Source organism: Mauremys mutica, chromosome 1, assembly GCF_020497125.1.
Source record: "Mauremys mutica isolate MM-2020 ecotype Southern chromosome 1, ASM2049712v1, whole genome shotgun sequence".
Classification (NCBI taxonomy): domain Eukaryota; kingdom Metazoa; phylum Chordata; order Testudines; family Geoemydidae; genus Mauremys; species Mauremys mutica.
The window spans coordinates 336,216,093-336,360,271 of NC_059072.1; the positions used below are offsets into that span (position 1 = coordinate 336,216,093).

Genomic DNA, 144,179 nt, shown 5'->3' on the forward strand with positions numbered 1-144,179 from the left:
ATCCCAGTAGATGGATTTTCTAGGGGTACCACAGCAAGTCCTATTCACTGAAGCTGCTCCAGTGAGTATTAAATAAATGGTGTATCCAAGTACCTACATGGGTGTGTATAATAGCACAAGTTCACAAGGTGACAAATAGAGCAGTGGGCAGGCTCAACAATACAGATACAGAGAAAGGAGCGAAGAACGGGGAAAGGAGAAAGAAATTTGATGGGAAAATAGATACAGTGAGTTTGACTCTCCTCTCACTTACACTGAGTTAAATCAGGAGTTATATGGATGTAAAACTGGTATGAGAAAAGAATCAGGCCCAGAACATGTGTGTATTCAAAACGAATGGAGCTATGCTGATTTACTCCAGAAGAGAACCTCGTCCCTATGTATGTATTTTATTTACACGGGATCTGATTCATCACAATGGTACTCCAATTTAACCCCAATGTAAATGCAGTGCTTTCAGTGGTGTTATACCAGTGTAAAACTGGAGATGCGCAATGGTGATTCAGGGCCACTGCATCTGTTTTTCCATTAGTATTTTCCCCTCTCTCTGTCTGCTCCCTATTTTACCCCACCGTCTCTCCAACACAGAACCAATAAGATTAAAGTTTGAATTGAACTTTTGAACCCAGGATACTCAAGTGGGTTTGAAATTCGACAAAAGTATGTTTGCTCTCCTTCACTTCATGAAAAATAAAAGGCTTTTTCATAGTGTTAAGCTGCCGTTTGATAGTTAAATTTGCAGAAAGAAGCAAAATGGAGTTTTAGCTGAGCTCTAACAGGAACCGCTGTTGTTTCAGCTCTGTTAAAACAAGTTGTTTAAAAGGTTGATTTTTATAACAACAACAAAGCCCCACAAAAGTTCTACCTTTGGGAAGGATCAGTAACAGGATGCCTAAGTTAAAACTCTTAGTTCAGCAGGGCATGCTTAAATGAGTTATTTTCTGCTGGATTCTGTTGATTTAAAGTGAGATGACACAGAGACAGATTAGCTAAAACCACAGACATTGTAAATTGCAATTTGGCCTATAAAGCTGAATGAAGAAGAAATGCTTTGATCTGTGACTCACTTAGGACTGAACTGAAAAGCATTTGTGGGGGAAAAGGGAATTGGACACAAACAACATTTTCTCCTATTACAGTAGATGACCCAAATAACAGCATTCGGCATTAAATGAGTTATTTTTATCATAGCTTAATCAGATCTGTAATGGTTACCAGGAAAGGGGCATACAGGATGATGAATAGTGGTATGGTGAGGTTCTTCTATGATAGAGCATTGCAGCTCTTAATCCAGTTCATTAATAGCAAGTCTGCAAAGCATCATTTAAAAAACATAGCCAGATTTGGTCCCACGCTATGGCCCCTTTGTGGGAGGTGTGCTGGGAAAAGTGGAAGGGGAATCTTTCCTGACCCCTGGAATCAGCTTATACATTGAAGCCACTGGTTTAATTTACCTTCTTGGTGGTAGCTCAAATATAACCACCGGTCATAAAAGCCACAATTCTGCAGCCTTTGAAGTCAACAGGATTTAAGAACATGCCAAAAGTTAAGCACATGCTTAAGTGGCTTGGTGAATCAAGGGCAAAATTATCTTGCTCTTTTTAAAAGAAATCCAGTCACATCTCTCTCCCTCTTTCAGGGAACGCATTTCCAGCAAGCCATTCACTCTTTGTGTGATGGATCGTGCTCAAAGATGTGGTTAAATTCCTCAATAATACTGGCCTTTCTTGTTAAGATCCATCTTAATGTCCTTTAAGGAGTTTACCAATCTCTTGCTGCTTATATAACATATAACCGTTTAGCTAAAATGAGAATAAAAAGTTATACACAGTCCCCCTTGCCATTCTCAATTTACTTGCTAACTGGATTATAATCTGTACTTTAGCTCATGTAAGGGAGTGTACAAAGGGTCAAGCACTTGGGGAAAGACTGGTTGACCAGTAGGTCTGTTAGTTCATCAGAGTCAGGGTTGAAACCTTTCCAGCCTCTGAATTGTGCTTCAGTCCGGTCCTTGGAAGCCACGTGAGTAGCAGAGACCAGGTTAGGAGGAAAGGACCATAGCTGAAGAAAGCTCATGTCTTTCATACTCCAAGTGTGTCATCTGACTGAGAAGCTTTCACATATCCTGAGTTTGGGCTATGCCAGAAGGGAGCCTATTTGGAGCAGGGCAGAGAAAACCCCTGCTTTGATGGTTGGAATCAGAAAGCCTAAGGAGACAGCACCTTTCTGGTTCCCTATATGTAAACAAACTAACTCTCTGGAATTATTCTCTAGTTATGCTCATTTCTGTCAAGGGAGTGATATCATAGAATCACAGAACAGAATCACAGAATATCTGGGTTGGAAGGGACCTTAAGAGGTCATCTAGTCCAATCCCTGCTCAAAGCAGGACCAACCCCAACGAAATCATCCCAGCCAGGGCTTTGTCAACCCGGACCTTAAAAACCTCTAAGGAAGGAGATTCCACCATCTCCCTAGGTAACCCATTCCAGTGCTTCAACACCCTCCTAGTGACAAAGTTTTTTCTAATATCCAACCTAATAGCTGTGGTAACGCTCCTCTAGAAACACTGAACCTCCTGATTTCTTCACCTTGGTTGTAGGGTCAGGCCAGCTTTGGTTGGGACCAGTTTCAACAGCCCTTGCCAGATTATTTGGTGTGTGTATAGTTCTGCAACCCTGGCCATCATACCAGCTAGTGTCCTTTCAGATCAAAAGGTAACTGCTAACGACATTAGAATTGCCAAGATTACTTTGGGCTGAAGTCAATATTTATTGTGCTGAGCTATCTATCTATCCCAAATTCTAGTCTCCTGTCAGTCCTGACACTGACTCTCTGCATACCTTGGGCAAGTCATTTGACCACTGTGCCTCAGATTCCCTTATGGAAAAAGCAAGCAATGGTACTTACCTACCTACCTATAATATCTCCCAGGCCTGTTATGAAGCTTAATTAGATAATAGTCCTTGTCCTCCTAACCTGAATAGTCCCACCAAAGAAAACAGAACTGCTCTTGGGAATGAGGCAAGCAAGATGTAGCCCAATATTTTCACAACACTTTAAATATGAAAGGCTACTGAAAGGTATATGCAGAAGAAAGCAAAAATGACCTTAGCTTTTGGAATGCACTGAATTTTGATAGCTTAAATGCTCAAAATTAGGTCCTGATCCAGCATTGTACTTGACCACATGCTTAACTTTAAGCACGTGAGTACTCCCTTTGCTACCACTCACATGCTTAAAGTTAAGCATGTGCTTAAATGCTTTGTAGATAATATTTTTAGTGCTCCAGTGATGTTATTTTTTGCAGTGAATTAGTTTTCATTGTTTCACATTGAATGTGTAGTAGCTAATTATGATGAAGCTGAACACAGAAAAATAAAGGACCATGGATCTGGGACTCAGATCTACATATTAAATATGATGAACGTTGTAATTTATGGATTTATAATTCCATTGAGGCATTCTAGTAACTACACAAAACACTTACCCTAAAATACTAGTTTGGAGGGTGTCACCAGAACCTCTGGATGGACTCATAACCCTATAATTCAGATGTCTGGTGCTGAGATTACATCACAGACTCTAGGATGAGATTAAGCTCAGTGCAAAGGAGTCACTTCGATTTGTGCTAATTGCAGAGCTTTTTCAGTGACATTAGAAAAACATCTTACATTTGAAAGTACTGACTGCTTTAGTTGCAGCATGCAAAGTTCTGGCACTATAACAAAACAGCAGACTACATAATGGGTGTGTTGAAAGAATGAGCAGATGGGAGACTGTTAGAACAAGGATTTAGCAATGCTTTTAGAAAACAGATTATTTTGGGGGATGAAAAATTGTGAAGTATGACCCTCTCCTCCACACACACACACACACACACACACACACACACACACAGTTTGGCAGAACACTATGTTAGTGACTCAGTTGTGATACACAGTAAGAGGTTTACAGGAATTAGCAAGGAGGTGATTGTGGTGGGGGGAAAAACTCCCCTTTTGATTTGCAGTAATACCAACTTGGATTTTTAACTTAGTTTAACCTTGCAGCCTTGCCCTGCCCCCTCATCACCAGCAGAGACTGCAATTATGGGGCTTGTCCTATAACAGGGGCCTCTTCACAGCCAGCAGGGACTCAACAGCCTGGCTGGGCACATATTTCATACCAGTGATCGGCAACCTTTGGCACGTGGCAGGAAGCAGCAGCCAGCACATCCTTCGGTCCACGCCGCTTCCTACAGCCCCCATTGGCCTGGAGCGGTGAACCGCGGCCAGTGGGAGCCGTGATTGGCTGAACCTGCAGACATGGCAGGTAAACAAACTGTCCATGGCGAGCCATGTGCCAAAGGTTGCCGATCTCTGCCTCACACCTTCTGGTTGGTGGGTTGGTTGTGGAATTATTTTCTCCCTTGCTAATAGTGAAAGCAGAGGTGGGTAAGCAGGTTGTTATGGTTAAGGAGGTTCCCCTACTGAGGTGAGAGGCCAGCAGATTAAGAAGTCATTTAAATGAGAATCCCTTGGAGCGGTACCTATGGGTGCAGCCTCTGTGGCAGGGAGACTGACCACAGGTGTTGGTGGGATTGGAAATGGAGGCAGTCTGCAGCATGAGAGGCCAGGAGATTTTGTAAAAAAAAAGTGCTGTCTTCTTTCCTATAGAGAGTTGGTCTTGAAAACTGAAAGAGAGGGTGGATGAGTGTCTGTAGCCAGGGGTGGGAGAGGCCTCTCCAGTTAGGAGGGAAGGGAGTCCTGAATTCTTCCTTCTGGTAATTCCATGGCAGTGGGACTGGCAAGTGAGGGCGGCAGAGACCAAGAGTGTGAGTGATTACGATGGTGTTCCTTTCCATTGGGCCAAGGGGACAGTGTAGTTAAGGGCAGGAGAAAGATATGATGTCTGTAGAAATAAGAGGGAATTGTTTTTTCCCCATTTTGAGAGGGATGGCACTGTAGGCTCCAAGAGGTCCTTTGCTGTGAGACAGTGGTGGGTTAGGAAGCAGGGGAGTGTGTGTGTGTGTGTGTTGATTCAAGAGGTCTTTTGCAGCCAGCCCTGGGATGCGGGGGATGGGGAATCACTATTTCGGCACCCAGCTGTGTCCCTTTACTGGCCACTGTCAAGTGGTCCAGAGGGTGGGACAATGGTGCCATATGCTTGCAAAATGGAGGCCAATGGGGGTCTGATTGCAGGAGCCTGGAGTCCTCGGTTACTGTGGTAGGTGGCAGGGAGAGACAAGGAAGTAAATTTGTAAGGAAATGGGATAAGCCAGGAACAAGATGTTTAATTTCTGCACCTGTGGTTTCACCCCCTTAGGAGGCTGAGCTGTCAGGAGACAAGGATCCTAACTTTTGGTTCACAAAGATTAATGCCCAATTGGTGCAAAAACAAAAACACGCTATGAGTTAATAAAAGAGGAGACCTTGCATATATTACCAAAACCTGATTAGATGCTGTTGCTGGGCCAGTTTTGGCACAATTGTCACCAGCAGGTATTCAGAGTCCAACATAAACTAAAGGGGGAGGAGGGTATAGTAGGGAAGAGGTGTGGTTGTATTGCATCTCGCCTGAAATGCATCCCTCTCCAAACCTGGATCTGAGAGTGTCCATTTCAAACACAAGTCCTAGGATGGGATTAACACAGGGCTACTTTTAGTGTACACGTAGCAGCTGCCCTGCCAGCTCATGTCACAAGCTGATTAAATTCCCTCCCTCCACTATCAATGAATTGCCATTAGCACAGATTGATTGTTCTTGCTGACTTCAATCTGAAGGTAGATGATGAAATTTCTGAGGCAGTCCAGGACTTGCTGGCTACCATGGTGACCATAGGCCTATCTCTGGTTGTTACTGGCTCAACTGGTAGCTGGTTGCACTTTGGATCAGTTTTTTAGAGTGTGATTGGTTTAGGCCAGTGGTTTTCAACCTGTGGTCTGAAGACTATGTCTAAGATTTCCAAAGGGATCCACACCTCCATTTGAAAATTTTTAAGGGTCCACAAATGAAAAAAGGTTGAAAACCACTGGTTCAGGCACGTGGACCACTGGAAGACAGCTAAAACATCAGGCACAGAAGTCTTGTCTGGAGACTGAGTGGTTACCTCATAACAAATATTTAAATGCATGCTGTGCTGAAAGTTCCTTTCCTCCGCTACAGCATCCACAAAATCTCAGACAGCAGCTTTGTGTCATGTGGTAGATAGTCTGCTAGATGGGACTGTCTGTACCCGGTACTTGGTTCATGTCCTTCCTGGTGACTTTCCAAGCATGTTGCAAAAGACACCTTTTCAATAGAGTTTCTGGAAAAGGCTGAGAGTGTGCTTCCTAGAAGATGAAGGGGATAAGTGATTGGCTAAGATCCTGTTATACAGATTTCATGGTTGCTCAGGTTTAATTTAAGTGTATTTATTCTATAACAGGATAAGTGTGACGTTGCACTCTATATGATTTTATGAAAGTATGTTGATGACTGTGAATATAATATAACTAAAATATGCTTCATGCAAAAGATCTCTTGTAGGGTATCATTACAAAGCTTATAATCTACTGAGTGTGGTCATCCTATTTGTATAAATGTATCACTCTTGTATCTGAAACTAGAAATATGAAAGATAACTCTGAGGGCCTATTGTAATTATGCAAAGTGTGGGCCATTAATGGTGGTTTGGAATCTTGATGGCTCCCATTAACCAGGACAATTGACTGTAGATGACTCTGTTTTACTTGTAAGTCTTCCTGTATATGTGTATATATATATATATATATATATATATATATATATATATGTGTGTGTGTGTGTGTGTGTGTGTGTGTGTGTGTGTGTGTGTGTGTGTGTGTGTGTGTGTGTGTGTGTAATGAAGTCTTACAGTGACATGTGATCATGTTACCTGAACTGGAATCCATTTTAACCTGGTGCTTTTCCGTTGAAAAGGAGGGGTGGGAACCCAGAGGGGGACAAAGGATTCCCGCCTTATGCAAAAGATATATAAGTGGGTGGAACAGAACAAAGAGGCAGCCATCATGAGAAATCCCTAGCTACCACCTGAGCTGGAACAAGGGCTGTACCAGGGGAAAGGATTGTGCCTAGACTAGGAAGGCGTTCAGTCTGTGAAAGAAACTTATTCAAACATCTCTGAAGGTAAGATTTTATCTGTATTCTGTTTTGTTACTGGACTAGGCTTAGACTTGCGTGTTTTATTTTATTTTGCTTGGTAATTCACTTTGTTCTGTCTGTCACTACTTGGAACCACTTAAATCCTACTTTCTGTAGTTAATAAAATCACTGTTTGCTTATTAATTAACCCAGAGTATGTATTAATACTTGGGGGGGGGGAACAGCTGTGCATATCTCTCTATCAGTGTTATAGAGGGCAAACAATTTATGCGTTTACCCTGTATAAAGCTTGTAAAATGGATTTATTTGGGGTTTGGACCCCATTGGGAGTTGGGCATCTGAGTGTTAAAGACAGGAGCACTTCTTAAACTGCTTTCAGCTAAGTCTGCAGCTTTGGGGCACGTGGTTCAGACCCTGAGTCTGTGTTGGAGCAGATTGGCGTGTCTGGCTCAACAAGACAGGGTGCTGGAGTTCCAAACTGGCAGGGAAAGCAGGGGCAGAAGTAGTCTTGGCACATCGGGTGGCAGTTCCCAAGGGGATTTCTGTGACCCAACCCATCACAGTAGGGATCTATTATTTTAAATAGAAATAGCTAGAATCTTTTACAGATGGCATACACATAACTCAGTATTGCCAACTTGAGAGATTTTATTGCAAGTTTTGCAATATTTTATGTTTTTGTTAAGGTCCCAATTCCTGGAGTCATGATTATATGAGACCATCAACTAGCTTTCATCATCTTCCTCTCCCCCACCTCCCGCCCAGCACATTTCTAGTCCTCATAGTTACACAAAAAAGCTTTAAAAATATGACCCAAGTACAGCCTAACTGCTCAGAAACCAGAAGGCAAACAAAATTCGATGGAGACTGAGGCCTAGGACTTCCACTAGATTCTCAGACTGACAGACTCACACCCACTTTTTGTGTAATTTACACCTCTGCCTTTATAATATCGGCAAATTGACCCTCTAAGGGCTGTTGTATAATCCACTAACCCCCTCCCCTCAGCTTTCCCCTCATCCTATAATCACCTGAAGAAGAGTTTTGTGTGGCTTGAAAGCTTGTCTTTCACCAACAGAAGTTGGTCCAATAAAAGATCTTACCTAACCCACCTTGTCTCTCTAGTATCCTTGGACCAACACAGCTACAACACCACTCCATCCAGAGTCCTGGTCTACACTGAAGGGATGGGGGTCGATCTAAGATACGCAACTTCAGTTACAAGAATAGCGTAGCTGAAGTTGACATATCTTAGATCAATTTAGATTGACTTACTTCGTGCCCTCATGGCGCGGGATTGACGGCCGCTACTCCCCCGTCGACTCCGCTTCCACCTCTCTCCCTGGTGGAGTTCCAGAGTCGATGGGGAGCGCATTCGGGGATCGATGTATCGCGTCTAGGTGAGACGCGATCGATCGATCACTACCCACTGATCTGGTGGGTAATGTCGGCATACCCTAAGTTAATACACAGGGATCAATCTCCACCCCCGTCATATCTGAGAAACTCACAATTTGTCATGTAATTATCCTCACAACAGTCCTGTGAGGTAGGGCAGTGCTATTATTCCCATTTTAAATATGGGGGACTGAGGCAGAGAGGGACTAATTTCTTGTCTACTCACAAAAGTTATACCTCAACTATACTGGTATAATTCCATCCCAACTAGGGGTTGTACAGGAACAACTTTTGATAAAAATCATATCCCTGAGGGCTATGCCAGTACAAAACCTGTTTGAGACCTGGCCTGAGTGAGAATTGCCACACTGGATTGGACCCAAAGTCCATCTAGTCCAGTATCCTGTCTCCAACAGTGGACAGTGCTGAATTCTTCAGAGAAAGGTATAAGAACCCCACAGTAGGATGTAGGATATTCTGCCCCCCATATCGGATCTCATCTTGGTCTCTAATAGTGACCGATTGGCTTAAATCCTGAAGTATAAGATTTAGTATCAATTTCTGAAACAAGCGATATTTATTTGGCTATACTTGCTCAAGGTCACACAGGGCAGAGCAGGCTAACCTGGGTCTCCAGATTCATACCCTAAAGCACCGGACCATCCTTCCTCTAATTTAGGTCAAACTCTTCAGAACAGGCCATGAGACTTTACAAACAGAGATTAAGACAATGTAAATGTACAGTGCTCTACATATGACTTGATGGGCACAGGGAGATTTTATCCAGTGAGTCGGGCCTAGCCTGGCACAGATTGCCCATCTCTGGGTTGCAGGGTAACAGGCTTTTTTTTTTTTTTGCATAGGCAGACAATATTTTTATGCCCAGTCATGGCTGGGTGATCAAAACAGCAATTAGGCTGCATCAGCAGATGTGCCTGCTTTCAGTCATTATCAGTCCCAGAAACACACAAACTATACTCTGTTTTGGAGAAGAAAATATTAGGAAATTAAAGTACAACTTAGACTCTTCAAGTGCTTAATTAACCATTTTAAAATCTGCGTGGAGATGGGCTGCTCTTTTAGCCTTCCTCGCTTCTATCAGCCCAAGAGCCTGTGGTGGTTCGTTGAGGGTGCTTTTGTGTATGTATATATTTAAGGGAAGCAGCACATTGAGACCCCAGACCAGTTAACTGAGAGTGCATGTAATGGGGGGCCCTTATCCTGGAAGCACCCCTTGGCAGCCAGTGTAGTGCCACAATTACATCTCTACCTCAGTTTCCCCAGGGGGGCTTTCAATAAGATCATTGAGATTTATGTATATTGAACAGTGCTCCTTCAGGGATCTATAAAAGCAGCAAAGAGTCCTGTGGCACCTTATAGACTAACAGACGTTTTGGAACATGAGCTTTCGTGGGTGAATACCCACTTCGTCTGTTTAGCCCACAGGCAGATCAGACAAACAGGCCTCCACCCCAGCATATCTAGCTGGAGGGGGGTAGGGGTCAAGTTAACCTTAGTCCATCAACTCCTCTTACAGCCAGATCCCTTACAAGTGAGGTCCTCTTTACATGGAACCCTCTTCTGGAGTCAGGGGCTTTTGTCATCACTAGGAGAAGGGTCTCTCTTCTTGGGTCAAGGTCTCCAGAGGACCAACCCTGACAACCCTTCCTCAGAACAACATCAATTTCTCTGATCTGGCGCTCCTGCTGCTACCTGGTGAAGTCTTTCCATGGGGACCAGGTTTTGCTGAGACTTGGCATTCATAGCTCTTCCCTTTCCCCGCTAGGAGCACTCTTCTTCCTTAGTTTCCTTTCCAAAGGTGCTCCCTCAACAGCTACCTCAAGAAGCCTTCCTCTAGAAACTTCCCTCTCCCTGGGAGCTCTGTTCTTGAGGGAGATCCCACTAGTAGTGATTTCATAGCCAGCTCCCCACAGGTATTTTCCCCAGGTGCTTCTTCCCTGTGCCCTTTCTGGTCTGAGCTCACACAAACTCTGTAATGTAACTAATTAAGTACTTCCCAGCTACTTAGGCAATCACTCATCCCCAGATGGATCTGGGCTAGTGCATTCTCTTTAGCAGAGCCTGTGAATGCCTGACCCTCCTCAAGGACCAGCTCTGCTGGGACAGATCCCAGTGAGATCACGCAGAGCTTTTCACATAAAACAGAATAAAAGTAATGGTCAGATTTTCCTCTCACTTACTCAGGGAGAATCTGGATGTATTTCCCACATTTGCAAAGCTCCAAATAAGAGCAAAATTTGACCTAGTGCCTGTATTAAGCCCACTTGCTGTCACAGATGTCATGTAAGGGTCTGATTTTCTAAGGACTTGATCCTGCTAACTGCTCTGCTTAACGCTGCAAAGTGCTGAGTGTCCCCAGTTTCTACTGGCTTCCTTGGCAGTCGAGGACAGTTAGAACCCCATAAAACTGGGCCCAAAGGGAAGTCTGTTCACCTTCTATTTCTTACCATATGCTGCGTGAGGACTCTGGGGAATTATCTCCTCTAAATATAGTAGAGGTTCCAGAGCCATTGCTGGTCATCCAGAGTCTGCATGATGTAATCCCACCGCTCTATGCTTGCCTCTACATAGGGTGGCCAGGTGCCCGGTTTTTGTATGCATGTTGCAAGTAACTGGAAAGTCCAGTTACTGCAGGCAGGGAGGCACTGGGTCATCACCCATGCCAGCCTCTACTCAGCTGGTGTCACCTCCTACCTGCACCGGGTGGCTGCAGCTCCCAGCTCCAGCTCCGTAGGTAAGTCCCTCCTGAGCTAGGGGGAGAGGGGTGTGAGAGAGGAAAGGCAGCGAGCGATGGGGGAAGAGGTGTGGATGGGGCAGTACCTCAAGGGAAGAGGCAGGGTGGGCCAGAGCCTTGGGGGGGGAAGGGGCAGGGTGGGGGAGAAGTGGGGCTGGGGAGGTTCCAGCACTCTTGCTGGAGTGTCTGATTTTTAAATATTACCAAGTTGACAACCCAAGTCCTACACCAGGTCAGCATAGGGGAATTCCACAGCTATTATAATCCACCTCAGCTGGCTCTCCCCTGTCTGCATGATCCCCACCGAGACAAGCCACCCCCTTCTTAGGGCAACAAGCCTCTGCTGAAATGCCCTCCATCACATCTCATGCCCTGTCTTATTGGATTTACTTGAAATGAGAGTTGCATTAATGCCCTTGTAACCGTGCGGCCTCTGGCAGGACACAACTGAGAGTATTAATTCAGAACAAATTGCTTAGAGCAGGGCAGTCACAGCCCAAGGCTGTGTGTCCTTTATTATTAAGACACACCAAGCCAGCCAAACAGAGAGGACTTCGGTTTTACCCCACTGGCTAACCAGAAGTCATACAAGCAATTCCTTCAGATACTCAGTTCCCTTGTATCACCACCAGCACCACTCCTTATGGGGATGAATGGTTATGAAAACCAATACCCCAGTAAAAGAAAAAAGGTTCTCCCAACCCCAAAGGGCCAAGCCCCAGACCCAGGTCAATACATAAGTCAGATCTTACTCACAAATCACGCAGTTGCCAATCCTTTAGAATCTAAAATCTAAAGGTTTATTAATAAAAAGAAAGAAATATCTATGAGAGTTAAAATTGGTTAAATGGAATCAATTACATACAGTAATGGCAAAGTTCTTGGTTCAGGCTTGTAGCAGTGATGGAATAAACTGCTGGTTCAAACCAAGTCTCTGGAGTACATCCACAGCTTGGATGGGTCATTCAGTCCTTTGTTCAGAGCTTCAGTTTGTAGCAAAGTTTATCCAGAGATAAGAAGCAGGATTGAAGACAAAATGGAGGGGTTTCCAGGGCCTTCTATATTCTCTGCCATGTGGAGGGACACCCCTTTGTTCTTACTGTGGAAAATCACAGCAGCAAGGTGGAGTTTGGAGTCACATGGGCAAGTCACATGTCCATGCATGACTCACTTCTTTACAGGTAGAGCAGCCATTGCTCACATGCTACCTTAAATGTTCCCAAGAAGGCTCTGAGATGTGGATTGGAGTCTTCCAAGGTCCATCGTCAGTTAAGTGTTTCTTGATTGGGCACTTAATCTGAAGAGTCCCTTCTCAATAAGCTGGCCAAATGCTTCACTGGTGCTACTTAGAATCAAACACATTGAGATACAAGTACATAGCCAATATTCATAACTTCAAATACAAAAATGATACACATATACAGACAGCATAATACTAACCAGCAAATTACAACCTTTTAATAGACACCTTACTTGACCTCCTTTGTATAAGATTTGGTGCCACTATATGACCTTGGTTGCAACAATGATCTATACGGTCACAGTTCATATTAACAATGTCACAGCCCTTTTACTGGGAAGAAAAATCATCCTGGGCTGGAGCCATGCTTTGCTACCAGCTGGAATGGAGGCTACAGAGTTGCTTTAGGTTACTGGGTTGGTTGACTAAGAACACTTCCACACAGGAGTCTAGGAAGGACCAACAAGTTTTATCCACAATACATTGAAAAACAATTGATAGAGTGGCACTGCTTGCTAATATGCTTGGGATATGCTTCCAGAAAACCTAGTGCTTAACCTGGTTTAGTGCAGTGCCAGTGTGGATGCAGCTACATGGATATGACTTACTATTTCAGTTACAGTAGCTGCTCAGATCTGGATTCCCATACCCAAATGCCCAGACCTAGGTGAACTCTGGAGTGAAGACAAACCCTAATTTTTGTTCATGGGGACTGCATGTGCACAAGGAAAGGCAAATATGCCCAGTCTGAGGAAAAGTATTTGTTCTCTGATCACTTCTGGCACATGACAATTTACATATAGGAAAAAGAATATGGCTAAAAATTTCACTGAGTGGACTAAAGGAGGTTACCTTTCTGTCCTAAACTGCAAAGCTTGCTATAGTGCATTGTGAAGTTTACAGTAAAATGAGGTCACGTGTAAAAAATAAATTTGCCTTCATTAAGAAGTTTAATCTTTATATTTTAACATTTTATTCAGCTTAGAAGTAGCCTAATGAGTTTAATGTTCTGGTTCGCATGCCTAGGAAAGCAGTGTTTGCATTGTAAGTGCTACAGAGGAAGTGTAGAGTTCAGGAATTGAGTAGTATACCTTCAAATAGTTTTTTAACCCTTTTGTGGTCCTCACTGTCTGTTTTTCAGAAGCTACCAGAAATCCTGCCAGAGCAGTAGCATATAGATGTAGCTGTGCCCTACGTGTTCAGTAAATATGGTTCTTTGGACCCAACTGTGCTTGTGTTTTCTTCAAAGTATGCATGTTGCAAGAGATACAACTGAAGTGTTTAAATCCGGACTGTTTTCACTGAAACAAAACCACATAATGAAAACACTTTACAGTACTGGGTTTTGAAAAGTTCTTGCACAAATACCTGATGCAATCTTTAAACAACTACTTCACAGTATCACCAGGATTTCTAGGACAATATCGCTAATGTCCATCTCTGGTAGGCAACTGATTTTTCCACTGGCCCCCTCAGGCAGTCACATAAGGTAGATCTCACAATATAACCAAAGCAAGAGCATGGAGCCATCATTCATTAAAATCAGTTAAGTCTAATAGTTAGTGGAGGGCACTGGACTGGAATCAGAACACCTTGATTCTTTTCCCAGTTGTGCCACTTGTCAGGAACTCAGCGACTTCTGGGCTAGGTGCCCTAGCAACCCGAGAAGCTCTGTTGGGCCCAATAAACCCACACTAAGTGACTGCGCTCCCTGGTTGGTAGGTAGGGCCCTACCAAATTCAGTCCATTTTGGTCAATTTCATAGCCAGAGGGTTTTAAAATTTGTCAATTTCACACTTTCAGATGTTTACAACTGAAATTTCATGGTGTTATAACCATGGGAGTCTCAAACCAAAACGAGGTCATGAGGACGATCACAGAGTTCTCTCACTTCTGCGTTGTCTTCAGAGCTAGTCTCTGAAGGCAGAGCAACTGCAGACCTTCCTGTGGCCAGGGGAGGTGCCCTGAGATTGGTCTGATTCCCCCCAGAGAGCAGCCATGCAGGGGAAGTCCTGTCCCTCCCCAGTGTGGTGGACTAGCAGCTGGAGCCTGGTGAACAGTAGGAGCCCCCACCCCTGCCCTTCTCTCCCCCTTTCAATAGCTAGATTTCATGGGGAAGGTCTGATTTCATGGTCTGTGATGTGTTTTTCACAGCCATGAATTTGTTAGGACCCTATTTATGGGACAGAAGGACCAAGAGCTCACCATTTAAGCCCATACCTACAGCCATGCCAGACCTGCTTCCTGCCCAGCCCTTGCTGCCTCTGCTGCAGCCCTAGACCCTGCCTGCCTCTGAACTCCTGATTCCCACCTTTGGCTTGCCTCTTAGCCACGCCTCCAGTTCTGCCCTCTGGGTCTGCTCTGACCAGTAAGTTGCTTCACTTACACCAGACAGGCAAACACCACTGCACCGCTTTGTGACCTTGGCCAAGTCACTTCACCTTTCTGTATCTATTTCCTCTCCTGCCTTTTGCCTTGTCTATTTAAGCTGCGGAGATCAGTGGCTGTCTGCAATGGGGCTGCTGTTTTGGTTGTGTTGCCAGCTCTTGTGAGTCTTATGATTTTGTTGCTTTTCTTAAAGCCGCACTTCCTGGAATCCTGTGGTTGTAAGAATCTCAACTTTCATTTTAAAATAATATTTTTTAGCCCTCACAGTTGTGGAGAAAACTTGAAAATGTGAGCACAAGAGGCTCAAAAGCCAGACAGCAAATAAGAGCCCCAAATTTTTTTTTTTTTAAAAAGAGCAGACTCATTTCTAAATCCTTAGGGTTGGCAATGCTCAGACAGAATAAATACAACTGATATACAAATAAATACCAGTGGACAGTAAGAGTACTCATGTTGCAGAGGCACTAAGAGAGCAAACATCTAATTACCATGTTTTAAGAGCATGGAAATACAGTTAACTTGCCAGGAGTTGCATAATATCACAGCATATTTTGTTTACAGACACCACTATTCAAAAGAAATATTTTTAGCCCTGTTTATCGCATTGCCCGGGTGCTCTGCAAACCTCAGCTTGCTAAGAAGCCTGAATCAGCACTTACCACCCCCTGCCTATTTGTCTTGATGCAAATGATGTCAAATGTATGGTCATTCTTTTGTACATTTTCAGTGTCTGGAGACATCCTGTCTACGCTGCAAGTGCAAGGGAAGTGCAAAGAGCCCTTGCACTCCACAGGAGAGCTCGCTTTGCTAGGAAACAGTGCTATGATTTTGCTCAGACAGATTCATTCTCACCTCTGATTGGTCACTTTCCTTTACCACTGACATCATCTTGTTGCTGGGTGGAAAACTTCTGAAGCACAGCAGTTGATACTGTTTTCAGCCAGTTGGGAAGATGACTTGCTCTATGTTTTCCAGTGAAACCAGATTACTTCACACATACAACTTTTGAAATTTGTTGGCAAATTGTGACTTCTAAAACGTAAATGATTCAAGTGTTGCTTTTAGATTGGTAACTCCCCCTCCACAAAAATAAAATCGAATACATTCAAATGATACCTTTGTAAATCAGCCATTTCTCTTTGAACTCAGATGTTACAAAAGAAGCAGCTGTGCTCTAGTGAGCTGAGAAAAGGACTGGGAATCAGGAGACCTGGAATCTATTGTTGATTCTGCCATTGAATTGCTTTGTGATCTTTGACAAGTCACTGTATGCATAATCTATCCTGTCTGTAAAATGAGAACGATGCATACCAATTATTAGTTATATTACGGTAGCAACTGGGGGCCTTAACCTAAATCAGAGTCCCATTGTGCAGATGTTGTACAAACATAGTACAAAACAGTCCTTGCCCTGAAGAACTCACAGTCTAAATACACAACAAGGTTCTACAGGTTGGGAACTGAGGATGGACAGACCAAGTGACTTGCCTATAGCCACACTGGAAGCCTGAGGCAAAGTCAGGAACTGAGCCCAGACTTCCCGAATCTCAGACTAGTGCCATAATCACAAGCCCCCCCTGGTAAAACTCCCCAAGGTGCACTATATAGTGCAGGGTAGTCTATTTTTTGTTAAGGTCCAAATTTCTTGGTCAAGGTATAGTCAAGGTCCAGACTCCAGAGAAAACAATGATAAGTAAATAAGGATTTTGGGGTCCATTCAAAAGCATCTGGCAGTCTGGATTTGGTCTTCAGTCCACCTATTGACTTCCCCTGGTATAATGCTTTTCACTCCTACAAAGGCAGAGTATTGTTACATTAGAAATAATTGGCTACATTCAATCTTGGTGTAAGCAGGCGCAACTCCATTCACTTCAAGAGTGTTACACCAACTCATATCAGAGCAGAATTTGGCCCAATATTTTATGAATTTGCCTATTTACTTTAGGGTTTGCCTTACTAATGGAGGTACAAAGATGCATATTGCAGTTCCTGCCCACTAATAGCCAGCCACCTTATTCCTTGCCTTCCCTGCAATTTCTACCCTGGCATCTTTCCCATGGCATCCTCTTTTTGAAATGACCCCTGGTTCATGGATGCCTGAAGTATCCTGGCTTCTCCAACTAATTAATTGCTCCATTCTGCATTGCTGCCATAACTGCTTATTTTATCTTCTCAGCCTGTGACATTCTCAAAGGCAGTTTCAGTATCACTGTTCCTCATTGTCTGTCTTGATGCTTTATTAAAGAAAAAAAAGTCAAAACTATTGCACCAGACTGACCTTTGAGATCATTGGCTCAGCTCACTTCAAACAGTTTTTAGAAGGTGGAGTACGGCCTAATACTATAGAGGCCTTCTTCATATGCCATATGGGGCCCAGGTAGCAGAACTAAACTTGTTCTTCATTTTTGCAGTTGTGCTGCAAGTAGCTGCTATAAATTCAATTTGTGTAGTGCATCTTAGTTTCTGGAGGCTGCATTTTGTGATCCCATTCAGATGCTGCTTGCTACAGCAGAGCCACCATGCTCTCCATCCATTGGATTCTTTTAATCTAAAATAAAAATGTAATTTAGACTGAGTATATGGCTGTTCTTTGGGTACAGAGAATCATAACATATAGGTAGCTGGAAAGGGTTAAAACAGTTCATAAGTCATTTGGTGGAGTGTTTGCACAGGGACACATTCGTGCGTCTGTGCAGTAGGCGTTGTTATAGTGATGCTGGTTGGGGTATTCCACTTGATATGTAACCCCTTTGTTTTTCATTACAAATGTAACTAACTTTAGCCAGCAGCTTTTAATAGCTCCTCAACATATTCCTCACATTTGCTGGTGCCTCCATTTGTGTAAAGCAGATTATAACACCTACTATCATCCCCTTTAAATATAAATATAAGGAGCGAAGAATCATCATTTCCATATGAAGGCTGAACAGATAGTTCATCTCTGCCATCTTCCTTGTATGTTGTCAGACCAATCTGATACATCTTTGATATTAATGGTTAGTTTTCAGTTATGATGGGCTGAAACCCCAAATCAGTCTACCTCTTATGCTAAGCTTTGGATCCAGATCTGAACTTTGCGGCTCAGTAAAGAGACCAAACTATAGGCAGATAATTCAAGTCCCTTTGAACTTGAGAAACTTCACATTAGAAATTGGCCTGAGCTGTTATGTTCTGGTTACCATAGGAATTTTGCAGCAGTTGGACCACAGATGCAGTATAAATCAGTTTCTAGAAGAGTGGTCCAGAACCTTGGGTAATTGGTTTAAAAATCATCTACATTACTGGATGTTCTTGCTTGCATCTCCTTTTATCACGGTCTTAGATTAGAGATCTGACATTATGTTACCCAACGCAGCATATATTCTTCTGTTCTGACAGTAGTATAGCTACCATCATCCTTAATCATTCTAGGATGACCTGCAGGGGAACTCTTCTAGCGCAAGAAGTGAGATCATTCTCTATTTGTCACACTCTCTCAGACACTTTTCCTTGGCAGAGGAATAAATACTCACTTCCACCCGTCATCTAGGTAGCACTTGCATAGAATATTTAAAACTACTAAAAAAAGCATGCTACCAGTAACTGTTTATCAGTGCTATGGTTGAGAGCAAAGTAGTCATGTCTGCTTCATGTTCAATATGAAGATCTTGTTTACTTTCCCCATAACTTTCCAGGTCTAGAATGTTGCCCATTAGGTGCCTTGGGGAGTAAGCTGCTCTTTTGTGGCTTATTTTCACACTGTTAACACCTTTCGGCAGACACAATTTCAAAAGCACCTTGCAAAAAAAAGTCTCAAATCCTGCAGGAGGATAATGGGAGGCAGATAGAGTCTGATTCTCCAGTGCCATGTGCTTTGTGTAATCCTTTACCTGCATGCAAAGTGCAAAAAGAGCAAAGAGCAAAATGTTACCATTTGTGTGAATTCTGATTTGTTGGTATTTTACACTTTCTTTGCATGGTTTTAATGACTAAACAAGATCCGAGCAGTAGAGAATCAGTCCTGTAGATGTTAAGCAACTTGCACAAGGTCACCCAAGAACCCAGAACTCAGATGTCCCACTCAGTCCCCTGCTCTAGGTCTGATCCAAAGCCTACTAGAGGCAATGGAAAGACTAATTGGCTTCAGTGGACTTTGGAAAAAGATTAAATGTTTAGAACGGATTAGTTTAGTTGCTGGCATTATATCCACCAATAATGGATTCCTTGGTAACTGTGTGCCAGCATCCCCTCCAGCAATCCAGGTGTTTAATTTCTGCCTCCATTGTCTTAGTGGGCAAAGCATAAACATGGTTTAGAATCAACATTTCTGTTTTTTCTTCATTAGAATCCTGTTATTTGATCGAGTCGTTTTCAGTTCCAGTGTATGCTATACCAAATCAGTGAAGATTAAAGTTGTAGTTTCTCAAACATGTGGCTGGTTCACTTGTGCTCCCTGTAACTCTGAGCATTTAATGTAAGTGATCATGCTGTAGCAGTGCACATGCAAGCTCAAAACAGATGAAATTAGATGGCACTTTCACCAGACATTAGTGAGAATGACAAAGTTTTCCCTCCCTTCCCTGGCTTTGAAACAGAAGTCGTATACTTATATTTGCAGACATAGCTTGTAAATATAGGGTTTATATCTCAACAAGGTTTGGACTCAATGCCTATGTCCCATTTCTCTGATTAAGTAAGTGTATACATGCCATATTTTATCATGAGGGAAAGTCACTAAAGAGGTTAGAAAGATCCTCAGTTTCTAGACAAAATGCTTTGCCCATTAGCTAACTGAGAAGTGTCACTAGCTCAAAGAAACAGAACCTCCACTGCTCTTACAAAATGATGCCATTGTCCCGTGGCAGATTTAGTGGCCTTCTGTCTCCAGTGTTTTTGGCTGATATATTGCTTGTATGGTATCACAACTGCCTGCTTTTATTTGAAGGCAATAATATCCTACACTGGAGCAATTCAGTTTTCATAAACGGATTAAGAAAAACAAGTTCTTTGCCCAACAAGAACATGCCCATGAATTGCCTTTGTGTAAACACAGATTACACAGAGCAAAGTGACTCCAAGCTTGTTTACCACAAACTCTCCATGAAATTCAACTTTTATATACAGACAGTGAGTTGCAGCACCTTTTAGAAAAAATAAATTTAATTTCTCTTCCTTATTTCAGCCAGATTTTTTTTCTGACAACACATTGAAATAAAAAAAATTAAGCCAAGTGTGAACTATCTAATCTTTCATCAGCACAAGTAATAGTTTTATCTACATTCAGTACTGTTTTTGCCTAATTTGCTCAAAGTGGTATTTAAATAGAGGGCTAGGTTCTACTCACTGTTTCACATAGCATTTATACCAGTGTCTCTACTGATTAGTGGAGTTACCCCGGATTTACACTGACAGGACTGAGACCAGAATTCTGGCCCAGTGTTTGTAAAATAAGAATATTGGGAGTGGAATTTTGCCAAGAAAGAATTTGGCCCATTGTGTTTAAGTGGTGGAGCCAAATAATACAAAAATGTAAGTTGATCTTTAGTCTGTTTATAAGAAAATCCACTATTTCCAGTGATTCATAAACCACAGTTAAAGAAAGTTAAAGTTCAGGAGTTATTCAGCATGGCTAAAAATGCCATATTATTTCTCCCTGTAGAAGGACTATACTAGAAACAAGGATAAACAAAATTCTTGAGACATGACCTTACTGTTGAAATACAGTGCTTTTATGTAACATCTCAGCTCATTGCATACTTATGCCAGGGAGCTGGTATGGGTTTAAGACATCCACATTAGTGCCTCTGCTACCCAAAATCCTCACAACTATCAATTCAAATGCTAATGAGTAACAATTTAATTGGGCCCATTTTGGACTTGATTCTACCTCTAAATTTCAATGAGGCAACTGATAGAACGTACAACTTAACAGGACTAAGAGTGGCAGAATCAGACTCCTAGCCAATGCAATACACGAATTGCTTCCAGAACTATCCCAGAACCCACTGCAAAATACCATGGACCAAATTCTCCTTTCAGTTATATCAGTGCAATTCTACTGACTTCTGTCTTAGGTATTTCTGTGGCCCCTATTACTATGGTATCTGAGCATCTCTCAGTCTTTAGTATATTTATCTTCGCAACACCCCTATGAGGCAGAATTTTAGGGCTGTACTATTACTCCATTTTAAAGATGGGAAACTAAGGCACAAAGAGGCTAAGTGACTTGTCCGAGGTAGGCTGTGGTACAGTAGGAAATTTAACCTAGGTGTCAAGTCCCAGACAACTGGACCATACCATCCTGCCTCTTTATGGAGCTGCTCTGATGGAATTGAGGAGAATTTGTACCCACCGTTCTCTTTGCAGACTGAATTCCTCCTCCCTTGCCTAATGCCTATAAAGAGTCATATCCCTCTGCAGAGGCAGCACTACTCTATGAAGTTAAATTGTTCAGAGAGCTTTCAGAGGGGATTTGTGAAGGTCCTATAGCTAAACGAATACACAAATTAAAAGGAGATGGGAGGGGGGAAATTGATTTTGCTGACGTTAGTTGTGGGAAGGAAAAGTAGCTGCTCCTTTTCTCCTATATAATCGTGCCAATGGCCCTGCCCCAGTCTGTATTTTTGTGTATCATAAAAGGTACTGGCTGGCTTCACAAAAGAGTGGGGAAAAACAGAAATGTAAGACTAGTCAGCTAGACACATTCCATTTCTGGTTAGATCAGTCTTTTTTTTTCTGCTGCCTTGGAAGCTGGAGGGTTTTTTAGTGTTTGAGTTTCAGATTTTGGGCCCCCTCCCATCCAACAACGTTCCTGGTACCCCAATAGTGTTCAATACAAAGACAAAGGCTCCCTGCAAAGAAGTTCTAGCCTTCAACACCCAAGGGGGGAGGGGTAACTCAGGGGTTTGAGCACTGGCCTGCTCAACACAGATTTGTGAGTTCAATTCTTGAGGGGGCCATTTAGGGAACTGAGGTAAAGGTCTGGGGATTGGGCCTGCTTTGAGCAGGGGGTTGGACTAGATGACCACCTGAGGTCCCTTCCAACCCTGACATTCTATGATTCTAAGCCTCCCCCGCTCTGATACATTTGCATTCACTCCCCTCAATTACTCTCCTGCTCTTGTCTCTTTAAATGGTGGCACCTTTTGAGAAAATTGACACTTCTGTCTTATCAATGATATAAAGATCAGGGAAATAATTAAATAGAAACATCTGTAAGCCAAAATACAGGCCAGGGCACGACAGATGCAAACCTTTCTGCATTGCAATTTTTCTTCACTTGAAACAAAGACTAAAACTGCCCCATAATTCAGCATAATCTTCCAGTGTTGTTTTGTTAAAATCTTGGAATAAAATGTCATTCCCTTCAATGGGAATTAGACCTTAATTATGGACCAAATCCTGAAAGCTGCTGAGTATTCTATTGGTTGTGAAAATAATAGACATCATAACTTTTACAGTGAACACAGCAGGCTTACTGCACTGATCAGATCCATCCTGAATTTGGTGGTATGCTACAGAATGTGTTTCATTTGCAAGAAGGGAGCAGACAGGTTCCCTTTTGCCTGATTAGCTATAGTAATAGAGTAAAACCTTTGTTTTGAAGAAGCTGTTCTGAGTCACTGCATTTACCTACTAGTCACAGCTCCTGAAGAGACATCTCTTGCAGGTGCCAAACCCAATCAGACCTGCCGAGTAATCACAGTTGGTAAGGATGGGTGCTGCAGCCCAGTGACCTGTCTGAATAGGAAAACCATGGGACTCTGGGACAGGAGTAGGCAGAAGCCTGAGATCTGAGGAGGTGCACTCTGGGGAAAGGAAGATGCAGCTTACCCCAGCTGTAACCATGACACATGCATTAATTTTAGAATGTTGTTGGTGGGAATCTGTGCTGTATTTGTGCAATCTCCCTCTCCACCCATTGTCTGGGTGGTTTTGACTTTTTACATGACCACAAAACAAAATCAAATTGTAGGTTTGCTAATATCCTTACATTGGGCCACATCCTACAATGAGCTGATCACTGTGCACTTCAGTGGCAGTTCAGGGTGGTCAGCACAGAATTCAGCCCTCAGCGTGAATGCTTCTGAATGCACATGTAGGCTCATAGGCCCAGCTCCTCACTGGTATCTATGCACCTAACTCCCATTGGGAATGCTATGGAGGCAAGAAGTCATTTGTTTACTTTCATTTAGAGTACATGCACCACCGGGGAAAGAGGGGTGCTGGGGCTGTTCAAAATCTTTGTGAATCTGGCATCTTAAAGCCATCTGTGATAAGACATGAGAACCTTCCTAGAAGCTGATGGCTACTATTGTATGGCACTTCCCCCTTTCCATCTCCCAACTATTACTTTCATCCTAGTCTTTCAAGATGACACTGGTCCAGTTTCCCTCTGTGTCCTCCTTCAGTAGCTTCCGTTACCCCAGCCCCTGAACATTCTGTCTCCAGCCCTATCTCACCCTTCTTGTAACCCCCTCTTTCAGAACATTGGGCCAAATTCTGCTCTCATTCTCAGTGCAAGTCCAGAGACTCCATAGGAATCAATGCAGTCACTCCATATTTACCCATGTAAACAGAATTTTGGCCCCCCCATCTCCAGCCACTGTCTCTAACCAGAAGAGAGAGTGGCCTCAGCAGTAATGCAAATACATTACAAATAATTATTTGTCATTCATGTAGGAGTGAGGGGCAGCTACATGCTAACAGTCCTTACCTTTTAGGCCAATAAATTGGCCTTTCCCACACCCCCCACTGTCACTCCTTAAACATCTTAGGCTAAAACATTTTCAAAGATAACTAGCATGACCTTATTTGCTCTCCAAATGTCCCTATTTGTTGTTTTACAGGGTTGGTTGATATGGTCTTAAAGCTGTAGAGCAAGGTAAATAAGAATACTTAGCAAGTTGTAATGCAAACCACAGAAAATATAGAGAGGGATAGAGGAAAAATACATTTCATGGCTAGAAAGTGATTTAATGTTTTATAGAATTACACCGTCATGAGAAATTAGAGATGGAAGAGACTTATTAGGTCATCTAATCCATCTCATGGGCCAGTGCATAATTGTTTCCTATGACATACATACTTTTTCGTGCCTTATCTACTCCTGATTTAAATGCCTCAGATAAAGAAGCTCCACCTTTCCCTGGAGAGACTATTCCACAATCTATTAGCTCTCACTGTCTCATGTAATTATCTCTACCGTCATTTTGTAAATTAGAATATGTAATTATAAAGTCAGAAAGTTTCATTTTGTAATTTAAAACATTATTCAGAGCACAAATATTAACTGCCATTTTTTCTCCCATGATGAATTTAAAATAAAGCAATGCAACAACAAATGTACAAATCACAAAGGCAGCAATATAGGTCCTTCATCATGTCATGGGAACTTACCTCAAGTGCCTCTAGCAGCTAGGTGTGGTAGTGCAGTCCTTTTCTCACCCCAGCACCCTCTGCAGGCCAACCTTCTGTGGCCATCAGTCCTGGCTCAGGCCCCTTTCAATACAGGTCTTTGTTTGGGTTCCCAATTCAGTCCTGTCCCCTTCATGGGTTTTACAGTGCTTTACTTGTAGCCAGTACGGGAAACACACGCACTCACTACTCCAGGTTCCAACCCAGAGACACTTAACAGAGACAGCAGCCACATACCGCTTAACGTAATCATTTGCTGCACTTTCCCTAAACCTCCTCCAACCAGTCCCTTTTATTTGCATCCCTATCTCGGGTTCTTCTCTCTCTATAATCCCCACTAGGTAAATTCAGTCAGCAATAACATCTAACTAATTATCAAGCTCCTCTGGCCAGAGAGGAGCACCCTTCCTCACTCCCCCAGTCCTAACCTTCAGCTAAGATGCTAGTCCCTACCCCTCCTTTTATGGGAACCTGTTGGGCTCTGATTGGCTCTTCCGTGAGGCCTCTCTAGGCAGGCTTGGAGGAGCCAACTTTGCTGGTCCTTTCCTCGTGTGGGGATGTAGTAGGACTGTGGGACCTCCTGCAGGGATCTGTAAAGGCCAGGTAGACCCTGTTACACAGCACCTATGGTCACAAGGTGCCATGCTGGATTTCTTGGTGTGATCTGGAGAAACAATGTATATTTCTCCTCTTAACTATATTTGCTTGCTTTTGCTATCTGTTCCAACTTTAACCATGTTTAATGCAGCGTTAATGTCTTATTCATAGTCTTTTGAGGCAAGAAGGGACCATTAGATCATCTAGTCTGACCTCCAATATAACAGGCCATATAATTTCATCCAGTTACTCCTGTAGTGAGCCCAATAATTTATATTTGATGAAAGCGTATCTTCCAGCAAGGTATCCAGTCTTGATCTAAAGACTTCAAGAGATGGAGAATCTACTGCTTCTGTTGATAGTTTGTTCTAGTGGTTAATCACTTCCACTGTTAAAATTTTGTGCAAAAATTGTGACCATTGATTATAAAATCTATGTAAACCAGATTAGGAGAGACCAAAAATGCAGTCCTTTTATAGCTGTTCAATAATCTGTGAAATCAATTAGATGGTCTCATTCCAATTTTTATTTGACAAGTATCTATATCACAAAAACACCACAGTACATATGGTGCTAACTGGCTTCCTTTGTAGGCAGTCTCAGCAGAAGGACGAAGAACTGAAGGAATTTGCAAACTGAACTACACTCTCACCCCTATATCAGGATTAAAGTTGGGTGAGAAAACATTTAGCAGAAAGTCAGTTTTTATAAAGGCCCCAATTCTGCAAATGCTTCACTTGAGATCAGTGGAACTGGTCACACACTTAAAATTAAGTACGTGTGCAAGACATTGAAGTCACATGGCTTCAAGCTAAGCACATGCATACATTTTTGCAGGATTGAGGCTACAATGAAAGATATAATCTATTTCATTCCATGGTATTTGGTCAATCATTTCAGTTTTTTAAAAAGTTTTTCTGTTCTTACTCTATAAACCAGTAGCCCCAGTGGTGGCACAAGATGAGAAATCCATTCATGTCCCATCAAGGGCTTTCCTGAGGGGCATCTGCAAAAATTTAACTTTGACCCCTTTTGGGAGGGCGCATTCTGTGCCGCCCCCCCTCCGGCAGGAGCTGGCTTTTCCCTCCCTTCTCTTCCCCCCCCCCAGCTCCAGCAGGAGCTCACTGTCCTCTCTGCAGTCGCAGGGCCCAGAGGAGCTTGCTCTCCCTGCCACCTCGGCCCCGAGACTGGAGGAGTTCTGTGCCCCTGATGATTACTGGGGGGGGGGGGGGGGACCATGCCCCAGCTTGTCCCCCCTTGTGCACACGCCTGCTGATTTCCATTACCATGATTCATAAAATTGTCAAAGAAAAGGAATATGTAGGAATTTCTGTTTGTGAGCAGAAGCAGTCATCTTCAGAAGAGATACCCAAGAGAACCTTTCTCATGATTCAGTAGAAAATTTTCATTATAATCTAACAATCCATTCACTGTTTGTTGTATCATTTCAGAAATCACTGCAATGCTTCTGTAGTTTTACACAGTTCTACAGCATATGTAATAAGATAATGTTTTCTGTATTACATAGCCCACAATTGTTTATCTCTGGCATAGATTTTTGGTTCAAGGTTTGTTTGGTTGGCATTTTTGGCTTTTTGGAGTCCAATAAAGATAATTAATCATGAAATAATACTTTACTATAACATTTTCATTTATGGTTAGATTTTGTGTTAGTGCAAAAAAGAATTCTTCGAGTGATGTGGAAAACCCCAGATATGTTTTTATATGTCAATAATTGCATAATAAGCACACATTTAGGCCCTGAATGTGAACCCATGCACTTGCACTGAATCCCATTGAAGCCAAAGGGGCTCTGACTGGCTGGCAGAGTCTGCCTGTGTGGAAATGGTTACAGGATTGAGGCCTTTTTTACATCAGGTGTGTTTAGCATAAAATATTCTGTGCTTTTTCAGGAGGGAGGACAAGGACAATGATGGGAGTGGAATGATGTTCTGGTTATGGTATAAATGTTTTGTCAAATGGTGAAGTTTTTCAGTATTTTTTAAAGATAGTCAGACCTTGTATTTATTTAATCTCCTCTGGAGACATAAACTGTTTGACAGTGTCCCTTTATGCAAATCAATTAGCTACATGTTATGTTGCTTAACTTTGCAAAAGCAAATGCTACTATCAAAGATAAAAATATAGGAACCAGATTATAACTCTTTTACAGCCAATTTACAATTACTTTGACAAGATAAAACGTTAAAACAATGTACATAACAAAATAGTAAAACCTATCTTAGGGATTTCAGAGGGCTATAATATTAGAGTGCTAGATTTCTGCCACAGATAGATCAAATGACTTTATAGTATTATTTTTCAGAGTAAAGATCATATACTATCCTATCATTAATTTCCGGAACTGTATTGGAGCCACCGTGATTACCCACATGTTTAATGCACATGCATAAGTGCTTAGAACCTAAAATCTAAAGTTATGATAGCCCATAAATGGGGGAAATTATAGTGACCTGTGGTATAAAAAATGTGCACCACTATTATAAGAAAAAGAGGAGCTACATCCCACCCACCCTGCTCCGTAAATGATATTTGTCTTTGTCCCAGTTATAGGCCCTGTCTCTCTGTGCATTAGCATGGAGGATAGAAAACCTGACTCATCATTTTTTAACAATCTTCCCAACCTGAGGCAACATACACACTCTCCAAACATTCCCAAGTCCCAACTTCCCCTAAAGCAAATATCTAATCTCACCCTGCCTGGCAGCACAGCAGTCTTGTTTCTACGTGTGCAAGCAACTGCCTCAAAGCAGGATTTTTTTCCAGAGAGCAATTTTTTCTCCAGATAAGCAATCTGATCTGTATACCTTTGGGATGAAGGAGGTAATAATGCTGCATCTCTCTCTTGATAAATAATCGATTAATGCCCATTGGGGAGGAAATGGACAATAATCCAAATAAGATGGAGTTGATGCTAATGAACTGGGGAATAATCTGATGTTTGTAGCCTCCTCAAAGAAGGGGTTTGTGTCTACTCTACCCAAGAGATTTACAGTGTGTGTGGGGAGGGGAAGGGAGGAGGCTTTTGTACCCTTGTTTGCTCCTGCAAACCAGGAAATTTGGAGGCCAAAAGCAATTTGTCTGGTTGCAGCTATGACCAGACTTCTGGGATTTGAAGCTTGCTATGGTACTTTATGACTTTTTTAAATTCTAGATTGGATTACTGCAATGTGCTCTGCACCAGAGGGCCACTCTGAAGCTCCAGCCAGGGCAGAACTACTATGTGTCTGCTTGGTGGTAGAGCATATCACACTGCTTCTGCTGTACAGTTGTGTTTACTTCCTATTACGTTTGGGGTACAGTTCAAAGTATTGACTCTCATCTGTTAACCTGCACTGTATAAGATTTGGGTCGTGGCTATGAGGGGCAGCTCCTCTTTCCCTTCCCAATGACAGCAGTTGAGATCAGTTGACCTGCTTGAGTTAAAAGACCCCTGATTGGCGTAAACAGCCCTGCATGACGCTAGGATTGGCTTCCTCCATGGGTCTGACAGCCTCAGAAGTTGCTAGCTTTTCAGGCATGGTGCAAGGCTCAGATTCCCCCTCCCCCTTTCTGCATGAGGAAATGGTGGTTTGCTATCTGGGGTGTTTATGAGCACTATATTTTCCTTTTTTTTTCTCTCTTGGCCTTTCTCCTCCTCTCTTCTCCCTCTCCCCTCCTCCTTTCAGCTCCCCCTCTCTCCGATCCTTCTTCCCTCTCTTTCAGGTTGCAGGCTCTTCCTTGAGTCAGCCACATCCCACCAGCAGCCGGAGTTTAAAGGGGTGTGTGTGACTGACACCTAGTAAGCGTGGGCTCCTTTGCCTCATCTGCATATCCTCGACCGTCGCCCGCTATTGGCTGGAAGAAGCCACGCCCTCGTGCTTTGGCCCTGTGTCCCCGGCCCAAAGACCGCCCGGAGATAGGCGCCTGCCCCGCCCCCTTGAGCTGCGGCCCCGCCCTTTCCCCCGCCCCCGGCTTGAGGCTGCCCGGAGACGGGAGCCGGCGAGCGTTCTGGCAATTGGTCAGCATCGAGCGAGCTTGTCTATTGGTTGCTAGTAGCGAGAGTGGGCGTGTCCGGAGCGCGGTGATTGGCGGAGGGCTGAGGGATGTGCGCGGGGGGGAAGGGGCTGCCCGGGAGCGGCGGACGGGGAAGCTGCTGGAGGATGGGGACGGCCGGAGGAGCGGGTCAGTGAGCGGAGCGCAACCAGCCCCGCCAGCTCCTCCGACCCGGGCGCACCCGCTCCCCGTCCCATGAGGAGCAGCATGAACCGGGGCAGCGCCGGCTCCATCGGCAGCGCCGCCTCCGCCAGCGAGTACCGGGTCTGCAGCAACTGCCGGAAAGTGCTGAGACAGGTACCCGGGGGGCCGGGGCGCTGCTGGCGGGGTAGCCGGGATGCGGAGCCGTTGGGAATTCGAGGGGGCCGGGACGCGGTGTGGGGGAGGCCGGGCCGCTGGGGGGGGGCTGCGAGCCGGTGGGGCCGGGGCCGGAGCGGGGAGGCTGGGGGCTCGAGGGGGCGGGACCCGAAGAGGTGTGGGTGCGAGGCGGGATACTGGGACTCGGGGGGTGCGAGGGGGACGGCGGGGGAGACGGGACCCGGGCGCGGGGAGCGAAGGAACCGGCCCCTCAGCGCACGGGAGGCGGGGAGGAGGGTAACTAGATCTGAGGGGAAAGAGCGAGGTAGCCAGGCACTTTAGCAAGGCGAGGGGCCCCGGGAGGGGCTGGGGGCGGCAGGTGGGTGAGTATGAGGAGAACGGGCCATAGTCCCAGGATGGGAGCGGGGTGCCAGCCCCAGCGTGGTAGAGAAGAGGGGATGGGCAGATCGTCCTTCCCACCCGACACTGGCCCTCTGGCGAAGGTCCCTCTGTTCTGCTTTCACTGATCTCTGCATCTGCCTCTCCCCGGTGTGAGTGATGTTCCCCGGCCCATTGATGTCCCTGTTACCCGGTGAACGCACATCTCACATTAGTGAGGTTCTTAGTTTCTCGTGGTTCGCACTCCCCCCACCCCTTTTAGTGCCTTTCTCCTATTAGCGATTCTGCCTGAGAAATAAAATATACGTGGGGATTTGTATTGGGTGTGTGTATGTATGTTTTGCAGCAAAAGTGTTTACTGGGATGGATCATCCGAAACACTGGCTCTGGTTTATTCTCGTAGAGTGGGGGTTAGAAAGTTTATCCACATATCGCTTAGTAAAAATAAATGTATCAATACAGTTTATAAAAAAAACCCTTATTTTCAGACTGATTCTCTGAAATGTAAAGCTTTTGAAAAAAAATCAGCTGATTATTAACAGGTCCCCTGATCAGAATGTCCTTTGCGAATATTCTAATCCTTTACTACCTCCTCTCAACATCTGATTAATTGGGAACATTAGTTAAGGTGCTTTTTGTTTGTCCAGTGCAAATGAATTAAAATTGCTGAGCTGTGCAAATGCATCAGGACTGGAAGACTGAGAAAAATGCAATATTTTTTTTCTTGTCGAGCTCTCTAAATACATTTTGCACCAGGGTTGTTCTTGTAAATATTAAGAAAGCATGTAAGTCAGTGAGCTCAAATATTTGCGCTCTTTGTCCAAAAACTGTTTTTCTTCCTCTGTGGGTCAGGCCAAGTGCCAATCAAAGTTGTTTTTCAAGCCTCTTTTTGCTGCAGTGGGCTGCTGTTGTTTTTTTTTTTTTTTGTAAAGGGGTTGGTTTTTGGAAAAGAGGTGTGTAGAGGGAGGGGGAGAAGCATATTTAAAATGCGTGAGAGAGAGGGGTGTGTCTTAATCATGTTTATAAAATATTTTAAGGGAAACAAACTCTTATTAAATGTGTACAATTGGTATGTGCAGTTATTTTCCCCATAAACTCTTATATCATATTACAGTTGATACTTGGTACTCAGCTCATCGTAGTGCAGCTTGTGAGAAATGTAATGGATCAGAGAAGTGCATATCATTGCAGTCTAATGTTAACTATTTCACTGCAGGGCCAAACTTTAACTTGCTAATTAATTGTTTGGAGGAAAACAAACACTTAAAGGAAAACTTCTGAGAAGTTAAAAGCCTGAAGCTCTCTCTGTGAGACTTGACATGTTTAAAAGATTGGCTTAACAAATTAATCGGTGTCAAATTGGTCTATGTAAAGAGTGGGGAGGAGAACTTGCTTTGTTCTTGTCAAATAAACACATTTTTTGTTGACTAATAAACTGGTGTTTGGCAATCCTTGTATTTCTAAAATTAAATTGATCTGAAATTTCTTAAAGCCATAGTCTCAAACCGGTGAGTAGGTCTTTTGTTTTATGCCTTTTAATACTAGCAACTGTGGCTATAATATACTTTCTGCTAGCCTGTAACATGCATTACTTTCCTAGTAATGATTATGAATGATTATTTATTTACCAGCATATCCTCTGATGAAATGTTGCTATGCAAGTAAATTATAGAGAATAATGGTGGCATTCTTGGGTATCAGGGTGCTGGGCACTGCATAGGAACCTAGTTGGTTAAGTGGACATGAGCAGCTCTCTTTGCTGGCCTGCCTTATGAATACCCTGCTGGTGGACTGTGTTACTCTTGCTGGAGGATTCATAATTCCAGTGGCAGTTATTGAAATTAAATCAAGAGCAAGTGACTTGAGAGGGATATTTTGTGATTGAATTGGTTGTGACGTTATGGTCTCTGGCCTTCAGGCTAGCCAACAAACATAAGAGTCAGGTGGCACCTTAAAGACTAATAGATTTATTTGGGCATAAGCTTTCGTAGGTGGGGTTTTTTTTACCCACAAAAGCTTATGCCCAAATAAATCTGTTAGTCTTTAAGGTGCCACCGGACTCTTCATAGTTTTTGTGGATACAGACTAACACGGCTACTCCTCTGATACTTGATAGCAATATAAAGCTTGTCTCATTTGCACTGTAAGCATTTAATATGTTTGGTGTAATAAAGTCAGTGTAAACTTTAACCTTTTGCACTACATTAGATAATTTACAAATAGAAAATACAGTATTCTTCTCTGCTGTAAATGAGATGCAAACTTTGATCATGGCATTTTAGGATATACATTGAGATCCAGAAGATGATTGTTGCTTCACCTTGTCTTATGACAATAATCTTTTAAAGCTAACATGACAATGTGTTGGAAAAATAACTGCTCATAAAACTTTCTGAATCTGTTCCTACTCTCATCTATTTGAGTCTGTATTTTAAATTGCTAAAGTATAGTTTTAGCAATAACTACTGGTGGATGGGGTGATATGGCAGTGAGGGAAAACAAGCCTTTCATCTTACAATTAAATTCAGAACAGACAAACTGAATTTAAACTCCTTTGGGTGAATTGGAGTATCTTGTATGGAAAGATGTAAATGGAGAAAAACTAGATTTAGAGTGCATAGTCTGTTTGTTTATTTTGGATTAATCAAAGTTATGCCTTTTTTAAAGAGGTTTTCAATCTCTGGGGAAAATGAATGCTTTTTTCATTATGGGAGAGCCCATTGTAGAAAGGTTAGCATAAATAAATAAAAAATACAGTCTTGCTATAGGGATCTAGCAAGCTAGTTTTGTTGCTGCAGACTAAAGGTGAGGTAATACAGGCCACTTGAGTAGCAGAGGTAGGTGGAAATGCTGATATTTGCTTTGTAGAATTTAAGTGGATTTTCAGGAATGTCATCCAGCTAAGTTAAGGAAATGCCACAGTAGTACAGCCAGTTGGATTTGACTGTCTTTCAGAGTAGGCTGAACCAGGCTGGGAAGTGGGAAGCACCTGCCAGACCACACACTGCCTTGTTTATTGTCAAGGAATTATACAGTGTGATTTTTCTTTAGGGACCTAGTAGTCAAAGTACTAGTGTCATGAATGGATCTCTTCATTTTACAATGTTACACTTAATTTTTTAAAACTTCAGATGATCTTGTATACTTCCTATGTGCGCACCACTCTTCCTAGTGGTCATGATGTCTCACTTCTCTTTTTTGAGCTATATCACAGCTCTTCCATTTTATGGTCTCTTAAAATTAGTCACCTGCTGAAATCTCTGATGTGACTTTTTTTTTTTTAAGGAGCTCTCAGAATGAATTAACACACCTTCACATGAAAATATGAATAGTGTTGCCAACTCATGGTTTTATCACAAAACTTGTGATATTTAGTGTTTGTCTTAGAAGCCAAGCCCCCAAAGTCTTTTTAGTATGTGAGAATTTTAGCTTTCATTTAAAAAAAAAAAATTCTAGCACATATGATTGCAAAGAAAAGATTGGAAATGTGTGAACCCTGAAGGCTCAAAAACTAGAAAGCAAATTTAATAGAATGCCAATTTATAACATCTTTTAAAAAATCTCATGATTTTTGAGGGTCTGAGGCATGATGTTTGAACAGTTAGAGTTGGCAATATTTCCACCTGCCGTAGTTTCTTATCCTGTGGTATACGCCTGGCTTGCTGGCACCATATTTCTGGTTTTAGGCAAAAATCATTTTATTACATCAAATTTCTTAGTGTTTTTTGGAAACGTTTACAAAATTGTACACAGCAAGCAGCGACTCCTTTCTTCTAATAACTGAATTGAAAAGACAAGAATGGTCTTTGATACTTTTCTGACTGCACGGCTCTGTATCTTTCCATACTGCAACCCATTTGGATAATTGTACTCTTTTCTTGTTTAATTTTTGGCTTTGCTCTGTGGTATCAGAGTACTATTGTTCTCAGCATGAGATTCTCATGTACACCGATATTGAGCACTCCTGTGTTCTTCCACTTATTCCAAAAAAGTGGAGTAAAAACATTGGTGTCAGGTGAACTGGCCACTTGGGGAGGCTAGCCCCTGGCCCCTCCCCTTCTGCCCAAGACCCCTGCCCCTCATCCTCCCCTTCCATCCCTCCCCATCAGAGACCAGAGCACCCTCACTGTGGCTGCCAGACCCCCAGCCCTGGGCCGCCTGAGCGTCACCAGCCCCAGAGCACTGGGTGGGTGGGGCCATGCTGGGCTGTTTGGGGAGACTCAGCCTCCTCCAGCCTATGATACCCATGAGTAAACGTATTTTTTTTGTTTGTTTTTCTAATCTCAATTGTTGGAAGTTAGAAAATGGAACAATTAAATTTTCATTGGTGGTCTGAGCAGAAAATATCCTCTACTGACATGTCATAGTCTTGCAATGAAGAGAAGAACATGTTGTCCTCTGGGGCAAAATTCAGCTACAACAGACAATACAGAGGGAGTGAGAGAGCTACTAATGTAAGGAGAGTTTGGCTGCAGTGAGAGTTCAGTGGCCTGGGGGAGGCTAAGTAGTATAACCTAACTACAAGAAGGGCTAGAAAAGAAATGTATTGGATTCCCCGCACTTTACAAACGTACTCTAAATTTAGGTCAATAACACCTCTCCCCACAAAAACAAACAAGCTCAAACCAAAAAAAATAAAAAAAAACCCTGCAAGAGTAAAAATAATGCAGGCAGAAGTCCAGCAGCAAAGTGGGGGTATCCAGTTTATTGCACTGAATGCAGCATGAACAATGACTTGCCTTGCGGGCAGGTATTGTATGTGTGCAGTTGATACAAGCAGCTCATAGCCCTCAGATGCAGTATAGGCTCTAGAGGCGAGAGTGGATGAACTGGAGGAGGTAAGGGGGACAAAAAGCTACATTGAGGAGACTTTGAGGGTTTCAGTAGTGTTCCCACTTCAGTCTGACATTTTGTGCTGTTGGGAGAATGAAAGTCTTGGGGATGGAGAACATCAACAGTCCCATAGCTGGGAACCTCCTTCCAGGTGATGTCATGGTATCCTCGCTCTGCGGATACCCCTCCTAGGGAGGGAGCCCCAGTTACTACCAGGAGCAAGTAACTCAAGGGATTTGATTATTAGAAATATAAATAGTTGGGTTTGTGATGGCCAACGGAGCCACATAGTTAATTGCCTGCTGGATATGAAGGTTGCAGATCTCGAGAGACGTCTAGATAGACTTGTATGCAGTGCTGGGGAGGAGCCGGGGGCTATGGTACATGTAGGTACCAATAATACAAGGAAAGGTAGGGGAAAGGACCTGAAGGCCAAATTTAGGCTGCCAGGTAAGAGTAGAGAGTAAAGTCCAGGACCTCCATGCTAGCAGTCTCTGAAATGCTTCCAGTTCCATGCACAGGGCCAGAAAGACAGGCAGAACTGAAGGGTTTTAATTCACGGATGAGACAATGGTGTAGAGAAGAGAGTTTTTGGTTTATTAGGAACTGGGGAAGACTTTTGGGAAGGGTGGAGTCTAAACAGGAAGGATGGGCTCCAGCTAAAACCAAAATGGAACTAGACTGCTGGCATGTAAAATTAAAAGGTTATAGAGAATTTTTTAAACTAAGGGCATGGAGATAGCTGTGAGGTGTGGAGGGGCACACAGTTGAGGTGGAGACATCCCTTAGGGATGAATTTTATTAAAATGGGTAGGAAAGAAGTTGGCAAAGTACAGATAGGTGCTAGTGAGGAATAGTCAAACATAAGAATCCCATTTAAATCTAACACATGAAGACAAGCAACTGAATATTGACAGTGTATAAGTTCTAATAACTGTAGAAGTCTAAATATTGTGGTAAGATGGGTGAACTAGAGTGCCTGGCATTAAATGAGGATATTAATATAATAGGCATCACTGAAACTTGGTGGAATGAGAATAATCAATGGGACACGGTAATGCCATGGTGCAGGAATGACAGAGTAGTTCATGCTGGTGGGGAAGTGGCACTATTTGTGAAAGAGAGAATAGTCAAATAAAGTAAAAATCTTAAATGAATCAAACTATACCATAAAGTCTCTGGGTAGAAATTACATGCTTGAATAATAAGAGTATAGCAGTAGAAATATACTGTCACCATCCTGATCAGGTGGTTGGCAGTGATTGTGAAATGCTTAGGGATATTAGAGAGGCTTCAAAAACAGAAAACCGAATAATAATGGAGGATTCCAACTATCTGCATATTGAGTGGGTATATGTCACCTCAGGAAGGGATGCAGAGATAAAATTTCTAGACACCACAAATGACTACTACTTGGAGCTGCTAGTCCTGGAGCCTACAAGGGGAGAGGCAATTCTTAACTTAGTCTTAAATGGACCGTAGGCTCTGGTCCAAGAGGTGAATATAGCTGAACTGCTTGGTAATAACGACAATAATGTAAATTTAACATCCTTGTAGGTGGCGGAAAATGTCAAAGAAACCCACCTCAGTAGCATTTAACTTCAAAAATGGGAGCTACCCAAAAATGAGGAAGCTAGTTAAACAGAAATTAAAAATAAGTCACAAGGTGAAATACCTGCAAACTTCATGAAGTCTATTTAAAAACACCATGATAGAGGCTCAAATTAAATGTGTATCCTAAAAACAGTAAGAGGACCAAAACAATGCATCATGTCTAAACAGCAGAATAAAAGAGGTGGTTAGAGGCACCTTTAGAACTTGAAATCAAATCCTAGTGAGGGAAATAGAAACAATAGAGCATGAACTCTGGCAAGTCACGTGAAAAGTAAAATAAGCCAAGAGAGAGTTAGAAGAACTACTAGCACACAAACTAACAGCAAAAAATATAAATACATCAGAAGCGAGAAGCATGCCCGACAGTCAGTGGGGCCACTGGATGATTGAGGTGCTAAACGATCACTCAAAGAAGGCAAGGCTGTTGCAGAGAAGCTAAATGAATTCATCCTCTGTACCAAATGGCTGAAAGGTGTTTACTATAACATCAATTTTAAAAAGGCTTCAGAGATGATCCTGGCAAATATAGGCCAATAAGCCTAATTTCAGTACCAGGCATATTGTTTGAAATTGTAGTAAAGAACAGAATTATAAGACACATAGATGAACATGATGTATTAGAAAAGTCAACGTGGCTTTTATAAAGGGAAATCATCACCAATCTATATTAGAATTCTTTGAGGGTGTCAACAAGCATGTCGATAAGAGTGATCCAGTGGATATAGTGTTACTTGGAATTTCAGAAAGCCTTTGACAGGGTCCCTCACGAAGGCTGTTAAGCAAAGTAAGCAGTCCCAGGAGAAGAGGAAAGGTCCTCTGATGGATAAGTAACTGGTCAGTACCAGGAAAAGATAGAAAACATGGGGTAGGAATAAATGGTAGATTTTCATAATGGAAAGAGGTAAATAATGTCCTCCAAGGATCTGCACTGGGACCTATGCAGTTCAGTGTATTCATAAATGATCTGAAACAATGAGGTGGCAAAATTTGCAGACAGTACAAAATTACTCAAGATAGTTAAGTCCTAAGCCAGTGTTTCTCAAACTGGGGTCGCCGCTTGTGTAGGGAAAGCCCCTGGTGGGCTGGGCCGGTTTGTTTACCGATCATGGCTCCCACTGGCCATGGTTCACTGCTCCGGGCCAATGGGAGCTGCTGGAAGCGGCGGCCAGCATGTCCCTCGGCCCACAGGATACTGAACTAGATGGGTCATTGTTCTGACACAGTGTGGCTGTTCTTATGTTCTCACCAGTCTCACTGCCTGAATTATAGGGAAGCAAGAAAATACAGGTGGGCAGGAGGGTTTTTTTCATAGGAGGCCTCTAGATTGTTCACTGGGCCATATTAACTGTTTAAAGTATTTTACCTATTGTTTTAACTATTACTCCTGTTAGTAGTAAGTGATATGTTCCAGTACTCAACAGATTATTGGTATGTTCTCCTAACTCACCAGACTGAGTTAGGAGACCTGGGTTTTGTTTTTTGCAATGCTAATTAGTTTTACTATGACGGGGGAATTTGAGAGAGAAATTCAGTGATTTGTTTATCCGTAGAACAGAGCTAATGTTTGTTTACTGTGAGAATGTGCTTTGAGAGCTGCAAAAGAAAAGTCCGTTGGAAGTTAAGTATTAAGTTTCTCCTTTCCATTTTGGAGAGAGGTCACAAATACTGCTCTTTATTTGGATATTCATTTCCACAGGCTTGGGAAGTTGGAGGAAGAGAGAATAGTCACTGAATTCTCCATTCTACCCTGATCTTGCTAAGTGAGGTGGTTTGGGTTGTGTATTTATTGTCTGTGTCTCATGTCCACTGTGGATAATAGGGCAATTAACGATTGTAACACACCATAGTTCACTCTCTGGGGCTGAATATCTGGTTTTCTGTGGGTGGGTAAGTCTGTCCTTACTACAGTCCTGCCCATCAGAAAAAGAAGCTCAAATTGTAGGAGGAAGAAAGTTTAGTGCTATGACTTCTTAACCATCACAGTAGGGACCTAAATGGTGATTTTTATTTTATTCTCCTAATCTGCATCTGTAATCCTATCCATTCCAAAATCTCTTTACTAGTGTTTCTTCCGCAGTAGAGCCTGGTGGCATATGCCACCTTAGGTAGAGTTTGCAGAAAAGCTATGCAGATATAACTGCAATATTGTGTGGAACTGTTACAAGAACAGAGGCATTATCCACAAATGGATTTTGTTGTTGTTGGATAGTTAACTGTAAGCCAATATTTTAAACATGCTAGAAAAGTAACTAATGTTCTTTCTTAACAAAAATTAGCTTTCCCTATTAAAATTCATCACCAGATAAAGGACTTTTTGGCACTTTACCCTGGACATTTGCACTAGTATTGGTGGTAACATGGGATGCCATGTTCAAAAATGATCATTTTAAAGATCCATTTTTAAACTAAATCTATCCAAAGTGGGCATGTGTTTAGTTTGAAGACCATATTCCATATGAATGCAGGATTTCCCCCCGCCCCCCAGTGCTTCAAGATCATTACGTGTGAACTTCTAAATAGACCAGAATAGGGGTTGCGAATTGGCTGGCTTGCTGCTGCACCAAATCTTAAGTAGAGCATTTAACAGAAATTACATAAGAGTGAAACCCATTTCCATTATGGGTTTCATTCTCTATGTAGATAGCAACCAAAGTTGAGTTATGTCCAAAAATCAATAGTGGAATTCTGGCTGCTTATCGTTCAGCTGCTTGATAGATGGCTAAAGAAAGTTTCATTTGGAAAGTAAACTGTTGTACAAAAGTCACAGGCTTGTATCATTACTGACATATCCTCAAGAGATTTGGTAACTGGAGGAATACTTTAATTTAATTTTAAGAAACTGTTCAAGGAATATTTACTTTAAATGTCTGTTTTAACCCACCAGTCCACTGAGTTGTTTGAGATAGGCTTCTTAATGGAAATGAAGAGTTGTAAACTTGGGTTAGATCCCACACAGTATTTCACCTCTCCAGGATCATGCTGTCCAAATAGTCAAGGCTTAGTAGAAGCAATTATTGATACTGAGTTGCAATATTTCGATATGCTTAATTGAAATTAATTTAAGTGATACTGTACATAACAGTGTTTATTTAGAACTTTGGGCAGGTCTACACTACGGGGGAAAATTGATATAAGATACACAACTTCAGCTACGTGAATAACGTAGCTGAAGTTGCGTATCTTATATCGAAGTATCTTATATCGAATTACTGACCGTCCTCACGGCGCGGGATTGACGTCCGCGGCTCCCCATGTTGACTCCGCTACCGCTGTTCGCGTTGGTGGAGTTACGGAGTCGACATGAGCGCGTTCGGGGATCGATATATCGCGTCTAGATGAGATGCGATGTATCGATCCCCGAGAAATCGATTGCTACCCGCCGATACGGCGGGTAGTGAAGACGTACCCTTAGTCCCACCCAGTCAAGTTTCACTGATCATGACTGGTGCAGACTGAAGGCTTTCTAAGAAGAAAATCTATGCTGTAGGCCTTGTTTACATCAGAAATTTACCCTCGTTCTAGCAGTCAGTGTCAAGACACCAATGTAACTGCCCTGGTGCAGACCCCAAGTGCAGATGAGGAAGCTGTGATCTGTGCAGAAACTCTGCTAGTAGTCTGACTAGCATCAATGGAACTTCCATGCTGATTTTATCTTGTGAACGAGTGTAGCTGTGTTGGTGACCGGCTATTCGGTTGCTAGATTTGGGGCAGATTACCAATGTAGGCAAGGTCTTTAGCCTGTAGTGCTGCATAGTTAAGCTACTGCAGAACTATCAGGTTAACAGTTTCCTTTATTTTAGCTCAAACTCAGGAGATTTTTATTTATTCACATTTTCTCTAATTCATAGTTTACTGAAATTGGAGGACCCCTTTGGGGGAGATTTTGTTTGATTGAAACACTGATGTCTCTTATCTTTATCCCACTAGAAAATGAGTTACTGGTATCACATGCTTCTTCACTTGATGCACATGCAAAGCAAATAATAATCTTTTTGTCTAATAAGAATTTGCCACTCTCTGGCCTGAAAGAAGACTCCATGTCTTTAAAATCTTACTTATAAATTTTTTTTTGTCACTGAGTTTATTTTGTGAAATATTCCAGTTCCATAATTGTTTGAGTTCTTCAGATACTTAGTTTCTCAATATATAAAACAGGCCTGTTCTGCATGCAAATGTTGTAGTGGTATAACTCACTTAAGAGTGTAACTTTATTTAAAAAAAAAAAAAGAAACCTGATAGTTGTACTTGTACAACCTCTAGTCTGGATGCAGTTAGCTTATTCCTGTGTGGGAAGGGGAATAAGCTGTACTGGTTTAAATACTTCTATACCAGTATAATTGTATCTACAATGTGGGGTGGGGGTTGTATCATTTTACCATTGTACCTGTGTAGTTACAGTGGTACAACTTTTGCATGAGGACATAAGTTATTACTGTCTGAACTGTTGGAAGTATAAAATGTAGCTTGTGTATTTTGTTTGCACTGTACTAACAAAAAAGAAACATACATTTTCACCATTCCATGAGATCTGTGTCAAACAAAATAATTTTTTTTAACAAATCTGGAGAGGTGTAAAAAGAACTGGATCTGAATACTGTAGTTAAAGAATACTTTAAACATACCTTCAAAATGAAAAGAGAATAAAATTACAAAGTATCCTTAAAGCACAGTCTAAAACAGGGTTTCAAACTTCTTCATAATGTGGACCTCATCCTAAGAGTGCCTTCTGAAACATCTTCCATTTGTACTACTATTCCTGTTTTTAATCAAATAATGTCCCTGTGGACTTAGGACACACAGGGTCCAGATACTCAAGAGAATCACTAAATAATACAATCTGTGGAACCAACTTATTGTGTACAGTATTATTGTACTATATGTATTATATAAGGTATCATATAAAAACTGGTGACACACTGGTCCTAAATAACTCTGATGTATGTATGGGTGGCGTGTAAAGAGTAATTGAGTGTGCTAGAAATATGTTCCTAAAGTATGTTTTGGGGGCAGACTTAATGAATAAGTTTTCTTACACAAAGGAATGTAGATTTGCCTATCTGAGTCAAGCTTTGTAAGCCATAGATAATGAAGGTACACTTACATATAAGGTAAAACAAAGCAATCAAGTCAAGTGGCAGAGGCAACAGCTTGGTGAGTACAGCAAGAGACACTGGAGTCTGAACCCCCACGGGATCTTGAGGCAAAGATAATGGACTTTGGGAAATGTATAAGGGGAACAAAGAGACGTTCTAGTTAATCGTCACTTAAAGGACAGAGGGGACAGGACCCTCTGATTCTGTGACCATTGGATCCTCCTACCATAAGAGCTAGAGATGCTGCTGCCTTGATGTGAGAAGGCTATTTAGATACAGATTGTGGCTTGCTAAAGTTAAGTATTAGACACTAGGAAGTGTATTTTATTTTTGTTTTGGTTGTTACCTTTTTCTGTTTGTTACCTCTGCTTAGTATCACTTAAATCTGTTATTTATTCAAAAACTTATTCTTAGTTTTACTATAAACCATCTCTGTGCTGTGTTTAGGATAGTGTGTCCACGGCGGGCCAACAGGCTGGTGTGTGTGCTGCCTCTTTGGAGGTAGTGAACCTAATTTCTGAGAATGTCCAGTGAGAGGAACTAGATGCTGCAGAGACATTTCTGGGCAACTCTAGAACTGGGGTTCACTCAGTGTTACAGACAAAGCAAGGTTTAGACTGGTACAGTCTCAAGGAGTTTGCGGATGAGGCAGACAGACTGGTGTGGCAGGAACCTGACATACAGTCTAAACTCTAGCAAACCTCTCCCTTGCTGAGGCAGAGAGGTAACACAGTAGCTTAGGTTTTGGGTTCCCTGAGTAGAGTGTCGTAGGGCTGCTACAGCAAATGATTATGTGGAAAGATAACGTTTGGGAAGTACTTAATGTATTTCTAACTTCTCTTACTGTGCTTTAGCTGGAAACTAGCAGGAAAGCCTGTGGCCTGGTCTACGCTAAAAATTACTTCAATATAACTGTTGCTCAGGGGTGTCAATAATTCACACCCCTGAAAGATGTAGTTATACCAACCTAAGTGTCAGTGTAGACGGCACTATGTCAGCGGGTGAGCTACTTCCTCCAACATAGCTGCCGCCTCTTGTGGATATGGAGTTAAGTTGATAGAGTGCACTCTCCTGTTGGCTTAGAGCATCTTCACCAGAAGCGCAACAGCGGCATAGCTGCACCATTGTAAATTTTGTAGTGTAGACCTGCCCTGTGTCTTATGCCCTTCAAGCTCCCTGTGTACCATAACAAAGTGCTCTGCAGGCTACCATTTGCCCATGGACCACTGATAGGTTTAGACCAACAATTCTTGTAAATGTAAAAACAAAAAAAACCTATGCTGTCTTTAAGTACAAAGGCCAGGAGAAATCCAGACTTGTGACTAAAAGTTATGAGGGATAGAATAGCTCTTTAGATTATCTTTTGAGATGCAGAAAATTTTCATAGGGAACTGACTTATAATTCTTTTTAAAATTCAGGATTTTCATAATTGATTGAGTTAAACATTCATAAGCACAATGTATATTTTCATCAGTGCACTTCAAATCAAAATTATTAAATATAACTGTGCCATTCTTAGAATGTTTAAAAAGAACTCGGTTCACCTTTATATTTCACACCAGTAAAGTCCAATTAGTATAAACCCTGAAGTTTAATGCTCACTAAGGAGCAGTGGACATGAAGATTACTCAACTACCTAATGTTTTCACGCACACATAGTCATATTATAGTTTTTAACTTCTAAATTATTTAATCTATAGAGTTGTCCACCAGCCAAAAAAATAGTGTTCATGATTGAGGAAGGAAATACTGTCTTGACCTAAAACATTTTTTTTTTAAAAAGAGGACTACCGACCTGTGTCTTGTCTGTGCTGTGACTACATTGCAGTCACTTTAACTGAAGATCAACAAATAGAACTGAAAGTCATATGCATTCTCTCTTGTTTGTATGAATTTGGCAGTTGGAAATGATTAAATATGAAATCACCCATACAGAATATTGAACCAGACCCAATTTAACAGTGTATGCTTGTAAATATGTTTAAGATTTCATACTCTTAATATATTCCCTCTTTTACTAATTAATATATTTGAAGAGTTTCTTAAACATATGGTTCTAAATCTGTTTTAATATAGTTATGCCTTTTTAAATGAAAAAGCTTTTAATAAAATCATTCCCTCAGATTTGTTTGAAATACTTTTCAGTTTGTAAATCCCCTCCTTTCTTGATCAGAGAAATAGTACATTGCTCTTGAATTTAGAAATTTTATGTAGATCTCTAATGAAACCAGGATCCCACACAATCAAAATAGTTGGCTCTCATCCAGTTTGAAAGAACACTTAACATGATGCTTTACTACAATACATTCATGTCTTGCAATCAATTGTGCATCAAACGTGCAAATAGCTGCTAGCTGGCCAGAGTAAAAACCCTGATCTCTGAAAGACAGCATCTGGATTTTCTTATTCTACTGAACATTTGCTAGACTATTCTGATACCTAATTTAGAGGCTGAAAACTGGGGCAAACCTATTTTTAATATAAACCAATAGTGTTTAACTCTCAAGTCAAGTTGACTTTAAAATTGTTACATACACAACAGCTATGTAAAATTAAACCTGATTGGGAAGATTTGTGTAGGCCACTTTTCTTTATTTGCAGTGTTCTCTGGTCATGGTTACAGGGCTACTGCACCTCTGTCCCCTTTCTGGTCTCTGAATCTACTACCTCCAGTGTTAGGCCTTGTGCTTGCGTTGGGGCACCTAAGGGCTAGTCTAAACTGGCAACGCTTTAACGTGCCTTGAATAGTCGGGGCAAAATTCTGGGAGAGAGGTCTCCCAGCGCTCTAAAAAACCCACCTCCACGAGAGGCATCACTACCAGTGCTGTGAGCATGGGTCCCAGCACTGGTGCACTGTTTACACTAGCTCTTTACAGCATTGAAACTTGCTGCGCTCAGGGATGTGGGTTTTTTCACACCTCAGAGCGAGAAAGTTGCAGCACCGTAAATTGCCAGCGTAGACAAGCCCAAAGAGTCATCTTGTCAGGAATCTGTGGCCAGAGGTGCATAGTGACCAAAAAGGTCTGAAAATCAAAGTATTGTTTGTTTAGCAGTATGAACAAAGCTTTTTGGGGGGAGGGGAGGAAAGGATTTTAAAACCGTCTGCATGTGCCATGAATCCTAACTCCTTTGAGCACCCCCTTCTTCCCTCCATGCCTCCCTCCCAGTGGGTCCCTGTGTCTGTCTGGTTCACCAGAACAGATGGCATTCAGGTATCCCTTTAAATCCTGCCAGAGTATTTTTGTTTTCCTGTTTTTGGAAGATCATTGGTCATTCCAAGTGAGAACCATTTTTGTAGGTTGGATGGAGACAGAGTAAGAATTATCAAGGCTAACAGTTCTGGTATTGTCCCTTAAAGACTCCCAAGTCTCTCAGTTGATGGGTGGCTATCTGGAGCCATCTCTTTGTTTTTGACTGTATTCCAGAGCAACCCCCCAATGAGTTAAACCAATATAGTCATCCAGAAAATCTCTCAGTATAACAGGCTAACACATTGTCAATCAATTATTACAGGGTAACCTCCAAATCGTCACAACTTCCAATTCTGGCTGTAGACAAGGTAACTGAGATTTGCTTTTTAGACTTAGCTGTGGTTCTAACTTCTACTAGTGACGCTTATTTGCAGTACTGACTACATTAATCAGTGAGGGGAGCCAAGTTACTGAACTTAATTTACTCCCCCATTCTATTTTTTTCTCCTCAACTCCCTTTCTAGTAGTAGTACAAGGAATAAGACACCTTGTGGTAGCTGGATATCTGTCCAGCCACCAGTTTTAAGTCAAGTTAATGTAAGTTAATCTGCAACCATATGCTTTTTTTTTTTATATCAATTCTTGTAAGTGATGTGATGCCTGAGTGGAAATGTTAAGTCTTTGTGGAAAGAGAAGCATTGAAACAGCAAATTGGGTGTACATCTCCTTTAAAATAAGTTAGATTTAAATTAATAATATCCCACCCCATAATAGCAAAGACTGAATCTGCCAAAACACTTGAAACAAACTAGGTTATAGATGTATTTGTCTCCAGTTTTATTTTTTCCTCAAAACTTCTTTAATCGTGCTGTTTTGGCTGCCATTTTGGATTCTTATATCATTCTACTACTCACTTTATTTTATTAGCAAATGTTGATTACAAACTTTAAAATAAAGTTAATTGGTGGGAAGGGCTGAAAAAATTGATGAGATGATGAGTGATTTGCATTCGAACTGTTTAAAACTGGTTTTTCATCTTTAACACCTATTTAATTTTAATACCTGAGGCTATTGGAAGAAAATATGCCTTTGTTAAAAATTCAACACCTTAATTCTTGAGTCAAAGGCTGAGGGACCCTCCACATCTGAGGCCTCCAAGGAGTTATCCAGCAAGACTAGGGAAGAGAGCATTTGACATACTTGAACATTGGGAGAGAATGGGTTAATTTGTATTAAGTACCAAATATGCAAGACTGATTTTGAACCAAATCATGATCACTTCTGTGGCTAGTACAAAAGAAGATAAAAGTACACTGCACATGGAATAAGATCCAGCCAGTAGGCAATTTAATAAAATATTTGACATGCTTGGAACACCAAGCTCAGTAATTCAGAGATGTTTTCCAAAAGGAGCAGGGTGTTTATAAGCAGAAAGCTGGCTGTGGGAGGTACTGTAAAATTGAACTGGTTTGTATAACATCCCATTTTTAATGACAGAGATTAGAGGTTCCCTTCTTTCCTTGTATTTTGAGGAGTTCATCTTCATTTATTTTTTAAAGGGTTCCTACACAGTCTTAAATTAATCGACGTAATTGTCATAAAAGGCCTTCTAAAAGACAGTTAGAAAACACACCAGCTCCTGCCATGTTGTCCTGTCTCCAAATAGAATTTGGCTTTATGCAGCACCTAGCAAATGAAAGATGCATTGAAGAATTTTCCAGTGACAGCCACAAGTTAGATGATGGGGGTTGTGATTTATAATGTGACAGTATGTATTCACTCAGCAGTAGTTTTTACAGAGCTGTGGACTTTAGAAGATGACTTATTGAGACAGTATGTTGGCCAGGACATACATTATCAGTTTCCTCTATTCAAATAGTGCCATGGTTTCTCAGTCTTCCACCTGAACATCTGTGGAGAAGTAGCAAAAAAAAGCATCTCTCAAACATGCTACTCAAACAGCAATTTGAATGGTTTACAGTAGTTTGCTGAACATTGGGTAAAGATGTGCAAGCAATGCTAGATGACCAAGCAAACATCAATAAAAACTGCAGTTATATAGCAGTCTTCATAGGAGAACCTCTGGGGGCTTTACAGTAAAACACCAGTACAGTGATCTGATTTAAAAGCAAAATAAATCAAGAGCAGACAAATTTCTTAAATTTAGTTTTCAATGCCAAGAGATGCTTGATGCTGTGAGAACTATGGTAGGAAGCAAGAACCATAACAGTGCTGTGTCTACACTAGCAAACTTCATAGCTGCAAATATCATAGCTACAATTAACCAATCACTTCATTGTATGATCTTGGATTATACAGTCTCACCTTCCATTCTTTTAAAGCTGCCTTTCAATATGCTCATTTTACAAATAAGGGGTCTAACTTCCAGCCCTTTAAACTTAAGCCCTTGGCGGTCAAGCTATGTTCTTTCCTTCTGATCATCAACCAGTAAAACACTTTCTGGGTCAGATTAGACCCTCTAGGACACCTGTGCAACCTTCTCATCTTCAGTGGGTTTCATGGACATAATTGGAACTTGGCAGGAGTGCTGGAACTATGGGTGCTGAGGGTGTAGCAACACCCCCGGCGTCTATCATATACAGGGTTTATATTTTTGTTCAGTGGCTTTTAGCACCCCCACTATAAAAATTGTTCCATCACCACTGGAACTTGGTAAACAATTATAACGATTCAGGAAAAGGACTAGAACCCAGATCCCGCTTCTTGGCTGTTTTGGGCTTTGAGATGCTAACTATAGTAAAATATAGTAAAACTGTCAGTAAATGAAGGGGTAGGACTTTGAATCCTTGTAGTGAACAGATCTCTTCAGAAAAATGGCACTTTTCTAACTTTAATCATTTTTCAGATTAGAACTGCAGCTTTGTCATTGAAATGTTACTGCCAAAAAAGTTGAACACACATGAATGTACATAAAAGCAGAAAAACAATCTGGACATAATCATAAATACTTGTTTTTTTTTTGCTTCTGGAGCAAACAAGCTATACCTTACCTGAGCATCGTAGATGTGCATTGAACACAATATCAGACTTAAAAATAAAGGGATAATTTAGAGTGTTGTTTAGTATGTGCCTTTGGTGCTGTTTGCTACTTGATGTTGTGAAATTCATTTATTACTGCTTTGTTAAAGTACCTTGAAACAAATGATTAGATGCAAGTAGAGACATTAAAAAACCTGAACATTTTGATTCTGATCCTTCCCACCCTGTCAAATGTCACTTAAGGCATAAACAAGCCTCTGTCATCCTGGTCTATCCTGGGTCTCGCTTTAGATGTCGTCTATGCTAAATCTGTAAGTTTTTATCCTCTGGTACTGTTCAGAGGGATTCTTTCAGTTGCCCTCTTTTACATGTTCCTCTAGCTGCCAATGGCAGGTGCTCTGGCTTCATTCTTAATACATGTCCCAGATATTTCCATCTTCTCTTCTGGATAATTTTAGAGATAAAGCAAACGTGAACTCTGACCAATCCAAGCATGTGTTATATATTTAATAGAATAGCTTCCCAAGGTATTTGCTTTTGAAGGTGTTTAGACATCTGTCTATACCACCTCTAGACTTTGAATATTTTACGTGACTGTGTTCTCCTATTTGAGTGATAGTGTACATGTACATTTCACTGTAGGTGTATGTAGGTACATGAGTCAGAGACTTTTGCCAGCTGTACCAGCAGGTGGCGCATGGGAGCATGTCCATCACCTCCCTCTCAGTTCCTTCGGTGTGTGATAGGCACAAAAGTGAACTCATTTGTTTGGGCAAGGGATATGTGGAGGATAAATGTCCCATTTGTACCTCTCTTCTGACAAAAATGAAAAAGCAAAGGGACTTAAGGTACATTAATTTAAAAACTCTTCAGAATGTGACCTTGTTCATGAAAGGATGGAGACCTCTTCCATGAGGAATGCCCCTCTGGATGCTCCAGCCCCAAAACAGAAACTGGGGGAGAAGAATGTTCATCTTGCGCTCCAGTTTCCTTTGATGCTGCCTTCATTCTCTGAGATTCTCAGACATCAGTCTCATTTTTTGTCCTCGAAAGGCAGAGCCTCTTAAAACGTCCTCCAGGGCCAAAGTCACAAACACAGACGCTTGCCAGCAGTGACTCTCTAGCAGGGCTGTTGAAATTAGTTCTTTTACTTCCTCTACCACAGAGATCTTCAACCCTGATGCCATTATGTACGCTACCACTGATGATATTGGAAGAATACTTGCCTCTGATGTTTATACTGTTGACACAATGGACTTTCTTTTGTCTCGCTCTCCTTGACTCGCTTTCTTCATTTGTTGGTACTAGTTATAGCAGCTTCTACCATGTGTGAAAAGAGGGGCAATTTTTCAGGGCATGGACAGACTGCATCAGACAAACGGATGTGCAGCACAGTAAAGGAGGGATGTGTCATCCTGTTCCTTTCCCAACCCACATTTCCTGTCCCTTTTCAGGGATCTGCCTCACACAGCTGTCTTACTTCAGGAATTTGGAATTGGAAGCAATGGAAGAAATGCCTTCCCAACACAAAGGGAAAAGCTTCTATTCTCACTTCTTCCTGATCCCCCAAAAGAGATGGTCTATGACCCGTTCTGGATTTAAGAAAACTGAACAGATCAAGAAAATCAAGTTCAGAATCATCGCCCTTGCATCTGTTTATCTCTTTCTGGGAAATTGACATGCTGCCCTCGAGTTGCAGAATGCTTATTTACATATGGCAATGTAGAAGTATCTTGAATGTATGGTTGGCAACGTGCACGGTCAGTACACAGTACTACCCACCAGCTTGTCCTCAGCCCCAAAGGCATTAAAGTGTATGACAGTAATAGCAATACATCTGCTTCGTTCTCTGAGTTCAGATAGGGTAATATCTAGATGGTTGGTTAGTTTGAGGATCATTGAAGCTTTACGTCCAAAACAACATCTTTATCATGAGAGATCTGTTCTCTCCACTGGGGCTAATCACAGTGGATACATTTTATAAGAGTGGATTTCCGTGGTACACAATGGCTTACCTCCCTATGGACACATTCAGTTCAGGGGTGGCTCCAGGCCCCAGCACGCCAAGCACATGCTTGGGGCGGCATGCCACGGGGGGCGCTCTGCTGGTCCCCGGGAGGGTGGCAGGCGGCTCTGGCGGACCTCCCGCATGCGTCCCTGCGGAGCGTCCACTGGTCCTGTGGTTCCGGTGGACCTCCCGCAGACATGCCTGCGGACGGTCCGCTGGTCCCGTGGGTTCAGTGGAGCATCCGCAGGCATGCCTGCGGGAGGTCCACCGGAACCGCGGGACCAGCGGACCCTCCGCAGGCACGTCTGCGGGAGGTCCACCGGAGCCATGTGACCGGCAGAGCACCCCCCGTGGCGTGCCGCCGTGCTTGGGGCAGCAAAATGGCTAGAGCCGCCTGATTCAGTTCATAGCCTTCTGTAGAAAAGCCTCATGTCTGACCCAAGGACAACAGTGCTTTCTTGCATCCAGCTTTTGGGATATATGGCCTTGTACATGTATGTGACTCAGCATGCCAGACTTCAAATCAGATGTCTGTAAGTCTGGCTTCACTCAGTATGTTGTCCAAACACACAAATCAGCAAGTCCAGATAATGTCTATCTGCAGAAGCTCTTCAGTCCCTGAATTAGTGGATAGATTCCTAGAATATCTGCACAATGGTTTCTTTCTTTCCACAAGCGCCAACAGTAACTATTATAACAAGTGTTCTCTCCATGGGTTGGGGTGCCCACCTGAGGCCCCTTCAGACTCAGGCACTTGGGACACCACAGGAGGCTTTCCTCCATATAAATGATTAGAGCATCCATCTATTTGTTGGGTCAGCAAGACTTTGATTACCGTGATCAGAAATCTGGTGATTCAGGTTCTTACTGACCGCACCACTGCTGTGGATCATCTAAACAAGAAGGCTGGTATAAGGTTGACTCAGCTGTATCAAAAGGTGATCTAATTGTGAGGCTTCTGCATAAAGAGAGAGATTTCACTTCCCAGGTGTGAGAAACACTTGTTTTGAGGTCCCATCAGGAGCGGTCAGTAAAGAAGCCGATTCTGCAAGGGATTTTCTGTTATTGGGGATACTCTATTTTAGATCTCTTGGCAACGAACCTGAACAGGAAATTCTGCTCTAGGGCAGTTTACAGCCCAGGTTCCATGACAGATGTCTGTCTGTTTTCCCTGGTTGTCATCTGCTGTGTGTGTTCCTTCCAATTCCTCGAATTCCAAGTGTAATCAGGAAGCTAAAAATAGACAAGGCAATCTTAACCCTCAGAGTACTTCCATAGCAACGGCAGTACAGGTATCCAGATCTACATCAACGCTGAATTTGGCTGCCCATCTCTCTACCTCTGGTTGTGGATCTCTTGGCTCAGAACCAGGGAAATTCAATGAGCAGTCATCAAATCATAGAAATGTAGGGTTGGAAGGGACCTTGAAGTCATCAAGGCCATCCCTCTATGCTGTGGCAGGACCAAGTAAACCTAGACAATTCCTGACACATATTTATCCAACCTGTTCTTAAAAATCTCCAGTGATGGGTTTTCCACACCTCCTTTGGAAGCCTATTCCAGAGCTGAATTACCTTTATAGTTAGAAAGTTTTTCCTAATATCTAAGCTAAATCTCCCTTGCTGCAGATTAAGAACATTACTACTTGTCCTACCTTCAGAAGACATGGAGAACAATTGATCATCATCCTCTTTATAACAGCCCTTAACGTATTTGAAGACTATCAGGTTCCCCTCTGTCATCTTTTTCTCAAGACTAAACATGCCCAGCTTTTAAAATCTTTGCTCATAGATCAGGTTTTCTAAACCTTTATCACTTTTGTAGCTCTCTTGGACTTTCTCCACTTTATCCACATCTTTCCTGAAACGTGACATCCAGAATTGGACACAGTACTCCAGCTGAGGACTCGCCAGTACAGAGTAGAGTGGGGCAGTTACCTCCCGTGTCTTGGGTACAACACTCCTATTAATATATCCCAGAATGATATTGGCATTTTTCAGTGCTGTATCATATTGTTAACTTGTATGCAGTTTGATTACTATAATCCCCAGATCCCTTTCCTCCCGTCTGCTAGTCCTTATCAAAGAAGGAAATAGGGTTGGTTTGATTTATGTTCTTGACGAATTCATGCTGGCTAGTCCCTATAACCTTATTATCATCTAGGTGCTTGCAAATTATTGGGCGAGGAGATGGTGGTGTTCTCAATAGATTTGGGGATTTTTTCATAACTAATTAACCCCATCTGTTTTGCACTTCTAGACAGTCCTTTGTTCTCCACTTGCATATTAGTTCAGCTTCAAAAGTATTGTTAAGTCATGTACTGTCTGTTTTATCCATGTGCACTTTTTTCCCATAAGGAAGTCAGTGGTGATGCCAAACAGGAGAGGTGCAAAGATACACCCTTATTTGATACCATTGTCTGTTTAACCATTCACTCAATTCTGCATTTACTTTTACTGCAAATTACACCTTGATATAAAACCCTGTTGTTACTTTTTTGTTGGCATACTATAACACCTAAAGATGATCCAGAGTGAATTGCGGTGAAGGCTGTCAAGTGCTTTCTTAAAATCTGTGTGGTTTATGATGTCTCTTGCCATTCAGTGCTTTTTAATAATTATTGTTAGGTATTTTAATTTTTGATTAGAGTATTGGAAATATTTTTAAAATCTTATGTCATTAGGAAGTCATCTTATAGTAGAAAGATTCCATTTTGTTCACAGGATGGGTGAATGCCACTCAGCTTTTCAGCGCTCATAGGGTACTCATAACCATAGGCATGTACAGCACATTTCATTAGGGTGTTCACCCAGGGAATTTTATTTATTTATTTTAAAGGCAAACATCATAAAGGTTGGGGTGCGCAAGGGAGTGTAGAGTGTGGGAGGGAGTGCAGTGTGCAAGAAGGGGCTCAGGGCAAAGGATTGGGGCAGAGGAAGGGTGCGGGGTGTATGAGGGGGCTCAGGGAAGGGGGTTGGGGTGCAGGAGGGGTGCGGGGTGCAGGCAGGGGGCTTGGGAAGGGAGTTGGGGTGCAGCAGGGGGCTCAGGGCAGGGGGTTTGGGAAGGGAGTTGGGGTGCAGGAGGAGTGCAGCAGGGGCCTCAGGGCAGGGGGTTGGGGTGCAGGAGGGGTACGAGGTGCAGGCAGGGGTCTCAGGGCTTGGGGGTGGGATGCAGAAGGGGTTTGGGCTCCAGCCTGGTGTTGCTTACCTGTAGTGGCACACTCCCTGCCTGCCCTGGCCCCATGCCGCGCTGCTCACCACATTCCTGTGTGACCCCTGGAGGGTGAGCAATCTTGCCAAGTTGAGAGATGGATTAGATGATTCCCCCTCCTGCCCCCCGGCGTTTTGTATCCAACAGCTATACTTCTGTGGCTAGCACTATGCTTGATGGTTCTTTAGCTTTTTAAATTAATATCCATATTTAAAAATGGACTCACTTTATTGTACTGGGACTGCTGTCAGACTTCTGTTCAGATGTTAATTCAGGCTTGTTAATTCGCAAATCAAGTGGAACCTGGATTGTATCAAATGTTTGTTCTCCCTATTATCAAGAATTTGCAACATTGACTTGATGGAGTTATGTCAAATGAATCCAGCTCATTCAGTTCCGTGCTTAGATGCTGTAGTTCTGGACACTGTAGGAAGTCATACGTTTAATTTAGTTGACCACACTTAAAGTTAAAACAGAATTTGTAGGCAGAACAGGCCATGGTGGTGACGGACTCCCTGGGATACAACCTGGAACTGTGGGACCGCTGTACCCCCTTAACTCTCAAGCCTGGGCTGTCTGTCTCTCACATTGCTGTGTTGGTGGCAAGCAGCAAACTCCTTTGGGTGCTGTGCTCACTCAGCCAACAATATGCAGGGAGACGCCCAGTTAAGTTGCATGAATGCTGTCTAAGACTCAACCTTTCCAGACTACTTTACCCCTTGCAGGAGTCTGATTTGTCTTACGTACCCTCAAGTTTCACCTCACTTAAACTACTTGCTTACAAAATCAGACATAAAAATACGGAAGTGTCATAGCACACTATTGCTAAAAAATTACTACTTTTTCTATTTTTTTACATACAATTATAAAATCAATCAACTGGAATATGAATATTGTACTTACATTTCAGTGTATACTATATAGAGCGGTATAAACAAGTCATCTATATGAAATTTTAGTTTGTACTGACTTTGCTAGTACTTTTTATGTAGCATGTTTTAAAAGTAGGCAAATATAGATGAGTTGATGTACCCCCTGGGAGACCTCTGCATACACTCAGGGGTATGCAAACCTCTGGTTGAGAACCACTGCTCTAAAACACTCATGAACTGTACATAGAGAGACACTGGCAAACCCCTCTAACCCTCATGCTCTTCACCCAAGAAATACACCATTTTACACTGCTCAAGACCTTCTATTAAACAAAGCAAGCCCATTAATTAGTTCACCCCTTGGTCAAAGGATAGTGGACATGCACCAGCCTTTGTAATCTGAGCAGATTCCTCAAGCACTTTAGACAAACTCACTGGTAAGGATAAAACATTAAAATAAGGTTATTAACTACAGAAAAATTTTAAGCGGTTATAAGTGTTAGGCAGAGAGGTCAGAGTTGGTTACATAAGAAATAAAATCGCATTCTGAACTTTCAGACTAAGCAAGATTTGAATCAAGCAGTTTTGCTCACCCTACTACTAGAATTGTAAACAGTTCAGTTTTTAATACACAGGCTGACTTTTTTGCTCAGCTTGGGACCAGTCTCCCAAGTTCAAAATATTTTCTTCCAAATGTTCTTGTTGTCATTAGAGTATGTGGGGGAGGCTCCAGGCTGATGTCAAACACTCCAATTTATACCCCCCAATCGATGGGCATAGAAAGATGGAGTCAGAAATCACATGTTCTATGTCCCCAGCTGAGTCACTGGGTTAAGCAATCTCCATTGTCTATGTACTTTGGAAGGAGCCCACTGGGAGAGTAAATTCTCCTTAATGGGCCATCAAAAAGTGGCTAGTTAGTCCTAATGTAAATCTGTCTTGGGGGTGTTAGTTGCTCCATTGTTGCCACGAAAAAGCCGGCTGTGGATGTCTCTCAGACTCAAAACATGTTTCGGTAATGCGCACACATAGCAAAACTTCATAACTTCACATACCATGGTAACACGCATCAACAGGATAGCAATGTTCAACAGATCACGACTTCTCAAATGATACCTCACAAGACATACTTTGTACAAAACGTATCCTGATCATATCACAGTGGTGAATAAGGGCGTTCCAGGGTGCTATTTGAGGTACAGTATGTCACAATGGCCTCAATTTGTGAAATCAGATATTCCATGTTGAAATAGCTGGTGTTGGATAAAAGGGATTTTCAGGGGTGTGGAGAGAGAAGTACGTTACTGCTTGAGGTTTTTTAATGTAAATTACATGTTTTCGTGACACACTCATTTATTTCTTTTTGAACAGTTTTGCTATGGTGGCTCAGGGAAGTCATACAGGAAATACTGTCAAGAAAGAATCTGTTTCAAGGCTCTGCAAATGTAGACTCTGGACAACTCTCTGACCGAGAGCAACAGCATTAAGTTAGGATGATAACTTATTCCTTATTCCATTATAGCTGAAAGGAGTGTATTTCGATAGAAGCTACGTATACATATAAGAGCACCAAGAATAATATAGAAAGGGGAGTCAGTTGAAAATTCTTTGCAATTTCTACAGATAATTGTTTTCACAAACCTATTTTTAGTATAATTGCACCATTAATTCCCCCCCCAAATACAAACAAACGCCCATATAGTCAAAACATTTTGTGTAAGGTGGAGACCCAAACCAAGACATTTAGTCACTATTCCATTGTTTTTTGTCGATTTTTTTTTTCTTGGGGAGTCAGGGTATCAAACAAAGATCTTAGTCGCTGATCCATATTGAATCCAAAGTTGGTGAATAATAAAACATCAGTCATCCATGAATGCACATATGCAGGTGCCTCTTTCTTTATCATTGAGACCTTGATGATGCTTCTGTGGTATGAATTTCGGCATGGTTGTCTCCCATGGAGTACTCGGTATAGCATGGGCTGAAGGAGGATTATTGAGGAGTGACCTGAGATAGATTTTAAGGTCAGAAAGGACCATCATGATCATCTAGTCTGACCTCCTGCACATTGCAGGCCACAGAACCTCGCTCACCCACTCCTGTAATAGACCCCTAACCTCTGGCTGAGTTAGTGAAGTCCTCAAATCATGCTTAAAGACTTCAAGTTGCATAGAATTCACCATTTACACTAGTCTAAACCTGAAAGTGACCGTGCCCCATGCTGCAGAGGAAGGCAAAAAGGGCCAACAAATTTCATTGCCAAAGTGCCTAAAGTTCCACCAGTAAATGATAAAATCTTCAAGGTTACAATATATAAACTAGAGAATCTGGACATTGTTTTCTTTAATAGTCAGCTCTGACCACTCATACTTGCTGATTTTGTGTTCTAATCTAAAATCTAATAATTACAAGAAGGACCCTACCAAATTCAGGGTCCATTTTGGTCAATTTCACGGTCATAGGATTTTAAAAATTGTAAATTTCATGATTTCAGCTATTTAAATCTGAAATTTCATGGTGTTGTAATTGTAGTGGTCCTGAGCCAAAAAGGAGCTGGGGGGAGGGGGAGTCGCAAGGTTATTGTATGGAGGGTTGCAGTACTGCCACCCTTACTACTGTGCTGCTGCTGGTGGCAGTGCTGCCTTCAGAACTGGGCAGCTGGGGAGTGGCAGCTGCTGACCAGGAGCCCAGCTCTGAAGGCAGAGCCACTGCCAGAAGCAGCACAGAAGTAAAGATGGCCTGGTATGGTATTGCCACCCTTCTGCATTGTCCCCTGCAGAGCTGGGCCCTCAGTTAAGTGCCACCACTCTCCAGCCACCCCGCTCTGAAGGCAGCAGCGCTGAAGTAAGGGTGGTGTGGTATGGTATTGCCAGAATTCAGAGTCCATGATGGGTTTTTCATGGGTATGAATTTGATAGGGCACTAACTATAAGAATATACTATAGGAATCAGACCGCTTTAAAAAGGTACTCATGCAAAATTGAAAAGTTTGAAAAACATTCTTCTGCATTCAGAAAACATTCTGCTTTACATCATATATGCTAATTTCTTTTTAGTCTATCAATAATACTTTCTGTGAAAATAGGACCTCTTAAAGAGTTTGTGCTTTTGGTACATGTTCTGCACTTTTTTACTTTTATGCATGTAATGTCACAATATGTTGCTGTATGAATTTATTGCAAATGGATTATAATTTGAGGTGTGCATGTGTGAAGGGGAATAAAAAGCTCCAGGACTTTAGTTGCTTAAAAATGTAATATAAAAATGTTCTTAATGTTATAGAGAAATACAAAATGATGCACAAGTAGAAAAGTCGCCATAAGCAAACTAGGGAAATGTAGTCTGTATGGAACATTACTATAAATTGGATGCATAATTGGTTGAAAGACTATACTCAGAGTAGTTATCAGTAGGTTGCTGTCAAACTGGGAGGACATATTTAGTGGGGTCCTGTGAGGGTCTGCCACTACAGTGAATGCTGCTTATTAGCACAACCCTGATTATTAACTTCTGGTTCAGAACAATACTTTGCCAGGAACCAATCCCATTAACTTTAATATTAAGGGGATTCAGATATTGGCAATGGCATGCTGCTTATGGAACTTGTATTTAAGAAAGTCCCCGGACATCGGGTTACCACCTGGCGAGTATTTTAATGGAGTTGCCAGAAAAATAATCTGCTGGGTTTTTCTACCTGGGTCTAAAGATTTGCATTATTATCACAATACACTGGCATATCTAATGTTAAGTTTCTGTGTCCAGCTAAAGATGCTGCAGTGTTCCCTCTTCGCAGTTTGTGATAACAGATCAAAACTGTTGAAAATACAGCTGCTGTCTGCCCACCAGCACGCAAGCACACTGTGCATGTGTGCGCGAGAGGGTTTGAGTCATGCAAGAGTGAGGAGGCTTGTGATGTTATCAATGTTATATCTGTGTTATCGCTCTAGATACTATTAGTGGCTGTTGGCGGGGTGGGGGCGGGTGTTTGCAGAGTTGCCTTGTGGTGTGGGAGTTGGGCTTGCCTTGTGGGGAGGAGATTGCCAAGGTTTTTGCATTTCAGAAGTGGTAACCCTACCCAGCTACAAGCAGGTTTGTGGGGCTGCAGCCAGGGAATGAAGTGGTGGGATATGTCTTCCATGGCTGAAGCCTCACACACGGGCCTTTTGCTTATTGGCAACTGCTAAATAAGAGAAACTTTTTGTTGGCAATGCAGAGGTTGCTAGTAAGTGGACTCTGTTGTATTCAGTTTTTTTGTTATTGACTTTAATAATGGAGTGAAGAGTATGTTTATAAAATTTGCAGGTGATGCCACACAGGGAAGAGTTGCAAGCACTTTGTGGGACAGGATTAGAATTTAAAACAGGGGTTCTCAGATTTTTGTACTGGTGACCCCTTTCACACAGCAAGCCTCTGAGTGCGACCCTCCCTTATACGCTAAAAACACTTTATAATGGTGTTAAATATATAAAAATGCTGGAGGCAAAGCGAGGAGGGTTACAGCCCGTGACCTCAATAACCTTGCAACCCCTTGAGGGGTCCCAACCCCCAGTTTGAGAACCCCTGATTTAAAATGACCTTAACAAATTGGAGAAATGGTCTGTAATCAACAAATGAAATTCAGTCAAGACAAGTACAAATTACTACACTTAAGGAAAAATCAAATGCACAATTACAAAATGGGGAATAACTGGCTAGGCTGAAAAGGATCTGGAAATTAAAAGTGAATCACAAATTGAATAAGAGTTAACAATATGGTGCAGTTGCAAAAAAAAAAGCTAATATTCTGGGGTGTATTAAAAAGAGCATCGTATGTAAGACATGGGAGGTAATTGTCTTGCTCTACTCAGCACAGGTGAGGCCTCAGCTGGAATAATGTCAAGTTCTAGGCCCCTCACTTTAGGGAAAACATGGACAAATATGGACAGAGAGAGTCCAGAGGGGAGCAACAAAAATTATAAACGTTTAGAAAACCTGGCCTCTGTGTGTGGAAGGGCATAAGTGCCGACTTCCCATGGGTGTTCGACCACCCCCCCCCATCCCACTCCACACCCTCTGAGGCCCCTGCCCTGCCCTTCCCCGCACCCATCCCAACCCCTTTCCCAGAGTCCCTGCCCCCAACTTCATCCCCTCCCTGCCAATATTCCAGCTCCTTCCCCAGATCCCCACCTCGGTCCTGCCTCTTCCCCTTTTCCTCCCCGAGCACGCCACGTTCCCACTCCTCCCTCCCCACTCAGAGCGTGCTAATGCTGCCAAACAGCTGTTTGACAGTGGCCTAGCGGGAAACGCTGGGAGGTAGGCAGAGGAGCGGGGACATGGCACGCTCAGGGGGGAGGGGAGCTTGAGCGCAGAGCACCCACTAATTTTTCCCTGGGGGTGCTCCAACCCCATGGAGTCAACACCTATGTATGGAGTAGAATGGGGTGGACTGATGATGATCAAATATGTTAAGGGCTCTTATAAACAGAACAGTGTTCAGTTGTTCTCCATGTCACTGAAGGTAGGACAAGAATTCATCTGAAGCAAGGGAGATTTGTTATACGTTAGGAAAATCTTTCTGACTGTAGGGGTAGTTCAGCTTTGGAATAGGCTTCCAATGGAGATTGTGGGATCCCCATCATTTGGAGGTTTTGAAGAACAGGTTCAACAAACATCTGTCAGGAATAGTCTAGATCAGTGATACTCAGATTGAGGCTGGGGAGCTGCAAGTGGCTTTTTAATGTGTCTCATGTTCCATCTGTCTGGGTTTTACCTGGACAGTCTGTTTTTTGGCTTCTGTATCTGGGTGCCATTTAGGGTTGCCGGGTGCCTGGTTTTCAAGGACCTGGAAACCCTAAATGGCACCAGAACCAAAAGTGCAGTTACCATGGGGCGGGGGAGGCACTGGTCATTAACCCATGCCAGCCCCCGTTCAGCTGGGGCTGCCTCCTACCAGCAGGCAGGCTCCTTGAGATGATCTGGTGAGCAATGTGGAGAAGGAGTGGGAGGACCAAGTGACATTGGCTGGGTACTGGGGGGGAAGAGGTCTTGGGGAGGGGGGGAAGAGGCAGAGCAGGAGCAGGGCCTGGGGGAGGAGAGGTGGAGAAGGGAACTTGGGGGGGTTGGTTACCAGCAATTAGATAGAAGGGTGGCAGTCCTACCTGTAGTTCTTTGCAGCACATGTTAGTAAAACACTGTTTTAATTATTAACCAATCAGCATGCTTTAACTATGTTAACCAGTTGTAATTGGTAAAATTAATAATGTTTGGTCAGAATAACCAAGCGTGTGTGTATATGTGTATATATTAAAATAATAAATGAAACAATGAATTCACACTACTGTGGCTTTCTTGGGTAATGTTGATCGCTATTTTGGCTCCTGAACCCCTGAGGCCTGAGTGTCACTGGTATAGATATACTTGGCCCTGCCCCAGTGCAAGGGTCTGGAGTACATGACCTCTCAAGGTCCCTTCCAGTCCTACATTTCTATGAGTCTGCATTTCTTAAATTAGGAAACTTCAGAACTTCATAACACTATCTGCCTTTTTTGTTGTAAGCATATTATTTTGGGTACTCTGATGTTTCTGCCTCTTTTTCTATGGCTCCTTTTTTTTCTCTTGATTCATAGTTTTCGAGCCAGCTATTAAACTAGGGTTACTTGTAATAAAAATTAAACACTTAGTTGAGAGAGAGATTTTTCTTATAGCCAAAAGAAGAGTTTCACTGTAAAAGCAAAAGTATCAAACTGTCATGCAAAAGCAAGAAAGGTTTTCCTTCTAATGAACAAGGACTATTTCATTGCTTCAAATAACTTAGTAATTACTGACCTTTCTAAAAATGTTAAACAGTTTTGACTCAATAAATTGGATGCTTCCAGAGCGGCTGCCATAGTCCAAAAGTGCTGATCACATCAGAAATTTAATCCACCCATGAAGTTATGGTTTGAGTTAGTTGGGTTTTCCGGTTCTGCAGTTAAACGAATAAATGATCCTTCCACTGTGTTTCCACACCCTCCCCACAAATAGAATACTGTCACATACACCCAAGAAAACCTCTGCCAGATTCAGAATTATGCTCTCAAATCAAGCTTTAATATACTCTTGCACGTGTTCTGTACATTCAGCTTTTGGGCAATTTTTTTTTATTTCCCCATAGATATAGTCTGTTTTAGTCACAAACTGTTACTAAATGACTGCTCATATAACTTCTTTCTTTCTTTCGCATCTTGTTTAAAAACAATCATACTAGCCTCTTTGGGGGCAAAGGCAGGCATGGTTCTGGCCTTTTCATGGGGAGATAGGAGCATGGATTGTGGGGAAAAAAACTGGTAAAACTGAAGGATGCTGAATTGCTATGATTTTAAGACCACTTTGATATCGTCTAGTCTATTCTTACTGAAAACCAGGAGGTATGATCAAAGTCAGGATAAGTAGGTATTGGTGCTGTCAGGATCCAAGAGCAAAGAATTGGGAAATATTTGGAGTGGTCAACATTTTAAAATGTAGATTAATGTAGCTGCGCCATTCAGGGGTGTGAATTTTTTACCCCAGAGTGTCATAGTTAGGCCAACCTAACCCCTGTCATAGATGTGGCTAGGTCAATGGAAGAATTCTTCTGTCAATCTAGCTGCCCCCTCTCAGGGAGGAGGATTACCTACATCAACAGAAAGTCATTCATTGATGTAGGAAGAGCCTATACTTTAGCACTACAGTGGCATGGCTGCAGCTTTGTCGCTGTAGCACTTGTAGTATAGACATAGCCCTAGCATCTGATAGCAAGGATAATAGAAGTGTAGAAGTTAATTCATACTATTGGGGTTTTAACTGGGGTCAATAATACTAGCTATTCTATTAGCACTAAAGTATAATTTTCCCTCCAAAAAATGGCAGAGCTGTAGTGTTTGACCTCTTGAGAGTCCAGCTGGGTTAAATTTCAGATCCCTTGGCCAGGATAAAGCTTCAGAATGATGCTGTGCCTCCTACCATCCTGTCCCCCTTTACTTTGTCAGTCAATACAATAGTTGGAAACAGTTGCCATACTTCACTGTGTACTCAGCACTTGGCATCTGACAGCAGACACCCTCCCTGTTGTAGTTACTAAAAATAAATTTTGAAACTACGTGCCGGACAGTCTTTGGATCTAGTTTTGGCAACCCATGGGATGTGACAATATCATGGTGATAGTAACTTTTTTTTATGCCTTCAAATGCTGCAGTGTTGAGTACATTATAAAATAACTTTAGCTAGAGCCCTGGCTATAAACTATAAGGAAGGTTAAAATGTCAATGAGGTAAAGGGTTGTGTTGATAGGAGACAGTATGAAAAGATCTGCCCATCAAAAGAAAATATGAAGTGTATCTAGTCACAAACCTGAAGTAATAAATACTAATTGTAGGTGCATACTGCGAATCTCTCAGACAAGAATTGGAATATGGGAAGCTGTTAAATCTGATGATAGGATATGAGGAGTTTTAACTACCGCAGTATGAGCTTGGCTGAATTTCATCACTTGGGCAAGGCTTGGAGGAGCATTTTATTGATACCATTCAAGAATTGTTGTTATAGCTGCTTGTCTTATTGCTTAGAAGGGATGTGCTAAAAGGGGCCTGGTCAATTTGATATTAAAAACAAAACTTTTTTTTCATAAAGCACCTTTTTAAATAATGTGTGCAAAAATTAATGTAAAAATAAGTTCTTTAATACTTCCCTGTTGGTGTTTAAGGGTCTCTTCAAACATCAGAATGTGAAGAGAAGTTGACTTGTTCTTAATTGATATCACTTTTGTTATGCACCCCGCCAATGGAAGGAAAATGCTTCATATAACTGGTGATTTGTAAAATTGAAATTCTATTATATTGTCTTAAAGTGCCAAGGGACATCCTAGGAATTAGATGGGTAAGCATTACTTAAGTAGTAGGCAAATGTATGCATCTTAGAAAGAGGAGTATAACTTGATACAGTCAGACCAATGCAACTTTTGAGGGACAGGTAGGGGAGGGGGGAATTTACCAGGTCACCTGTTTGGTTTTTTCTTTGAAAAACTTGCTAAAATTTTAGGTAGACACATGTTTATGAATCTTTCATAAAGTTTCTCACAAGCAAAAGTCATAGTGGAAAGCTGCTCCTCAGAGTGGGGACAGATTAATTGTGGGGTGCTTTGTGTGGGGAAGGGGTCTGTGTTCAGACCTGTGCTATTTTAATATATGGATGATTACATTGTGGTTGGTAATGTGTAGGAAGGGCAGAGGAGTTTGTGGTGGAGATGAGTTGGTGGGCCAGATTCTCCCTGCCATTCTAGCCTCTTTACACCAGTTCATGGGGCTACAGAGTTGGAAGAACTGGCCACTAGGGAATACTTTTGACGTAAGGGGGTGATCTCTTGGGCAGTATAAAGCTTCAGAATGATGCTGTGCCTCCTGCCACCCCGTTCCCCTTTACTTTGTCAGTCTGGTCGATACAATAGTTGGAAAGAGTTGCCATACTTCACTGTCTACTCAACACTTGGCATCTGACAGCAGACACCCTCCCTGTTGTAGTTCCTAAAAATAAATTTTAAAACTACATGCCGGACAGTCTTTGGATCTAGTTTTGGCAGTGTGCACGCTAGATTATTTAGCAAGCATAAAGGAACCTCTGATCATGTGGTGTAACCTGCAGAATGAAACTATTTTTTATACCTTTAATACATAATGATTAAGTGCTCTATAACTCTTAAGTACTCTTCCTAAAAAATCCTGCTAGCGTTTACCCCCGTTTTATAGAAGGGAAATAACATAAGTACTTGCTGAAGCCTCCCACAACTAATGTCAGAAGTAGGATTAGAACCCAGGAATTCCTCTTTACCAGTTCAATCTCCTCTTAAGAACTCAACATAAATGTAGTTTTAAAAGTCATATATTAATGTTACTGATGCAGCAGTCGGTTCCTTAAAATCTTACATCATGGAAGCTGTCCTTTGAATACAGTCTGTAGCATGAATCCTCCCTCCCTGGTCAAAACGATGTGGGGAGAGGGATATTAAGTTACACAGGCTCCCCTTTTAAGGCTGCAGGAGCCTCTTGAACATACTCAGAATGCTCACCATTGCATGCCTCTCTGAAGGAGGCAGTGCTAATCTTTGACTCCATGGAGCCTGGTTCCCAAGGAAAGATGCAGTAGCAAATATTCGTATGGTCCAGTGTTATATGCTAATGTTACGTACAGTATCAGATCAGCATATATTGGAAGGCCTAGATCATAGTTTTTTATAAGCAGCTATGTTTTTCTGAGGATAATAAGCCTAGGAAAAGGAAGCAGTCCTGAGCTATTGATATCTTAATGAACGCTAACTTTGAACAAGCTGGGTTTTTGATTGCTGTGTCCTTTACTCAAAAGTCCAATGTGTGAAAGGTCTGACAAGATAAATGTCAGCTGTGCCTTACTTCTGTCTCCATGACACCTGTTTTTCTATCCTTCTCCCTTTTAATAACTGATAATCGACAACAGCTGGATATTTCTGCCTGTGAAGGAAGTGTGTGAATAATGCCTGGTTCATAGGTAAGCTAGGAACCCCAAATGGCTAAGCAACCTAAAGAAACACTTTCAAGAGCCATCTTCCCTGGGATGAGGGGGGAGAGATGCAGGTCTCCATATAATGAGACCCTGAGGTGGTTGTGGAGTGGAAAATCCAAATCAGAAAGTCGTCATCGATTTCTAACCATATGATGATATTTGGTTTTGTTTTTACCCTGCTATGTAGTGTGGTGCTTATGTATCCAATTGCCAGTGACTGAACAGTTTTCTATGGTTACTTGTGTTCAGGATGTTAATGACTACCTCAACCACCTTGTTTCTCAAGTATCCTGGGACTGACGCAGCTACAACTACACTGCTTACAAAGAACCAAACAGCCTAGTTTTCATTTGTTTATATGAGACACAATTATTGTTCACCAAAGATTTTGTCTTCATGAAGATGAGCTAGGCTGTAAACTATTTTCTAGGATGCAAATGTATGAGATTAAGAATTTTGAAATCTCCGCTACTGATGTATAGTGCATGACTGCCTGAAATTTTATTGGGAAGGCTACAAGATCTTTCCATTCGTCATAATACTGGTGTAAGAGCAACCTAGTGATATCCTTGGTTTCTAATTAGAGGGATTATTGATGAGCTGGTTAGCAGATAGCTGTCTCTGCTATTAATAAACTAGGGAAAATTCTTATGGTCCAAACTCCTCTGTTATTTCATCAATTTGAGATTGAAATAGAGTTCATTGTTTGTATTTAGAGCTGGTCAGGAACTGGAATTTTACTTCGTAGGAAGTTCTGACACTTCTAAATTTTTTAATTCCAATCCCAAATTAAATGCTGAAATTTCCTGTAAAACAAAAATTCCCAGATTTATTTTTTTTTGGCTTGGGACTATAAAAATATTTCATTTTGTCTTTGATACTTATTATGCTAAATGTACACATAATCATTGTATAAATATAAACATATTTAATGTGTAGACATTGAATCAAAATACTGTCAAAACAACATGTTTTGACTTTTTTCCATAGAAAACTTTTGTCAAAATCAGCATATCCCCTCAAGTTTAGATTGAGAAAACTCTACTTTTTTTTTTTTTTAAACAGAAAGCATCTCAGGCTAAAATTATTTGACTAGTTCTCGTTGTAATTTGTCTCCAGATTCTTTTGCACAGCCTAATACATATTGCCACATCCCTGATATTGGCAAACTGAGAATTCAGATTTTTCTGTAGCTTTTGCCATGTTTTGTGGGAGGAAGACTCCAAAGAAACACAGGAAATACTTAGTTTAATGTGAAGCCATTTTGAGGTCTTACAAACTAGAATTTTAGTATTTTTATTTCTCAATTTGTCTGTAGTTGAAAATCTTTTGAAGCAGGATGGATGTTAGTTAGGTAACTAAGCACTTAATAGCAACTAAAATACAGCTGTTAATCCTATATTGCAAAAGGTTTTTGGAGGGTGGAGAGCTTTTCAGATGTTTTTTTTTCTATTTGAAACTCATTCTTAATAGAGTTGCTAGCTTCCGTGTAGTTTCTGGGTCCCTTTGCTGGGACTTGTTAACTCACTTTAGGTTGATAAATTGATCAGCCTGCCAGGATTCTGCTCCAATAACTCTATTTCTGTCGGGTAAGCTGCTTTCACTAGGTGTGTTTCAATGGAAGATGCAACATTCATGAACACGTTTATATGTACAGTTAATCCAAGTTTTGTTGTATTCCAAGGTTTGTATATACGTACATGTGCTGTGTCTGGAGTCATATGGTTTAGCATTTAGTTTTAATGTACTTTATACAACTTAACCAGTGTGACATGTGGTCACAATTTTTTAAGGGGAGCATGTAGAGCCTGCTATCTGAAAAATGATGGATCCTCAAAGCTAGTTTATAGTAAAGATGCTACCCTTCCTTTCATAGGGTATTACACCAGCCAGTTGGTTCTCAGGAGTGTATTGCAATTTCCGCGTGTCTCTCCAGGGCTCCATAAAAGTATTGGCGCTATCCCAGACTCTAAAAACTTACCACCCATCTTGAGAGAGTTCAAATTGGAATTTTCCTTCTCCTGTCATGGCAAAAGGGCCACTGAGCAGCCTGGTTTTAAGGCATCAGGTACTCAGCTTTCACATCCTCAGTCCCTGTTTGGAACACCTCTGCCATGAGAAAGCAAATGGCAGAATTGTGGTTGTCACCTAGGTGGTATTACTCTGACCATTTGGAGCACTTTTTATAGGGACTATGCTCATCCTCTGACCCATGGCAACCCTTTAGGAGGCATTAGCCTACTTGCCAATAGAAGCTTGAATTATCACTAATCCTCTGACCCTGGAGAGCTACCCCATTCCAGTTATCCTGTCTGAAATGAAGATTATCCCAAAATTAGGATTTTAAAATAACTTCAAAACAGAACAAATCAAATACAATTCTAACTGTGTAATTAGTAGTTATTTTAGGAAACATGTTTGTTTTCATTATCAAAAATTTCCATACTTTCTACTTGGAGAACTGAGCACTAAAATACCCTTAAGAAAATACAATAAAAACAACTTGCATGTGCCCTTATCCCATTAAACAAATAAAGTATTTACCCCTTCTGTTTTCCACAGGATTAATAAATTTGGTTGATAAGTATCGTAAATTATCTTGGAACTTTAACAATTTACACCCAGTAAATTGCAGTAAACTGTCTCCCTGCAACTGGCTTTCACGTGAATAGCTCGGATTATTTCAGAAGAGGTGACAGCATTTCCTCAGCTATTGACACTTCTCTGCCAAAGTAATGAACATAACTCCTATGTAATCCCTAAATCATCAAGTTCTTGTTTTAACTTTTCCTGAATAATTTGCCCTGACATTATTTCCGATCCTCTGAAAAATCAACGTAGGTGGGATTTTTTTTCTAGAAATGTAACAATAATATGAACCTTTTATTGTTTTTACTTCCCTATGCTGCAGTCTGTTGCAAAGACTAGTGTTTAAACTAATCTTAAAATGGTGCAATATTCATTTACAAAATTAGTGTGTTTCTCAAACACCTCTCTGATGGTATTGTTGAGTGCATCTGAAACTTGATTGTGAGGTGAACAAAATATTTTGAGCGCAAATCTGGTAATGGTGCAGATGGTCAGTTTCTTAAAAGCAACCACTAATAATGGGTAATTGCTGATTTCAAAGATATGTAATCATATACCTGCGAGGATAAGAACTAATGCTTTTGGAATGAAAGTAGTTGAATGGATATGAGCCATTTGATAAACAATAACTTTCAGGGGGTGCACTAGTCTTAGGACAAGGTATTTATGCTGCTGTTAGAAAGCATCTTTTCTCATTTTACTTGAGGTGGAAGAAATAATGCAGATCTGTAGACCAAAGACTGACTGACTTATTTTTCTCCCAGCGTTCAAACTTGGTTGGCATCTGGCAATGAAACTTGTCTACACGTTTTGATGTAGAGCATCTGTTTGTTTCAGAACTTCATGGTGGTTTGCAAGGCATACAATAGTTCCTAGTTAAGCAGTCGCATGCAAATCTTCATCACCTTGCATATATGAACTGATTTAACAAGCTAAAACTGTTTTCCCAAAGTTAGTGATTTAGGGGGGCTATTAGTTGACTCTTATTGAACCAATAAATCAAAACTCATTCATGCGTATGAAGATTAAGCTGCTAGTGAATTTCAGTCAATGGGATGTGCTATTGTAATATGTGCATACAGAATCCCAGGCACTTTATTGACACTGATAGTAATGGGAATGCAGAAAGTTACAGGAGTGGATGATGACCATGTAGTTCACTCATCTCTTACGGTGTTAGCATTTGGTCATACCCATCTTGGACTTGATCCAGCTCCTATTAAAATCAGTGGAAAGACTACCATGTAATTCAGTGGAAGCTGGATTGAGACCCACATGTTTTCTTTAAATCTTAGTTCAGTTCTTTTCTTGGGGGGGAGGGAAATATACTGCCTATTACTGTATGTAGTAAATACATTTTGCACAAAGAAACTTGACATTAATTCTTTTTGGTGCCTGGCTCTTCCCTGGCTTTAGTGTGTGTTGTAGGCCTTTTATCCTCTCGTCTCTTCTGAATTGGATACAGCTCAATTAGGTCATCTCTTCCTCAAAGAGTGGAGGCATAGTTTTTCTAGTACAAGTTCTTAAATCACTCTAGTTGCTGTATATGTGGGTAGTAGCTTTTTTTCGTAAGAATACTTGCCACTTCTAGAGCATTTCTGATCTTCAAAGCCCTTTGCAAACATTATATAATTAAATTCAATGTTGAGGGAAATGGAGTTGAGAGCCATGTCCCATGTGCAGCCTTGTCAATCTTATGTCTAGTATCGTGCAAGAATTTCCGTTGAGTTCAGTATTTCTCTCTATTCTGGCAGTTTGGTTGCTCTGAAGTATTGTGTCAAAAGTTTGAGCACTATTGCCACATGTTCTTGTATAGATATGTAAAGTAGTCAAGGTTAGAGTTCTGAGTTTGGGTTTTTCTTTTTATTTTAAATGCCCTGTCATTGGCCAAACTTTGTGCAGTCTATTAGCGAGCAATGTAAAGGACTGCTAAATCAATCCAACTGATATGGCATGTTAGCCTCATCTGTTAACGAGTTGTAAAACATGCAGACAGTCTTTTAAAGATAACTAAGTCAAGGCCTTCAGCATCTAATCTTGTAAGATAAAGTAAGTTAATATGTTATCCTTGCTAATTCTAATAAAAACATGTGACGTTCCTTTGCAGGAAAAAAGAATCCGAGTCTCTCAGCCATTAACAAGAGGACCAAGTGCCTTTATACCAGAGAAAGAAGTAAGTTTGCAAACTAAAACTACTCCTGCATAAGTAGTAACTGCATAACACAAATATTCAGGGCCAGATTCAGGCATTCTACATCGATTGGGCAGTACCTTAGTCCATGTGGAGTCCCACTGAGAATCCAGTGCAGTTATTTGTGGACTAAAGGACCATTTAGTTTGAGCATCAGAATCTGGCCCTCAGTGAGTAAAAGTCAAAGTTTGCTCCTTATCTTCAGGTAGCACCCATTGAGTTGTAGACTAACTTCTGTCTTCAGATGCAGGCTTGCAACGCCCATTAAATCTGCGGGACCTGCAAACATTGTAAGCTTTTTAGGAGAAGGACTCGTTTATTGTTTATACAATAGTAGCACAGTGGGGCCATGCCTTGCTGTAGTCAGTAGGCAGTACTGCAGTATAAATGTTTTTAGTAATCTGAGCAGGATCTGACTTTCAGTTTTCACAAAAGTGAAAGTGTGATTAATTTTGTAGAACACAGCTATGTCCGTAATAAAATTTATAGTTGCAAAGGTGCTGAGTGAGTAATTTAAATGTTTAAGCCTTGATTGCAGATTGCTGCAGTATACATAAAGCTTGCTACAGTATATGTAAAACTTGCATGCATAGTTCTCTGTCTAGGAGTCAAATCTTTACAGGAAAGCAAACTGAAAGCAAGTCCTGCTTCTTTTTTCCTTAAAAGAGCTAGTTGCTGTTAAAGCCAGGCAAAGGATGTAAAAGTTAAAACAAAATTAAGGAAAGGCAGGGCTGTAGTGTTTCTTGGAATAGCTCTCCAGTTCTAGGCAGAAGGAAAAGAAATTGCAGGATCCCCACTCATTACTCAGGATGATACAAGTATTGATTATTCACAAAATCCTGTCTGAGGGGATTAGAGACGAATATTGGAATGAGCCCCGGATTGATTTTTATCAGGGAAAGATGTGTGTGTATTAACTATGTTTTGAGCCTTTTAGAGCCTTTTAATGGCATTGTGTACATTTTAAATCTGTAAACCCTACATGGTTTGATGATATGGTTCCTGAGATAATGCTCTTCCCAAGCAGTATTGCCACAGTTAAGATCAGCAAAGGCACTTTAAAAGGGAGAGTGCTTCTGACTTGAGGGGTCTTGGGCTCTGGAACTTGCTCCCCGTCCTGTAGTCTGCCAGAACTCAGATTTGTTAATTTCTAGGCACGCTGCAACATCCGTCTTTTTAGTGGGCATTTGGTTTATAGGAGTCTGAGCTGAATGTCCATCAAGTTAGGGTCTTCGGTGGTCCACAGTGGGATATAGTTGGTTAGTTTTGCTCTTGTGGGACAGTCCAATAATCAAATGAACTATACTGTAATTTTAAAATTTTGTACTGAATGTTCCCAGTAACATGAGCCACCTAGGCTTGGGATAGGCAATGGATAATAAATCACAGAATTCTGTTCTTTTACTTACTTAATCCAGCAGGCTACACTAATAAGTGGGAATATGGCTTCCGTTTTAGGGGTCATTTCTAGTAGCTATGTTTAGGAATCATGTCTAATAGTGTATGCCAAAATATGAATTTCCAGGGCTATAATATATTAGACCCATGAGCAATAAGGAACATTATAAAGACTAAATCTCATGAAATCCTGCTCAAATATTTGAATCTCAAAAAAGAAGTCTTAAAACATGCACTGGAAATGGAGAGGTAGGGGAAGAAGCAAACAAGGATACAGGTTAAATTGCGGCTTGCAGAGAAAAGATCAAGGCAGCCAGACTGAGTTACTGCTAGCCAAAGGGGAGTGAAAAGTTGCAAAGGGGAGTGAAAAGTCTTCTACTAATATCACACAGGGATCTGAGAAGATGATCTTAAAAGCAAGCCTGTAATGAGAACAATGAAGTTTGGACAGCTGGAAAGCATGGAAAACGCCATAAAGATAGATAAAAAGCAGAAAGTGAATATTTTGAATCTGAACATGTAGGTTTTGAGAGAATTCTCTGAGCTTACTGTATCAGTCCGGTGTGATGGGAAGGGTCCTGGAAGACCATATAAAAAGTTTAGAGTATGTCTAAAATGTACAGCGGCACTGGTGTAACTCTTCAGTGTAGACACTACTAACCTCTCCTGTCAGCATAGGTAATTGACTTCCCTGAGAGGCAGTAGCTAGGTCAATGGAAGAATGCTTCTGTTGACTTACCACTGTCCACACCAGGGGTAGGTCAGTATAGCTATGCAGCTATACCATTGTAAATTCCTAGTGTAGACCAGGTCTTAGTCTTCAGAAAGGAGTATAATTCTGCAATTACTACCTCATAAGCTTGGCTTCTATCGCTAAGGAAATAGTGGAACAAATATTCAAACAAATCACTAAACTTCTGGATGAAATTAGAACGATAAATAATAAGCAGTGTTATAAAGACTAAAATTGCTAGGCTGGCTTTACTTTGTTTTTGCGATAGTTATCAATATATTGGATGAAGGGATACACTTGATATAATTGTAATTTAATGAAACGTTGGTACATCTCAAAGCTTGCGAAATTAAATAAAACGGACTTTGGTAAGAGCGGTGTGGAATAGATTGAAAACAGAAGGAGTGAAGAAAAAGGTAATGACAAGCATGCATCAGAAGGTGTAAAGGTACTATAAAAATCTGAAAGGGCATTTTATTGAATCAACAGATGTTACTAATTTGCAAAGTAGTACAGATAACCTGTTAAAGCAGAAGAGCAATACTTGTTGAACTAGATACAGTCAAAAAATACAATGTCAGCCTGGAAAATGCAAGTTGATATATCTAGGGGGAAATTACCCCAAACCACTTATTGTGGAGATAATCCAGGGAAGCAGTAATGCTCAAACAAAGTGTAGTTCTGTAGCTGTCAATGCAAGGCACAACAATACAAGACAAGTCCTCTCTCTCGCTACAGAAAAATGTAACTGCACCTGAAATCAGTTTTTGATCGGAGTACTTCCTTACGAGAAAGATGCTGACAAGCTGTAGGAAGTGTAGAGAAAACTGGCAAAGATGATCAGAACTGGAGGAAGAAACATACAAGGGAAGATTGAGACCAATATGGATAGTTTTTCCTAAGAGACTACTAACTGGGATGTACTTCTTTAAATAGTTGAAGGGTGTAATCACCAAGGAGTGAGAGGAATTATTAGGGTACGTCTTCACTACCCGCCATATCGGCGGGTAGCAATCGATTTCTCGGGGATCGATATATCGCGTCTCATCTAGACGTGATATATCGATCCCCGAACGCGCTCATGTTGACTCCGTAACTCCACCAACCCGAACGGCAGTAGCGGAGTCGGCATGGGGAGCCGCGGACATCGATCCCGCGCCGTGAGGATGGTAGGTAATTCGATATAAGATACTTCGACCTCAGCTACGTTATTCACGTAGCTGAAGTTGCGTATCTTATATTGATTTTCCCCCGTAGTGTAGACCTGCCCTTAGAGTGGAGTATAGGGGTATAACAAGAACTAATGGGGTAAAATTAAGAACAGATTTAGTCCTGGTCCCTGACTTAAAACTTAGGTCAACCTACTAACATTGGTCAGGGGTGTGAAAAATTCACATGCATAATTAAGCTCATCTAAGCCTCAGCGTAGACAGCACTGCATTGACAGAAGCATTCTTCTGCTATCTATCTGCCTATCTGCTGCCTCTTGGAGAGGTGGAATTTCCTACAGCTTTGGAAGAACCTTTTCCATCGCTTCTGGCTAAGAGAGGTGAAAACATTATCTAGTGTCTACCCTACAGCATTGCAGCTCTGCCACTGTAGTGTTTCTATGTAGACAGTCTGAAAAACAGAAAGTTTCTGATGGTCAGAACAGCCTCCCAGGAAGAATGGTGGAAGGCCCCGTTGCTTGGTACGAAGCACAAAACGGTGTTGCAGGGAACAGTTCTTCATGGAAAGGTGCTGGGACTAGTTAACTAGATGACAGAAAAGACTCTCTTCCACCTCTGCCTTCTGATTCTACAAGCTAAAACAAGAAATCTTGAGGTAAAAAGAGAAGGTGCAGTAACTTGTTCATATTGGGATGTGTGTATATTTTATTCCTTAAGAATAAAACTTGATTTGTCAAGAAACATTTTTCTCTTTGCCAGTTCAAGATTCTTGTTTTAGTTTGTGAGATAGTCACGGAATCAAAAATTCAACAACAACTGAGCTATGTTCGATAGTTGCAGGGATTTTATCTTTTAATTCCTAGTAAACCAGTTGGAGTGGAAAAGAAGGTCATGGTATTTGTAATGATAAACTAGCTACCTAATGTTCTGTTATAGGGAGTTAAAGAATAACTCTTGGTATTCTAGTCCCTTTCTTGCGACTTTTTTTTTCCCACAGATGAACATGTTTAGAATGGTTGTTCTTTGGTGATAAAACACTGGCTAATAGCTGCTAATGTTTTTTGTTAAGGCTTGCATTTCAAGAGCTACCGTTCTACCACATGTTTTCATCTTGTAGCCCAAGGTCAGGGTTGGCTGGAATGGTTAGTAAAGAACAGTTTAAAGAAAGCATTAAATAATGTTGTGAGCTTTTTAAAAAACTAGCATTTGATCTCTTTAATGATAGAGACATAAAATTGGTAAGCGACAGACAGACCACTTCTCTGGTTTAGTTACATAACCCGACTTCTCCCCATATTAACTTTGAAGTAACATTTTGGGGCTGGATTCTCAGCTGGTGTCAGCATAGATATGTTGACTTCAGTAAAGCTATGCTGACTTTCACCAGCTGAGAATATGACCTTTAGAAGGATTTGTGGGAAAACTGCCCTCCATTTTTATGGAAACATGTCAAAGTAACATATTGTGTACCGCTTCTTTAGATTTCTTATTCTTTAATTTTGTTAAGCATTTTCTGTATGTATATATGCACAAACATCCCAAAGTCCACAGAAGTTGGGATTTGCATGCACAATTGAATTATGTGGGTATCTGGGGTTACTTGAGGTGAGGGGAAGGTCTATCTTAATGTATCTGTTTTAGATTGTCTACTTTGCTCTTAAGGTTATGCAAGCAAATGGTTTGAATGAACGTACTAACCTTCTTGTGGAAGAATACTCAACATCTGGTCGCCTGGACAACATCACACAGATCATGAGTTTACATACTCAGTACTTGGAGTCTTTCCTCCGCAGCCAGTTCTATATGTTGCGTATGGATGGGCCCCTTCCTTTGCCTTATAGGCACTACATTGCTATAATGGTATGTACCAAGAATCCTTATATTAACACACACTTTCCTCCCTGTCTCCTTAATACCCCTCCAAAAAACAACACCTCAAACCTTGTTTATAAATAGACCTGCTTTAACAACTTGTCTTCCTTTCTTCCTATGGTGCAAGCTCTGCAAGCCTGAGTCAGTTCACTTAGGCCAGGTCTGCACTACAAACGTACATTGGTATAACTAAGTTGCTGAGGGGGTTGAAAAATCCACACTCCTGAGCAATGTAGTTATACCAACCCAACCCCCAATGTAGACAGTGCTATGTAGAAGCTCTCCTGTCAACATAGCTACCGCCTCTTGTGAAGGTGGATTAACTATGCCGACAAGAGAAGCTCTCCTGTCGGCATAGTAGCGTCTTCACTAAAGTGCTACAGCGGCATAGCTGCAGAACTGTACCTGTAGACAGGCCCCCAGACGCTGAGACTTGCTGCTGTGTGGTGTTTTTGCAGTGTAGATGTAACCCACACACCTCCTGGGTGTGGTGTTCTGTCTCATCTAGTGGCACTGAGACCACTTAGAGACAGATTAATGAGTCTGCCCTACAGCTTTAGCTGACAGCTATGTGGCTTTCAGCTCTTTCAGTAGAGGCTCATGCATTTAGCTCCAGAGGTTCCAGGTTCGATCCTGTCTGCTGCCGACTGGGGTCTGTTGGTGTTACATAGACCTATCTAAATCTGGTGCCCTTGTAATACCTTTTCCTGACTGTTTTAACTACTTTAGGCTGCTGCCAGACATCAGTGTTCCTACCTAGTAAATATGCATGTCGATGAGTTTTTGAAGACTGGAGGGATTGCAGAATGGTTGAATGGTTTGGAATATATCCCACAAAGACTGAAAAATTTGAATGAAATAAACAAACTTCTTGCACACCGACCCTGGCTGATCACAAAAGAACATATTCAGGTACCCATCAAAATGTATCTAGATTAGCAGTATAATTTTATTAATGAAAAGTGCTAAATAATATGCAAATATCTACTTAGGCTTTATATTATTGTTTTATAATTTCATTATTAAATGAGAAATCTACATATTTAGTAGAAATTCTGAAGATATTAGAATATTAAATAATTGTATGACTATTCCTATCAGAAAAAATGTTGGTTTACCCCTCCCCTCCCCAAAGATTGGAATTAACACGAATAATTCTAAGTAGAAAATAGGACAGCATGTGCACCTTTATTAGGTTGCGGGTGGTTTGGGATGAAAGAAAAATTATTTTTGGAGGCTGGGAGTCAGCCATTCCATCCATATACATTCTCATACACTTTCTGTGTTGGTCTCTAGAGCTCATATATTTACCCTCTCTATTTTGTTCTCATTTCAGAAACTTGTCAAGACTGGAGAAAATAATTGGTCTCTTCCTGAATTGGTACATGCTGTGGTCCTATTGGCACACTATCATGCCTTGGCAAGTTTTGTATTTGGTAGTGGCATTAATCCAGAGAGAGATCCAGATACCTCTAATGGGTTCAGACTTATAGCAGTCAACAAATTCTGTGTCTGTGATCTTGCCAACGACAACAACATCGAAAATGCATCCCTCACAAGTAGCAACTTTGGGGTTAGTGTTGCAAGAGTATTCTTTTGCTTGCTTCTGTTTTGTATTAGGTTTTTTCCACTCTTTCCTATTTAAGCCTGACTATTTTGTTTCTTTTGCATATACTGTTGGAATGCTAGGGTTCTGGTGGCATATAAGATTTTAGCTCTGACAGTTTGCAATATATCAGATTCAAAATCACATAATTCTAATTACAAGCTTCAGTTGCAAAGTGATTTTTAATAGCTGATCTCCTGAATTACTGGGTAGATTAAGGCTTCTTTTTCTTAGAAAGCTGGAAGCCCTAACTTTTAAATAGTATAAATTGCTGTTTGAGCTCCAGAGGTTCATGAAATAGAGGGTGCTGCGATCAAAATGGGAAAAATTTCAACATGGTAATCAGAATTGTGATCTATTTAAAGTCAATGATCTCAAAACAGGCTAATGTTTGAAATGCATCTGCAGACAAGACCAAGTACTTACTTCCAGGATCAATAAACTTTTTTCAAACAACTTTTTTTTCCTAAACCAACCAGTAGAAAGAATTCTGATTTCTAGTTAATTATATCCTGTAAATCTGGGTGTGTGTTACAAATCTAATTTTGAAATGCTTTGAAAATTGTACTACAGGTTGATGTGCTAGGCTATTTTGGGGGTTCAGGGGACCCTTGGTGCATTTTAATTAGTAGTTCTTAAGTTCACTGCTAACAAAATAAAAACTTTTTCACAAGTAAGAGATTGAAAGGACAGAGAATAACAGATTTAGGTTATCTGAATGATAAATGCAGTAGATTGCAACTGGCCTTTTTTGTTGCTACAAGATGTACTTTTAATATGCAGTCTCTTCCTTGTAATATTTTTATCTTCATAGGTAAAAGCAACTAGTTTGGATTAATAAAACTTTAGAATATTGATTTACTCTCCTAGGTTGGGCTCCTGTATTGCTGGTGTCATAGACAATGTGACTCATTAGTAAGATGGCTGTCAGCAGCAGTAGAACCAGAAAAGTCAATTTTAATATTTAAAAACTGTCTTCCAGAATGCATGTCAATGTTTATTCAGGGATAAGTGATTTTTTCTGAACCTTCAGAATGTTGCAACATGCATTATGGATACAGTTTTTCCTCTTTCAAACAATGTCTGCATTTCTCAATTACCCTCCTGCAATAAAAAAAGTTTGATAGTCTTGAATAGTGCTCCCAGGTGTCGTCAGTAGCTACCAGTGTGTAGCTCTGCTCCTGTTCGATGATGATAACAGTGGGCTGCATGTGTGTTCCCTCTGTGTGCTGTCCCAGCTCTGCGCAGATAGCTGACACAGCAAACCCCGAGAGAACCCCCAAAGACCACAGACTCTAGTAAGGTACAAAGGAACCCGAGCCAGGTTTATTGTCAAACAAAGCACAATAATGGTTTCCTATAGACTCTCCAGGACATACTACGAATATGTACCCCGGCAATGGACACAGCTCAGTCAGTGGCGGGACGCTCCACTGCCCCCTAGGCTGGACAAAGATGCGCGCTCTGGAACCTACTTTTATACAGTTACAGGACAGATTACTCATCCCTACTGACGTATTGAGGTACAGCCCCTTGGCTCATTAGAGTGCTGTCTCCCCTTTGATCATGTTGTTCCAGACAAACAGATCTATCCATCATGCTGTCCTGTCTTTAAGATGCACCTGCCTGTTCCTTGTTATGTCTGTGGAGTGTCCTGATGTCATCTTGGTGCAAGTTCCTCTTCTCGCCACTTCTTTGAGTGAGGCCTGCCTCTGGCTCACAGCCCAGCTTTTGCTTAGCAATGCCTGGAAGTACTTTGGTTCAGGCTTCAGGCCTCAGACTGGGCCTCTGACACAAGAGGTTATGTTTCAGGGCGTCATCTTACTACACCAGGTCCGTCCCTTTTCACTGCCTTTCCTTGTAACTTTTTAGGTATGTCTACACTGCAGTGTAAGCCCAGGCTCAAGCCTAACCCCACCCCTTCATCTACACACATCATGCTAACCCAGGGCTAAGACCTAAGGCTGCTGGGAACAAGCCTAAATCACACCGGGACTCAGGGTTTGAGCCCTGTTGCTTTGCAGCCTCACTTAACTCTTGTTCTGGGTGTCTGCCAGAAGTATCCCATAATCCCATGGGCTAATTTCCTTAATCCTCTCTCTGCCAACAATCTTTAATTGACTGAATTGAAAATGGAAGCCACCCTCCCCAGTGTACAGCAGCAGCTCAGTGAGTCAGCATTAACCCTTCCATTGTCTTCTAATCATGGAGCTGCAAACACACAATCAGAGAGCCTTCTATGGTTGCAATGGAGGCCCAACAGAACAAGCCTTTTGCAAAGCATGCAGCAAACCTGGAGGAGACAGAAGCCACACCTGAGCCCGGTAAGTTTGACTCTCATTTAAAGTTTATTATTACAGTAGTGGGAGGGATTTCTACTCTAAGAACCAGTGCAAAAGTTATGAGAAGCCCTGGCTACTAGCATGTATCTGCGAATGGCGAATTGTATCCCAGTGCCTTGTCATCCCCCCGTTTCTTCTCTCCTCCCCCCCCTCCCCCCCATGAAGTTCAAAATGGCAACTGGGAATTGCAAACAATAAAGACCTGCTTTTAAAAGGCTGCTTTTTTTTTTTAAACACAGATGTTTGCTAGGGTCATTCATGTTTTCCTTTAAGTAATAATGTCTTTAGGTTTGTGGCTCTGTATTGATTCAATGGTCTATGCAGCTGGAGGGGGAAGGGGGGAGGGAGAGGGAGAGAGAAAATATATATGAATGAATGAATATGAATGTGTGTTCTATTTCAAAATCTAGTCCATGTCAGTTAAAGGTGGGCCAGGCAGTCTGTGGGTGACAAAATGATTTCTTCCAGGTATGACTGAGGTATGAATTTTTGTCCAGAAATGTGCTGTGGATGGCGAGTAGGAAGGCTGTGGAGTTTTGCATGTAGCATAACAGGCTAAGCTAATGCAGCATTGTTAATTTCCTCATGGATTCTGACCCAATCCTGATTGCTGATGGCTGCAAACTTTTTTCCTGAGGTAGGAACTCCACATTGATAGTCACATGGTGGGGAAAGGTGTATTTTCCAGGGTCCCCCCAGTAGCTGACTAGTCCATTCCACATCCCAAGTAGTTATTCAGTTTTCGTAAAAAAATAAAAAGCTTATAATTTTAAACTTACCCCTGTCACTGCACTTCTGTAACTGACGTTACCCAGGATATGTCCAGAGAGATTCTGTGGACTGAAGCATCCCTTTCACAATATATTTTGGTTCAGTTTTGAAATGTAACATTTTATTGCCTTGAGATTCCATAAGAATCAATTGTGCTCCTCCACTGAGCTATTTTTAGACAATAACCCTTTGTTTCTTGTACTATTTCAGCCCTCTTGACCTCCACTGGCTGTTATATATCCAGAACTTCATTGCTGCTCCAACATACCTGCACAGACCATTCCAAGCAGAAGCATTTCCATGATGAAATTATGGTTCAGGTTCTTTAGAGGGTAGACAAGCAGGTCCAGTACCAACAAAGGGATGTAAGACTGGAGCAACAGCATGCTGAGAGGCAGGAGGAAAGGCTTAGGCTTGCCACACCGCTGGAAGAAAAAGTTTCAGCAAGGGAGCAAGCACCTTCGTGTAGTTCCTGGAACAAGACCAGGAGCTAAGGGAAGAGGCCAGAGCTCAATAGTGAACGGTTGCGGAGCCCATCTCCAACATGCCTGGAAGAGCATCGGCAGCTGCTGCCTCTCACACACCCCTGCAATGTACCCTCAGACCAGAAATAGCTTGGGCAACTCAGTGTTGGGGTGGCCCATACATTTAAGTTCCATGAGTGATTGGGCAGGGCAACTAAACCCCACGCAGCCTTCATTCGCTAAGCCCTCTCCCGTGGCTACCTTCATCCCTGTTCTCTCAGTGCCAAGTGCATGGAAACCAAAGAAAGAAGGAAAAGGAGAATGTAGGACGGGACACGCAGCAGTAGGGCGTTTGTGCCATGTTTCCTGCCCTTATTTTTCTTTGGAAATGTTGTTCTGTTACTTGTTTTGGGGTGTTGTACTGACGGCTGCCCTGCCTAGCATGGATGACTGTTATACTGTTTTAACACACTTTTATAAATAAAGCCTTTAATATCATCAAGAAAGTTTACTATCATTGCATCACATGATTCAATCATGATTTGAGATAATAATAAAGCTAAAAACAGTATCAGAAGCAATTACACATTACTAAGGAAACACTGTTCCTTGTGCAGTTAGGTACAGTGATTCACAGTGCAGTACCTTCCTTATATGAGCCTATATTGTGATTTACCACCCCCCACAATTCATTATTATTTCATGTAATTCATAAGTTTAATTGCATGGCAATCAAGCTCAGACCCCTTCCCCCCACAAGCACATTTTTACAGGTACTATTCCCCCTCTTCCACTGGGCCATGCGAGTTCATTATATGGGAGCACAAAGCATCCCTGTCTTCTGTTACCTGGGTGCAGCCAGCTCCAGCTGTGGTAGGTGCACTTTCCTGCTGAGTGTACTGATTCAGCAACCCCTCACTATCATAGGCCCATTCAGGGGGGAATGGCTCACTTCTGGCTTCACAAAGATTGTGAACAGCATAGCAAGCCATAGAAATGCAGACAGCACTGATGACACTGGCATCCAGACAGGTCTGTAGAGATCTCCAATGGGATTTTAACCTGCCAAAAGCAGGTTCTACCCATATTATACAACCATTCTGCACCTGCTGAGTGTAATTAAACCTCCTTTTGCCAGGGCCTCTGAAATCGGGATGGTTTCATAAACCAAGGCAAAAGATGTGGGTGTGTTTGGCGGGGGGGGAGGAGTGAGATGTCGGGTGCCCCAGAATAACAGTGTGGACAGTAACTGTTTAATACAATGTCATTTGGGGAATAGTGTGCCATTCTGTCCATGAATGTAGACTCTTGAGCAGCGAAAAACTTTTCTTCATTAACTCTTCCAGTGCAGCCACTGATGACATTCATAAATTGGCCTCCGTGGTCTATGAGGGCCTGCATAACAGTGTAGTAGTACCCTTTGCAGTGTAGGTGCTCATGTGCTCCTTGAGGAGGGCAAACTATGGGCACGTGAGTCCATCAGTGGCCCCAGCACAGTTAGGAAACCTCATTCTCTCAAAGCCAACAATTACCTCAGGAATATCTTTAATGCCTGCCACTTTGTGGTAAACCACGTGCCCGATTGCCTCAGAAAACCCACAGTTGACTTTCCAACACCAAATTGATTGACAACAAACCTGTAGCAGTCTTGGGTAGCCAGCTTCCAGACAGTTATGGCAACCTGCTTCTGGATAGGCAAGAGTGGTCTCGTGTGTGTCTTTACGCTGGTGACTCAGAGCAAGCTGCTCACAAAGCCCCAAAATGTTGCTTTCTTCATTCAAAACTTCTGGACCCACTGCTTGTCATCCCAGGTCTGCATGAGTATATGATCCCACTGATCTCTGCTTGTGGGCATGCGCCGGTTTATGTAGGGAGCATCAGTGACTATGCTGATTGTACTGAGCAGCATCTGCCAGTGTGAGTCTGCCATGTCTGGATACTTCTCCTCTGCTGCCACTCCTTGCACCATCATGAAATCTGTCAGGTACTTTTGGTAGATCAGAAAAAGCTGCTAAAATGTCCACCAGTGCCTCAGAGAAGCTCTATCTCTTTCTTGACACAGGAGTGAAAACACAAGCAAGAAGTTCTTCAAAAGCACATCCACCATGTTGCTGCTCCTGGTAGCGGGGAGCCCACATATCAAAATGTCTCCCTGTCAGGCTATGTTGGCAGGCTGTTCAAGCTTCCTTTAATGTGCAGCATGGGCAATAAAATTTTCTGACAGTGCATCACAGTCAAAGGGCTAGAGGAGCCATGTTTTGGGAGGGTGCTAGGGACTCTGGGAGATGGTTGGTTTGATTTGGATCAGTGTGCTGCAGTGTGGACATCAGAACCACAGTTTTGAGCCCAGGTTAAAAAAGTCTGAACATACAATTAAAATCAGTGTAGATGGTCAAGCCCAGGGTTCTCTAACACAGGTCAGCTGACTCGAGTCCCACTAACCCTGGGCTTACATTGCAGCATTGAAAGACTTTCAAAGATGCATGTCATATAATGCATTCAAAGTATATGTACTATATGCTGGATTTTCAAGGATGCAGATACCTTTTGAGAATATTAAATTTGAGCTTTTACTTCTAGACAGCTATGATGCCATTTACTTTCTAATTTTCCAAAATATCTTTTTTTGTTTTGTTTTTTTTCCCCTCCAGATTGCAGATTCTTTGAGTGAGCTCGAGGCCTTAATGGAAAGAATGAAGAGGCTGCAAGAAGAAAAGGAGGAAGAGGAGGCCTCGCAGGAGGAAATGGCAACTCGCTTTGAAAAGGAAAAGAAAGAGAGTCTTCTAGTAGTTACTGGAGGTACTTCACCCTCTCTGCCTCTCCTTCTTTCTCTGCTCCATTATAACTAGAATTCTCCAGTCCAATCCAGTTAGTGGATTTTAGCAGTTACTCTAATCTGGATTTTCACAGGTTAGTAAGGCTGGTTCATGTGTCTGACTCAGATTTCTTGATTCTCAAAAATATTAACCTTCATTGTTACTAGAAATTCAGTCTTCTTTTGTCATTAAGAAACTTGCACACAACTTGAGGAGAAACTGCTTTTTCATAGTGCTTTGTATCTTTAAATCCCAGTTCATTCCTTAGTAGGATTTTTGAATAGCAGACTTCTACAATATTTTCAAACAGTGTATTAGCAAGGGACTTTCTAGAAAGTCTTGAAAGCTGAAATTTTCTGTTCAAGAAAGAAGTATAACACAGACTGTGGCAGCGCAGGCTTCCCTACATTACTCCATCATTGAGCTTCAACCTTCTCCTGAAGGGACAATCTCTGGGAGAGGGGGGAAGGGAGATGGATTGAAATGATCTATTTTTGAGATGTTGTTTTGTTATCCTATAGCCCTTTCCTGTATTGTGCTGGAGGTTTGTATAAACCATTTTTAATTTATTTCTAAGTTATCCTTCAAAATTCAGAGTTGGAGTCTGCCTTGCTATGTTTCTCTTTTAAACTCCTGAGAATAATAGTTTCATCCATTGACAAGGTATAGCTAAAGTCTGTTTAACATTACTCCTGGGGGAATTCTGCACCTAAAAATTCTGCACCAAAAAATAAATTCTGCACACAATATTTTAAAATTCTACATATTTTATTTGTCAAAATAACACAATATAATCACGTTTCAATTATTTTTGTAATTTATTTCAAAATACCTGTCAGCAAGTATGTCTGTAACAATACAGACAACAAAAAAAGATTCAGGAAATGTTTTTTGACAAATAGATTCCTTACTAGGAATATTAATGCAGAACTCTAAGTAATAATTCATTTAAACTAGAGAACAGAACCATATTTCCCCAGAAGCAGTGCAGAGACTTGGGAGAGTCAGGGGTAACGGAGGAGCAGAAGGAGAGGGAAGTAATTGATGGGAAGGAGCATGGGTATGAACTTGAAGGGTGGTTGTGTATGGGTGGGAAAAATATGAACAGGTTTTTGGCAGGGACGGGGGTGGTGGCAGGGAAGGATTGTTCGGCTGACCCCTAGCCTCTCCCATTGAGTCAGGCACAGCTGCCTCTGCCCCCATGTGTCCTTGCACCCCTTGTCCACATGTGTCCCTCCACCCCCATTCAGACACCCCTTCCCCATATATCTGTGCACCCCCTGTCCCCATGTGTCTCTGTGCCCCTACTCAGCCGTAGCCCTGTACTTCTCCCGCTCTGCCCATGTGGCCCTGAACCTCCCTCCCCCCTGTGGCCCTGCACCTCCATTCCCATTCAGCCCCTGCCCAATCTGTCCCCCCACCCCAGCAGCCCCACGCTGTCTGTCTCCCCATATCTCCTGACCTGGCCCAACAGGCACTGTGAAAAAGGCAGGCGCTTTCTCTTCCCTAGGTGGCTGGGGCTTGCCAGGAGCGGCTGCTGTGTTCTAGCACCACAGTGCCCTCTGGTGGGCAAAAGATGGAATTACATCAGTTTTTTCAGCAGAAGCTATTTTCTGCAAAAAAATTAAAAATGTGTGGCACATGAAATATGCGTGTGCGCAGTGGCACAGAATTTCCCCAGGAGTATAACAGGTGCATGACACTATTTAGGGTACAATCTGGACTGTTGAACAGCTGTGTCCCGTCAATTCTCCAACCTGGGGTGCCTTTCACACTGCTTTGCTGTGAGCAACCACTCGCAACACAACCTCTAGCATGTAGATTACTCCCAGCTGTATTGTGAATGCTATAGCCAGCCACTCGTGAATTATATTGTAGAGCATGGGTTGGCAACCTTTCAGAAGTGATGTGCCGAGTCTTCATTTATTCACATTAAATTAAGGTTTCGCATGCCAGTAATACATTTTACCCTTTTTAAAAGGTCTCTCTCTATAAGTCTATAATATATAACTAAACTATTGTTGTATGTAAAGTAAATAAGGTTTAAAAATGTTTAAGAAGCTTCATTTAAAATTAAATTAAAATGCAGAGCCCCCCAGAGCAGTGGACAGGACCTGGGCAGTGTGAGTGCTACTGAAAATCAGCTCATGTGCCGCCCTTGGCACACGTGCTATAGGTTGCCTACCCCTGTTGTAGAGCAACACCAGCAAATTCCCAGTCCTAGACTTGTCCTCAGAAATATGCATCTTGTATTGCCCAGCCCTCTCTTGGACAATACAAGCTCATGTAAAGTCTGTCATTTTATTAATAAAAAATGATATCCACAAATCCTGTTACCTCAAATGGAGTTTCCCAAACACTTCAGTCCAAACACAGCGGTCTAGATAAAACAATAAAACAAGTTTTATTAAGTACAGAAAAATAGATGTTAAGTGATTACAAGAAAACAAAAGGTAAAACGGAACCAACATGTAACTTAACAAGCTAAATGAATTCAAAGCAAAGGTTTCTCTTACCACATGCTTTTGCAGTCTTACTGGCTGGATGCCTTTCAGCTAGGACCTCTCCCCCCAGTCCAGTGCTTCTTTCCTGGTCCTTCAGGTGTTCTGGATGCTGTTGTCAGAGAGAAAGGGAGGAAGCACTTGGTGTCTGTTCCCCCACTCTCATATTTTTTCCTCCTATTTGAGAATGATCTCCAGCTGAGGTTCAAGAGACAGAATGTCTGTGGGTAGGAACCTCCAGCTGTTCCTTTGCCAGCATGTACATTTCTTGCTCACACCCTTTTTTCCTGCCAGAGAATGGCTGTTTTAACCAGGTGATAAAATCATTTGATTTTGTTGACACCTGGCTGAGGCATCAGTTTGCCTTTGTCTCTAAGGAACTGGTTTGTGCCTGCTTTACCAAACTTGGAACATGCCTCAATTATGTCATACAGTAGAATTTTAGAACTTTATTACAATGTTGCCATATATTTTTACTAGGACAATAATGATCAGCAAATTATGAATTTTCAAATGATACCTCACAAAGCATACTTCGCACAAAATTTATCATAGTCTTATAAAAGGGGTGAACATAACAGCACAGACTGTCACAATGTGGTACGGTAGATGCTCGCTATAACACCCTTCACAATTACAAACCTTGGGCTAAAGCGAACCTGGTCTCTGGATCCCTCCTCCCGCCCCGGGGCCAGAGGAGCTCTCTGCCCTCCGCCACAGACCCAGCAGGACTCTTTCACTATAACAAACCACTGGCTATAACGAACAAATGGCTTGGATCCCTAGGGGTTCATTATGGCAAGGGTGTATTGTATTAGTATTTCTTGGGAACTGTAGTAAGAGAAGATGGCTAGAAATGCTATGCTTCTTAGCTTACCTTTTTGGGGGGAGGAGTGGGAAGCTATTTCATAGATTCTGATCTGTGAGACTCCCATAGTTTTCCCAAAACACTCTAATGCTAGAGTTTGTCTTATAGCTGCAGGAAGCAACAAATGGGAAAATACAAACTGTAAACCAATGAGAATTAAATCTAACTTGAAATAATCTTCAGGGGTGATTACCTAGGGCAGGTGCCATGCAAGTTTCTTCCCACACAGTTATGTCTTGATTGGTTAATGAGCCAGAGAGAAGATAAAACATCCCTGTGATTCTTAGATTAACTGATTTTTTTTTAAGTGTGAACAGTGGACATCTGGCAATATTTCTGTCAGTGCATGTGGAAGTAAGCCAAGATTTAATATCAGGGTCAAATGCAGTCAGCTATGTGGTAATCAACTCCTGTAAAGGTAGTTGCACAATCAAGCCACCTGTTTGTTTGGTGGAGATAAATTGATTCCTGCTAGAGAACCTGTCCTCATTTAGTAACGCATTGTTGGAGCTCTTTAGAGATGCGTAGTTACTGTAACTCTTGGCAAAAGCTCAGCCTGAAGCTTGATGAACTGTAGAGTTCACTGCTTTCATATTGTTTTGAATTGGTATCTACAAGCCAAATCTTGTATCATTTAGTTCTTCTTCAAATGATGGTCCCTATATGTATTCCAAACATGGGTGTGCATGTGCGCCATGTGCTGGAGCTGGAAGGTTTTGCAGCAATGTTCATTGGCCCTCACATGCAATTGTACATAGCCTCATAGTGCAGGAAAAATTATGAGAGGCTGTGCAGGATGACACCCCCTCAGTTCCCTCTTACTGCTGCATGGTCAGAATCGGAATCCTTGTTCCTCTGGTCATAGCTTGCCTGCAAGTACACTGTCCATGTACATATTTAGTGTTTCTTTTTTCTTTACTATATTTAGTTAGCGTTTTAGTTAATTGATCCTCACCCTTCATTAAGTCTATATGAATGCTTACCACAGCTCATAAGTGTTTTGTTATATGGCATTTGCTTTCTTAACACTTCGCTAGTTTGTATATAGTAAGAAAAACATGAACTACAGTTGTGTGTTGTAACTTAAGTTTTTTTTGTTATAAACAATACTGTAAAAGACATACCACTCCTTTCAGTCTTATACAGCCTGCTATAATCTCAAATTCAGTAGAGCCAAAACTGAACTGAACTTTTCTCTCGAGCCCTATGCTATCTCCATTCACCGTTAATTGAGTCACATCTTAATGCTGCCTAGAGTGTTAGGAAGAATTAGGGTCATCTTTGGTATCTACCCCTTCAACCAAGCTATGATTAAGTCCTAACCTTTCTTTCTTCGTCTCCAAAATTGAACTTTTCCTCCCTATTCTAACAAGTAAATTACTGATCTACTCCCAGGTCATCTCAGACCTTCACCAATCTTCCCCTTCTCTGGATTTCTTGTTACTAACCTCACTCCCTCATCCCACCCTGCAGTCTGTTTAAAAACATCTTGCCCATTGGTTCAATGAAGGGTTTTAGAAAATCTCTGAAAAAGGGAGAAGTGTAAAAATAAATTTAAATATTTACTTGCAAAATTAAGAATAAAAAATTGAAACTCTGGTCCAAAGTAAATCAAGCAAATTACTATGAATTAGACATTGACAAATGTATACAAGCGTAATATCATAAACTGAACGGAAATTGATTGAAATTCTCCCAATACTCTTCCTACACCAACATCTTATCCTCTTCTTTGTACACAGAATTAGTTGCAAACTTTAAATAATGTGTTCAGCACGCTTTGTAGTCTTTGAGGGAGAGGATCAGAAGGCTACAACAGCCTCCATACTTATCTATCTTAAACACAGCATTTTGCTGTCCTTCTCAGCATTTGATGATGAAATGGTTTCCGCGTCGGATGTCTCCCGCTATATCGAAGATCCTGGTTTTGGGTACAAAGACTTTGCCAGGCGGGGAGAAGAGCATCTGCCAACATTCCGAGCTCAGGTACTTAAATGCACTTATTTTTTAAAATAAATTATCCCCAGCATTTTAAGGGCATGACTGCGTGAACACGTGCTGTGGAGAAAGCTGAGGCACAAATTGATAGCACACCAGCATGCCTTGCACTAACTGCCTGTGTGGACTGTGCTGTTGCATGCTAAAAGTTCCCTAATGCCCTTTGATGTACTGTAGATTTATGCCCCAGTTTGCTGTGCAGCATGTGTTCATGCAGACATGCCCTAAGTCTTTCTTTACTGGAAAAATAAGATGTCATAGTAGCAGGACATCCTTGTTAAATGTCCACGTCCAAGCAGAGGATCAAGAGCTGGTCTACAATGAAAAGTTAAATCACCATTGCTAAATCCCTCGGGCGGGGGGGTGAAACAGCCACACCACTGAGACACACAATTAAGCCAACCTAACCCCTGGTGTAGACAGCGCTAGATCAATGGAAGAATTATTTCAACCTAGCTACCACCTCATGTGTGTGTTTCTACTGAAGTGCGGTGCTGCAGCTGTGCCACTGTCATGTTTTAAGTGTAGACATAGTCCTTATGGTATATTTTCATATTTGTAGCATTTTGTTCAGTCAGCTGTTAAATATCTCAAATGAAGAGGCTTCCATTACTTCACTTCGATTACTAGTCCACCCTCTATTAATTATCAGAGGGGTAGCCGTGTTAGTCTTGATCTGTAAAAGCAGCAGAGAGTCCTGTGACACGTCTGTTAGTCTATAAGGTGCCACAGGACTCTTTGATCCTCTATTAATTGTAAACCTCAGGCCGGGGGTACTAGGTCTTCTGTTGTGTTAGCAGAACAAACGTATGTAACGGACATCTTTTTGTTATGTCCATGCAGTGCCTTGCACTATGGGGTCCTAATCCATGACTAGGATTCCTATGCACTATTGCAATATAAATTTAAAAAAATAGGGACAGCTCTAGGTGTTTAGAACAGATCACCAACTAATATCAGTTTGATCTCCTGGGAATCTAATATTAATAAACTGCAAGTTATGGGAAAATCTTGAAACATGTCAGAGCACTTGTAGACAAACCAAAATAGGTGCAAAAAAATTCCTTGGTAAAGTAAAGGAGTCATGATTCCTGTCAGCAGACATACTTAGGGCTAGTCTACACTTGAAAGTTAATTTGGATTAAAGTAGGGTGTGAATTTAAAGCACAGTAGCTATTCCTGAATAACTCAATGTGTTGACAAGCCCTTACATTTACAACAGTCTGTGCTGATCAGGATGAATTCATGCTGCAATTTTTCATGTAAAGTAAACCATGTTTTGGGAGGTGACGCAAACACCACCTTAGGTGTGTATTGTGGACAAGGATAAGGCAGTTTGTGTCTGAGATCAAAGATACTGCTGACTTCTCTATGAACTTTAGAAGGCTCCCCTGGGAGAAGGCTGACAATTGTCATTGACTTGAGACAACATTAGGCATGTACAGCACTGCTTCAGAAGAGCTTTATGGAAGGTTGCACTGAAACTGAAATGTCTCTTCCTACAGGCAAGGATTTTAAGTTACTGACTTCCAACTTCAAAAGTTTCACATTCTTCTAATAACCAACTTGTTTAATTGTTCAATAGCTGAATGATGGTAGAATGTGAGACCTTTTACCCAAACCAGATCTTCTATTGTAACAATTGCATTACAGAAGCATCCAGAGGCCCCAGTGATGGAGCAAGGCCTCGTTGTGCTAGGCACTTCATGAAATATAGGATAAGATAATACCTGCCCCCAAAGAGTTTGTTTGAAGTAATATCCTGTGAAAGTGTTGCTGCTCAGGCACAGCTGGCAGCATTTTTCAAACTGCTAACTCTTTTCCTTAGTCATTGCTGCAAGAGTAAAGTTATGTCTCTAAGGAACAACACATCCCCATGCTTCTGCTCTGGCTCCTAGCTTTCCAAAGCAGCAGTCTCTGAATAATATCTCTGAATATTTTCCAGTCTGAACCAAATCTGCAGGACCTAAGGACTAAAGCAGAACTGACCAGGGAAAACTTACTGATTAAAATTGTGTGTGTGTGTGTGTGTGTGTGTGTGTGCGCGCGCGCAGGGGAATTAATACATTAATAAAGCAGAAAGAGAGACAAAACAGAGAACAAGATTTTCAACTGGGGGAGAAACCAGAGGGAGGATCAGGTGGGGGAAGGTACTATTTGCATATTTATGCATCGCTGGTGTATTTCTTTGTGCACTTACAGGACTATACCTGGGAAAATCATGGCTTCTCCCTTGTGAACAGGCTTTATTCTGATATTGGGCATCTCCTGGATGAGAAGTTTCGGATGGTCTACAATCTCACATACAACACTATGGCTACACACGAAGATGTTGACACAACCATGTTGAGAAGAGCTTTATTTAACTATGTTCACTGTATGTTTGGAATCAGGTATGTAACCAATTGACCTCTCTAAGTGTATTTGGAAGCATGTAAGCAAAATATATTTACTTTGGGACAGGAACACATTAGGTTTTGATCACACTAAAGCAGTGTTTTAAAATTGGTGTCTTTGGCTTTTAAATTTTTCTGCAGTGAAATTGGTACAAATACTGGTGGTAGTATAATTTAATCTCTCTATTTTAAAAAAATTAGTTGGTATTACAGAATCAGATTAGGATTGATATTTTTACAGAAATCTGTCTTCTCTGAACTCATGGACAACATTGTCAGTTCAGAAAAAAGGAAATACCACACTATTTAAAAGGCTCTTAGGAGTAACTTTTGTTGTTCTTTAAGTAGTGTCCCTATGGGTTCTCCACATCAAGAGGTGCAAACACACATTTGCTGTTGATCAGTGATTTGTCAGCAGTGTCTGTGGGTCCATGCCTGCACCCCAGATACTTTCATGCTCTGGTATGGGGGTGTATATATAGGTAGGAGGCAGAATCACTGCCACTCCAGTTCCTTCTTAACCGCCAATGTCTTGAAGTGGAACATTGTTGTCTGTTCGCTAGCTGTGTAGCTTGCTACCTCTCTCACAATCCTTTCTTTTCTCAGTATATTCTTTATTTTTGGTTTTTTAGCACCGTTTGTACTTTTTTTGTGGGAGAGGGACTGTAACCCCTTTCTCTTATTTTGCCTCCCCCACCATCTTATGCTGATGATTTCAAGGCCATTCAGGACCTTTCTGTGGCAGAAACCCTGCATATTCCATTATAGGAGACACAAGAATACCAACATTCCCTGTTGGACATTCTTCATACATCTGCAGGCAAAATCACCTTGCCCATCAATGATGGTCTGCTGACCTCTGTGTGGGGAAACTCCAATTGCTATACCAACTATGTGTAAATGGGGTGACAGAAAATACTACCACCCAGCCAAAGGCTCAGAATTTTTTTTTTCCCCCTCGCATTCTGAACCCCACTCCCTGGTTCATAGAGGCAGTTATTGAACGGAACAGATAACATTGGTTCCGCTCAACACCATCCAACAAAGAGCTCAGAAGACTGGACCTTTTGGGATGCAAGAGCTACTCTGCTTCACTGCAGTTCAGAGTAGCCAATTACCAAGCCCTGATAACTTGCAATAATTTGTAAAATTGCATTTTGCTTTCATCTTCTATTGAACTCCTGCCACATGATCACAGGGAACAATTTCAAGCCCTCATAACAGAAGGCCAGACAATCAGCAAAGCATCTTTCCAAGCTTGACTCAATGCCACTGATATAGGTGCAACATTCCATGGCTACAGAAGTAGCCATGCACCAAGTTTCTTGGCTGTAATCCTCTGGTCTGCCTCAGCAGGTAGAGAAATCGGTTGAGGACCTTCTTTTGAAAGACCCAAGATGTTTAGTGAAGCCATGGATGGGTCTCTTTGTTCTCTTAAAGACTCTTGGGTGACACTATGATCTCTGGGCATCTATACGCTCGTGGCAAAGAGAAAGTACAGTAAATTGCAGAGGGCTCGACAGTCTTACCCAGAATGGCCAAGCCCCCATGAAAGAAGCCAGGATAACGAAGAAAAAGGGCTGTCCTTACAATAGACTTCCAGTCAGCAACATCCATGAATCTTCTGATATGGAACACCCATAGGGACACTACTTGAAACAGGAGAAGTTACTGGAGCCTAACTGGAGTTTGTCAAGATGTTTCCCCGTAGGTGTTCTACGTCCCATCCTTTTCCCCTCTGCCTCAAAGTCTTTCACTGGACTTTCATGGTTGAGAAGGAACTGGCCTGGCGGTGGGTCTGCTGTCCCCTCCCCATATTCCCTCATACCAGAGCATGAGGGTGTCTGGGGTGCAGGCATGGACTCGCGGACATAGCTTGCAAAAATCTCATATCAAAAGTGCATAGGCATGCACATGTCGTGACATGGCGCACCCACAGGGTAACACATCTCTAACCACTCCAGTTACTATACAAGGTAAGTAACCACTCCTTCTAGTATTTCAGTTCATAAATACATGTCGTTTCAGAATTTAAAAAGCCATGTGGGTCCAGAAAAAAATATTGAGTCTGCCTTATTTTGCTTAGGTATGATGATTATGATTATGGAGAAGTTAATCAGTTACTTGAACGCAGCCTGAAGGTTTACATTAAGACAGTGACCTGCTACCCAGAGAGAACTACCAAGCGCATGTACGATAGTTACTGGCGTCAGTTCAAGCACTCAGAGAAGGTAAGTGTTTCATAGCCAAACATTACACAAGAGGCCCTGTGCTCTGTAAACAATGCAAATAGTACGGTGGCCTGCAAAAGGGGGTGGGTGTGTGGGTGTGTGTACTAGAGTTAACCATCTTAACAATAAAGAAAAAGCTTAAAGAATTAACTTAAATACTGTACAGCAGAGCCTACAAGTTAGTTCAATGAATGTTAAATTTCACTGTTGCAAAAACATTTTCTTAATGAGCACACTATGGACAATCTCTAGTGACTCCTACATGAAGCTAGATCCATAGATCTGTATATAGAAAAATGGGCAGATTTGGAAATGGTGAAGTTGGTGAACTGTTCCGATACTTCTTGATTCTTATAGAGAACATAAATTAACTTGTACCTACACTGCTTTTCATTGGTAAAATACATCGGTTTGTGTGTGTGTGTGTACATACACACTATTTTAAAGTTTAGTACCAAGCATTGATACTTGTATGCCTTTTTAGTATGAGCGGCATGCAAATTATGCTCTATATTATGCAAAATATCTTATTGGGCCTGTGGCCATGTGACTTGTGCACACTACAATAAACAGGAATGACATAAAAATCGCACTCCTGAGATGACCCACAATACTGCCCATTATTTGACCTTTCTCTAATCTATACAATTTTCTCTAAACTACTACTATAGATGCCTGCAATCATGATGATTAGATCTTCGACACAAGCAAGCGTTCTTAAAAGCCTGTAATAGATAAGTTAGGATAAAGCTATTGTTGATCTTCCTTTATTTATAACTGTTATGGTCTCATAATATCACCAGCTAAGCTGGAACAGACCTGGTCAATAGTTGGGTGGGATACATAAAAGGGATACATACTAGAAGTTGCAGGGAATGGTGTGGGGGATTCAGTAGATGGTATTCTTCACTCCTAAATTGGTATCTGAGCCAGTGCCCCAGCATTGTACCTGGAGACGTGCTGCTAGAAGTTCCTGAGACAGTTGTGCGGTAAGGCCAGATGCTAACGCAGCGGGCAGCGATATGTTCATTTCTGTTCCTTGTTGTTAAGTAAATGTCATTCTGAAACCAGCCTCAGTCTTCAGTGGAATAATTTGCCATCCCTGAGGTTGCATTTATTTGACAGTTGACTTCATATAGTACATATGGAGTGTGGCAGGTGGATTGATTATATAACACTGATAACAGAAATCTAGTCCTTGGAGTATAATGCTCATAGGGTGAAAGGAAAGTCTTCCGTTATGATTTCCATTACTGTACAGCATTGTTTTGTTGTGACTTCTGTTAAAGCAGATGGAACACTGCTTAAAGCAGTAATTAAGGCTTGTTACCTGGGAGTCCAGAATGTCAGATAAAATTGGCATATTAGATAGCCATCTGGAGAAGAAATGGCAACACTTCAGTCTAGTACATGGCACTAGTGATGCAGCTATTTTCATTTGGCAGAAAAATCTAAATCTGTAAGATAATTGGGTGATTAAACTCTTCTGCCTGTTGATATGTAATGGTGAACTAAATGACTAATTTTTTTTAAATTTTAAATAGGTCCACGTAAATCTACTTTTAATGGAAGCCCGTATGCAAGCAGAACTTCTATATGCCTTTCGTGCCATAACTCGTCACTTGACCTGAAGTATCAATTCGGAGGGAGCGAAGGAAGTTCAATTGATATGTAAAGGCCTTTTTGAAATAGATACACACCAGAAGCTGTATGTGATGTAGCATCAAGTTACTCAGTTCTCTAGTGTCAAAGTTTAGCCGTGTTTTTGGCGGCTGTAATGTGCAATGACGTGTTTTATTTTCTTGATGCTTAACATTACTAATGATAGCAAAAATAACACTGAGGAGCACTACTTTTTCTGGTTGGATTTCAGGATACTGGTCAAAATCCTAAAACTAGTTTTGTTATACTCAACTCTAGCGCTTTTGTTTTGAAACACAGGAAAAAAGTGTTTATTTTTTCAAGCAATCCTTTTTCAGATTAGTGGAATTCAGGAAAGGTTTTTTGGATGTTCTAAGAGATCTTAATACAATGTCCTAACGCTAGTAGAGAGAAGCATGTGATGTATTAAGCTGAACTGGCTACTGGATTCTTTATCTCCTGGAGACTACTTGTCAGGCACTGTTTTACTACAGCAATTGAAGGTGATGTGAAATATAATGACAACATTGTCCACGTTTTAATGTGACATTAATCATGATAAATTCTACAGCATGCTACTGAAATGCAAAATTCAGTTATTTTTTTCCTTTCCTCTTTCCAAAAGAAGAGGTTTCACAATTATCCATTTCAGTTGTACATATTATGGTTCAATCATGGATAATCTTGTCTTACTGACAGTCACCCTCAATCTTCTTTACAGCATACATGCTCATCATAGTGTTGCTTGCAAGTTCACCTAGTTGGCGCCTGTAAACGTAATACAGAGACTGACCAAAAAAAATTTTTTTTGCACTCTCCTTTCTCCAGTGCATTTTTTAATTAAGTAAAGCAAAGGAAGGCTACCATACCTGTTCTTTTCCTAGTAGCTTATAGACATTTATTTCCTAGAATTTTTTCATTCATAGTGTCTGAACACTTTAATATTCAAAGCTAAAATTGTGTTTCTATGCATTAATGTGTGTGAACAAAAGAAAAGTGCAATATTTAAAAAGAAAGCAAGCTTTTCCCTATTGTCACTACTGAAGTGCCCTTTTTATACAACCATAAAGAAATTTTAAAACAATTTCTTTATTGTCCGAGACTTCGCATTTTTGTTTTAGCTTGTATGGCTTGAGCAATCTGATATTTAAGTGCCAAAGCAGCCACAAAATAAAATGTACTTGGACAACTGGTAATATTGGGGAAGGGAAGAAATAAGCTGCCAAAAAGTCACACTTTTGCATTATTTTGTGTTGCTTGATTAGACTGATTTTAAGAGCACAACATTTCAGTGTTTATAGCTTTACTTTGGATTGTGTTAATGAACCAGTGAAGTGCCTAAATTGATGCTTAAACTTTCCCAGTAGGACACAGCTGTCACTGCTAAAAAATCTTTTGTTTTGGTTTTTGTTTTTACTATAAGAAGGGTGACTTTTTATTTTGCTTTTACATGTATTAGAAACTAACCAGTTAGGGTTTTTTAAAATTCCTCTGAATTGTAATAGATGTAAAAAAGCGTTTCCATTGAAGACTGCAGAATAGCTTTTTTTAACATTGTAGTCATATTTTTACATCTTTCATTGAGGGAAAACAAACAAACATGGACCAGTATGCTACTAAAGTTAGTTTTCATCCTCCTTACTTCTCTTAATAACTTGCTGTGACACCACATGTTGGGAGTTTTTGCTTTAGCTGTCTGTTCCAGATTGGAAAACTAAATGATTGTACATTTAAATACACTTTTTCTGCACTTTTGGACAGCAGTCTATTTGCATAAAAAGCCTTGTGAGAGAGAAATTACTAATTTTTTTTAAAGACAAGATAAGAAACTATCCATCAAACTGTGCATCAGAATCTCTCCTGTATAAAACATTGCATAAATAAGATTTATTAATCTTGTATAGCCAACTACAAAGATTATTCAGACAAAGTGGTGAGAGGTTGATATGCATAACCTTAGATTTGACTTTAACTTGTTATAATCTTTTTCAACTTAACTATAGTGGCTGCACCTAGTGAGTTTTTGCTTGTAACAATTAGGATGTTCTTCAGTTAGTAACTTTGCCTTTAAGTGATGGCAACTGTACAGTGAAATTCTTTGATATGAGAAGCCAGGTATTGCTCAAGAACAGTTAGGTTTTGAAAGGAAGGCGAGACTAGTTTTAGGTAACTATCATAACCACTTAATTCCTCTTCAGAAATATAAGGATTTTAACGTAGCTTGAGTGTTAGTTGTGGAAACTTTAGTGCCTTTATTTTAATCTTTCGCTACAGAATTTACTTTTCCAGCTGAATTGCCTTCTCAGCAAAGTATGTGATTAGATTTTGAAATACATAAACTGTAAATGAATTGATGTCTTCATAGTGAATCAGTTTAAAAAAACTACAACAAAACTTGATTTCAGAAGGTGCCATATTTAATCTAATATGGCCTGCATGGCATTCCACATTGGGAAATGTCATTTGACAACCAGTTTGCTGTAACTTTTCTATATAAAATGCAAACTTAAAAGTTACAATGCTGTTTTTCCACTTTTTCCAGAGTATTGAATTTACTGTATAATCATTTATAGCCTAGCTTTTATACTCAAAATGTGATATTTTTAAAATATAGATGTTTGTTCAGGACAGGTGTTAAAAATATACGATTATACCGTATATTTTACCTACACCTTAGGCTCACTTTGTGCCAAACTTAAATGTGCAACTGTTTTAAAAAAAAATGCACGTGTGAATGTGAATCCTCAAACTTCATTGCTTGTTAACTTCCTTTGTCAGAAATGTACCTTAATAATCCATGGGAGTACATGCACAGATACTGACGTTTTGCTTTCCCTTGCTGGGGTTTATATTTACCAGCATTAACATTTAATCGTCAAAATCCCAATCTTCACCAAGGTAAAAAGACACATGCATCACCTCCTATTTGCTGAAGAGAAGGCCTGAGCTATTGGCTCACGAGGGTAATGACTTACCAGATACTGTAGTAAATGCTGTAAATAGGGAATCACTTTTTTTTCTGCGATTGGAGTGCTTATTAACCTTAAGAGCATTTTAAAAATAGTTGTATTCTGGTCAGGTGCAGAACAACACTCTCCGAAATTGTTTGTCTGCAATGAAAGTAAGTGGGGAGAAGTACAAGTTAGAAAAGCCATTTGCATTAGCTCAGGATTCTGTGGAATATAAAACTGGCAACTGAACATCATGGGATTGTAGTCATAGAATAGCTTAAATGAATTCTGCTAACAGCAGGTGATTCAAACTGTAGTAGAGTCTCATGAGAACTAATTTTTTGATATGCTTCTGTAGTTCACTTATCCATCAAAATCCATGGTGCTGCAGTTCTAGTGCATAGGATGCCTCCATGAATATTGCCGTGATTTACGCAGAATTGGGCCAGAGTTTTTTTCCCCCAACAGCTTTAAAAAAAATAAAAAATTAAAAAACAACAAAAACAAGCTAATTTGTTTAATGTTTTAGCAAGAGGGAGCTACAAAATCATCTACAAATCTAAAAATTACATATTTAGGGTTACCATAAATTTAAGGCAGATTAGAACAAATCAGAAAAACAAGGTTTTTTAATAATAAAAAAAGCTTAAATTGAAAGGGACAAAGGGCCAGATTTTTAAAGGTGTTTAGGCACTTAAACATGCAGATTAGGTGCCTACTAAGATTTCCAAAATGCCTCCCCATTACGTTCAATGGATGTTAGGTACCTAGGCACTTTTGAAAATCCTGGTAGGCGCCTATCTCCATCTCTGAACCAGACTTTTGAAGGTGTTCAGTTGCCAGAAGTTAATAGGATGGAAATTGGTTTCCCTGGATGTTAAAGTAATAGTGTGATTTGCATTGGCTTATTGACATGCCTAGTTTTATTAACGTTTTCAAAGGATGTTAATCTGGAGGCTGCTACCCTTGTAGAGTAAAATCTTGACATCCTTTCTCTTGCACATGCATTTGTTCATCATAAGTACATGAATCTAACAGATGTGCTCAGACTGACCAGTTTAGAGTCTTGTCTTCTAGGGGGTCAATTCTGCAGCCTCCACTTGAACCAAGCACCCGTTGGATTCAATGGCTATACAGCCTATGTCAGGTCTTCAGATCCATAGGGCTTGATCCAAAACCTATTGACTTTGTGTTGACTTCAGTGGGCTTTAGAGCAGGCCCATAGTGCATAAATAAGAGGGAAATGGATTAACCATCAGTATCTGAAACTTAGCCCTGGCTGATCTAGGCAGGTGCTCTGCTTGTGGCACATACATGCTGCCAACCACAAGACCAGGCCAAAAGTGTCAGATTTTTCAGAATCAGCTTTTAAATTAGAGGGAAAGGCCCCATCCTAAGTGGTGCAGCCACTTGTTTCTTCACTTCTGGAAGATTTTAAATCAAGAAATCTTTCCCAGGTGAAAGGGTTTGGCGAGCTGTACACATCACACACCCCTTAGGCCTGGGAGACATGTAGGAGAAGAATAGCAGAGGTGTCCCAGATTAGGACTGATGCATTGGCAGAGCAGTGGGCAGATGCTTGAATAGCATCTGTGTACTCTATGCTATTTTAACCTTTACAACAGCTATATTTGGCCATGCAGTCGGTCCCCACAGGCCCCCCATTCCCATCTCCTGTCCAGCTGAATAATCCTCCTGCTCTTCGCCAAGGGCTCTGAGCCCCTCTTTTCAATGGCTAAACCTGCCTACAAAAAGGTCTCTCTCCCACCAAATGTTGAGATAAGTTCCCAGTCCTGATCTCCGACCTGTCAAAGCCTAAAAGTTCAGTATTGAGGACCTGTTTTAAATAGTGAAATCGCACTAACTATCAAGGAGGGAGACTAGCTTAACAGAGCTTTATTTCAAAGGGTCACATTCTGCCATCCTTATGATATGAAGCCACTGTACCCCTCGTGGAGGCACTCACTATGGGCAATTGGGATCAGATTCTGGCTCTGATTACAATAAAAACACCTAAAGAAGAACTCTGTGCAAGCTTGAAAGCTTGTTTTTCACCAACAGAAGTTGGCCCAATAAAAGATATTACCTCACCCACCTTGTGTCTACAATAAAAGAAGTCCCCTAGTACTTACACTTGACCCACTCGTGAAGGCTCTTCTCAGGCAAAACTGCCCTTGACTTTGGGAGTTTTGCACATGTAAGGGCTTTAAAACTAGACCACTCAGTTCTCTTACACATACCTTTATACAACTGAGTAAGAGACTAAAACGAATTTCAACAGGGAATCACTTGAGACTATGTGAAAACCCCTTTAAAATGGGGTAGATTTCATAATGGCCTTTAGAACAAATCTTTTTTTTTACTTCTTGTGGGACAACGCCTAAGCATAAATACATCTCCTCATGATTACTTAAGACAGCAAAGGTTTTTTTACCCCGTTTAAGGGGGCCTGATTCTGCTTTAACTGAAATCAGTGGGAAGTTTTGCTCTTTATTCTGATATCATTATAATGTCCTTATGGTACTGATGAATATACAAAATAATGGGCCTAACCATGCAAATACTGTTACCTGAGTCAATTTACTTGTATGAATAAAGTTACTCACATGCTTAAGCATCGGCTGGTTAACAGGAAGGAAGTAATAAAATTAGGAGGGGAATCAATGTTTTTATTCCCTAAAATAAAATATCGTTAAATGGATAAAAATACACAGATTGTACTTCTGTATGCAGGGGAAATGTTGGCAACACTTTATTTTCCCCCAAGATCACCAGTGAGATTTCCTTACAAGAGATAGGGCTTTGAGTTGCTTGGTTGCAATGGAGTAATTGTGGTATCTTGCCCATTTTATCATTCTGCAGTAGAAAGGAATAGGGGGAGCCAGCCTTTAATTTTTGAAAGCACAAACAAACTGCTGTTCGAATCTTCATTTCTGGCAGTTGTTATAAACTTCTTTAAGGCAAAGTTTTAAGAATTAATGGAGCATCAGAGACCTGTCCAGCTTTAAGGATGTAGATAAAATGGCACCAAATTCATCCAAACAAACTATCATCTACACTTTGCCGCATCCAGTTTTACATTGTTTCTCTTCATGCTTAATTCATTGTCACCATGATTCAAACAGTGCCCCCCACCAATACACATGATAAATGAAAAAGTATTGTGTGATTTCAGGGAACAATATACTAATGCTGACAGGACAGGTACAGCCACTCAACAAACCTCCAAAAGTAGGATAAATGTTGAGATCTTGTAAACTTGGGCTCCAGTCTTGAGACTCTGAGAAAATACACAAAGCCACAAAATACTTTCTTGATTATGACAGAACTGGATATAAACTGTAGCTTACAAGATAGGATTTTAACTTGAAATCTGTACCCCAGTTTTTGCTGGACAGCCACATCATGAATGTATATGCTATATCTTTGTATCTGAAACACAATTCAAAAATCACACTGCTAACTACTTTTTTGGTTTTGTTCAACATTGTATTCACCTTATTTTAAGTTGAGCAGTATATGTAGCATGCTGTGAACATGTTTGATCTTTATAGTTATTCTTTAATTCAACAGTATTAACACCTTTTTCTTTTTTGTGTTCTTTGGTACTTTTATCCAATGTAATCAGAAGCTGTGATATGCCTTTGCGGGCCTGTGCTTTATTACTGTAACATTTCTATTTTTGTGAAGCACATGACTGTGGGCTAATGTGAGGCAGGCAGTGTGATCATACAGGACTGCCACTTATCAATCTCTTGTATTATGTAAGGTTTTAAGTAGAATAAGCTTTTAACAGTTAATTGATGCAGTTTAGGATTCACACAAGTTACAATGTTCAGTATGTGAGAGTCTTTGTGTTTATAGGTTTTAATTTGTAAACTAGCAAATTTGATAAACATAGCCACTTTAAACTGCTCTTGCGAAACAGACCCTGCTGTAGATAAAATATCGCTGTAAATATGGGTAGTAGAGGAGTGAACTAATGGCAATGTCATGAGGACCCTTTATAGATTGTGGATGGGTCAAAGTCCCTTTCTATGAATGAAAGTTCAGGCAGAGACCACTATCCATTTGGTCATAAATCTTTCCAGTTAGCATGAAGAGCTGGTTTACAGCACATTGTAACCTCTCCATATCAGTGAAAATATTATTCATAAAGGTGAAATTTGTCCCTATGAAGATCATCAATGGAAGCATCATTTATTAGGGCTGTCAAGCGACTTTAAAAAATGAATCGCAATTTATCGTGTAATTTAAAAAATTAATCACGCTATTAATAATAGAATACCATTAATTTAAATATTTTTTGATGTTTTCTACATTTTCAAATATATAGATTTCAGTTACAACACAGAATACAAACTGTACTTTAGATTTTTTTATTACAAATATTTGCACAGTAAAAAAACAAAAGAAATAGTATTTTTCAGTTCCCCCATTACAAGTACTGCAGTGCAATCTCTTTATCATGAAAGTTGAACTTACAAATGTAGAATTATGCACAAAAAACTGTTTTATTTTTGAATGCAATGTAAAACTTTAGAGCCTACAAGTCCACTCAGTTCTGCTTCATGTTCAGCCAATTGCTCAGACAAACAAGTTTGTTAGCATTATCTCCTGCAAATATAAACAAACTTGTTTGAGCGATTGGTTGAACATGAAGTAGGACTGAGTGGACTTGTAGGCTCTAAAGTTTTACATGATTTTATTTTTGAATGCAGGTTTTTGTGCATAATTCTACATTTGTAAGTTCAGCTTTCATGATAGAGATTGCACTACAGTACTTGTAATGGGGGAATTGAAAAATATTTCTTAATTTTTACAGTGCAAATATTTGTAATAAAAAATATAAAGTGAGCACTGTATACTTTGTATTCTGTGTTGTAATTGAAGTCAATATATTAAATGTAGAAAAACATCTAAATATTAATAAATTTCAATTGAGATTCTATTGTTTTAACTGCAATTAATCACGATTAATTTTGAGTTAATCACGTGAGTTAACAGTGATTAATCAACAGCCCTCTCATTTATATGTTCCACATGTAACCCACGCACCTCCTGGGTGTGGTGTTCTGTCCCCTCTAGTGGCACCAAGACCACTTAGAGATTAATGAATCTGCTCTACAGCCTTAGCTAAGGGTCAGATGGGTTTTAATTCATGCAGTAGAGGCTCATGCATTTAGCTCCAGAGGTCACAGGTTCAGTCCCACCTGCAGACGACCAGGGTCTGTCGGTGTTACACACGCAACCACTCAAAACAGGGTTATGGGGGGATTTAAGTGTTGCCTAGGCCTTGTGCTGACCTGCAAGTCAAGATTATCTTCTATAGTTAGTCCATTGAGATTCCTTTTTATGTTTTATTAAACTGAAAATTGCAGCGTTACTTTTAATTTGATGTTCAAGAAGCCCTGCTTAGCAGGAGAAAATAATGTTCCTTTCCAGTTGACATTAGGTCTCCAAAGGTTGTTATGGGTCTAATTTAATTGGGACTAGATTGTGACTTAATCATCTGCCTGGAGTAAGGAGCAATAAGTAGTTGTGCTGCCCAGGAGGGTGATTGTGAGTTGGAGAGAAACAAATCCCCTTCCTGGGGCCTCATACTCCAGGGAGGAAGTAAACTGTGCAGGTTTATACTTTCTGCCACCTACTCTCCCCAGTGTACTGGTGCAGCTAGGCAGGCAAGCTGAAGGGATGGAGTCAAGGACCCAGCTCTGCCCATCCATCTGTAGGGTATGAGGGAAACAGCAGTTCTGCAGAGCCTTCTTGCTGTCCTGTGCTGCAACTTATACTATGGGTAGCCAGCACAAAAGACTAAGTGTGCATCTTACCAGGGGCAGCGGGATGGTAATTACGCAAGCTGGGCCTCACTTTGATCCTGAATGTTCATGCACTTTTGCAAATGGCATGCCCATTAGATGAGTGAGTACTTTGGAGTTCATTGCAGGATTCAACAAGAGCTTTTAGCAAACTTTTTTCCTTCTGTGTTGCCGATTTTTGGATAAACTGACCTAGCTGGATCCATTTTTGTGTGACTTTTTTTTTTTAAGCTTTTAGTTATCTGACTTGAATTCATCTGAATAGATGCAGAAGGAACTTTTTAGTGAATTAAGAGACAAAACACCTTTTTAAATAAAGGAATCGTGTGTGTTAACGTGTTAACAGCAATTCATAAATCTGCACTTTTTATGAGGTTTTGAAAATTCTATTTATAGGTACGGAACAATGGGGTTTGTTAAACTATTGCATTTATACTTGCTGAAATTTCTTTCATTGTTATCAGTAGGAATTTTATTGGTTCAATAAAACTGGCAAAACTGTACTGTGTTCTGTTCTGTCTTTTATTTAATGTCTGTTGGGAAAACACTTTGTTGCAGAAGTATGTTTCTGCCTGCCTTCAAAAATCTGCCTTCTGAAAGGCTGTATCAGTTGTGTAGGTTTTCTTCTGCTGCCGTGCTGTTGGCATGGTTTATCACATTGATACGTGCACTAGTCCTTTGAACATAGGTCATAGAAACCATGTGGTCATTGCTTAAGTCACTATCATTAAATACTCATAATGAAAGCCCCATGATTGCCACTTCTGAGATGGCTGTCACAGTTCAGAGCAACCGCACCTGTATTCCGCTCTGATCTAGCAAAGACACCCACTCTAGGCATCCCACTCCCCCACCATTGCATCTCTTGGATGGAGAGGTGCATGTCTCCCTTCTGACCAGGATATTTCCAGGCTGCACAGTCCCCTGCCTATACTGGGAACTCTCCAGGAAAAGACAGGCTGCCTAAGCAGGCTGCTTTTGCTTTCTCTTCAGAGATAGTACACAGTGTAATTGCCACAGGTATAACTTACCCACAGCTCTTTCTAAGCAAACACATTTTATTCTTAAGGTAAAAGCATTAGAGAAAACAGATGAAAAACGATCAAAGAGCGTACATGCGTGCTATTGAGCTTATTAGAGATGGGCTTACAAAAGGATTACAAATTTGTCTAATCACTTCCTGCTGTTCTTAATTCCTGGAGGGCTGGGTCCCCGTCCCCGATGGAATTACATAAATCCCTGGCCCACAAGGATTGATACACAATTCATTTAGTACCAAAGATACTCCACTTATGGCAATTTCCTGCAAACCTTATTGAATTAATTGTCACAATGGCATTATCGTGTTCATGCCTGGTAAGCTATATAGACTTTATTTTAAAGGAATATAGTGGTTCCTAATTAAGCAAACTTTTATTTATTTTTTATCTGTGTTGCTGTTAACAAGCAGCCTAGTATTCTTACATTCTGCATCAAAGATTCAAAGGTGCAAACAGTTAAAGATCAATGACTGTACAAAAGTAATGCTCTCTGAAGCAGGATTCCCCATCCCTAAGGATTAGGTTCCATAGTTGCACTAATTGTTTGATTAAAAGCTGAAGTGTTACAGGCCCCTTAGCAAAAATTTCCCCAGCTCAAATTCTGACAAATGATTTGGGTCAACAGTCTTCCACCATGAGAGATTTTTTTTTTCAGTTGGCCTTCTGCAGTCACCTCCCTGTGTGAGTTAGCCCCTCTCAACCTATTGGCACCACGTTAATTCTGCTGATGATCATGCCTAGCTGGTGAGCACACACCCCTGCAGCAGAGTTCAGTGGCACTTTGCCTAGAGCTCGATTCTGCTACCCTTACACTGACCAGTTTATGTGCTGCTGCTATCAGTGGGCCTGACTTGAGGAGTAAGGGACGACTCACTGTGAGGAAGGGTGACAGAGTAACCCTTTAAAAAGGACCTATTCCACCCTACTTTGGGGCCTGATCCAATGCCATTTGATGTCAATGAGATTTAGATTGGGCCCTCAAGCAGCATGGAGGGATTACTCGTGCAGGGATGCCGATGCTGCTGTCCTCCCCACCTCCCCCCAGCAGTCATGCTCCTCCTTATTCTATCGGTTGCTTGTTGCAATAATGGACCACAATGAAGCCAGCACCTGTTCCCAATGCCACAAATGAAGATTTGCCCACTAATTATCGCTACTAGTAACTTCAAGGAAAGAGCAGATATTACATTTCAGTGTCCAGTGGTAGTGTAACCCACACACCTGCGTGTGTTGTTCTGTCCCATCTAGAGGGCGGGAGAGAGATTAATGAGTTTGCTCTACTGCCTTAGCTAACAGCCAGCTGACGACCTGGGTCTGTCGGCGTTACAAGTGGGGGCTCATCTGGGATTTCAACTGAGAAGTCTCTGAAGCTCAGGATATGCTTCCTCAGCTAGGGGAAGTCTGTAACCCACACACCTGCTGGGTGTAGTGTTCTGTCCCCTCTAGTGGCACAGAGAGGGCGGGGGGAGGGATGCTTAAGGGATGGTCACTTGGCAATGGAGAAGCAATGCTTCTGGGATGCAATCTTTGGCCCTGGTTGGGCCCCAGGTGAGTTTCACAGTCCATTTCCCTTCCACCCCCTTCCTGATAAAGCGATTGGGGGGTTACATATACATTTACACTAAGCCATGTTAAAATTCAGAATGTTTGCTTGCGCTTATCTTACCTAGTGGTCTAGCTGACAGTATCAATGATCTGCCCTCTTCATCATTTACCACACCCTCAACTTTTGTCATCTGCAAACTTCATCAGGGATGTCATGTTTTCTTTCAGGTCATTTTATAAAAATTTAAATAGCATCAGGTCAAGAACCAGTACCTCCAGGATTCCACCCACTCTGATAGGTCTTAAAATGTAATTGTAAATGGTGAACCATCAGCCAGTTTTTAATCCATTTAATGTGTACCGTTCTAGTTTTGTAATAAAAATTTCATGCAGTATCAAGTCAAGCACCTTTAAAGATGTCTAAATATATTGTATCAACACTACTTTTATCAACCAGTAATTGTAACTTCATCAAAAACAAATCCTGATCGACTAACTTGAAATTATTTGCCATAAATCCGTGTTGATTGATATTAATTATATAATCCTCCTTTAATCCTTTATTAATCAGTCCTGTATCAGTCACTCCATTATCTTGCTAAAAATCATGTCAGACTGACAGGCCTATAATTACCCAGGTCATCCTATTTACTCCTCTTAAATATTAGCACAACAGTATCTTACTTCCAGTCTTCTTGAACTTCTCCAGTGTTCCAAGACTTACTGAAAATCAACAAGAATGGTCAAGTGAGCTTCTCGGCCAGCTCTTTTAAAACTCTTAGAATCAAGTTGTCTGGACCTGCTGATTTAAAAATGTCTAATTTTACTAACTGCTATTTAACATCCTCCTGAGATACTAGTGGAATGGAAAGTGTGTTATATGTGCCTACATCATCACATTCTTTTCCTCAAATACAAAACAGAAATATTTACTGAGGAATGTCTGAGGACATTGAGTACTATTTGAAATCTATTGAAATCTGGGTTCAAATCTACTGTGACAAATTAATTTCTCTGGTTAAATGAATAAGAGACTCACTAATATGCTTGCAAATACACATGCTGGCTCTGCAGCTAGAGCCATACAGATTATTGTGACTATGCAGACGGCTCAGTCTCCATAACAATGTGAAATATAGTGCCCATCACCATAGTATTAAAGCGCTTGTAATATTTGTGCTGAAATCAGTACAATGTTCTATCTCCAAATTTCATCCTACAAGTGCCTGTCTCGTTATTCTTCTGTTCAAAAAATTTGTCATCCAACTGGGGAACAAACTCAATACCATGTGACTTAAGTGACCAATCACATACGCTGTAGTGTATTGTAAGCTATTTGGGTGTTTGATTGAGTTGGATCAAGAACAGGAGGACTGAGTTTGCCACACATCAGCAATGAAGATTTTGATCTACTTCTTAGGTTGCCAGCATCACCAACCACCTCACAAATTCAGTATCTTTCAGCCTGGTTTGTAGACCTTGGCCATCTTCTCCTGTGTTTGTACAGTGCCTAGCACAAAGGAGGCCTGACCCATGACTGAGACTCCTAGCTGTTATGGTAATACAAATAATAGTAACTTCAAGGACTGGCATTAAATGGGGCACTGGTGCTCAGTATTGAGGTGCCTTAGCTAAATTATTTAGTGCCTGCCTGATGTCTGATTACTGATGGTGGTGCTAGTCCCTCGTGTTTGCAGGCACTAAATTAAAAGAAAAATCAAAGCTGGGAAAACAAAAATCTGCTTTACAGTGAGCATTGACTTTAAACTCACATAAACATAACATTCAGCGTGAGAGCGTTTCCCCTTACCTACGTGCCACTGTGCCAAGTTTGCAGGGGTCTGGAGGACATTAGTTGTACTAAATGTGATACAATATCGAGCAACAGATGAAGGGAATAGCTGTAGCCCTTGAGTTTCTTTAGCAGAAGAACTAGTTTTCTCCCTAGTTTGTCATTTTTCAGGGTTTCGCTATCTTAACAAAACAGCAACATTTTACTTAATGCTCTTTCACCATTTGTTTTAGAGTTTGCAGCCAGATGGGTTTCAAAGCAGGTCTAATGTGGTGTTTAAATGTCAGTAGAAAGTTCCTGGCAATGAACTTGCTGGCTCCGTACTGGCTGTATCCCTTGGACAAAAATCTCAAAGGGTTGGGCCACCAGACATCCTGGAAGGTGAAAGGTCCATATATCGTCATCTAGTCAGGAGAGGGCACTCTGTGATCCTGAACAATCAAGAAAAGGAAACGCCGACTTGTCAGTACTGAGCTGAAGAGCTAGAAATGGCAGGCAGAAGCCTGGTCTGACCTGCCTATGTTGTGCCTTCCAAAAGTCTGAGGTCCAGTTTGCATAAATCTTAGTGCTAATTTGCATACATGTGCAAAGCTCACAGTCTGCCTAAGAACAGCTGATTTTATTTTCATGTCTTTAAGGGTATATGGCAGCCAACCCCCATGCAGAGCATGGATTACACCTATCCCCTCTCACGGCTGCTAGCACGGTGCTCTGTGCAGCATGAGGCTTCACACGCTCTAGCCCTGGGTGGGTCCCCATTACCACTCATGCATTTGAGTAATAGGATTGCTGGAGTAGGGTGGCCAGAAATAAAAAGCACAATTGCTTTAAATTACAACCCAACAAGCCGGCAGTTCCTACCCCAGCCTCTAGTTCAGTTGGATGGTATAAAGGTAAAAGTCTCTGTGTAACCTGTCCATGCTGTCTTTCTGCCTGCTGGCTGCTGTTCTGTAGCTCTCTGCTGCAAGCGACTACTGGCCTCTGCTGGTGAATCTCTTCCCAGCTTTCAGAATGCAAGCTCCCAGGTTGCTTGCTCCCTAGCCTTCCCTCCCAGCTGCTCCTGCCCTCATGCAGCCTCTGGCTCCTTCCTGAGCCACCTCCTCTCTGACCTCAGGCTATTACTTCCCCTTCTGTAGTGGAGGGACTATGGAGCCTTCTACTGGGTTACACAGCCAGTAGGTGCATTCAGTATTCACCTCCCTGGGTGTTTTGAGGAGCTGCTTCCCCTGGGCAAGGCAGGCTGGGCCACTCTCTTCCTCAAGTTCCCCATCTCTGTCCCTATAAATTCCCCCATATTTGTCTCTCCCCTTGTTTATCTCTTTCTCTGACCATGAGGCCTCATTTCTACATCCCCTCATGACAGCCCTCTGCTCCTCCAGTAGCTCTCCGTCCCCTCTGGGCCTCTCACCCCTTCAGGGACAGCTTACAGGTCTCTGACTATCCTTCTCTAGCTCTCTTCCTCCTCCCTGGGACCCACCTCCGGCTCACTGGCCCTCCTCCAGATTTCTGCCTCCTTCTTAAAACCCAACCAGGCCCCAGTCTAGCTCACCACTCATCTTGTTGCTGGCACCTCCAGGCTTGGCGTAGTTTGACTTCTGTATGTGGGAGGGCAGCTCCAGTCAGGCCAGTGGGGCTGGGCATGGTGGGGAGAGAGCAAATTCCACAGCTGCCTGAGGCTTGCCATTTGGGAGCAGGGGGGATGGGGGTGATACCATCCCCATCTACTCCCCCAAATTACACCCCGGGAGAGGAAGAATGGTCTAGTGCTAGCTTGGCACTTGGGAGATCTGAGTTCGGTTCCCTGCTCTCCACAAACTTTCTTTTGCCTTGTACAAGTCCCACAGGCCAAGTTTTTTAAAGGTATTTTGGTGCCTAGTGGTATTTTCAAAGCACCTAGTTGCCTAGCTCCCCCTGATTTCAACTAGCTCTGCTAGGAATAAGGGAGGAGACCAAGCAACTTATTTTCATTCATCTCAGTGGCTTTGAAGCCAGATTTCCAAGGACCTCCCCGACTCTAATTTCAATAGGAGCTAGGCATTTCTGAAAATCCTATGATGGATCTGCTAAGCCAGGGACTACAACTCCCATCAGCCTCCTCCCCAGTGCCCTTGGTTTTCCCCTGACCAGATAAGGGGAAGGGTCCAAACCAGGAAGTGGGTGGGCTCTGTTGGGAAGCAGCAGCTGCTTGGCTAGCCAGGAGCTGCAGATAATCTGGATGCAGCAGAGAAGAACCCCCAGGAACTGTATACAGAGCCAGGTGTCTGTGATTACTAGATAGTACAACTGGGTGGTGGGCTGCCAACCCTCCAGGATTGTCCTGGAGTCTTCAGGAATTAAAGATTGTCATGTGATGAAACCTCCAGGCATATATCTAACCAAAACTGGCATCCGTTCTGGGTGGGATTTATTGAGCAGCAGCCGCTGCTTGACAGGGAGCCAGTGCAGAGGGGCCCTAATGAGATGCTGAGTCTGGCCTGGAAAACAAAAATCTCCTGTTTACTTGAGTAGAGACTGGGCTGGAGATGGCACCACAGGGTGACAGAGGCCTACAGAGCCCTGACTCTCGACTGGACAGCGCCCTACGAGGGGATAGGGCTGACCTAGGAGGGAAGACCTTGAAAGACAGAGGCTAAGTGACCAAGGGGAGCTAGCGAACAGGGGTTTACAAACAAGAGTTTGAGAGGGAGTTTGAGGGAGAGAGATGTAATATAATCGCTATGGTTAGGAAGGGCCTCATTGCCAGTGCCAACACTGCTCCTGGCTCCTCCACCTGTGTCTGTATCCAGACAGACAACCTAACCCTGGATGCCTCTACCCAGATCCTAGTATGGACTTGCAGAGATGGTGGCCTGCATTTCCCACTCTCAGAAAGCCAGGCTGGGGGGGGATCATCCACTGTGAAAGGTGCCTGCTGGTGCAATCTCTCAGGAAGCAGGTGGGAGAGCTACAGGAGGAGGTGGCTAGGCTGATGAGCATCCGTGCCCACGAGGAATTCCTCGAGAGTATTCACATGGAGACATCCAAGGCTGAGGAAGCTATCCAGCTACAGAGGACTGCTGTCACACCACCAGGGGAGAAGGATACAGCTCTGTCACAGGGAGGACACTGGCTGCTGGTTACTTCTGGCAGCAGGTAGTGCTCCACCCCTACTCCCACCCCACCCACCATGGCGATGGAAAACTTTTATGTTGCCCTGGCAATGAGCAATGAGGAATCACCCCCAAAGGTGGAGAAGGAGAACCATGTACCCCCAAGGCTGGGAGGATCGCAGCCACCACTCCCAGGAAGAAATGTAGGGTAGTAGTGGTTGGTGACTCTCTTCTGAGGGGGGACAGAGGCACCCATCTGTCACTCTGACATGGCATCCCAGGAGCTATACTGCCTGTCAGGGGCCCATATCTGAGACTTTACAGAGGGATTGGTGAGGATCATTTGGCCTTCTGACTACTACCCCATGCTACTCATCCATGTGGGCACTAATGATACTGCAAGGTATGACCCTCAGCAGATCAGACGTGACTATAGGGCTCTGGGAGTAAGGATGAAGGAGTTTGGAGCACACGTGGTGTCCTCTTCAATCCTTCTGGTCAAGGGTAGGGGCCCAGGCAGAGACAGATGCATCCTGGAGATGAATGCCTGGCTGTGAGGATGGTGTCGCCAGGAGAGCTTTGGCTTCCTTGACCACAGAATGCTGTTCAAGGAAGAAGGACTGCTAAGCAGAAATGGGGTCCACCTATCGAGGCAAGGGAAGAACATATTTGGATACAGACTGGCTAACCTAGTGAGAAGGGCTTTAAACTAGGTTTGAGGGGGGCAGGTGACCAAAGCCCGTTAGTAAGTCAAAACCATGGAGACCTGGGAGAAGGGTCAGAATTTGGGGGGAGCATGGGCTGTGATAGCAGGGAAAAGGGAGAGACAAGACAGAACCGGGGGTGGGGGGGGGAAGGAAAAGCAAATCAGTATCTTAGATGTCTGTATACTAATGTGAGAAGTATGGGAAACAAGCAGGAAGAACTTGAAATGCTAGTAAATAAACTCTGTTATGATATAGTTGGCATCACAGAGACTTGGTGGGATAATACGCATGACTGGAACATTGGTATAGAAGTGTACAGCTCGCTCAGGAAGGATAGGTGGGGGGGCGAAGGGAGAAGGTGTTGCCTTGTATATTAAAAATGTATACACTTGGACTGAGGTTGAGATGAAAATAGGAGACAAACTTGTTAAAAGTCTCTGGGTAAGGAGAAAAGGAGTAAAAAACAAAGGTGGTATCATCGTAGAGGTCTACTACAGACCACTTAACCAGGAAGAAGAGGTGAATGAGGCTTTTTTTTAACACAGCAGGGCACAGATTATCCAAAAAGTTATTGGAATGTATTGGAGACAATATTTTATTTCAGAAGGTGAAGAAAGCTACTGCGGAGAGGCTGTTTTGACAAATAGGGAGGAACTGGTTGAGAATTTGAAAGTGGAAGGCAGCTTGGGTGAAAGTGATCATGATTCTAAGGAATGGTAGGAGGGAGAACAGCAAAATGAAGACAATGGATTTCAAGAAGGCAAACTTTAGCAAACTAAGGGAGTTGGTAGGTAAGATCCTATGGGAAGCAAGTCTAAGGCCTGGTCTACACTAGGGGGTGGTGTCGAACTAAGGTACGCAAGTTCAGCTACACGAATAGCGTAGCTGAACTCGAACTACCTTAGTTCGAACTACTTACCTGTCCAGACGCCGCGGGATCAAAGTCCGCGGCTCCCCCGTCGACTCCGCCACCACCGTTCGTCTAGATGAGACGCGATATATCGAACTCCGAGAAGTCGAACGCTACCCGCCGACCCGGGCGGGTAGTATAGACGTAGCCTAAGGGGAAAAGCAATTGAAGACATTTGGCAGTTTTTTCAAAGAGACATAATTAAAGGCACAAGAGCAAACTATCCCACGCTTAGGAAAGATAGGAAGTATGGCAAGAGACCACGCTAGCTTATCCAGGAGAACTTCAATGGTCTAAAAATCAAAAAAGAGTCCTACAAAAAGTGGAAACTAGGTCAAATTACAAAGGATGACTATAACCAAATAACACAAATATGTAGGGACAAAATTAGAAAAGCCAAAGCACAAAATGAGATTAAACTAGTTAGAGACTAGTTGGATGAACCTTCGGTCTGACCCAGTGGCTGTTCTTCTGAGACATAAAGGGTAACAAGAAAACATCCTACAAATACATTAGAAGTAAGAGGAAGACCAAGGACAGCATAGGCCTGTTATTCAATGAAGGAGGAAAAACAATAACAGAAAATGTGGAAATGGCAGAGGTGCTTAATGACTTCTTTATTTCAGTTTTCACCAAGAAGGTTGGTGGTGAATGAACATCTAACAGTGAATGCCAGTGAAAATGAGGTAAGATCAGAGGCTAAAATAGGGAAAGAACACATTAAAAATTACTTAGACAAGTTAGACGTTTTCAAGACACCAGGGCCTGATGAAATGCATCCTAGAATACTCAAGGAGGGGGCTGAGGAGATATCTGTGCCATTAGCGATTATCTTTAAAAAGTCATGGAAAATGGGAGAGATTCCAGAAGACTGGAAAAGGGCAAATATGGTGCCAATCTATAAAAAGGGAAATAAGGACAACCTGGGGAATTACAGACAGGTCATCTTAACTTCTGCACCTGGAAAGATAATGGAGAAAATAATTAAGCAATCAATTTGCAAACATATAGAAGATAATAAGGTGATAAGTAACAGTCACCATGGATTTGTCAAGACAAAATTGTGTCAAACCAACTTGAAAGCTTTCTTTGACAGGGTAACAAGCCTTGTGCATAGGGGACAAGTGGTAGAGGTGATATATCTTGACTTTAGTAAAGCTTTTGATACTGTCTCACATGACCTTCTCATAAACAAGCTAGGGAAACACCTTTTAGTAGCTCCATCTAGGTGTAAGTGCATAACTGGTTGGAAAACCATTCCCAGAGAGTAGTTATCAGTGGTTTACAGTCATGCTGGAAGGGCATAATGAATGGGGTCCTAAAAGGATCAATTCTGGGTCTGGTTCCATTCAATATCTTCATCAATGATTTAGATAATGGCATAGAAAGTACACCTGTAAAGTTTGTGGACAACAGCAATCCAGGAGGGGTTGCCAGTGCTTTGGAGGATAGAATTAAAATTCAAAATGATCTGGACAAACTGGAGAAATGGTCTGAAGTAAATAGGATGAAATTTAATAAGGACAAATGCAAAGTATTCCACTTAGGAAGGAACAATCAGTTGCACACATACAAAATGGGAAATGACTGCCTAGGAAGGAGTACTGCAGAAAGGGATCTGGGAGTCAACCACAAGTTAAATATGAGTCATCAGTGTAACACTGTTGCAAAAAAATGTGAACATCATCTGGGATGTATTAGCAGGAGTGTTGTAAGCAAGACACGAGAAGTAATTCTTCCACTCTACTCTGCACTGATTAGGCCTCAACTGGAGTATTGTGTCCACTTCTGGGTGCCACATTTCAGGAAATATGTGGACAAATTGGAGAAAGTCCAGGGAAGAACAACAGAAATGATTAAAGGTCTAGAAAACATGACCTCTGAGGGAAGATTGAAAAAATTGGGTTTGTTTAGTCTGAAGAAGAGAAGACTGAGAGGGGAAATGATAACAGTTTTCAAGTACATAAAATATTGTTACAAGGAGGAGGGAGAAAAATTGTTCTTCTTAACCTCTGAGGCTAGGACAAGAAGCAATGGGCTTAAATTGCAGCAAGCGAGTGTGATGGGTTCCCCCTGGGGTGCCACCTGGAACTGGGATACCACTGAGCCCACCTGAGTCACCAGGCTGGGCTCCCTTTACACTGTATTGCTGTGACAGGCTCTCAAGCCCCCACCAGCACACATACAGGTAGGGACACACCCAGCTTCAGCTACACATGGATGCTAAGATCAGCTCTGCAGGAGAAGGCTCAGCTAAGGCACCTCACATTTCCTAAGGAACGCACACCTCTCTGGAGTGTAAACCCCAAATTATACTGTCTTGCGCTGCACAGGGAACTGTACAGCGTAAGCACATGAAATTCACCCCCTCCCTCAATGTGGAGAGAGAGAGAGATGCAACAGCTCCGAGAGGGACTGAGGGACCCGTCGCCGAATTGCTGCCGAAGACCCGGATGTGCCGCCCCCTTCCAAGAGCCGCCCCAAGCACCAGCTTGCTGCACTGGTGCCTGGAGCCGGCCCTGGTGGAAACCCTTTGTCTCCAACTTTAGTTCCCACGCTTTTCAGTGGAAAAACACTGGTATTCTATGTATACCAGTATACATGTATAACACTGGAGTCCAGTACCAGGTTACTTGGTCACATACCTGTGTAAAGCCACAGCGGCCATGAGTCAGAGGCTGTTTGTAGCATCCTCAGGAAGGCTCCTGGTGGGAGATAAGCATCTTCTAAGACCTTTTGTTCTCCCTAATGGCCCTTCCTAGCCAGCCATTTAGACTGAGTGCATTCTGCCTTGTGGGCGTTCCCCAGATGTAAACGTATTTGTAATACAGATATACAGTCAATATTCCTAACTTCAGATACAAAAATGATACATGCATACAAACAGGATAATCATATTCAATAAATCATAACCTTTTCAATGAGATCTTGCATGGCTTATCTTGCATAAAGTACATCATGGTTATGCCGTAATCATATCACAATAATATCTCTATGAAGAATATGGGACGTAGTGTCACAGGGAGGTTTAGGTTGGACATTAGGAAAAACTTCCTAACTGTCAGGGTGGTTAAGCACTGGAATAAATTGCCTAGGGAGGTTGTGGAATCTCCATCATTGGAGGTTTTTAAGAGCAGGTTGGACAAATACCTGTCAGGGATGGTCTCAATAATACTTAGTCCTGCCTTGAGTGCAGGGGACTGGAATAGATGACTCTCGAGGTTCTGTCCAGTCCTATGATTCTATGATTGATTCTATGTTGAACTGTAACTGTTTAAGCCTCTATACCCAAGGTATTTGCAACCTGTCCCTTCCCTGCCAGCCCTAGTGAAACGCCCTTTCACTGAGCCATTGGTCTGAGTGTTTATTGGGAGCCTCCACGGCTCGCATCTACAAGGCCTAGCTGCTAAAGCGCCTATGCTAGTTTGCTTGCCTCTGAGTCACGGTACACCTGGAACCCTATGGGTTTGCTGTATTCCAGCACCGAGCAGCCCCAATAATTACAATCCTACTAGGTGCCCAGCTGCACCTTTAGGTGCCTAAATACTTTTAAAAATCTGGCATTCAGTCTCTCTGTGCCTCAGTTCCCCATCTGTAAAATGGGGATAATAGCACTGCCCTGCCTCACAAAGGTGGTGTGCAGGCAAATACATTAAAGAGTGTGAGGTGCTCCGATACTAATGTAATGGGGCTGAATGAGGCAGAAATTATGGTATGTGATCAGGTAACTAAAGACTGTATCATAATGCATACCCACAACGGGGGCAAATTAAGGTGACAGAGGCTGCCTAATTGTTGGCATTTCTTGCTTGAGCTTTACTCTTTTCAGGCTTAACATTTGTTTTTTGGCACTGCTTTAATTCTACATCTCTCTGTATCATACAGTATCTTACACACACATTGCTGCTTTTTTCACTGCAAACAGCATCTACTCCGACTCAGGACAGCAGCCTAACGTTCAGCCGCTGTCAGTTTCGGGATCAGACATTTACAGTACGAGGTGGAGCTGAATGACAACTGTGTCAAAAACACCACTGTGGCAAAGCAGCTCTGCGTTATTCCTTGACACTGAAGGTTCATGCCAGGTTCACGCTTCACTCCCTGTTTGAAGTTACGTATAGTATAGTGGGGCCTGCAGGTTGCAGTGAGGGATCAGAGGCCCATGGAGCTATGTGCTGTACAAAAGGTCCTGAAATGTGAATGTCAAATGGAATCATGAATGGTCATGTGCAGGTGAAGGAATTGATAGGAACTTTCCACTCTGTGGGGAAATAAATACTGAAAGGGGTGGGTTGGAAAGGTGATAAACTTTCATCCTTCTGGGCATAAGAAAGCCTCTAACACAGGGGATTGGACAAAAACCTCCTCCGCATAATTTATATCAGGCTATCTATTTTAGGGTTTTGTACTGTGACTCATCGCTACAGTGTCTGGGGCCTTCCATGTAAAATTTATAGCAGTAGCAAAGTCTCCAGTGGACTTCAGGGCGTGTGTGGTTCTTCTCCCTTTTCAGGGTGACATGTAGGAAGGTAATTGTCCACTTCTGGATTTTTTGCACCTTTCTCTGAAGCATCTGGTACTGGCCACTGTCAGAGCCAGCAGAGTAGGCTGGACGGCCCGCTGGGCTGATCTGGTACAGTGGGTTCCAATGTTCCCTGATCATTCATGTCTTTGGCTGAATCTGTATATTCATGTGTCCAGTATTCAGCCAAGAGCAGATTACACCATAAAACACTAACATCTTGGCATAGTAATGTACACACTGGAAATGGGGCCAGGCTTTGGGGTCATCTTACCCTCCCCCACAATTTGTGAGTATTTGGATAGCGAGGTCCAAATTGGTTCATAGAGCGAGTCCTATTCATGAACCTTGCTTCTAGAATCAGGGCAGGACAGTCTGTGTGTCGTCTCCTCCTTGCTCCTGTTTCCTTTCCCCTGGGTGTTGTAGGAAAGCCGTGCGAAGGAAGCTGGGCTCGATGTTTGGCTTTTGAGAATGCTGAGATCTGTGGCCATTCCAGCTGCCTTCACAAGCCAGGTCCATTGTCTTGGGCTAGCTGCTGGGGGAGAACTGAGTCCAGTGTCTCCTTGCATGCTTGTTTGCATTTATTTTAGATTGCCTGGACCCTGGCCATACTGGCTGCTGTGACTATGCTAGCGCCAAGATCTGGCTTGGAAAATGACCTTCCGTACAGTTCTTTGAGATGCGTGCTTGACAGCTGTTTCATTGCACAGCTGTAGTTAAGGCGGTTCTGCTCTGGGGTGGCCCCAGAAATTCTTCACACAGAGCGCACAGCTGAACCACCCTCACTTAGCTTAGCAGGGTGGCTCCAGAGACACTCTTTTCTCTTCCACTAGGCAGAACACCCTTGTGTCTGCCCCACCCCCACCCCTGGGCTCCCTGTTGCCCCTGTCCCAGTTGCGGGCTCTCACCCCAGCTCCCCATCCTTGTAGCAGGTCTCGGGGCTGTCACTGAGTGAGTCCTGCAGGCAGAGCAGAGGGGGCTGCTGGAAGTGGTGCAAGGCAGGGCACACCCCGGGGGAAGCCCTGGTGCAGGAGGCCGCCCTATGACAGCGGGGAGGAGGAGCAGCACTAGCCGCCCCACTGCCCACTCAGGTTTGGCCTTGCAGCCTCTCCATCCTGAGGGGGCATGGGGGGGCTGCAGGCTCACAAGTGACGGAGTGGCGTTGTGATATAGTGCACGGGGGTTGCAGTGCCAGGCGGGTTTGGCCCCTCCTCTTCCCCATGGCAGTGGCCCATGGAGCCAAACCTGAGTGTCGCTGTGAACCCCATGCACCAGGATGCAGCGCCTCTCGCTAATTTTGGCCATGCTGCCCCTCGCCATCGTGGCAGAGAGGACATTGGACCAAAATTGAGTGGGCAGTGGGCCAGCCACTGCTGCTCCCCCTCACTGCTGCCACTGGACCAACTCCTGCAGCAGTACCTGAACCAGACCAGCTGGAGCTCAGGTTATAATAATAGGAGATATACCAATCTCCTAGAGCTGGAAGGGACCTTGAAAGGTCATTGAGTCCAGCCCCCTGCCTTTACTAGCAGGACCAATTTTTGCCCCAGATCCCTAAGTGGCCCCCTCAAGGATTGAACTCATAACCCTGGGTTTAGCAGGCCAATGCTCAAACCACTGAGCTATCCCTCCCCCCTAAGGAACTGCTTAGGTTGCCCCTACCTTTATCCACCCCTGCCAATGGCACATAACATGCATACAGCTGTAGGTGCCACTGGTTCTCTTCCTAATGCCGAGAGGAAGTTAAGCAGCATCTTTCTCCTGCAACTGAAGCAGCTGACTAGCTTGTCTCTGCTGCCACCTAGCAGCATTACAGAACGAATGGTCTCTCTTTAAAGCAAAGTATATTAAAAGGCCCTGTACCTTCAGCAAAATTAGAGCGGTGCTTGAAGCAGGCCTTTGGCACGCAGTGGGAGAAGAGTTGCTGCTGGGTTAATGGAAGACTGCCAGATCTGTTAGTTTCCTCTTACAGTGAACAGATGTACCCAAGGTATTCGGTGTATGCATTGCTGCTCCTTAACCCAGCATCATGCCACAGATAGCGATAGCTGGCATGACTCTTAAAGAGACCTTTGTCGGGACCTTTGTTGGCAGGACAAAACACTGACAATTGTTCTGCACTGAATGATCGTCTTTCAATTACCATAATGTCTGTGTACCGCTGCCCTCTGCTGGGTAGAATCAGAGCTGTTCAGCCATGTCATAAATTGTACCGGGCTAAAAGAGATTCTCGTTTAGCTTAAGTGCAAAGGTCTCTGATTTTCAAGCAAGAGGTTCTGAAGTCTCCCGGTTTTCATGAAGTTTAGAGTGACCATTGTAGGCAGTAGAGAATGAACACTGAAGTCCTAGATGGGCATAGATTTCTTAATGTTCCCCCCACCCTAACTGATTGTTCCTACTGTGATGAAATTAAGTAAAAAAAAACCTGAGCATGATACTCACAAAAGGGTTAACCAGCTCTCAGAAGTTGTCAGGTAAGTGCCCTGCCCTCAGAATGTGTCCAGCTAATTAATTTGCTCTGATGCTAGAATCGTTGCATGAGGTAATTCTTCCACTCTACTCCGCACGAATAAGACCTCAACTGGAGTATTGTGTCCAGTTCTGGGTGCCGCATTTCAGGACAGATGTGGACAAGTTGGAGAAAATCCAGAGAAGAGCAACAAAAATGATTAAAGGTCTGGAAAACATGACCTATGAGGGGAGATTGAAAAAAGTGAGTTTGTTTAATCTGGAGAAGAGAAGACTGGGTTGGGAGGAGGGGACATGATAGTTTATAGTTTCAAGTACATAAAAGGTACAAGGAAGAGGGTGAAGAATTGTTCTCTTTAACCTCTGAGAATAGGACAAGAAGCAATGGTCTTAATTTGCAGCAAGGGTGGTTTGGGTTTGGACATTAGGAAAAATTTCTAAGGGTCAAGGTAGTTAAGCAATGGAACAAATTGCTTAGGGAAGTTGTGGACTCTCGGTCATCAGAGGTTTTTAAGAACAGGTTAGATAGACCCTGTTGAGTTCTGGATGAGGCCAGCATAGTCAGCTCTCCTGCTTGAGCAGTTTGAATAGGTCACTCTCAATAAAGCCATTTTTTCTGAATCACTTCTGTGTTCTTAGCACTTGATGGAAAAGAGAAACTTCAACTTCAATGTCAGCAAACTCCCTACTGCAGCTTCCCCAAAGTTCTGGAAGATCAGTGATTTGGTTTGGGCCCCTCTCTGTCTCTCTCTCTCTCTCTCTCTGGCCAATCAACAGAATCCACAGACACAGGATTTCCTGTTAGACTGACAGTAAACAGTCATCTGGGGGGAGGGATAGCTCAGTGGTTTGAGTATTGGCCTGCTAAACCCAGGGTTGTGAGCTCAATCCTTAAGGGAGCTACTTAGGGATCTGAGGCAAAAGATCAGTACTTGGTCCTGCTAGTGAAGGCAGGGGGCTAGACTCAATGGTCTTTCAGGGTCACTTCCAGTTCTATGAGATAGGTATATCTCCATTAAAAAAAAATCGGGGGGGGGGGGTGTTTTATTATTCTAGGTGTGACAGATTGCCCCCCCCCCCAGGGTGCCACCTGATGTACTGGGGTACCACTGAGTCCACCAGCCTGGGCTCCCTTACACTGTTCTGCTGAGCCAGGCTCTCAAGCCTCCTCCACCACACACACACAGGTAGGGACAGATGCAGCTGTAGAAAGACACAGACAGTGAGATCAGCTCTGCATGGGAAGACTCAGCTAGGGTATTGCCCAGCACTCTAGTGCACACCCCCTCTGGAGTGTAAATCCCAAATTGTATGGTCTTGCACTGCGCAGAGCACTGTACAGCACAAGCTCATTGAAACTGGCCCCCTCCCTCAGCGGGGAGGAAGATCTGCATGGCTTTTTGCCTCCCCAGTTACGAATTCCACAAACTGGTTTTAGAGAAAACAAAAGGAAGGTTATTAACTACAAAAGAACAGATTTTAAGTGATTATAAGGGTTAGCAAACGGATCAAAGCAGATTGCCCAACAAATAAAAACACAATATAAGCTTAAGATACTTCAGAAACTGGTTACAAGTGGTAATTTCTCGCCCTAAATGTTGTTTTAGGCAAATTACTCTTGCTTAAAACTCCAGGTTTTTCTTTCACAGGCCAGACACCTTTTCCAGCCTGGGCTCAGTCCTTCTCCCCCACTTTGTCTTTGTTTCTTAGATGTTCACAGCAGTCATCCTGTGCGGGGATTCAGTGAAGAACAAACACTGATTATGTCTCTCCCCTGCCTTAAATAGGTTTTACATATGACAGGAATCCTTTGTTTTCCACTGTGGTTCCCCTCCCCCAGCAGTGGAAAAATACTGGTATTCTATCATGGAGTCCAGTACCAGGTTACTTAATCACAGTGTCAAAGCAGCCATGAGTCAGAGGCTGTTTGTAGCATCCCAGGAAAGCTTCTCAGGAAGGTGGGGGATTGGCATCTTCAAAGACCTATTGTTCTCCCTAATGGTCCATTGACTGGTCCCCCACTAGCCAGGCAGACTTGATTGCATTCTGTCTGGTGGGCGTTCCCCAGGTGCAAACACTTTTGCAGAACAGATGTACAGTCAATATTCCTAACTTTAGCTACAAAAATGAAACATTCATACAAATAGGATAATCATATTCAGCAAAGCATAACCTTTCCAATGATACCTCACATGCCTTATCTTGCACAAAACATATCATAGTTATTCTATAATCATATTATAATAATATTTCTTTGAAGAATATGGGATGCAGTGTCACACTAGGAACATAGTCATATTAGATCAGACCAACGATCCATGTATTTTCCTGTCTCTGACACCGGTCAGGACTAGCTGTTTCAGAGGACATTGCAAAAAACCCTGCAGAAAGAGCAACCTACCAACAGGGAACATTTCTTCCTAGTGCCCAGTAGGTAGTGCTTGGTTTATGCCCTGGACTTTACAGGTTTATGTCCCTTCTAAATCTCTAGGGACCTAGTTCTCATTTGCACTATGCCCTTGTGTATTGAATTGTTACTCTTATAATTCTGGATGGTCTTGCCAGCTAGGTAAATGCCCGATCCTTTTTTGAATCCTAGGAACGCTGAAGGCCTAGAGGAAGATGCAAATCTGCCTGCTTTATGGTGAGTCCTTCAGGTAAGTTAATTTCAGGCCTACCTAACCTTGATAGTATTCTTCTAAAACAAAAAAAAAGTCACATACAGAATCCATTTCAAAGCCGTAGCGTGCTATCATGGCAACCCAACTCTGCACTGAGCTGGCCGAGGATGACCTCTGAAAATAAACAGCCAGAACAGACACAGCAACAGTACATAGGCTAGCTGAACATTTGTCTAGGAGATAATGGATACTGTTTAATATGAATTGTCTCTATACCTGGATTAGTGCTGTAATCACTGTGTAAATCAAAGGATTATGGTCCTGTCAGATGTCTACTCTTGTTTATACACCCATTCAAATACAAAACTGAGTGACCTCAAAATGTGTGTCATCCCCTCGCCACTGTTAGTTTTTCATTGTAGAGAAAGACTGGAATGTGTTGATTGCTCACTGAGTGAAGGATCTGAATTTAGAAGGCTCCCAGGCAAAGATGACCTGTGCCTGCCGACAGTGGGGTGGGGGGCAGCCAGCTTCAGCAGAGTTACTGAGCATGCTCAATAGAATAATAGGACTGGAAGGAACCTCGAGAGGCCATCTAGTCCAGTCCCCTGCACTCACAGCAGGGACTAAATATTATATAGACCAGCATTTCTCAAACTGGGGTCCACGGACCCCACTCCCTCCCTCAACTTCCCCCCCCCCCAGCACCTCCTGCATGCTGGGGAACAGCTGATACCTGGCGTGCAGGAGGCGCTGGGAGGGAGGGGAAGTAGCGGGGAGAGGGCACACTCGGGGGAAGGGTCGGAAAGAGGCGGAGAGGAGAAGGGGCGGAAAGAGGTAGGGTGGGGGAGGGGCCTGGGGGAAAGGGGTGGAGGTGGGGCAGAGCCTGTGGCTAAGAGGGGGTTTTGGGGGGGGCCACAGAAAAAAATAAATCAAAATGGGGGTCCTTGGGTTCCTAAAGTTTGAGAGCCAGTGATCTAAACTATCTAGTACAGGGGTCTCAAACTCAATTTACCTTAGGGCCAGTGCCAGTCCTCAAATCCTCCCAGTAGGCCAGTAATGTCACTCATGCCGCCCAGAATCTGCCCCCCAAAACTCCACCCCCCCACCTGCCTAAGGCTCTGTGAGGGAGTTTGGGTGGGGGAGGGGGTCTGGGGGTGCAGGCTCTGGGATGGAGTTTCGGTGCTGGGTGCAGGATCTGGGCTGGGGTAGGGGATGGGGGTACGGGAGGAGGGGGTGGGGTTGAAGGCTCTGGGAGGGAGTGCTCGCTCTGGGAGGGAGTTTGGGGGAGGAAGGGGGTATGTGGGGAGGGGGTGGGGGTGCAGGCTCTGGGAGGGGATCGGGGGGTGCAGTGCTTACCTGGGGCTCCTCAGCTTCCCATTGGCCGCAGGGGCACTCAGGGTGGGGGCAGCAGGCGGAGGCACAGCCCCGTCCTGCCCTGGGGCTGCAGGGAGGGGCCGGCAGACGTGTGGAGTGAGCGTGCAGGAAGCCACTCAGCTCCGCTGCACTGCCGGTGGTGGGCAGGGCCCTGGGCCATTTTAAATCACCTGGGGGATGTGGGGCAGGGAGAGTGCCCAGGGGCAGCAGGCAGGGCCAAGGGAGAGACACAGCCCCAAAATTGCTGGAGCCCGCGGGCCGCATCGGGGAGGTTCTCAGGCCGCAGATGGCCCGCGGGCCTGGACTTTGAGACCCCTGTTCTAGATAGATACAATGTTCCGAGCTTCTGTGTCCACCACCTGCCTGAAGTTCTCTTTCCCAGTCCTTTTGTCCATCTCTGTTGAGTTAACTCTCTGAGCTGCCCCTCATTTCTCCATCAGGCAACACAGGAGCCAAGCAGGAGGAGAAATTAAAGCCAACTGAAAGGTGAGTAGTTTAGAAGCTGCTGCATGGTTTCACCCATGCTGATCCAGCCAGTGAAATTGAGTGGAGACACCCCTGACTCTGTCTGATATGGCTGGTGATCGCTCTTGTCTTTGCTGCTGTCCTCAGTTGAAATGGATCACCCTCTTACTGCCTCCCATTCTAATCTTTTAAGGCTGGAAGGTGGGAGTGGGTCCAGGATATCTAGTGGAGGAACAAAGAAATAGAGGAGGAGGAAGAGGGTTGGAAGGCAAAAAAACCCATTCAGGCGGCATTTTCACGCAGCATAAAGGCAGACTTAGCGGCAGCTATGTGACCACCGTACTGCAGAATTAATCACATCGTACATGGGCCAGATCCTGTGGCTGTCACTGAAGTCAAGGGGAGCTGTACCATTGATGTCAATGGGGGTAGGATTTGGGCCCTAGCTATTCTTGGAACTATTCTTGGAACTGCTCTCCAGCTCTCTTTGTCTGCCGGACAGTAGATCTCTAGAGCATTAGCAGCTGATAAGAAACTGGTAACATTCTGCTTGCTTCATACTGCTGGAATGTGGGGGCCCAAGTTGGCTCTGTAGTGTGGGAAAACCTGGAGGTTGTGTGAGTTCACTGAAGAGCTTGCATAGTTCCTTATTGTTTGGAAGAGGAGGAGCCATTTTAGCTATGTACTGTATGGAGCTCTAGTTTTATGCACACTGCCTTTGAAACCATGCAGAAAGATTAGTGGTACTTGGGAGCACAAATAGTGCAGAGCATGACATGCTGGTAGCAACACTTAGATCCTAGCTAGACTAGTGCTAACACTGTTTCTAGAGACAAACATTTCTAGTATTCAGGCACCCCATGAAGCATGAGATATGATTGCCCCAATTTTGGCATTTAGTAAGGACTGCTTGGTGTCTAAACCATAGGACTGAGAGTGAGACGATCTGAGCTCTAGTTCCACCTCTTCCTCATATTTCCTGTGTGAGCTTGGGAAAATCACTTACCGGATGACATTAAGATGGCTGAGACATTTAATGCCTATTTCATTTCAGTCTTCACTGAAAAGATTAATGGGGATCAAATACTCAACACAATTAATATTATTAACAAGGGGAAAGTTACGCAACCCAAAATGGAGAAGAAAAGTTTAAAGAACATTTAGATAAATTGGGCGTATTCAAATCAGCAGGGCCTGATAAAATTCATCCTGTGGTACTTACGGAACTAGCTGACGTAATCTCAAAAGCAATTATCTTTGAGAACTTGTGGAGGACAGGTGAGGTCCCAGAGGACTGGACAAGGGCAAATATAGTACCTATCTTTAAAAAGGGGAACAAAATGGACCTGAGAAATTATAGAACAGTCAGCCTAACTTTAACACCTAAAGAGAGATTGGAACAAATTATGAAATCAATTTGTAAGAATCTAGATGATGATAGGGTTATAAGGAATAGCCAGTATGAGTTTGTCAAGAAAAAATCATGCCAAACCAGCCTAATTTCTTTCTTTGACAAGGTTACTGGTCTAGTGGATGGGGGGAAGCAGTAGATATGATATATCTTAATTTTAGTAAGGCTTTTGACACAGATCCACATGACATTCTCATAAGCAAACTAGGGAAATGTGGTCTAGATGAAATTACTAGAAGGTGGGTGCACAACTGGTTGAAAGACTGCACTCAAAGAGTAGTTATCAATGGTTCATTGTTAAACTAGGAGAATGTATCTAATGGGGTCCTGCAGAAGTCAGTCCTGGGCCCAATACTATTTAATATTTTCATATTGACTTGGATAATGGAGTGGAGAGTATTATTATAAAATTTTCAGATGACACCAAGCTGGGAGGGGTTGCAAGCACTTTGGAGGACAGGAGTAGAATTCCAAATGACCTTGACAAATTGGAGAATTGGTCTGAAATCAACAAGATGAAATTAATTAAAGACAAGTGCAAAGTACTTCACTTAAGAAAAATCAAATGGACAATTACAAAATGAGGAATAACTGGTTAGGTGATAGTACTTCAAGGGGGTTACAGTGGATCACAAATTGAATAGGCGTAAACAGTGGGATGCAGTTGTGAAAAAAAGCCAATATTCTGGGGTGTATGAACCGGAGTGCTATATGTAAAACACAGGAAATAATTGTTCCACTCTACTCGGTGCTAGTGAGGACTCAGCTGGAGTATTGTATCTACTTCTGAGTGTCACACTTTCAGAAATATGTGAATAAACTGGAGATAGTCCAGAGGAAAGCAACAAAAAAGATAAAAGGTTTAGAAAACCAGACCTGTGAGAAAAGGTTAAAAAAAATGGGCATGAGAAAAGAAGACTGAGGGGGGACTTGATAAGTCTTCAGATATGTTAAGGGAAGTTGTAAAGAGGACTGTGATCCATAGTTCTCCATGTCCACTGAAGGTATGATAAGAAGTAATGGGCTTAATCTCCAGCAAGGGACATTTAGGTTAGATATTAGGAAAAACTGTCCAACTGTAAATGTAGTTCAGCTCTGGAATGAGCTTCCAAGGGAGGTTTTGGAATGCCCATCATTGGAGGTTTTTAAGAACAGGTTGGACAAACACCTGCCAGGGATGCTGTAGGTTTACTTGGTCCTGCCTCAGTGTAGAGGGCAGGACTTGAGGACTTCTTGAGGACTCTTCCAGCCCTATATTTCAATGATTCTCCATGCCTCAGTTTAATAGGATTAGACGACATGAACTCTGAGGAAAGAATTGGGCATGCTTACTCGAGAGAGGAGAAGACAGAAAGGGGACATAACTGTTCAAATATGTTAAAGGTTTTTATAAAGAGGTTGGTGATCAATTGCTCACAACGTCCACCAAGGATAGGACAAGAAATTATAAATTATAAATTATTGGCTTTATCTGCAGCATGGGCGATTGAGGTTAGATATTAGGAGAAGCCTGATGACTATTAGAATAGATAAGCACTAGAACAGGTTACCTAGGAAAATTGTGGAATTCCCATCCTTTGAAGTTTTAAAAAACAAGTTAGACAAACACCTACCAGGGATGATCTAGATATACTTGGTCCTTCCTCAGCACAGGGGGATGAATTAGATGACCTCTTGAAGTTTCTTCCATCCTTACATTTCTATGATTCTGTAATAATACCTTCTGCCACGCAGGAGAATATATTCATAAATATTGGTAAATACAGTGAGATCCTTGGTATTAAAATGCAAGATGATGTTATAACTACAAATGAGATAGGTTATAAAATTAACCAGCCCTTTTTAATGCTGTGGTCTTTTCTTTAGCTTTGATATCCTACAGCTGCATATAAAAAAGAAAGGCTTCAGAGTAAGTCTCTGTATTTGGATCAGATCATATTGCAGAAAAAGGTCCTATTCCACCTTGAAGGGGGAAAAAATCCCAAGAAACAAATATTAGTCCCCATGTTGTTCTTTTTTTTTATTTGGCCTTTCATGAGGCTTTTTCTGTTCTATGTGTTTGTGAATGTGAGTCTGGAATTACTGCCAGCATTCTTCCCTCCAGGCCAACACCTACACCTGAGTCAGCAGCTTGCGTTAGTCTGCAAACACTATGGGAAATGTCCATAAAATGCTTCCCACCTCCCACCCATTGTAATTGCAAAGTTATGCCAATGCATAATTGCAACTGCAAAGTTACAACTCTAGGGGCACAGAATGCAGGTCAGACCTACTGAAGGGGGACAGCACCCTAGAAAAGTTTCGGGGCAGTTCAATAATCTGAAATATTTTGAGTCAGGTCAAGTCAACCTGAAATGAAATAATTTATTTCAATTTGCATGAGAGAAAAATCAATTTTTTTAACAAAATCAAAATTTTCCCAGTTTAGTAGAGACGGCACTTTCAATCAGCAAGTCATTTTGATGGAAAATTGCCAAGCAGCGTTAATTACAATACCCAAAACACACCTTTCCCAATCCCAGCAGAGTTCCCGAAACTACAATCTCCCTGGAAGGCTCAGACTGTACTGGGAAATCAATTCCAATGCACTTTACTTAGGCCCAGCTCCTCCAAGCTATTTAGGTGCCTAACTCCCATTGATATCCATAGTAGCTAGATGCCTAAATACGTTTGAGGATCTGGCTTTAGCACTCAGTGAGACCAGAGATGGGCACATGCTGCAAAATTCAGATCTCCTCAGTGTTTGGGGTGATTGGATCTGAGGGTTTGGTTCAGCTAGTTATAGAAATAGAAGCCAGCTACAAAATTCAGATCCCCAAATACACGTTCCCTCCCCAAAGTTTTGGAGTGTTGGATCTGGGGGGTTGGTTTCCTGCATTATGGAGGTGGGTGACCAACTGAATTAAGATCCTGATCAGAATTTCAAGTCTCTTCTCAGCACTGAGCTTTGGAGGTGTTTGGGTCAATCTCAGTATAAGACCTGTTTTGTTTTTAACCTCATTCCCGCTGTTACTAAAATAGGCACCTGCACCACTACCCTTCCTGCCCTCTCCCAATCCACTTCTGGAGATGCTGATGAGAAGAGACCATTAATATCTCATTGATGCCCTGCCACAATTTACCAGCAGGTTTACTTCCTCTCCTACAAATAACGAGAATCTATGGCACTGTCTGTCAAATTCAAGGTGGGGCAGATAGCCCTGCACTATGCGTGGAGCATAGCTAGAGAGTAGAACATCATTAGGCACATTTGTTATATAAGAAATGTCTCATTGATTTTACTTAATGTCGTTTTCTCTTTGAAGTGAAGGTCATTAAGTAGCAATAATGCATGGTGAGGCAACCAGTTATACCAGAGACTCACACAAGGTAATTCTGATACCTTGGGAGGGAAGAGTGCCCTTAGCCACATGAGAAGTGTGGGGGCGGGGATTGTCTATCAATGTGTAAAATGGTTGTAATGAAACCAAACCAGTTTGCTCAAAATGTGGGCCAGGCTCTCTAAGGTTTATGCACACTTTGAGCAAGCCTGAGCTGGTTCCTCATTAGGGAGCACTTGATGGTTTTGGCATAAGACCAAAGTCAGCTCTATCTGTCGGGATCTGAGATGTTGGATTCCTTCAAAGCAAAATTCTGGAGGCAAAAGTCCCTGTGAATCAAACCTATTGATTGGCAATCTATATAGCATGTGGCACCAGGTGGAAGCAAGAGTTTTCCAAGAGGCGTAGGGAAAGACAGCGTAGTTTGTATAAGATCTATGGTGATTCCCCTGAAAACTCTTGCTGGAGAGGGGAAGGCCTCCACGGCCCACTGATGGGAATAAGTTTCAGAAGAAAACCTGAGCAACATGAACTAAGTGTACCCTGAGACAGTGATGTCTTCCTGAGTCTATACACAGCCTGAAACAATAGCTCTGTGACCTGCTCCATTCATCTCAATGGCTTGATAACTCTGAAACCAAAAGGTGACCACTGAAATGTCAGTATTGTTAACTATTTCACTACAGACCATTTTATCAGGAATATCCAGCTCATGTGTTCATCCCACTAGCTGCATCTACTCTTTGCTAGGCACTACACATCCCATTTGCCCGCTGTGACACTGACAGACCAGCAGGTCAGAGCCAGAGATTAATTCAATGATGTGCTAAATAGCATTGTCTTCACTTATCTGTAACCTGTTGGTTGCTATTACATTGCATTATGTATATCCCTGTAATTAGATAACCCTAGATTAAAGTCAAGTATCAGAGGGGTAGCCATGTTAGTCTGGTTCTGTAGAAGCAACAAAGAATCCTGTGGTACCTTATAGACTAACAGACGTTTTGCAGCATGAGCTTTCGTGGGTGAATACCCACTTCTTCGGATGCTTGCATCCGAAGAAGTGGGTATTCACCCACGAAAGCTCATGCTGCAAAACGTCTGTTAGTCTATAAGGTGCCACAGGATTCTAGATTAAAGTGTGTGCTAGTGTGAACATGAGAAGAGGTTTGACATGTAAACTTCATGAAAACTAATGAAAGATTGTTGTTTGCTGGTACATTACATTTATTCCTCAAAGAAACCTTGTGAAGTGTTAATGGAGGACTTAATGGCTGTAACCGGAAATGCTAACTTCAAAGCAAGGGCCATTGTGTTCAACAATGGAAATTCACAGATTCAACCTGCATTTCCTATGCATCAAAACCCATGTGGGTGAAGACACTGTTCAGCGTGGTTTCTGGAGAAGCTATCAAATGGATTTCAAGGAATGATCCTGTATCTCTGGATGGTTTGGATGCCAACAGGGTGGAAATACTGAGTGAGTGGACAGAGATCCCTAGAGTTATTCTAGGTGCCCTAACAGATTTTTAGAACTGGCAGATTACTACATCTCGGCTATCGTTTTGGACTTACAAACTTTGACTCACCTGTTAATTATTTTACCTGCTTTAACCTCTCAATAATTCTCATTTCTTTTTCTTAGCTAATCTTCAGTTTGTTTACTAGAGAATTAGCTACTAGCATTGCTTTTGGTGTAAGATCCAGAGTATCAGTTGACCTAGGGGTAAGCGACTGACCCTTTGGGGTTGGGAGTAACCTGAAGTGGTGTGATTTTTGGTTTATGTGACCATTATCACTAAGTCCAGTTTGTCGGGGTGCCAAGATAGGCTGGACAGACCAACGGGACTGCTTGTAACTCCATGGTCAGACTAATACAGTGGTCCAGGAGTTCACATTTGTTACTAGCTTGGTGAAATCTTATTCTAGAACATACCACAAGTTTGACATGTCTGCCCTGTTTTCTGACAGTCTGACCTGAGATTGACACTCAGTTGTTAGCCATTCCAGACTGTGTGACACCCCCCGGCCATCTGCCAAAACTTCCAGTTTTGCCTTCTGACACCACCTATGATGCAGTTACGTGCAGTCAATATCAAACCCCTTGGTAAATAGGAAAATGAAAATGTGGGGACCACATAACATCTGTAGAATTGACTATCAAAGCAAATAACACTGGGGCCACTGATGGTTCTTCTATCGTTTCCATATTTAATTAGTTTAAACATGTACATGCATTAATTAGAAGGAAGCTACTGCAGAATCCAGGAACCTTGCTGAAGAATTTAGAGCCAGCTTATCATGCTGTATAGAGGCCCTGGACTGCAGTATTAGCACAAATATGGAAACTCCATAAGGTCTGTCTGCTTAGAGATATTTGCTTAGCTGGAAATAGCTGTTTCATTGAAATGAATGACAGATGGCATCCAGTGCTGGATAAAACTAAGACTATGCAGCTACAATATATCCTGTCATGTTGAACATACAGTACCAGTAACTGACATACCAGGCATACTACAGAAACACCATGGATGCTGTGCTGTCTGCTAACCCTTTCTGGCCAAACTAGTTACACTTGTATTTATTTTTCAGTAAGTGATTTTTTTTTGGCATTGACTAGGCCAAGGTGATAACTTGTGAATAAAACCAGCCTGAATTTGAGAAGCTGGTCCTCCACGGAGGGCTGAGGTAATAGTTTGTAGCCCCATGGAGAGGTGTTTATCTGTAAAAGGGGCTCTGTTAGGGGTAGCTTCAAGAGAGGTGTGACCTGGGGAGCTGAACACAGGACTGGGGGTTCTTGGGGTCCAATACAGGCTCTGCTACTGACTGCCTCTGTGACTTAGGGCAGGTGAGTCATTTCTATGGGCCAAATTCAAAGGGAATGTAAATGTATCTGGCAGTGGTTAAAGCTGGTCCTCCCCAACAGAAGCCCGGGGAGAACAAGCAGCTTCACTGCCCAGGCTGGCATAAGAGGGTATAATTCACCTGACCTGGCACCAGAGCAAGTGAATCTGGGCCATATCCCCCCTGGAAGACATAAACCAGCACGTAAACACTGATGATTCATTCTTTTCTGGAGCTTTGTCCAGTCTTGGTGTAGGGCTGGCAAACCAGCACCTTGCACAGGCACTAAAACTAAAAAGAACTGGATACTTTTATGGATCTGTATTGGGGCACACTCATCCCGCACTGGATGGGGAAGGGTTAACTCCTCACTGTGGGCTGAAGAAGTCATGCACCCACTTCCCTACTGGGCATGCTCCAGATGCAGTACTAGTATAAAAGGGAACAGCCTAGCTCAGTCTGGGCTGACCACTGAGGAGGAAGGCCACACCTTGCAGGATGCAGCCCAGGAGCAGCGGGAACCCCTGACTGCGGAAGCCAGAGGTGCCAAGACTCAGACAGACACCCAGATACCTGTGGATGCCCAAGAGGGATCAGAGTCATCGGGAACCACACGCACTGAGAAGTCTGGAGACCACAGCAACACCTTGACTACTGCTCCAAGAGACCTGTTAGGAACTAGCTATAGTCCTGAGAGAAGTTGGCATGTTTCGGTTGGAGTTTCACTGACTCAGTGGTGGAAAACCTCATCACTGTTAGGGCCCTGGGCCAGGACCCGGTGGAGAAGGGTGGGTCCAGGTCCCACATCTCTGGTCACCACCTACCCATTGGCTCTGGCCAGGAGGCCCATTGGTTCTGGCTGCTAGGCCTTACCGCCCTGCAGATAAGGGCAACCCCACTGGCTCTGGTCACTAGGTCACTGAGAGGCAGGGCCATCCTATTGGCTCTGGCCATTGGGCCATTCAGCCTTGAGAGGGGGCATCTGTATTGACCCTTGCCATTAGGTCTTCTAGCCCGGAGGACAAGGACAGCCGAATTGGCTTTGACCACTAGGCCATACCCTCCCGGTGGCAAATTATATTGACTCTAGCCATTATACCTCACCATCGTGAGGTAGAGGGCAGCTTAGAGCAGGGGGTGCACTCACCCTGCACTGGACTGGGTTCCGCCACCCTGTCACAGGGCCATTAACTCCATCCAGATCAGGCACAGTGGCACAGGTGGCAGGTAAGTGCCCAGCTGCCATGGAAGGACAGTGGGTGTTGGGTGCCCAACTGCCATTTGTGCCTGGGAAAAATCTCCCTCCCGTCTCATGCTGTGAATGCTCTCAGATCTCATGAGCTAAGCAAGGTGGGTCAGGGTTCAGATAGCGCACTTTCCAAGAAAACATCAGTGCCGCAGGAAGTGGAACAGACGCTGCAGGAAGCGGCACTCTTCCTTCTGTGTCAGAATTGGAGTCAGTACCCCCGCATGTTTTTTTTTCTTTAGTTGAGACACAAAACTAAAGTCCTGACCTCCATGGTCACTAAAGATAACATGGTTTGTTTGTTTGGTTTGTTTGGTAGAACAGAGGTACTAACTACCTTGTTCTGGCCAATATCCAACTCAGGTATTTGGCTCCTGCCTCCCTACATTCCCCACTGCAGTTTCAGCTGTTTACTATATTTTTCATCCTGTCCTAAATTATTGTGCAATGTTACGGTGCTAAAAAAATAGCTGCCACGATTCACCCCAGAGATAGCTGCATTTCATGATGAATAAAATGATCTCTCTCTCTCAATCTCCCTCTCTAGATAGTATATGGGGGAAGGGAGGCATATACAGCTATATAATCTTTATCCTTCACCTATTTTACAAGTATGTGGCAAGGCTTAATTAAGCAGTGCTTTGAGCTTTTCAGATGAAAGGTGCTACAGAAGCACAAAATATTGTTAATACCACCACCAGATCCTGGGTAGTGCAGCAACAAATTGAAACGACAACACTGTTCTTTCCCCCAGTTAGGTATGGCCCTTTGACTTGTCTCAGCAGTCTTAATCGTAACGATTCCCAGCAATGTAATATGAAGTCTTTCTTTTTTCAAAGTCACTTTAATTTTGTTAATACCACATAGCTCCGAGGGTAAGGTCAAGCTCCCACACCATAAGTCATGCCCAGATAAGGCTAATCTCAAACGACAGCTAGTTTACAGCTGTGCATAGCTGTTCTGCAACATGTGTTCTGTGTTTTAGGCAGTTTCTCTCTAGACTGCTTGGACGTGTAGCATAGTAAAAAATGACCAACAGGATTTGGGACCAATATTGTGCATGTTGGATTGACAACCCTAGAATCCTCTTTTCTCCAGGGATCAGGTGCAGCATGGGGAGTAAAGTGTAAACTTCCCCATATGACTCCACCCATATGCCTCTACCCTGACCTGGAGTGATCACCTCTAGGAGTGACAGGTGGCATTGATCTCCAAGTCCGTTCACTCCATGGCCTCTCTGCCGCTAAGATATGTTGGGCTGTTTGGAACTGGTCTGGGACACATACATTTGTTCCACACAGATCCCAAAGCCAGGGTAATAACTTTTAGTCACGATTAAGCTGGGCTGGATTTGAACCAGCCGGAGTTTCTTTATTCCACTGCTAGAATCTGAGCCATCCACTTCCCCCAAATTCAGCCTGTCATTAAATAGAAGTCGTGGGAATGCTGGCACATATTGTAATAAAGTTTTCTCAGACCCAGAACTGCTCCCAAGTAGCATGTAACAGAGCAGCCAGATTCCCCCAGCAGAGACTTTGCATACAGTTATGCCCACAAATGTAAAAGCATAGATGAGCTACATGAAAATACAGCAGAATAGTCATGCGTAAAAAATGGACAGTGCAGGGTGTGACGGAACTACGAGGAGGGTCAGTGCGTGTCTCTGCTACAACTTCTTACCGCATTTGTGTGCTTGCAGACTGAATCAACAGCTGATGCAGTCAGCAAAGATCACTCTCAAGGGACAAAGCTTATAGAGTAACAAGAAACCAAAACTCCTTCCCCTGATTCCCTTTCCAAGGGAAGGTGTAAGCTGAGTTGAAGTTAGGCCCTTGTTTATTGGGGAGCAGACAGAACATGCCCCTGCACCATGTCCCCTTAGTATGCAGGACCACTGAGTTTGGAGCTGGGCTCGGCTGAGCTAAACTGTGACCTCCCCTGTAAAGCCCTTTCCTTAGGATCTCATCTGCCCGCTGCTGTATTCCAGATTCAGTGAGTCACCACTCCCCCAGACTCCAATGGCATGCCTGCTTGGGGATCTCCAGGGGGACAGAGGACAATAGGGGAGGTGTCCAGCACTGGGATGTGCACTTGTAGAGGGTCTGGGAGCTAGGGGCGAAAGTGGATGGGTATGTCCTGTCAGCAGGAGGAGGGGGCACAAGTGCTGTTGTGATAAAGTGACAGAAGCCCGGGTTCCCCTCAAGCTCTATTAGCATCAAGCAACTTGTGCTTCACACTATGTCACTGGGGCAATTACCGTCATGCCAGCCCTTCAACCCGTCACTGATGGGCCGGGGCCTCCTCCACCCTGGGGCCTCCTGCCCCTACCAGTTTTGCCTGTACCAGCCCTGATGGGCTAACTTAGTGCAAGTGGCTGACCCCCCTGTCCCAAACCTACTGCAGGATGCTGCAGATCACCATTTCCCCAGCCCGATGGGCTTCTGCCTCATCCTGCTTTCCTAGCTCACCCCCACGGACTTTCATAATCTTCCAGTCTGACTTCACTGGGAGTTTGGGGTGCATGAGGACCACAGGCTGGTTCCTTAGGTCTGCTTCCCCTCTCACTGGATGTAGGTAGGCGGGAGACAGAAAACTGACAGGTATCAGCCTGCCTTCCTAGGGCCAAATTCTGCCACCCTTGCTCATGCCGATTCATCCCTCACACTGCAGATAGCCTCCCTGTAAGTCAATGGGTATTCGTGTGGAGTGAGAGATTACTCAGAGTTGGAGTGGCAGAACCTGGCCCCTCATCATTAGTGTTCCTCCTCTGCCCTTTGTCATTGCATGCAAGGCCTTGCACTGACTGTGTTTGTTCAGACCAACCAGGATGATAGAGTAATGTATTTATCGCCTCAGCCTGAAACACGGGTGGAGGGTTCCTTCCAGCTGAGTCAGGCTCCCAGTGCACATAAAAGAAAAAAAAAGGGCGAATGCAACTGAGTCCCAAATCTTGCCGAGATCTCCAGATGAGTTGGCATGGAAGCATGTATTTGGGAGACTGTCGTCTCTAATTGGAGGCAATGGGTGGCGGTTTGTTTGGTATATTAGGGTGTGATCCAAAGCCAGTAGAAAGACTATTTTGGACTTCACTGAGCTCTGGATCGGGCCCACATTGAATAAAGACCTCAGGTTTTGGATAATTGTTTGGTACCAATGGTCAGTTTAAAAAGGTATGGGGAGTTAAGGAAAACAGTAAATATCCCCCACACCCCACCAAGCAACTGGTAACTGATTTACTCTCACCAAGGGCCGTTCCATCCATTTCAGCTGCCTTGAAAGGCCAAGGGATGAGAATTATCAGCTAAAACACACCAGCCCAAGTTCTGCCCTCAGTTCCTTCCACAAAACCCCACTGAAGTCAATAGTGCAACTAAAGGCAGAATTAAGCTCTATGTGGTTTCTTCCCATGCAATAATCCTAGCAGAGGGGAGGGTCAGCATAAGCCCCTTATCTACCCACACCAATGGACACATGCTTCTGTTATGCCTTTGTAGCACAGCCCATGAACAGGCATCAGCATTTTCCTATTTAGTAGTGAAGGAATAACTTTGTGCTACACTCAGCGTGTCTCAAAGCGGAAGCAGCTTGACATTGGCCTTGAAATCCACAGACAGCTTGTCACACCGGTTGAAACCCTGAACACTTTACAATAAGTGGAAGTCGATTTGTAATGGAATTCCCTTTTGAAGTGCCATAGGCCCTCCATGTGACCACCAGATTGGTTTGATGTTATTAATGTCACTGCAATAAATACCAACAAAAACTGTCAGCATTGGTCACATATCGGAACATATTGCCCCACTTTTCTTTCACCACGTGTCTGTGCAGTTCTGTTTGCTGTCCCTATCAGTCATCAGAAGAGAGCTTAGGGACAAACTTTTTGCCTAGGTGAGTAGCTATGTAATAAAAGCCAGACATCATGGCAGCTGTGGCATCGACAATGAGTGAGCAAGTGCCACCAACTCCAGCGGCTATGTCTTTGAGGACGATGGGAATGGCACAGAGAGTGTCCAAGGGGAAAACCATGATATGAAGGAAGAGTCCAATGGGGACACTGAGAATCCTATAGATGAGGCTCAGGGTGTTCTGGAAGATCCGGACAAAGCCCATGACGATGTTTGCTGCAACCTTGGCCACGTCCCTGGGGATGTTCACCAGCACTATGCTGATTTCTTTGCCATAGGACATCACTCCATTCCATAAGCTGTAGAGTCCGCCCATTGCAGTGTTGCTGAGCTGCTTGATGACATACCACAGGAAATAACATGTGTATCTCACCACCTCCACCAACACATAGCCAACGAGTCTCAGCAGCTTGGTGAAAGGGGCTGCAACGATGCCAGCTACTCTTTTCAGCAGGCTGCCCTCTCCGGGCTTCTCCTGGGCTCTCTGATCATTCCTGTGCCAGCCGACTCTCCCGGCCGGGGTTTGTACTATGGGCTCTTCAGACTGGATCTGGTTTATGGTTTGCAATATGACTTCCATTTTCTCCTGGCTTTGGCTGCCTCCCCCACAATTGCTCTTAAACAAGTGAGCTCCTGAAGGAAGCTGCTTCTCCAGCTCTTCCACAGACAGGTCTTCTATACTGTTTTCACCACTCGGACGTTTCAGAAAGCCCACAGACCATACCTCCGGAGCATCACAGCAAGCTGCCAGCCAGAGAAACTCTGGTATGGACACCTTGTCTTTAACTCTGAGGCTGGATGGAACAGCACCTGCAACAAGATACAGGCGAGCCCCATTTTCACAATGTGGGGCCAAAGCTTGTTCTACTATATCCTCGACATCCTTGTGCCAGCTTTTACTGAGAAATGGAGTCATAGGGACAGCATTAGTAAGGGTGTATGTGGCTAGCTGGAAATCATCTTCATTGAGGGAGCTGGGGTTTAGCTGCCCTCTCTCATAACCAGAGTCCACATAGTCTGTGGTCAGGGCTTGGTTTGCTCCAAGGTTGTTCACTGAGCCAACAGCAACAGCTTCATGCACCATTTCCTCCAAGTCATTTCCAGGATCATCTATCTGAGACACAAAAGAGAACAATTACTGGATGTGGCTTACCTTGCTGCACACTATGAAGCTGCATTCAAAATATGCATGGGAATGCACTTGTAGCTCACCCGTTGCAACATCCCGGGCAACAGGTGATATGAATGCATCCATCTTTTCTATTTTTCCTGTAGCTCTTCAGATTAATAAATATATGGCCGGAAGAGATTTTGATGATCTAGTCTGACCTCCTGCATAACACAGGCTATACCATTTCACCCAGTAATTCCTGTATCAAGCCTGTTATTTGTGGTTGAGCTGGACTACAGTATATATTTTAGAAAGCATCCTGTCTTAATTTAAAGGCTTCAGATGATGGAGAATGGAGCACATCACTTGGGGGCAGCAGGCAGCATACAGAGCCTGTATGTCCCCAGCTATTCTATGGGATCAGTGCTTTAGGTGTGGTAAACTCATTTTTGTAATTCCTGTACTAGGAAATCTTAGCTAGTAATTCCTGAGTCAGACATTCTTGCATGGAGTCTTACTTGGAGTGACAATGGAGTCATGAAAGCAAATTAACAAGCCGTCAGAGCAGGAACACAGAGTACTGAGCATAGTTGAAGCAATGTCTGCCCTGTTCTTTCCCAGGATACTACAGCTCTATCTGTTTGTCATTCATTCTTTCTTGACACGTCCTACATCCTTCTTTTGGAAATTTAAACTGTATGGTCCAAAGTCTGTCCCAAATCACACCCTAGGCAGCCCGAATGGCCAGGTGTCTTTTGTATTTAGACAGGCTTACTTGGGCAGGACGGTTCCAACAGTTTGTGATCTTAGCATCTTATACACGTGTTGCATCATCTGTCTCTATTTCATTTCTTAATTGACTTATTTAAGCTATTAGTACATACAACATAGGGATTGCCATAGGGATTAGATCTCTGGTCCGTTTAGACCAGTATCCAAAAGTGCCCAGCACCAGATGCTAGAAAGTGCAAGAAGCTCCATGGAAGACTGATATGGGGTAATTTGCCCACACCCCTCCCCGAGTGTCTCACCCTTACCCTTAATAGTCAGAGATTGGCTTAAACTCACAAGTATAAAGTTTTATATTCTTTCCAAAATTTGTATTAGCATTAGCTATTATAGGTAGGTGTTCCTGTTATCCATATAAATGTCCAATCCCTCTTACAGTCTTGCTAAATTCTTGCCCCTCAGTGACATCCTGTGGCAATGAGTTCCACTGTCTAATTGCAGGTTGTGTGAAAGTTCCTTTTATCATTTTCGAATGTGCCACCTTTCAACATAATTGAATGTCCCCTTGTTCTTGTGTTATGCGGAAGGCAGAAGAGAAGTTCCTGCTGTACTTTCTCTAGGCTATTCATTATTTTATATACTTTTATCATGTCCCCACTTACTCATCGCCTCTCTAAGGTAAACAATCCTAATCTTTTCAATCTTTCTTCGTATGAGCATTTTTCCAGGCCCTTGATCATTCTTGTTGCCATTGTCTGACACCTAGTAGTTCTGCAATATCCTTTTTGGAGACCAATACACACTGTTACAGATTAGGCCATATGACTCATTTTGATGCATTATAATATTTTCTGTATTATTCTCATCTGTTCTTCATGCACCTAACATCTTGTTTGCTTTTCTGATTGCTTCCTTGGTCATGGGCAGAAGTCTTCACTAAGTTGTCCCCAGTATGCCCAGGCCTCTTTCCTGTGCTGAATTTTGTATGTGAATGGAATGATAGAGACAACACATAGACTCCATCATGTGTCATTACCAAACAGTGAGGGGTACTGTATACAGAACATGTGGCATAAACTTAATTTTCCAAGCACACCAGTTTGTGAATGCAAAACTTCATATTACGAATCAGGTAGCAGCTGAGTATGTAGACGGCCAGTTGTCTGCTGTGAGCAGTGCAAGATGGTATATTCCTGAGGTACAAGGCTTGGAGCTGAGGGGATTTGGCTGGTGCCTTTCTCTGTGTGATTCATGAGTGGCTCTGGGAACATTCATGCAATCTAGCTGGATGTGAGGCTCCACATGAGGTTGTGCTGAGTGATAACAGCGCCTGGAGGGGTTTGCTGCTTGTCACTAGCAAAGCACTGTGAGAGACAGCCCAGGATGGAGAGTTAAGGGGGCACAGCAGTCCCACTGTCCCAGGCTGCACCCCGGGGATCCCGTAACACAGTTCCAAAGTGAAATAAGGCTACTTTAATACTGAAAAACAGCATCCACACAGGGGATTTAATACAGTTTAACAAATCCACTTCAAAGTCACACGTTTAGTTAATTTGGATTATTAACTAAACATTCCTGGATGTTCCTGTGTATATAAGCCCTTAGTGACTTTCCCAGGGTCACATAGGAAGTCTGTGGCAGAGCAGGGAATTGAACCAGGGCCTTTTAGCACCCAAACCACTGGACCATCCTTCTTCTCTATAAATATATTCCATTAAAAATCCTGACTGCTGGGTCACTGCCCATTGCATGGCTAGCCAACTGTGATAAATGAAAGAGAGGGGTAGGTCCCTTTTATGGACATCCAGCCAGCCAGTAGCTATAAAATCCCCCTGAGTATCTGTTCTCTAATTGCTCTACCTGTAAAGGGTTAAAAAGTCTCACTGCTATGCATAGGTAAAAGGAAGTGAGTGGGCACCTAGCCAAAAGAGCCAATGGGAAGGCTAGAACTTTTTAAAATTGAAACAAGACTCCCCCTTTGTTTGTTTGTGGTTGTTCTCCTGGAGAGAAGGGACAGAGCAGCTATGCTGTAAGAAGCATTGGGACAGGTATGAAAAATCATCAGTATCATACCTAGAAACTACTCATTTAAAACCCCAGATATGTAAGTAGATCAGGAAATGTCTAGGAAGATGCGATTAGGTTTATTTTATTTTTTTTATGGCTTGTGGATTCCTCTGTGCTAACCCCCGGTGCTTTTGTTTTGCCTGTAACCTTTAAGCGAGAAACTATTCTTGATGCTTAATCCTTGTAGTTGCTCTTTTGAAATCTAGGAATAGCCTGAGTTCCCAGATGTATTTTCTTCCTTTTGTTTTTTTAATCAAATTTACCTTTTTTAAGAACAGAACTGGATTTTTGTGTGCTAAGAGGTTTGTGCATATGTTGTTTAATTAGCTGGTGGCAACAACTGAATTCTTTTGTTTTCTTTCTCAGCTCTTCTCCGGAGGAGTGTGGGTGAAAGGACTTGAGGGTACCCCACAGGAAGGAATTCCCAAGTGCGCCTTCCTGGGCTCTCAAAGGGGTTCTGCACTTGAGTGGTGGCAGCATCTAGCAAGCCAAGGTCAGAGAAAAGCTGTAACCTTGGGAGTTTAATACAAGCCTGGAGTGGCCAGTATTAATTTTTAGAATCCTTGCAGGTCTGCACTCGAAGTGCCAGAGTGGGGAATTAGCCTTGACATGTTTTTTGTTTGTTTTGTTTTGTTTTGTTTTTTCAGTGAGACTTTTTAATGCTTTACAGGTAGAGAATTAAAGAATAGCTACTCAGAGGGATTTTATAGTTACTGGCTGGCTGTCCATAAAATACACCCCACCTTCCCCCACCCACCCCGCTTCATTTATCAACAACAGTGGAGGCTATTGACATTCCTCTTATGTCACATCAAGTTATTATTTCTGTGCTACTTTTGGCAAATATTTTTCATACATCCCTGAAGAAGCAGACATGGTACACTGGAGGAGACAAGTGACGTTCCAAGTTACATCATGCTCTTTTACAAAATATCATGGGATAGCTCTTAGTCGCTCCAGAGTAAAAAAGAAGTTGCTGTGTGATATTTCACTATATCTGTGTGCGTACCTATGCACATAACTGTGTTCATGCATGTATAGCGGTCATGTCTGGGTGCATATGGCTGTGTACATGTCACTCATGAAATGACTTAGATGATAACTGGTGTCCAGGGGCGCCCAGAGGGGGGGGCAAAGGGGGCAATTTTCCCCGGGCCCCGGGCTCTGCAGGGGCCCCCAAGAGAACAGCGGAGGCTCCCGCCTCCACCTCTCTCCTGAAGCCCTGGCACATCAAGCGCTGTCCTCAGACAGCGCCGCATCGTGTCTAAGCCGGGGCCCCTGAGCCCCGCCCCGCTCAGAGCCGCGTGGTGAGGGGGCGGGGCTGGGAGCTCCGGGCTGCGCTCAGCTGCCTCCACTCGGCGTGGAGCTCCTAGCCCCGCCCCCTCCCCACGTGGCTCTGAGCGGGACGGAGCTCAGGCCCCGCCGGCCGCACGCTGCGGCTGTTCCGGCGAGGCACTGAGACTCCGGGTGAGGAGGGAGCCGGGGGTAAGAGGCTGGGGCCGGGGCGGGGGGGAAGCGGGACCCGCCACCGAAGCGCAGCCCGGTCTTCGGCGGCGGGGGGCCCCTTCCGTTCCGGGACCCGCCGCAGAAGTGCCCCGAAGACCCGCGGCGGGGACCCCCCCCCGCCGAATTACCGCCGAAGACTGGGCTGCACTTCGGTGGCGGGTCCCGCTTCGGCGGTAATTCGGCGGCGGGGGGCTCCCGCCGCGGGTCTTCGGGGCACTTCTGCGGCGGGTCCCGGAATGGAAGGGGCCCCCCGCCGCCGAAGACCCTGGGCCCCCGGAATCCTCTGGGCGGCCCTGCTGGTGTCACCACTTTTCTAGATGTGCTAGAAGGCCGTGTGCTGTGCAGATTCCCTTAGGAGCCCCAGTCTGACTTAGCGTCGCACAGCACAATCTCTAATATCACTATTCGTCTTCACTTTCTACCTGCATGACTCGTTGGCAGAGTCAGTGCAAGGCATAAGCAGACAAAGCAATTGCTTAGGGCCCTGAGCAACTCAATGGGGCCCCTTATTTGCTTTTTACTATGTGTTTTGTGTGTGTGGAGGCCCCCAATGGGCTAGCATTGCCTCTGCTCCCTGCTGCACCTTTGTTTGCTTATTTCTGGAGAGACAGAGGTCTGATCTGCAGTGCACTGCAGCACTATACTAGTAAAATTACGTCGCTCAGGGGTGTGAAAAATCCACCAAACTTCTCCTGCCAACATAGCTACAGCCTCTTGAGCAGGTGGATTAACTACACTGGTGGGAGAGCTCTATCCCATCGGCATAGAGCATCTTCATTAAAGCGCTACATGGCGCAGCTGCAGCGTTTTAAGTGTAGACTTGCCCAGACAGGGTGTAGAAAAATCCACTCACTTGCTCCTCAGTGTTTTGATTCTTAGCACTGATTTTCCAATTACAGGTCTATTTGTCAATTTGTGGAAGGTGTTTTTCTTCACTTCCTGTCCTAAACAACTGTGTAATGTTGCCACACAGTAGTAATGAGTTGCTTTCTTCCACCATGGAGGTGGCTGCATTTCAGTGATTGTTGAATGGGATGCCTGTATAGATGGTAGTTGTAAAGTGAAAAACCTGGTATGTGATCATATAATTAAAGACTGTATCATGATGCATGTGTACAAAGCAGGGCCCAGGGGGTGTGTGTATTAGGGTTGTATGGGCAACTTAAATTCTAACATTTCCTAATTTTTGAGTATTTGACTTTGTACCTTTAACTAAGGTGACCAGATGTCCCGATTTTATAGGATCAGTCCCGATATATAGGCCTTTTTCTTATATAGGCTCCTATTACCCCCCATTCCCTGTCCCGATTTTTCACACTTGCTATCTGGTCAGCCTACCTTTAACACTTTCTTAGTACATTATGTAATGTATGGTGGTACCACCTAGGGGACTCAACCAAGACAGGGTCCTATTGTGCTAGACACCATATAAACATATAATTAATGACATCCCCAGCCCCAGAAAACATATAGTCCAAAACCCAAGACATAATAGGAGGATGAAACAAGTGAGCAAGGAGGGGAGGACAGAGGAACAAAAATAAAAGGGTGTTTTGCATTGCCTAGTTATGTGCAGAATTTATGGCAAGATCTTGTAGTGCTTTAATGGAAAGTACTATGAGAATTGCTTCTCTACTACACTGCAATCCCTTCTCAGGCACAGCTCCCACCAGTGTTAAAGATCAGATCCTTGGGTCGATGTTAAAGCATTGCTTTTCAAGGATTTCCATAGATAAGGCTTTTTGTCTGGCAATCTCTGCTCCTTGATTAAGCTGTTGTTGGTATTAGGGAAACTGCTTTGTCTATACTGACCTAGATCCATATTTGTGTTTAAATGGTCCAGTCTTTTAAATAGGAACAACAGTTTTGTTTTAGGGAACATCTGGAGGTTGAAAACTAAAAGCAAAACAAAACGACAAACAAAAGTGAAGGGAATGAGCCTTTTAAATACAGGCAAATGGATCTGGTTAGACAGAGGATGCAAACTGGATTTCTCTGGTCTAGCACATTTCACAGCAGCTCAGTACAGCTAAGGAAAATCTAAAACTCCTCCTTTATCTCACATCATCATTGATCAAAATCAAGCAGAGCTCACGGGTTGCCAGTTTCTGATCTCCAGACACTGATGTAAAGCTGGAATAACTCCATAGCAGTCAATGGTGTTACACTGTGTGAAGGCAGAGCAGCTCAGAGTATCAGAGGGGTAGCTGTGTTAGTCAGTATCCACAAAAACAACGAGGAGTCCACTGGCACCTTATAGACTAACAGATTTATTTGGGCATAAGCTTTCTTGGGTAAAAAAACCCTTTATTTCAAGCCCTGATTTTGGGGTATACAGTAGAACCTCGGAGTTACGAACACCAGGGATACGAATTGACCAGTCAGCCACCACGTCATTTGGAACCGGAAATATGCAATGAGGCAGCAGAGACAAAACATTTTAAAAAATAGTATAGTGTAGTGCAGTGCAGGACTGTGTTAAACCTAAACCACTGCAAAAATAAAGGGCAAGATTTGCCAAGGTAAAGAAACTGTTTCTGTGTTTGTTTAATTTAAATGAAGCATTTTTCTTCTGCATAGTAAAGTTTCAAAATTGTGTTAAGTCTATGTTCAGTTGTCAAGTTTTGAAACACCAACCATAACAATTTGTTCAGAGTTGCAAACAACCTCCATTCCCAAGGTGTTCATAACTCTGAGGTTCTACTAATTATAAAATAGTGACTGGACAAGGAAATTCAGTGTACAATGCACAGGGATGCAGTAGTGTCTCAAATTGCTGCACTTGCTCAGGAATGACTGGTCTATAATCGGGGCTGATGAGAAGAGTGGACCAAGGGGAAGACCCCTGTGAAAGTGACTAGATTTTTTTAAACAGGAAGCCTAAATATTGTGGCAAGGAAGTTTTAGCAGCTGGGAGTGAGGCCAGTCACTGCGTAACAGGGAGGTTTGGCTGCTGAATGGATGCATGTTTGGGGAGGGGGTGGTGGCGGGGATAAGAGGGCTTGACAGTTGGGTGCAGGAACAAATTCAAGGTGTTTAGCGTGAGGTATGTAGGAGGCCTGGGTGCTTGGAAGAGGGGACACAGGGAGATATGGCAGCTGGAAGTAAGGGTCAGGCTGGGGACGCTTGTGCCTGGCTGGGGCAGGGGGGCTCGGCAGCTGGGAAGGG

At 42.6% G+C, this 144,179-nt stretch overlaps 2 protein-coding genes across 2 annotated transcripts in view; one reads left to right on the forward strand and one right to left on the reverse strand.

The window, feature by feature from the left end:
- The first annotated feature begins 29,006 nt into the window (after positions 1-29,006).
- SESN3 (sestrin 3) lies at positions 29,007-100,770 on the forward strand. The gene is made up of 10 exons (XM_045019616.1): positions 29,007-29,231; positions 68,676-68,741; positions 73,722-73,919; positions 74,661-74,843; positions 75,268-75,504; positions 81,766-81,913; positions 87,167-87,285; positions 89,500-89,690; positions 91,780-91,924; positions 93,469-100,770. The coding sequence occupies exons 1-10, from the start codon at positions 29,130-29,132 to the stop codon at positions 93,553-93,555; spliced, it is 1,476 nt and encodes a 491-aa protein (XP_044875551.1). The 5' UTR covers positions 29,007-29,129; the 3' UTR covers positions 93,556-100,770.
- Positions 100,771-132,537: 31,767 nt separating this feature from the next.
- The window catches only part of ENDOD1 (endonuclease domain containing 1), a 14,149-nt gene continuing 2,507 nt past the window's right edge, over positions 132,538-144,179 (reverse strand). The window contains exon 2 of the mRNA XM_045019631.1: positions 132,538-136,712. Coding sequence (XP_044875566.1) covers positions 135,540-136,712 — 1,173 coding nt within the window. The 3' untranslated portion in view covers positions 132,538-135,539. The remainder of the gene's footprint in view (positions 136,713-144,179) is intronic.

Excerpts from the sequence above, each read along its gene's own strand:
- SESN3 (XM_045019616.1), top strand. The coding sequence starts at position 29,130 with ATGAGGAGCAGCATGAACCGGGGCAGCGCCGGCTCCATCGGCAGCGCC. Across the intron at positions 89,691-91,779 it reads CACTGTATGTTTGGAATCAG|GTATGATGATTATGATTATG; the intron begins GTATGTAACCAA and ends TATTTTGCTTAG. Across the intron at positions 91,925-93,468 it reads AGTTCAAGCACTCAGAGAAG|GTCCACGTAAATCTACTTTT; the intron begins GTAAGTGTTTCA and ends AATTTTAAATAG.